The sequence below is a fragment of the Haemorhous mexicanus genome, chromosome 1 (genome assembly GCF_027477595.1).
Source record: "Haemorhous mexicanus isolate bHaeMex1 chromosome 1, bHaeMex1.pri, whole genome shotgun sequence".
Classification (NCBI taxonomy): Eukaryota; Metazoa; Chordata; class Aves; order Passeriformes; family Fringillidae; genus Haemorhous; species Haemorhous mexicanus.
The window spans coordinates 42,439,385-42,581,538 of record NC_082341.1 but is presented as its reverse complement, the minus strand read 5'-3'; the positions used below and the strand labels follow the sequence as shown (position 1 = coordinate 42,581,538).

The following is a 142,154-nucleotide window of genomic DNA, read 5'->3' as shown; positions in this document are numbered from 1 at the left end:
TCTGGCCAAGTCCTAGCTCTACTTGAATGGAGTGATTGACAATCAGCCCAGATGTTTTCTGCATCAAAAAGTATTCAAGTCCTTTTGGCTTGGCAATTTGACCGTCTATGATAGCTGAGCCTGTTTTCAGAAGGAGTTTGGAGAAACATGAATCCGGACATGGATTCTCCAGTTCTCTGTTGTTGTAAGGTTCATCAGCTGTCGCAGACTCTGGGATGACAGTTCAGTGTTGTAGTGTTTGACAATTGTATGATTTCAGATGTGTTATTGGTTATGTGTATTATCTAATTGATTTCTAATTGCTGTCATTTTACATTTCCCTATGCAATTGCATAGAGACTGAAACAGAGTTGATCAATGTTTTATTTTCATATCAGGATCCATTCTTCACCTCCGAGATTTTGAGAGAATCCTCCAGTCTCTTCGGGGGCGTGGATTTGTTTGTGTTTTAGCAGGTACAAAAGTCCAGGTGAATCTCAGTGAAGAATGTGAAACTCCATCCAGTGCAAGACAATGCTGACAAGAAGCGTGGGCAAGAAAATGCTGACCATTCCATAAGCAGAAAAGAAGATGTAGAGATGTGGACTGCACAGAGATTCCAACCCTTGTGTTTTGCCCACAGAAGACTGTGGACTTTGGGTCTCTTCATGGGTGTGGGAATCAGTGGTGTTGTAGAACTGTTGTTAGATGATTGCTTGTTATATTTTAGTAGGGTTTTTAGTTCTCTTGTTCATTGCGCCATGCATTCTTTTGTGTATATGGCGGGTTGTCAACCAAGCTGCCAAAGAGGTCTTCTTGGTGCAAACAGAAGGGGGAGATGTCGGAACTCAGGACATTCCTTTGGGAGTCCGGAGTTTCCTGGGACCCTTGCCAGGGGGCTCGGAGACCCTGGCACACAGCCCAGAACACCAGTGGGTTCGATTATGAACCACGGAATAACTTGTCACCTTTATAGAAAGAGATAAAAGCCACAATAGTGTAAATAGTGTAAGAATAAAATAATTACAGAGTCTAAATGTAGGTTTTAGGATTTTTGGTATAGGGGTTTCTGGTGACAAGATGGAGGGATTTGGGCGTGTCTAGCCTTTCTTCTTCTTCTCTACCTCCATCTTGTCTGGTGATGTTGGCACTTTTAGATTGGTCTAAAGTAGAAACTCACTGTCTAATATAGATGATAGGTATTGGAAAATAACTGTAAATATTGTACACGTAGTTTGTAGTATATAAAGATAACACCGCCCTGGAGGAGGGGGGAGTGCCTCTGGCTGTCCTGCCAAACGGATCTCGGCTGGACAGGGAGAAAGAATTTTATAGATAAGATGCAATAAACAACCTTGAGACCGAAAAAATGAAGAGCCCTGACTTCTTCTTCAAGTACCGGGCTGGGAAAAGAAACTTTAGAACTTTAGTCGGGGTCACTCTGACCAGCTAGAAAGACAGCCCCCGGCATGTACTGAATACCAAGCCTATTCTCTTACCAAGAAACATGAACCAATATTTCCAGGAGTGTGGTTTTGGTATGCATGGTGTCTAGACGCAACATGATGCTAACTCAGGTGCTATTTGAACTACCTAGGTAAACCTTTGATCTATGGTGATTATTTTTCTGAAATTGATTCAATCAGTTTGCACTTCTGAAATCCATTTCTACCCAGCTGGCCAGGCTGATGGCAAGGCAGCATGGGAAGGAAGTAAATTTGCTCTGGAGTGAAAGCTTTGCTTTCACTGAAGTCTTTCTGCTGATGTGTGTCCAAATTGTGACCAAATGGCTGTATGTGCCTAGGGAAATACTTGGGCAGTATGTGCAGACCTTGCTTGGAAACCAAGTTTACGAGAGCAAAAACAGGGAGGAGGACCTTTCCTGTAGGAATTTGAGTACAAACCTGTCAGGCTTTGGAGGTGCTACAAGATTTCACACTTCTGCTGCTTCATGACCTTTTCAGGTGAAAATTAACTCTCCGAGAGAGGAGTGTGTTAAATTAAATCCTGGGGGCTTTTTTCTGAGTTAAGTCAGTTCTAGGTGCTCTCCAGAGCAGCTGACATGAGACCTGTGTTAACCTGTTTGAAGCCCCAAACAATTTGGAAGCATTGTTTCCCCTTGCATGTTGCTACAAAACCCGCGCAGAGTAAGCAGTCAGGAGTACGCCTCTCGTTCGGGACCTTCCCAAACATGGGCGAAAGCTCTGGATAGCCACAGCTATTTGTGCATTGTCTGTGGAGGAGATCAACAGGGTTATTTATGCAAAGAAAGCAGGAATTTGTTTCCATCAGGTTTTTTGCCGAGATGCAATATATTCCTGAGCATATCCTATGTTACAGGGGGGAGAAAAAGGAAATTAGGAAAAAATAAGGAATTAGGGGAAAAAAATGGGATGCAGTGGGGTAAGTTAAGCCTCCTGAAATGTCTGCCAGTCACTCAATGTGCCTCCCCATCACTCCCTTTACACCCCATGGTTGTCACAGCATGAGCTATAATTGATATTGAAGAAAGAAAAGAAACCTGGAGGAATAATAAGGACAACTGATGCAAATGAGCTGTGTGTGCAGTCCTCCCCACAGCTTTTCACTCCTCTCTGAGGAGCCCTAGTAGGATGTGCTCTGCAATTAGTATTTCATCAAAATGATAGCTTTTTGCTGCAAGATGGTTACAGCTGGTGGTAGCTTCTTAATACAGTGTGCAAGGTCTGGGGGTCTACAGAGATTTCATGTTCATGCAAATGCATGCAAATGATTTTACAAGGTGTCATGATGTTGCTGTGCTTGTTCCTATCCTACAATATGGGGACCATGCTGTCCTGCAGAAACTCAGCCTCTTTCCCTTCCCTGCTTTACAAAATAGCCACTAACCCAAGGCACTTGTGGCTTGGCCCCACTGACAACCAGGAGGAATATCCATCATTCATTTTACAATTCTGTTCTCACATGTTTCCACAAATAGTGCAATCATTTAGGAGAGGAACCATTAAAATGGCTGGGTCTGTGCATGCATCCACCTGCCTTTTTTTTTCTGTTCTGCTCGACGCCAGTGTGAGTTTTGGGCCCATCCTGGGACAGCCCTGAGCTCTCCCTGGCTGCTGCACACTCAGTGTGGTTCTGAGATGTCATCATGTGGTCAGTGCCATCTGAGGTGTACAGGTACATGCATGTGTGACTTCAGCAACTGGTTAATAAATCTTTCCAAATACATCTTGTTTCAAAGGAAAAATGCTGTGTTGTACTGCAGACTGTATCTGGCATGCAGTGTTTTTATCTGGTGTATGAATGTACAGTGGGAACAACTTAAAAGTGGGAACAACAAGAAAAAACCCTGTGTGTCAGGAAAAGAGGTTGACCCTGATCATCTTTGTGGAAGTACATTCCAAATCTGTCTTTTTTTCCTAGGACCTAGTGTTTAACTTCCCTCATTGTAAAGCTCTACTGAATGATAGCAGTTCTCTACTGATATGACACAAATGGTTACGGGAGATTTTCTCAATCTCTTAATAATGAAATCTCTTAGTTTGCTGTGTCAAGAGGATTTGTCAGTGTGATGTTTCTGTGTCCTGCTGTCTCAGGGTGCATTATCTTCTTCCACCACAGAAGTGATTGCTCCTTCCAGAGGAGCAGTTCACATTGCCATCTGCTTCTGGCAGGGACTTGTTTCTCACCAAATACCAAACAGGTTTTCTCTCAAGTCTGTCAAGTACTTGAGCCTTTTTCCCCATAAAAGTTATGACTATAAAATTCAGACCAGCAGATGAAAAGGCTGTATCCTGCTGTCTTTTGGCAGCTTTGCTATTTAGTGTTATTTTTACAATGTGCTTATGGTTTTGGTTTTTTAAAATTATCTTTAATACTTAGCATTATTTATAGGTTAATGTTAATTTGCTTTATCCCCATCCTTTTACCTTCTGTAGGTTGAGGGCACTCTTGTTTATTTCTCCTTTTATTCTCTTCCAACACAGAAAAATTATCAAATAAAGCCAGTTCCAGAAGGCGTTTTCCAGTCCTGTATTAACCCTATGTCTTTACAGTTGAACCCTGCAGTGTATTTCACACAAAGCTGATACTTCTGCTTTTGTACTGCCATGTCTGTAACCATTTCTGGGCTGCAAACCTTCAGCCTGCAGAAGACATCACATGGCTCCAGCCACAATGCAGGAATGTTGTCTCATAGCCACACCCCTTCCCAGAAGCAACATCACTGGGCTTCTTGAACTCTGAGGGCAACTATAAGACATTGGGATGGAGAAAGGCAGTAGTATTTCCCTTTTTGTAAGAGTAGTGCTAGAATAGTTGCAGGAGCATGTGACATGGATGTCAAAACAGGCCCTGGTTGTACTGTTCCTTCTGGTTCTGCACAGACCTCACAAAACACAGCACAGATCCCCACCAAGTGATTCTGGGCAGAAATGTAACAATTACTCGCAAATCCAATTCAGTCCTTCCGCTGGGCTGGTGGCCTTTGTGGATGCTTTTGTTGTGGAATAAAGGCAGCACTGTTTTTTCATTTGTTTTAGACTCATTTTAGCATGACATAAGCTAAACCAGAAAAATCCCTGTGTGTCAGAAAAAGAGGTTGACCCTGAGCATTGCATTGGTGGGACAACAGCAGTTTGAGCTCACACTGTGGCTTGCCATTGCTGTGCTCCTCTGTGTAAGCAGATCTTTGAACCAGTGACAAGACCTGGTCCAGTTCAATTCACAGAACTTGACTGGGGCAAGGGGTTGGCAGTATTTTCCTCCCTTCCTCACTTCTTGGAGAAAGTCCAGAGAAGGACCACTAAGATCAATAGAGGTATGGAGCACCTCTTGTATGAGAAATTGCTAAAAGAATTGGGGTTGTTCAGCCTGGAGATGAGAATAGTCTGGAGTGATCTTATTGTGGTCTTCCAGCACCTGAAGAAAGCTGACAAGAAAGGTGGAGAGAAACTTTATATCAAGGGCATGTAGTCACAGGACGAGGGGGATTTGGGTTAGTTAGGTTGGTTTGAGTTAGGTTTAGATTAGAAATTTGTAAGAAATTCTTTACCAGGGTGGTGAGGCACTAGAACAGGTTGCTTAGAGAAGTTGTGGATGCCCCATCCCTGGCAGTGTTCAAGGCCAGGTTGGATGGGGTTTAGAGCAACCTGGTGTAGAGGAAGGTGTCCCTGCTCATGGCAGGGGACTGGGACTAGAGGATCTTTTAGGTCTTGTCCAACCCAAACCATTCTATGATTCAATGATGATCATGATATAGGGCAAAACCAAGAGGGGAAGAGAGCAGCAAGTTCTGTATCTCTGGAGATGTTGGGGCAAGAATATCAATGCTCCTCTGCCATCTGCGGGCACATCTCAAGGAGAAACAAGAAAGAGTAAATCCTTTATCTCTCAAAGCTGTTTTTCTTTTCATCTTGCACTTCTACATTGTTGCCTTTTAATGACTGTGGTCTTAGCACTTGTTCCCACTGATGGAGCACTTTGCCTACCGCCTCTCTCCTCTAATTTTGCTCTTTCTTCCACAACTTCTGCCCTTGTGTCAGGGATGCAACCCCTGGAGTAGAACAGGAGAAAAAACTTGCTGATGGGAAGGGTGCTGGCACTTTGTTGTTTTCTTCACCAGAAGAACCTTCTGGGATATATCCGAGATACATCATGTACCATTTCTGTTACCTCGAGTGTCTTCCATATTAAAAAAGCCATCCTCAGGCTGTACCTGCAGGTCCCACTTTTCATTAAAATGAATAGCAGTGTTCACATAAAGTCAACTTTTCTCTGGTTGCTGCCTGTGCCGGAGCAGTGCCAGACAGGTGGATATCCCTCTTTGAGTGCAGTTATGGTGCTTGGGAAAGTGACACTGGCACCGAGGAAAGCCAGCCCTGGCAGCTTCCATGCTGTGGCAGTTGCTGTATAATTGCCTCATCTTTGCTGTTATAATTTCTTTGCAGAACAACAGCTATGGAGAGATGGATTTTGTTTCATGCAGTCCCAAGCCTTGTAGTTTGTTTCCCTAAGGAAGTGCAGCTCATGCTGTCACACTGTGTGCCCACACCAGTGTGTGCATCCTGCACTGCCCATCCTGGTGACTGCTGAACAGATTGGGCAGCTCCTACCAAGCCTGCAAACCAGGACCAATCTCTGAGACCATGTGTTCCCGTGAATTCTAGGAAAGGTGCTGCTGGGGAAAAAATAAGTCTCAAGCAGGGAGAGGAAGCAGTGTGAGTAAGCTGCTCTTAGACAGCAAAGAAACTGCCCAGGAAAGAGAGAGGGGCGCAGCTACATAAAAAACATCCAATAGGAGTTTATTTGTCAGAAGTAAAGAGACAGACAGTCCACCAGAATCTGATTTCTAATGAAGCACTCACCCTTCAGTCATACAAAAATCACTCAGCCGCAAGATCTGAACTCAATGTAAACAGGTTGTCTTAGGTTCAGTCTTTGTATGGGCTTGTTTTTCTGTTCATATCTCAGAAAGAGCTCTTCTGCACCAAAAATTCAGCTTGCCAGACAAGTTAACGATGTCAGGAGCAGCCTTGGCAGAAGTTCTGCCTCAGAGCACATCTATTATTCACAGGGTTTGCAGAGTGCAGGGATATACAGAAGTCATGTCCTGCCGAGGCACAGAATGTCTCAATGACAGACAGAAGGAGAATAACAATATTTTCTTCCAAGGCACATATGGCCCTGAGCATCTCTAGGGATGTACATTTGATAGCTGATTGGAAACAGACTTATTTTATTTCTGCCTGCATAGAAAGCCCTGATTTTTTTTTTTTTTAAGCCAGAAAAAAAAAAAAAAAAAAGAGAAAAACATGTTTTAAGCAAGCTAGGACAGGTCCTCATTCCTTCCCTTCCACTCACAGGAGTATTATGAGTGGGCCGGGAGGCTTGTGCAGTGGGTGTGTTGCAAAAACAGTTGTGAATTGGCACTGCTTGAATGGCAAGGGGTGTTGGAAAATAATGAGTTACAGGACTAATTGCAGCGGTTGTCACTGATCTAGTTAATCACGACTGCTTTATACCAAGTGCTCCTCTGTCATTTTCACTCTACCAAGCACTCAAAAAAAAAAGTAATTAAAAAAGCCATCCAGCTAGTGCGAGGGCGATGTGGCCACCAGGTGCCACTCTCGCTCCACGGGGAATACGAGGAGACTGTAAGGCTGGGCACCGTTGGCAGGAAAAGCCAAATCGGGCAGCCATCACTCATTGTGTCCATCTCTGGATTTTCCAACCGGCTGGAAATAGCAGGGACAGCATCTTCTCCCCATCCTCCAGTAAGGAGGAAGCTGGAAAACCGTGAGTACCAGTAAACCAGGTCTACATTTGTTTGCCAGCAGCACTTTGGCACAGAGAGGCAGGGATGTAGATGGAAAGCTGAAAAGCTGCTGCTTGATACGGCTGCAGCCTCTTTGACCATCTCCTCATTTTGCGTTACATGGGAGAAGTTGGTGCTTCCTCCAGCTCACATCCTGATGAACACCCTCTCATTTAGCACTGAATAATGATTTTGTAGTTGCTTGGAGTGCAAGAGCTGCCCCTTCAGTTTTGGCCATGGATTTCAAGCCTGAGGTTTCCACCATGTAGACTTCCCGGTTTTGCTCATCTTGTGGGCACAATTTTCTGTGTCCCAGGGAACAGGCTCGTGGCATTTCCTGGTCCTCATGTTCACTCCTGAATGAAACCTATCCCTCCTGGAGCCACAGCCACTGCCAGTCTCTTGGGCCTCAAGTACACTGGTTTTCATGGAGAAAAGCAGATTTTCCTACCTGCCTGCCACTATGAGAGTTGTCCCAAAGGCTAACTGGTGTTACCAGTGCCTTCAGGGAACAGCCTGTGATGGTGTGCCATAAGCAACAAAATTTTTGAAGATGAAGGGAGTGGGAAAGCACAGTTTGCACTTTCTCTCTTGATCTTTCTGTTTTGGTGATCAGGGTTGATGTATGAGTGCAGCAGTGTTTGAGAAGCAAAGGGCTTCTAGAGCTCTGAGGGTCAGATGGGCACCAAGTGTACTTCAGATGTAACCCCAGTTCACTTCAATAAGTTCTGTTTTGCCTTCTGCTTGTCTTGCTTCTATCTTTCTGCAGGTCTCCATTCTGTCCTGCCCTTAAATGACTCAGTAGACTTGTTTTCTGAGGTAGCCTGTAATATCCCAACTCACTTCCCTAATCAGATCTCTTTCCATTTGAGTTCCCCGTTGGCTAAACAAGCCTGACATTGCCCTACTTGTCTACTGGTTTATCCGTTATGTGTTTACCTTTTCTCTTCCTAGTTCATGAATAAAGATGTTAAATACAAGGTCATTGGGGGCTGCTGATTTCCAAACCCAGGAGCTAGTGATATTTCAAGATCAATTCCATTATGAGATTATGTTTCCCTTACTGAGTTTTCTCAGGGAAATAATTTGTCACAGAACAGCAGGCTCCAGCTTCCTGTAACCCTCTTAAATCAATCCCATCATATCACAGAAACCTCATTTTAATATATTCCATTGTAATTGTTTAATTGTTTACTTGAAGGAGCCTTCCTGGTGTATTTAGTAGCAATCAGGTTTTTAAAATAGATTACTATTTTTAAACAAAAGAGCTAAAAATGCCACCCCCCATCAGCAAAGAAACATCCAAACAAATCCAGGTTTTCTGGGAAAATGATGAACTGAAAAATCTGTTGAAAACTGTCAGTCTCATGTTGATGCCAGTCAGCTTTTTACGGTCCTTCAGGTAGTGAGTGAGGTACCTCATTTAGGGTTAATAGGAGTTTACAATATTTTGCAGGGTGAAAAGTGGGGAATGCAATGCCCTTATTTGAATCTAGGGTGGTTATCCCCATAGAGACTTTTGCAAGCATATTTTCATGTTCTTGTTCTGATGTGCTCCCTGGAGAAAACTGGATCAACTGATCTGCAGAAACATTTAAAATTCTTTTAATCTGCTGTCTTATGTTTTACACATGTGTCCTGTAGAACCTATGCTTCTGTTAGGACAGGGTGATGTGTTTGTTGAGCTCAAAGTGGTATTTCCTAGGGAAAAAAAGAATCATAGTTTCAAGAAATCCAAGTCATTGGCTTGAGATCCTGCATCATATCTGACGTGAAGGATTTATGTCAGGGTGGGGAAAAAGCAAGTATGCTGTGGCCTTTTCAACAAAGTCCAACTGCAGCTGTATGTGCCAGGAGGAGAAGTTGCTGCTATTTCTAAAATAGTAGTTTTTTGTTGAGCTTAGAGGCTACTCTTATCTGCACCCCTGTGCCAGTGATAAGGACTCTATCCTGGCTGTGGCAGTTTTTGTTTAGCTGGAACACTTCACTCTAGAGTGAACACTTTCTTTTTAGTATCTAGCATCAAAACCCTTCTACAGGCCAGCCTACTGGTGTGTTTCAGTGTAGACAACACTCATCTATAGATTTGTCTGCACCTGCAGACAGACCTACCTGTTCTGCAGGACAAGTTCTTCCTGCAGTGATAAACATGCCGGGGAGTTTAAAATGCAAAGCTATTGCTCAAATAATCACAATGGCTGATCAAAATTTGCACTTTGTTTTTTTCTCTCACCTCTGTTCCCAAGAGAAGTGGGCTTGTGCAAGCAAGAAAGCAAATACCTCTGACTCTTTTCTGCAAGCCTAGTCCAGCTTGTCTCTTTGGAAAGGCTCTGTGTCCATTCTGAATCAGGAATCATCTATGGAATTAGCCCTGGATCTCCTGCTCCATCAGAGGCTTCTGATCTCATCTTTCACCCCTGCTCTAACAAGCTGGGTGAGCCCAGTATGTGCCATTAGAGTGTTGGTTTTTCACACAAGGTGCCTCAGTGTGGTGAAAGAAAAGCATTAATGGAAAGAACTGGTCATGCCTCAGGGTTGGGGAAATGCAATGAGGCAGCCCGGGTGCTCTTTCTAGTTCCTGTGTCATATGAAGGCAATATAGGGTTGTCAAAACTATCTTTTTTGTCCAGGCAAAAACCTAGCTGTGATCACATCATGGGGAAAATCTCCAGTGAGTGTAACTCCTGAAAGGACAAACAAGCACTGCCTGTAAAAAAACCAAAACCAAAACAAAACAGAAAACAACAAAACAAAAACAAACAACCCTCCCCAACCTGGTGCATTTAAATGACCAGCTGTGCATCCAGTGATGCCTTGGTCTATTTGGTTGAATGCCTCTCCTAAAGCAGAGCTTTCCCTCATCTATTCTGAATTAACTGCAGCCATTGTTCTTTTCTCTCGTGAGGGCTATACCTATTCCTAGAACTAATTCAAATTAGCTGTCCCAGTTAATTAAAGCATCTTAATTAATGGAAAAATACAGAGTCTTTATCAGGCACTCCTTGGCTGGAACACAGCCTAAGATACCACAACTGAGCAGAAGAGAGACATTTTCATTTATGCTTTAAATAGCTTGCCAATATGAAAATGTGGTTATAACCAAACTCTTGTGAGGATGAAGTTGTTTTCCCACAACTATAACCCAAATGTGGAATGTTACTCCATTTCCACTCAAACTCCCACTGAAGGCAGGGTGGTCTTGCCCAAGGAAGAGCTGTTTTTGTGTGGGATGACTCGCAGAGGAAATGCAAGCAAAGATATAAGCAGGGGAGAGTGTGAAAACACTCTTACTCATTTCCCTGTGAGAGGAGACAGGGGGTTACCACTGGAAGTGGCTGTTTTTCTTCCCTTCTGCCCTCCCAGCACTGTGGCCATCAGCTGGGCCAAAGATGGCAAGGAGGAGGACAGGGACAAGCCATGATCCTCCTTGCTCAGACACCCTGCTCCAGGCACAGGATGTGACAGCCAGTGGAGCCATCCAAACAGCCCCACATGAGCCCTGCAGCTGCATGGGCCAGGCAGCCAAAGGCACAAGCTGACCTTCCACCAGGACACACTCAGTTGCCTCCTCATGGAGACAATACTCTGCTCTTGCTTTTCCAGATTCACCAGCTGACAGGAGAATTTTATTTGGTCACTAACTTCCTTCTCTTCAGGTTTTCTGGGAGTTTCTCCATTCCTGAGTGGTGTTTGCAACTTCTCTGCTGCCCAGGGTCATCTGGCTCCCAGGAAAAATGGGTCTGAGCAGCAAAGGATGCTAGTGTTGGAACCCCAGGAGTTCCCTCCGAACAGCAGCAGCAAAAAAGAGAAGCATTTTATAAGCACTCACTAGTATGACAAATGCAAGGGTACCATTTTTAGAGGACACATTAAAACAAGCAAGGTAATTACTATGCAGTTTAATTAGCTCAGAATTTAATCACCCTTACAATTGAGAAAAAAGACCAGAGTCTGTTTCTAAATTAGGCAGTACAAAATTTCTTAGTGCCTGTCCTGGAACATCAAGTAGGTAAATCTATGCACCTTTTATCTTTCAAGCATGTGGCGCAATCATCCCTTTTATTCCCCATTTCATCAGTGATACCAGTGATCCCCTGGATCCTTTAAAACAATCTGCAATAAACAAGAGTGATTGTGAAGCCCCCTAAGTTGCAGTTTGTGCAATACTTTTTCCAGCATTTAATTTTTTCTGCCACCACAGATAAAAATGTACTTGGCTGATCAGAACAGGAGAATCCCATTTTTATTCCCACAACGTTTGCAGGAGAATGCCCCATCCATTCCAGTTTAGAGAGGGAGAGGGATGAGAAGCATTCCCCTTGTGAACACTTTGCTGTTCAAAGGCCATGCAGGATGAATAGCTTTTGGTCTGTTACATCAACAAAGCAGATAATTTCTTCCATTCTTCTTCAAGCTGTTGTGAGCTTCTTTATGCTTGGCTCAGACCAGATCCCTCTCTTCCAGTTTGCCTTCATTTTTCTTTCCTGTATTGGCTTTTGCTGAGACTGGGAAACTGTCTGACAGTCAGCTAGTGCCCCACTCAGGTGCATTAGGAAAAGAGAGGGAGAATTTTTCCAAATAGCTACAGACATTGTGTTTTGCTGTATTGAATACAAGGAAGGCAGAAACACAACTGCAGTAGTATGTTGTAGATCCGGCTACCCTTATGGATAGCTGGGCAAGAGGAGTGCATTGAATGGACCCCAGGGACATGAGAATAGAAGTAAGTTGGAATGCAGATCTGCAGAGTGTAACAGAGGTAGCTGGAGCTGCTCTGAATTAAACAATCCAGCTGATGAGGGTCCCTAATGGAAGGATTGGAAAATTTTAAGTAGAAGCAAAGTGGACTTTAGCAAAATGTTAAGAAGAATGAGTATAATGAAGCATGAAATCAATTCAAAGATGATTCAATCCAAGAGAGCTGTGTGCAATACTCAGCTTGTCAGTGTCTGCTTCCCGGTATGTCCAGCCACTACAATGAAGATTTATGTGCCATGCATGGAATCAAGCACACCACTGTTCTAGGAGCCCTACTCCAAAAACACAGGTGAGGATACCGAATGCACATATATATATATATATATATATGTCTGTGAAGAATAGACATATATATATATATATTTAAATGTATGTGTGTGTATGTGTGCATATATGTATGAGATATATATGAACTATTCTCTTATATTTCCAAGAGGTGTTGAGAGTTGCCTTGTCTCAAGACCAAGTCAAACAGGCACAGCCACCCAGAACTAGTTAGTCTGTGTGAAGGAAGGAAGAACCAGCAATCTCCTTTTCCCAGGCTCTTCCCAGGAAGAGGTAACCTTATTTTCTCTCAATGAATTGTTAGAAGCTTCTTTTACCATGCTGGATTATTTAAAACTTGCTCAATTTTGCAGTGGGTTCCCTGGGATTAATATTTTGAGTGCTCCCATAGTGAGCATTAACAAAATTTGGGAGAGGTGATTGCTGCCCAGTTGGATATTGATTTCTGTCGATAAGGAAGCATTTTAACTGTGTTACAAAGTGTTCTTCTCTAAGATGCTTAAAATAGGACTGAGGAACCATTATGATATAAACTAATCTGCTGGACATCAAATTCAGAGATGATCCTGAAATTGTTTAGACATCGATTCTTTGTTATCTTTTCCTGTGGAACACATTGCTCAATTCTGTTACCATTGAACTGCTGTCAGAAGGAAATTTCTGTGAGCAGCAGCAATACAGAAAAGTTAAAATTTAGCTGCTTTTCTTTTTTTTTTTTTTTTTTTTTTTTTTTTTTTTTTTTTTTTCCTACAGAAGACTTTGGTCTTTTCGCTATTTTCACAGTAGGGGTGTGTAATCAGAAAACTGCAGCTTTTATATATTTTTACTGCACCTCAGTGGAACAGGGTTATTATGGTTACTAAGCCAGTTGGGCATGAGAGAATGGATGTTTCAAATGTATCACAGTGCTACTCTCAAAACTGTAAAAAAAGACCTCAAATTAAAGGATATCAGGAAGTTACTTAGTCCCATAGAATTGGTCCATGCAAAAATAGGGAAAACCTGGGGCCTTTCTTCCTCTTCTGTGTTCATTCCTATTTGTTTACTACTTCTGAGAGCCTAGGATGAGAAGAGCAATCCACAGCATGTGCAGTGGAAAATATCTTTCTTGGGAGGTGGACTAAGCTTGATATTAATCACAAGCTGCCAAACATTAAGTAGTTGTGTCTGTGCTAATGCAATGTTGTATTGCATAACAGGCCCTGCTCTGATCTAAATCTTCTTTTTCTTCCTAGAAGGGGTAGGTTTTATATTTTAAAGTGCCACTGGCATTAAATTAACAGAAGCTTCCAAGAGCTGTGGGAAAATGTTCTGGGATCCTTTTTGTATGTGAATATGGTCTCATGAGTTTCTCAGTATTTGTGCACCTGAGAGCAGGTTTCACCAGGTGAATTGGAGCCCACCGGTGGTTCAATGCAAGATGTGGCAGATCTTTCACCTCTTGGGAATAAATAAAGAAATTTGTTTTTTTCAAACTGACCCAAACATCTCAGTCTAAATAACATTCTAAAACCAGGAAGGAAACTACCTGGAGAAAAGCAAAATCTTTGTGTTTCTTAGCTTGGCTCACCATCCTACTTGTGTATGTTCTTCCCCCCTTGAATACATTAACCTTTTTTCTCCCCCTCATTTCCATCCCCAGCCTGGCAGGTCACCATGCAGGCAGTGTTGTGGATAGCTTGGCTGTATTCTAAGCAAGCTGGAGCTACCATTTTAAAACTCTTCTGATTCATGAAGACTATAAAATAACTGGTCCTCCAGGTGTTCACAAAGGCACAGCTCTGTCCTGGCTGCATGTACTCTTGTACTGAAGGTCTAGATATAAAGCGAATGCATTCATAAAGAGACCCTGGGAAGAAATGCTTGTATTTTTTAGGAGACAAAATCTTGTTCACTTTTTTTAAAATAGGTGTTTTTTCCTCTTTGCTCAGACCACATTATATTGCCTTTCAGGGTGGGATTAGCTGACAAAACCAGTCTAACCCAAGAGCCTTGACCACAAACGGAAGGAAATGAGGTTTTGCCATGGCTATTTCCTTGCTACCTGTATCCAGAGACAAGATACTGTGGTGGAACCTTTGCTGTCCTTACTCAGTCAGTGGTTAAGAGTAGAAGTCCAGACCTAGCAGAGAAAATAGGTATCTCCCACATATTTATCTCCTGATGAAGAGCACAGCCATCAGCTAGTCCCTGTGGCTCTCTGGATTGTGCATGGAGAAAGAGGAGTGCCTCCAAACAAGCAACTCCATGATATCCTCCTCAGAAATTGCAGCCACAGAAAACAGAGAGGAAAATAGAGAGGAGTAAGTCTTAGTTCCTGTTTGTCTCCAGGAGGGAAGAGCCAAACTTTGTGTCACAGAGAACCACCTTGTTCCATTCATGATGGGCAGCTTGTCCTCCTTTCCCTCAAGGGGGTATCAAGGTATTTTTTGGGAACTGGCAAAGGAAAATCACCCTTTGAAACTAAGCAGCTGGCAGGTGTTTTATCCTTTTTTTGCCAAAAGTAATGTCTTCTAAAAGCTCTCTCCCATGCCATGAGAGACCCAGACACAGTCATTGTCTCTTTCAGTGAGGATTGACATGGACACTTCCCATTTCCCGCAACAGTGTTGGGACCAACAGGCAATTAATTATTGTGAGGGGAGGGTTGGAGAAGCACTTTCAGTCTTTCCTGTTGAACTCAGCCCATTCTTGCATTTTCACCATTGTGACTGTAGGCTGATTTAATGTCATTTTTGCTATAAAGGATATTTTTGATTTGGAATGAAAATTTTGATGAAAAACCACCAATCCTATTGAGAAATTTTCACCTCCTAGCAGCAGACTGATTTTTAAAAATACTTTTAGGTAAAGAGGATTTTAAAAATCTCTGCAGAAAGCAGTAGGCAGTAATGAAATTTTCATTTTATGAAGAGACCTCAATGTCATTTTATTACAAGTGAAAAGAAAAATACATGAGGCTCTTCTTTTGTGCTTCATTTCCAGCCTTAGGGAAAGAATGTATCCAGAAGCAACTTTAACTATCAGTAAAGAAAAAGAGTTATATGAATTTGTTGTATTAGCTAATTAGTTCACACTGTTACTTCTGTGTATGAAAAAAATCTGCAGAGAATGGGACAATTTTGTCTGGGAAGTTTAGCTTTGTAAAATTTATGACTACAGAATTCAATAAAATCAGTAGAGTTGAATCAATAGAGAATTTGACTTCAAAAGAATGAATATCCCATGGTCTCAACAGACCAGTTTGTCAGTGGGCTGTCAGTTCCTAGAAATCAACTGCATTTGCTCTGGAAAACAGGGGTAACTGTAAACAACTCTAACAGAAGTTTTAGAAAATATTGCAATCTTTCATGTCTGGGTTTTCTGTTTCATATAGCCATATCTAAATGAGGCAAAATTGCTAGGGACTTGGAAAGTGTGTTGGGATGTCTCTAGGTAAAAGGGATGAGACAGGTATTGGGAAGTGGAGTGAAAACAGCTGAAAGAACTGAGAGCAACAAATTTGCTGTGCATTTTCTGTCATTTTTGTCTTATAGAAGTATGAGGTGCATAATGAGAGCTGCTTCTCATAATACCATGTTTCCATGCCCTTGGCAGCAGTACAGAGGTCAGATCTTCACAGAACAATTATTTGGTGATCTGTCTGATGTGCTGAGCACAAACATGCTTTTCTTTGCCCTGGGCATGCTGTATTGCTTCTACTCCCACTTGCTTCTTCAATAAACATGCGTATTGTGTCAGAAGTGGAGAGCTCCCACTGGCCTCATTTCTGCAAGCTGCCATTGAGTCTAACTCAATGTATTTCACTGGGAGTCTGGCAATTCAGGAGAGCACTTCTCATTTGAGCAGTTCCTTAGTTTCCAGTCTGTCACCTTCGGTGAATAGTGGCATAACTGTGGATGATCACTGCGGGCACACATGACAGCAGTAGGTGTCATGTTTCTTAATATTTCACCCTTCCCAGGTGACAGCAGCAAGCCTCTTTTCTGAAGGAGACCAGAATAGAAACATTGTGGGTTTGCTTGAATGTTTGAACTTTCTTTCACTTTATTTTTTGGTTTGTTACTAGGATGAGGTGGCACTAACAGCCTAGTTCTCTTGCTAGATTTTTCTTATAACTGTGTTCAGGAACAGATGCAATTTCCTCATAAGATCAGGTTGTTCTAAAAGTCTGGGCAGAATCATGCAAATGTATATAATTTAATGCAAATGTGAGTCTTTTGTTTCTCAGAGTGTATAGGCTGAGACTTTAGCTCGTGTTGGTTGTTAAATTCTGACCCTGAGAGCCCCTAATTCACATGGTTTTCTCATGTGTTTTATTGTCCAAAAGTCTAGTAAAGTTATACCTTGTGTAAATTAAAGTCTGCTAGAAATGTGAAGGAGTGGTCAGAGGGACCTGCAGGAGGTGGCATGTGGGTCACAGACCAGGCCCAGGGCGAGTGCTGACAGTCAGACTCCGAAAAAGATGTGAAGTTTGAAATTCGCATTTGGGTCAGAAAGCTCTGCCCAGGTATGGCTGTAAAAGTGATCCGTGTAATCAAGCTGATTATGAGACAGTTTAGTACTGATGAAATCCAGCTTGTTCAGGGAGCCAGCAAAATCCCTCTGTAGCCCATCGTACTCCAATTAAGCTCTTTTTGCTGCTGTATAGACCCCATGAAAAGACATTTCATACACAGCAAAGGCCACATACACACACTGAGATTTGTTGTGATGTTGTTGGAGTCTGTTGTTCTCTGACCAGGCTCCTTCAGATAATCCATGAGGGGGGTTTAAAATTCAATATCAAATTATTAGTGTACAGGCTTTTCTAGTCTTACTTGGGCTTTCACAAACAGACTTCAGAATTTAAAGCAGTGACATTGCAGCAATTCAAGTTTTCATTTTTCATCTCTACACTAAAACTAATAACCCTATCATAAGCAATGGGCAAACATAAATATACCCCCCAAAAAGCCCCAACAATTATAAAACAGGATAAGCATCTGCATTTATGAACGAATTAAGCAAGTCTCAGATAATTAAAAAAAAAAAATTTTGGACATGTTTCTCTGTGCAAGTCTAGAGCTTGCTGAGAGAGCCAGGTTGTTTAAACCAGATCCTTTCTGGCATTCAAGCTCCATTTGAACCTTTAAGAAACAGCCAGGCACCTTGTGGATTCGCCTGCTGCACAAGCATTCTCTCAAAAAGCCATCAAATACATTCAGAGGCAGAGAGGTCTGTGAGGTGCTATTAGACCAGATATAACATCTGGCTCTAGGAGTCTCTAAGGCCTGAGATGGCAGCAATTGAGAGGGTATTTCAGAGGAATTATCCACTTGTGGTAGCCCTGTCTCAACAGCCTTCTCATCAACATCTACTCCTACTGATGCTTAAAAAGAAGGCACATCCACCTTCTGTCTGATCTCGAACATCTGTTGGTTCTTTTCTTTTAGTCTTGGAAGGTGGGGTTAAATTACTGTGTGAAGAAAGAGAAGCAAACTGAAAAATACAGTATTAAAGTATGCAGAGGCACACTCCCAAAATACTGCTAACCTTGCTCAGCAGATAGAAGTCAAAATGAAAATGCCTGTCCGCCATCCTCTCCCATGTAAAATCTTGCATGTACAGGTTTATGTAAAAAGCTGTATGCATGGTGTGCAAAATGAAGAGAATCTGTTCTTGGCAAATGAAATAGATTGGAAACCATAGAGAAGTGATTTGTTTTCCTGTGGGTGATAATTGTTTGCACTGATGTGAAGCGACCCCAGGGAGGTCAGCTTTTGTGCTCGTGGATCATAATCTGTCAGCTGGACTAAGAGCATGTGTGGTTTCATGGAGCCCCGTTTCAGGTTTATGGTGATTAAGGCATTCTGTCACAGTTCTATCCTGTACGCTGGCCAGATGAGGGCTCCACCATTCTTGGCAGCGTGTCTCTGCCACTTCAGAGATAATCCCTCCCTCAGAGACCTCTCTGGACTGACCATGACTGGGGGAAGATCAGAGAAGGGCACCCTGGCTGTTGGCACAGATTATTCAGTGTATGCATATGCTTTTTAAGGAGAGGATTTTTTTTGTTGCTGAATTTATTTAAAGGAATCTGCTACCGCTGGTAGGTAGGAACACGTTGGAGAGAGGTCTTACTTGTGTGAGTCATTCGAGGAAGAAAACCAGAACAGCAAAACCAGTGGGAAGAGCTGAAGAAGCCTGAGTGAGGAGCAAAGCAAGACAGGGAAGATGGTGCAGGATGACTGCCATGCTGAGAGGCCAAACGGTGCGTTTGGCTTTGGAGGAAGAATCATGGGACAGGATACCATCAGGAAACTTGACTGGGAGAGGCAAAGAAAAAAAACACTTGGGCAAACTGACACCAACTTTCAAAGCACCCATATGAAATTATCACCCTTCTTATTTTGTGCTTATAGGACTGATATGGCCGAGCAAGTAGTTTCAGTGTTTGACAGAGACAGGAGTCTCAGGAAGGGCTGGCCAATGCAGCAGCTGCCTTTAGCATGTCTGGCTTTACTGTGCATGCACAACAAATCCTGGCAGGCAGGGCTGACTGCTCAGGACCACCATAACAGACTGGAGTTGCAGGCAAGACCTCTGTCATAGATGTTAGATTGTTTCTGGCACTCACTTTCACCCAGGGCTGAGTCAAGGCACAAACCCACCTGAGGCACTCCCTGGAAGGTTCACAAAGCCATCAGTCAATGCTAAAATGGTGTGTGGGATGTGCCCTTCTGCAGGTCATAAACAGAATGGAGAGAAAAAGAATGAAAAAAAAAAAAGGAAAATTCACAGACATACCAAAAACTGGATGCATTTTTCATGTCAGGTGCATTATTTACTATTACTACCATGAACTCGAGAGATGATATTGTACTTTTGGCTGCAAAAGTGAAGGAAGATAATGAAAGACACTCGAGGCTGTAGGAACATCCCAATCAATGTGCACTTCCTGCCCTCCACCAAACCCAGCCTTGCACTCTATTTAGCAAGAAGTTCTCTTCCCCCATACTGGATAAGAAAAAGCTTTTCAATCTGTTGGAATCACACCAGGCATTTAATTAAGTGTCTCTGTATTTGTTCAGTTAGTGAGAAAACCAGCTGCTTACTGCAGGCTATTTTCAAGCAGGAACTACACAAGGGTGAGTCTGCAAATTAGGAATGGTTGTTAGAATCACTATTATGGGGATCATTCTACTCTTCTGTGTGCTGCTTGTTTTCTCTCACAGGCTACTTGTTCTGTAAAACTGAATGTAATGGCTACAGTTGCATTTCTGAGCCCGTGAAGGGTCCCAGACAACTGCAGTTTAATGTTGGTGAATGGAAAGTGAAAAAAGAACTTGTTATATTAGCTCAGAATTAGGGAAACAAAGCAACAAGTGAATATTAGTACTGGCAGGTGAACTTGGAAAGAGGTGTAATAGAACTTTTTTCATCCACAGATCTACTCTAAGAGATAACCTGACCTGTATGGAACTGCAATGGCAAGGATTTAATGTAGGAATTTTAGAATTATTCAGCTGATTTGATCCATTCCTGGAAGAGCACAAAAAGGTGACTGAAATGTTGCTACAAGGACTACTTCATCCTGTTTGAAAACATAGGGAGTGAATCTCTTCTCCTGAACCAGCAATTTGTCAGCAATTACTTCTGAGCATGGAAGGTGAAACATTCATTTAGAGTTGTCAACTGCACAGAAATCTTCCGTGTTGAGCAGTTTTTCACACAGCAGTTTTTAAAGGATTAAATCCTAAGGAGTAGTTTCTGTAAATTTATCCCCATTCACTGGAGGTGGTGCATGTCACCGACTCCAATAGTGAATTTCTTGCAAGAGAATGGTGTTTCTTTGTCAGATCCTATGTCTGATTTTATGACAATAGGATATATAAGTCGAGACATAACATATAAATTCTCAGACATGGCTAAAAAGAAACGGGAGGAGTTTGCTGAAAAGCTCCATGAGCTTGGTTTGCAGCTGAGGGGCAGGGAGAAAAGGGATGGGAGCAGCCGCTGTTAGTCCTGGAAAGCAGCAATCCTTTCAGCAGCACAGTGGGGCTGGCACACACCCTCTCCTGCCGCGGCAGCTCGTTTGGCTTGCTAAAACTCAGGCATAGCAAAATAGACAAAGGGGCTGTCTTTTTCTGCTGCCCCAGCAATCTGCTGCCCTAATTATGTGCCTACAGCTTGTGCTGGCTCATAACCATGTGATGAAGGCTGCTCCTGAGGTTTTTGATTGATTGAAGCAGCTCTTGATTCTTAGGGCAAGAGAGGCAAAGGTATAAAGCTATAAGCTTTATACCTTGGAAGAGAAATAAATAAGTTAGAAAATATTTTGCTTCAGTCTCAGGACGAAATATTTATTTGTTTCAAGGCCTCCCAAGATGATGTGGACCAGAAAAGTGTTCCTACAGTACAGAGTCTTGTATGGGGCAGAAGATTCAGAAACTAAATCTGAGATGCATCATTAGCTTTAGTACTCCAGTAAAGGAATAAAAGCATAAACCAACAAATAGCTGTCTCAGGTATTTCATAGAAGCCATCAGTGAAATGCTGAAAGAGACAAGGCAATGTCTGTATCCAGCCATTACTCAAAACAATGAGAATATCTCATGAGCAATGTATGAGAATGTGTGAGCACTACACAAACTGAATTTCTCATGCCATAGCTACGAATTTACTTCATGGGGGTGTGGTGGTGGAGTTTGTCAGTAACGATAGAAAACTGTAGGGCAGCAGATGCTTTAAGACTATTAAAAATCAGTTTTGCAATGGTGTAAAACAAAAAAACTGCGTTCATGATCTCTGAAAAGAATCACATCTAACATTCTTCTAAATGCAGAGTCCACATGTGGTTTGTGACTTCCTTGCTTGAAAGCCTGGAGAGCTATCTTCCTAAATTTGACAATTCACATGGTATGCTGCTTAATCATAGAATCACTCAGGTTGGAAACACCTTTAATATCATTGAGACCTACTGTTAACCCAGCACTGCCGCATCCACCACTAAAGCATGTCCCTAAGCACCACATCTACAGGTTTTTTAAATACCTCCAGGGATGGTGACTCAGCCCTGTGCAGCCTGTTCCAATGCTTGACAGCCATTTCAATGAAGGAATTTTTCCTGTTATCCTATCTAAACCTGCCCTGGCACAACTTGAGATCATTTCCTCTTGTCCTATCACTTGTTCCTTGGGAGAAGCAGGGCTACTCCCTCCTTTCAGGTAGTTCTAGAGAGTGATAAGGTCCCACCCTCTTTTTCTCCAGGTTAAACAACCCCAGCTCCCTCAGCTGCTCCTCACAGGACTTGTGCTCCAGACCTTTCACCAACTTTGTTGCAATGTTTTGGATGCACAATATGTAGAATGTTTGTCTGAACCAAGTAGAAGAAGTGCTTTTTGTCTTGGAATAACAAGTTAGTCACAAAAAAGGCCTAATTTCAATGTCCTGACTCATGCTGGCCCAGAGGGCTCCAAATCCTTTAGAGCTCTGCCTGCATTGCCATTTTTCACAGTTGATCCTGAGGTGAAGAGGTGAACCTGAAGGTAGGAAGTCTTTGGGAGCAGAAATTGTGAATGAAGGCTCTTTGTCAACACTGAGGAAAAGTCCCAGGAGGAAAGTATCCAGGAAGATTGACGGAAGTGATGAGCTGAGTGGAAGGGCATCACACCAACCTGCTGACAAAGCAAATGGTGGAAAAGGCTGTGCAAAAAGCAACGCAAATGGTGCAAAAAGCATAGGATGAAGAGGAGAAGCCTTATGTTTACTGGACCTTGCAAAGATTGCACAGAAATGAGGGATGGTTCTTATTCCTATGAACTGGCAAAGTACCATGCAAGAAAGCAAACTTCTCTTCTTGCAGCCACCTGTGTTTTCTTGCCTCCATTTTTTACATAAAGATTTCTCCCCATTTCACCCTTTGCTGTCTTGTCAGAGGATATTTGGAGGCCTCTTGATATTCCAGCATCACACAAGGAACAGATGCAGTTCCATGGTGTCTTGGGATGTGTAATCATCCATCCCCTCTCCTGATGTTGCTGCTGTCACTCCACAGGGAAATGGGGCAGTATCTGCCGTGGGTCCTGTGTAAGCATGATACCATAAATGCATTGCAGAAATGTGTCTGTAACAAACACTTTTTCATATCCATAATGTTTTCATTTCTAGAGACTTGCTATTGATCATAGACACTGGTATTCGTATAAGAATCTGCCAATATCAGTCATTGTATTTTCACTCCACATATTCATGCTGCTCCACATAGCAGCAAATGTAATAAATTTATCCTTGAGACTGTTGGCAATCCAGCTCATTTGTCATTTTTAAATGGACACCTGGGGTAGATTCTGTCCAAGCAAAACAAATCAATACATTTAGTTACACTAAGTGCATTTGAACAAGGATATTTGAAGGGGGAGAAGGAAAAGGTGCTGCAGCAAGGAAAATGATGGAGAGGAGAGGTGTGTGTGTTGTAGGCTGGGGAAATTACACCCAGCTTAGTCTATGCCTTGGGAATGAGGAAGGGATGGAGGGTCAGGAGAAAAGAACTATAAAAGAGTGGACCAAGCTGAGGAAGAAACTGAAGAAAAGCCGAAGGAGAAGGCTTAGGGAAACAAGAAGTTAAACAAGTGGATCTAAGGTGGGTCCCCTGAGTTGAAGCAGAAGAACCAATGAAACACAGCCACTGGGCAGGCCTGGAGGAGAATCTGGTTTCTAGTCCATCTGATTTTGGAGCAGTGTCCTGGACTTTGAACGGGCTGGGGGATTTTTTAGCCCATATCATTTATGCTGCCATCATGATTTTAGCCTGGCCATAATAGTCACAAGAAGACCAGCTCGTGCAGCAGCCCAGCTCTTGGAAATCATGCAGAAAGAAAACAATCTTGTATTTCTGTTTTTATAGAAGTAGATGATATAGAAGGGAGGTTTGCTGTCTTTGCAAACTTAAATTTTAGTCACTCGTGTAGGACTGGTTGACATTTTACTTTCTATTTCAAAATTTTCACGTTTGATTGTATAAAAATAATATGTTTTTCTGTGGGGTAAGTAATCCAGCTCATTTGTCATTTTAAATGGACACCTGAGGAGATTCAGGTGACTTACCAATGCAGTCAGTTGGACCAAGTGCCTTAAATACATTTGGATGGGAGAAGAAAAATATGCCACATGAATGGAAATCGTACAAAAGAAATAAATTACATGCAACAGTCAGGCAATCAGGAGGGATTAAAGGCTTTGTCTTCATGTGCTAGAAATAACTGAACTGATCTACCAAGATCATCATTAAATCAGCTTTAATAATGTGTTGTCATCAAAAAGAGAAAATTGCCTCCACTCCCGAAATGAGCAGATTGTGAAAAGATGCTTACAGATGGTTCACAAAGCTGCAGCTGGTTTCTTGTTCTCCTTTATCCAAAAATCAAAGATGCTGTAATTCTTCAATATCTTTGTGAGAAAAAGAATCAAAGAGGTGCATTTGGTTTTTTAGATTATGTGACTCTGAATCCTAGAACAATGAGCAAATGGTGGCAAAGCAGCTGGAGTGTCCTGCTGTGATTCCAGAGCTCGTGTCCCTGGCAAACCCATCCTGCAGGCTGAAGGATGATCCTTGGCTGTAGTTGGTCACACAGGTTGGACAGGGCAGGATCTGTGACGCTGCTTCTGAGAATGTGCTAAGCCCACTGAGCAGCCTAGGTTTGGCAAGAACTCCGGTAAAATGACAAGATAAGTGGTGCCTGTACGCTGAAACCTGGATGGAAAGGTAGCCCTAAGAGTGGAGGGACAGCTGATTTCTGGGCTCTGAGAAATGCTTTCCTGAGAAAGCACCTGTTCCTTTTAGAAGACGCAGGGATTCTTTCACCCACCTCCAGACAAACCCCTTTCTGCCCTCGCTCTGGGAGGGAACTGAGTAATGTGATTTAGGGGCGGCCAGCAACACCCTGCCGCACCAGCTGCCGTCAAATCCCGAGCGGCGTTTCCGGGAAGCGGGGAGCCGCCGGAGGAGGGGAAGGGAGGGAGGGAGGCACGGCTGTGCCACGGGGGGTTCTCCGGCGGCATCTCGGCGCCCTCCCAGCCCCGCTGCATCCCCCTCCGGGCACAGCCCCCCCCCCCGCATCTCCCGCTGCGGGGACGCCCCGGCTGCCTCCGCTCGCCGCAGAGCTCCTCCCTCCGCTTCAGTCAGTCCATCCGGATTTTATTTTTTTTTTTTTCTTTTTTGTTTTTTTTCGTTTGTTTGTTTTCTATCTATTTGGAAATACAGAAGCACAGGGCGAGCACCAGCGCGGTGCCTGTCCACAAATCCCCCCGGGAGAGAGGCGCTCCGAGGGTGCCGCCGCCTCCCGGCGCTCCCCATCCCGGGACCGGGTGGGCAAGCCCGGCTTGCGGAGGTGCCTTGGGGTGTGGTGGGGCCGGGATCCCTGGACTGAGGTGAGGGCGAGGGCGGCTGCCGCCCCGGCAACACGGCGAGGGTGTCGCTCTGCCTCTCCGAGGTTATTTTGGGGGGATACTTAGGTGTTTTCTCGCAAACGACGCTCACCGTGTGAAGCTTTCTCATCCGGGACGGCAGTGAGACGAGGGAAAGCTTCAGCCGCAATTTTGTGTCCATGTGCTTGTTTTTTCTTAATTTCTCCTCCGAAGGGAGGCGTGTGAAACCTCCTCGCGGGTTTTCACCATGGGGTTTAAAGTGCTGTGGATGTTGGGGTTTTAGTGCTATGGGATTTGTTTTGTGGGTCTTTTTGTTTGTTTCGGGTTTTATTTTGGGGTTTTGTTGCTGCGGTTGTTGTTTTTTGGTTTTTTGTTGTCGTTGTTGTTTTTTGCCCCCCCAGAGCACTTGAAACATTCACCTGTCGACCTCGTCTGAAATAAATGGTGTTTGCATCTCTCAGGTTACAGCGTTAAGAAAGGCCCACGCTTACCCACCCACCCTATGAACAAACAGGTCAGTGCCTAAAAGAAGTGGGTTTGGTGTTTCAAATTACTTGGGAAAAGTAAGTTACTTGGGAAAAGGAATTTCAGAACAGTAATTTTTACTGGTGTGCATCTAACTTAGTTAAAATGTTGGTGGTATTAAGAAGTCAAGTGTATTTTCCTTTGGAGGCAGGAATTCTTTTTGCTTGCAGGTAACGTGAAGAAAGTGATCCTTCCAGTGTGCTCACGTGTGGCCCAGTGTAATTAACTGGGTGTGGAAAATATGTATTTATTCTGTTTCTTGCTTCAGGATGATGTTGTTTTAATAATGGAAGGCAATGGGTTTTGATACTCAGTTAACACTTTTGTCTTTTTGCCAACAAGTGCACAATGACAGCAAGAGGTGCTTACCTTACAGCTCTGTTTAAACTGTGGAGTGAGTGAACTCCTCTGTGAAATCTCTACAGATTTCACTGAATGGGCAAATGTGACTGTATTGCCTGGTGTGTGTGACTTAGCTCTGAGTGTAGCCACAGGTAAACACAGACCTGTGCTTCTGATCCAGTTATGTGGCAAGGCAGCAAAGGTCCCAGCTGTGTGATGACTTCAAGGGGTCACAGAGTGTAAGGTGCCTTATTGATGCAGAGGCTATTGTGTAAATCAGGATTTGCAGATTACCTCTGAAGAAATTGTCCTGATTGCTGATGGGACACTATTGTATGAGGAATGTCTCCAGTGATCTGCCCTTACCTTACATGCTCACTCTCAAAAAAGACTTTTGAAAAGAGGAAAATCACCTCTGATGAAGACAAATCCCAGTAGCAGGGAAGCACATGGGAAATTCAACAAACCAAGATTTCCCATTTTCTCCCAGAAATGGGTGCAGAAAATATTTAATAATTCCAGACTTCAGCATCAAGGGTCTAATAGTCATTATTGCTTTGTTTTTTAGAAATGCTTTGGTTTTTCAAAGAGTCATTTGTCCTGCATGTTTTTTTTTTTTATGATGACTTGTTTTTTTTTTTCAGCTCTGAACATCAGCGCTTTGATCCAGGAGTGACTGTTATATATTAGGTTGTGAGCAGATAGTTCTCTTTCAGTCACTTTATAATATTATATAGACATATCCATGTACAATTGAAAGCTAATGACTTTTTGTCCCTCTAAAGTATTTTACCCAGATGGCTATTTATAAATGTGTAGTTAAGAATCCACTCTCTCCTTTCAAAAAGGAATTGATCTGTATAAATATTTCTAATTAGTATGTCCTGACATTAAAATACTTCTTATTAGTATATCCTGCAGGTTACAGTATAGGTGTTAACATATTTTGTAATGGTAAAATAAAGATTTCATTTTATCATTTCTGCACTGTGTACATGATGTTTCAATGCCTCAGGATGGTGAAGCAATGAAGAGAAGTAAATAGATCACCAATGTGGCTGGTAATTTTCTCTTTAAACTGACTGATGATTAAGATGATAAAGCTATTACCAAGCTAAGAAAGAAAGTATTGGAAGAGATAGATAGGCAGTAAACAAGGAGCCCATATGGATTTAGAGAAGGGAGTTAATGAATGTAAAAAATTATGTTTTGGAAATAAGATGTGTCAAAAGAGTTTCCAGAAGCCAATCTGAGAGGCAAAGCTCAGTGTGAAACTAATCCCAGAACAAAACAAATTTCTTTCTTCTCCTTTGGATGTGAACATAGATGTTGGTACCCAGGCTGCAGAGCCCATGGGGTTTAGGAAAGGGAAGCTGTGGGAGAAGCATTAATTCTGCCTTCTCCCTCAGTGCTAGGGCTCTGGTTGGAGCTAAGGACAAGACCATGTGTTGCAGGTACAATGGGGCTGACCCAGTGTGCTCTGGCCATGGACTGGAGAGCACCTTTAAGCTCCTGTCCTCAGCACAGGTGATTCCTGAAATAGTATGATTACTGAAACAGTATGATTGTTGAATCATACCAGTGCCCGCTCAGGACTGTTGAAGAATAAGGAGATGTGACTCAGGATAGATCACACCAGGCTACGTTGATTTTTCTGTGCCAAAACCAATGGTTTCTGGAATAACAAAGGCAGGGAAGTTCTTGTTGTGTTCCTCTGACACTTCAAAGCTTGCCCTATCCCTACAGTTGCCTCTTTCCTCCTCAACCCCTGGGGAGCATAAGGATTTTGATATGTGGATTGTCAGTATTCAGAGGTACTGAATGATCTCTTGGGGCTAAGAGATGTCTGGTCAGGGACATGGAAAAGGATGAGCGGAAGTTCCAGGAAACCTAAACCACTTTTGAATTCTAGGAAACTTTTCTAGAGGATATGAACATATAAATAGCCTTATTGTTAGTATGCATGTTCCATGCCACCTTGGGCTTTGTCCAACATAACTGTGTTAGACTTACTTAGATTTAGTAATGTTTCATTGCAAAATCTCTGAATTAAAGTGTGTATTTTATATTTTATGTGCAGTGCAGAGTGATAATAATAGGAATATGCACACACACACACATTTCATCTGCTGTTAGTAGAAGGATGCCTACTTTATTGTTCTTAAAACCTCCTTTTTAATTAATTTTTTATTTCTTTCTTGCTGAAGAAGCCTGCATCTCTTGTAGACACCGACCTTGCATCGCTGGCAGAAGCATCCAGCTGCACCCAGTGGAGCAGCATGGCTCAAGGCTGTGTCTGGCCGTGGCTGTGTCTGTGTTGCAGGAGCCCAGGGGTGTGTTGGGCAAGCACTAGCGCTGACCTGTGTGCCCACAGCCTGTGTGCCCACAGCCTGCCTTTCCTGGGGCGTGGGAGGTGGGGAGCAGGCACCTACACGTAGGCACCGCCGTGCAAAACGGGCAGGCTGAGGGTGAAATCTGGCATGGTTAGCATGACAATACAGACACGGCCCTTCCAGACAATATAAAGTTAATGGTTGCAAAACACCAGGCAGTTCTTGAGGAGGAGATGGAATTTCCACTGGGTGATCCAGTTGATGAAATTAGATTTTATGAGTTTCAATTGATTCAGGGCTTCAGGCTTTAAGACAGAATCCCCAAATCTTTTCAAACTCCCTAAATGTTTCCCACTTTGTCATTTCAGGATGCTCACCAGAACCCCGAGTGTTGTTGCCCAAGTGTTCCTTCTTCTAAGCATAGTCCTTGTTATTGCTATTGCAGTGATTCAGATAAATCAGCAACAGATCCTCTCCCCAGGGCTTAAGGTAAGTCTTAGTCAACCTCAGGAAGGAGAACAATGTTTTGAACTGATATTTAATAATGTGCCTTTCTCAGCTCATTTTTATGGGGTGAATCAAATGAGCTTACAGCCATAAATTAATGTTTAATCCTATCATGATGGGAAAACTGAAGCTGAGAGAAAAAGAGAATTGGTCAAGGGTCAGTAGCAAAGCAGGAAAAGTATTTCTTGATTCCCTCTCTGTGGTGGCTATCACACAATGTCTTCTTCAGGACTGAAAGGCCAAATGGGGAAATGGGGAGAATATCTCTCTCTCTCTCTCTCTTTTTTTTTTTTTTTTTTTTTTTTTTTTTTTTTTTTTTAGTTTTGCCAGAGATTGAAAGTAATTTTAAAATAATTTTGAAGTGGGAAATATCCAGAGTTTAAATTCTGGCCCCAAGCACAGCTGGGAAGTTTATGCTGACATCTTTGCAAATTGCTCCTGTGTATCAAAAGCATTTGGGCTCCAAGTATGCACTTGATCCTTTACCACATGCTGGGACTTGCTGGATAATAGTGGAAGCAAATTAACTTCCTTAAGGGGGGCAGAGCGAACTGCAAAAGACAAACTGAAATACTCTGAAGATCAGGCTTTGCCTTCTGCTGTGGAACATGTGTGTAGGTTCCTCAATGAGAGATGTAAACAACTGAGGAAAAGCTGTAGAAAATACCCTTCTAAGGATATGTAGGGTGCTGGTTTTTTCCCACGATCCTCTTGTCAGATTTTTCTTTGAAGTCCCTTCTGCCTTTCCATCTGCATGGCTATTTAACTGGATAGTTCACACACTGATAACGATAGACTAATGCCTCGTTGCACTTCATGGGATTATAAACACCTTTGGCTTTGTCTGAATCATTTGGTGGTGTGTGAGTCAGACAATGGGATAATTCTGATACCCCTTTGATGTGCTCTGTGGTGTGGCAGGGGGAGTGTGCTGGCCTTAAGCATGGGGCCACAGTGCCTCAAGTATGTGCTCTGTTGAGCCCCAAATGGCTGCTTGCAGCAGCCTCACATCCCATCAATTTTCATGCAAGGCAGGACTGGACTGACATGTATCCCAGCTGAAGCCACTGTCTAAAAGACAGCCTACACATCTTTTGTGCTTATCATTAATTCAGTTTCACATCCAGAATGATAAATCTGTTTACCTTCCTCTTTGAGGAAGCATTGGAACCACCTGGACTATCTGGAGCTGGTTTAAGTGAGGAGCTTTGCTTACTGAATCACAGCAGCTTCACAGCAGCTTCTGTAGGAAGGCTGCTGTTTCCTCTACTGGGTGTGCCTTGGTTTTGGATTTGAGTTTGGGCTGTAAGCCTGATAATGCAGGTGATATGGAGGACCCTGAGTTTGATTCCTGAGACACTGAGTTGTCCTCAGTGAGTAATTTACATTCACAAGAAATTCACAGGTAGAAGGAAGACCTTGGTAAGCCAGTGAAGCCCTCCAGTAGAGCCTGGAAATGACAATGTCCTGAACTTAATGGTTGATTAAAATTAATTATGGTGACAACATCATGAAAGCAGATTTATTTTTTTGTAAATGGCCTTGTTCTTCTGTTACTAGTGTTTGTGCTACCTGTGGCATAAAAGCTCTTTCCCAAGATGTATGTTGGGAGCATCCCTTGTGGCACAAGAGATAAATTATATGCTATGCCACTGGTGTTTTAAACTGTTGTTGCAAAATTGAATATTTTGGATCCTTGATGGCTGGATTATCTGAAGACTGAGCCAGTGATTAGTGAAGGAAGGGCCTGCCCATTGCATGAGGCTGGGGCACTGAAAGGACTCATGACTCACTGATACACACCATGAAGTGAGAAGGGTGATGAAGAAAACACAGATGTCCTCAGTGGAGATGTCTGCAATTGTAAATGATGATAGTGCTGAAAGAAATAAGCCTTTATACCAGTCAAAAAAGAAAAGAAATCAAATCTGTTTGTCTATTGCTGTTTTGTGAGCCCTAGAGAAAAAAAAAACAAAAAAAACCACTTCATTATTGTATTTCTTTAATTTGCCCCTCAAGGTGCTATAGTTTTCAATACCTAAATTTTTCATATCTCTTTTGGCTCTTAGGAAGTGTTTTGCATTGTTTGTGGCTGTTGTACTTGATAAAAAATTGTTCAAACCTATGCAGCTGAATTGAAGCATGCATCTAGCATAGATTCACTTTTGTGACCTCTGTTTTCCCTGCAACTGGTTTAGCTTGTCAGCTTCTCTTGGCAATTTCCAAAGTGATTAGAAGGCAGGTGATGCATCATAACAGTGCCTGCTTTAAGGGTTTGTGCATCTCTACATCCTCCTATTGGAATGATACTCAGGCTGAAAAGGTGATTGATCCTGGGGCTTGTGCTTGCTTATCTGTTGGGACTACTACTCCTCAGGATGTACCTGCAAAGCCATATTCCCATAATAAACATTTTCCTTCATGTCACTTTGTTTCCTCCCTTTCTTCTTTCTTTTTTCCTCTGGACTAGAAAATAGAACTCTGAAACTTTTTTGGGTTAATGTTGTCTCCCTGTCTTGTCTGAATAATCTAGTCCATTGAGTAGATGGTGCAGTTCTTGGATATTATGGAATCCCCAGGCCTTTGAGATGATGGAAATACTCAGCAAGACAGTTGAAGGAGAAAGGAAGGAAGGGAGAAAAAGTAGTTCTGTTCTTTAATAGCTGCTAGCTTGGGATAAGGGTTTGCCAATGCTCTCACAGTGCATTTCAAAGCAGGAGGCATTGCTTGCCCTTAGAGGGCAGTCAAAGGTGATCCAATGTGCAACTTGGACAGAAATCTAACGTCCCCAGAAATTTTTAATCCATCCAGTTTGTCATTGGCAACCTGCTAAGACAAGGCTTGTAGAATTCTCTCACCTTCCTAGGATGCAGCATCTTGTGTCATTTCTGTTTTTTAATTAAAGATTAATCTTGGTCCTAACGTGTGGCACAGTGGTCACTGATCACCACTTTTTGGGCTGCCAGTTTGCACACAGGGAACTCACACAAGTCCTGAGGAGCTTCACCAGTCACCTTGAAATGGGCCCAAGAGACCTTTGCAAAAATCAACATCTCTTTTAAGGATGTGTCGGAAACAGAGGAGGAGGAAGGGGAGAAAGAAAATTTTAAAAAATTTAGTCAGTCACACATTGATTCAGATAAGTGTACCACTACTCTTTGGGATGGAAATCTCATATTTCCAGGAGGAGCCTGGGAAATGCAGGGGAAGGAGGAAGTAGCTCAAAAAGCCCACAGTTAACTGAGGTAAAAATGCTTCCATTATCTTCCAGCTCTCCTTGGTCATAGTTAGCTCTAAAAGTAGCCAAGTTAAAAGTTTATGTTTGGCACTTTAAGCTGACTGAGACTAGATTTAATTAGTAGTCCTTAAGCAGATTGACCATTACTGTGTTATGTACCTCCAGGGTGCTCATGTCTTCCAAGGAGGGGAAATACACTCAAATTATTTTTGCTAAAGTAGTTACTGAAACAGAACCTGATGATGTAGTTTGATAGTATCTGTGGAGCCTTTAATCTTTTAGTGGATCAGTGTAAATATTGTCTGCATAACTATAAATGAAATTTTCATTATCTAACAGTCCTCTGTGAAACAGACTAGACTGGTATTGCTGGTATTCTTTGGGGGCCAGGAGTTTTCAGGATTACAGTAGAAGATGGGAGTAATCAGGTGTGGAAGCTGAATGGTTTGCCACCTGAAGCAGTGATCCTTCCCAGTTGGATCCTTCCCTCCCAGGGAGGCAGTGGGATGAAATTTATCAGCCTGCTACAGGAGCTCTTACTGCTTTGCAGACAGATGGAGGCTCTCATTTTTCAGTACTGTCAGGCTCATGGGCATCTGTCTGTTTCAAAAGAAAAAAGCTGACAGAAAAATGAACCCTATACTGTGTGACTCCTACCAATCAGGTGACTTTGGAAGAGCTAAATATACTTGCAGGGATCATAAAGACAATACCAAAATTGCATTTTGCTTCCCTTTATGAGATTGCCTTCCCAGTTACTACAGTTTTCTCCTGCCATAAAATATGGGAAAGGGGGAAAGACTGGTCTGGTGAGCAGTGGGGTGGGATGGAGAAACCTGTGCTTTAATCCCAGAGTCCAAGGGACCTGGGGCAAGTAATTTAAATATCTCTCATTTATTTTATAAACAATCATGGGGTAATATTGATTCTCTTTCCCTCTGTGTTGTCTCATAGTCTGGCACAGCCTGTTCTCAGAGGTGAACTCTTAGGTGGAGTAAACCACTCCAAGGAAGAGGTTTATGGGGCAATTAGGAAAGAACCAGACTTGTTACATCATTCTTACTGTCAGCTGTTAGGTACTTTACCTCTTTGCTCATAGCTTTATGGATCCCTTGTGCATTCTTGAATCCAAAGCCTGTGCTTAGATATCAAACCCTTCTGTGTTCAGGGAATGGACTGGGATAAAGGGAAATGAACCTGCTCCAAAATCAGGCCTTAACACAGTGTTATCTATTTGTCAGTGTGGGTTTTGAACCTGATGCTGAAAGGAGATGAGCATTCTCCATCCCCACTGAATTAATTATTGAAGATATGTAGTATGTTCCTTGGTTTGCAGCCAGGTTCATTCTGAGTTTGGCTGTTGGATTCATGCCTAAGCGCCTAACACTCAAATTAATCTCTCTTGTAAATAATACACTGTGCATGCATTTTCTAAATGTCTGCTGGTGCAGTGCATCTGCACATGGGCGTTTAAGCTGTCATTGTTTGTTTCTTCACCTAATGTATTCTTTCTTAATCCCCAGTATGGAATAGTCCTTGATGCTGGATCCTCTCGGACTACAGTCTATGTCTATGAGTGGCCGGCAGAAAAAGAAAACAACACAGGAGTAGTGAGCCAAACCTTCAAGTGCAATGTGAAAGGTGAGCTCAAAGGAAAGTTCCTTAGTTGTTTTTAGCCTTTCTTGTACTGTTTCCTTCCCTTCCCTTCCCTTCCCTTCCCAAACCTTCCCTTCCCTTCCCAAACCTTCCCTTCCCAAACCTTCCCTTCCCAAAACCTTCCCAAAACCTTCCCTTCCATTCAAGACTATGTCTGTATCTGTCAGCATTAGTTCTTTTCCACTAATACAGTAAGCTGCTCTGATCATTGCACCAGAGAAAGGAAATTGTGGCAAAATTTGATTTACTCCATGGCAGTGCATGATTGGTGCAGACAGAATTCAATCTAAAGACAGTCAGGACCTGTAAATGTCCAGTTCTTGCGTTTCTTTCAGAATAAAAGTCTTATATATATTTAAAAATAGCTTGGAATAAAAGGAGTTTTAGAAGAATGGGGATCTAGCTCTTGTTAGGTGTTAGTTGTTAATAAAGCTTCTCCACATTACAGAACTAGTAGTAAATTGAGTAGTATTGAGTAAAATAGCTAAATTGGCAGAACTATTTCTGACAGGATGTCACTGTTTTATCAAATATGTAGCTGTGGCCTCTGTCTGTGCACAGCTAGATGTCCCACAGGTACCACTGGCTACCTGCCCTGTCTGAGGTTTTGAATTGATTCCTCACAGACAGACAGATGAGGCTGACTTCTTATAATACTCCAGTATGGTTAGGGGGTTGTGGATTACTTCATAGAAACTCTTAGTCAACTTCAGTGACATCTGACTCAGCTTTCAGAGTTATGGAAATGCCACGCATTTTGTGAAGACACATGGCCAGATGGGGGGGGGAAATCAAGTTTTTTGTTCTCTGATAATAACTGCAGTGTTCAAAGAGAATATTTTCCTTCTCTTTCAGTCATGATCTTGCAAAGTCTTACATCTTTGTGTCTGGAAATAGATGCTGGAGGTGTAGCCACAGAGGCCCATGAGTAACAGGGAGTAGAAGGCAATGGTTTCTTAACAGCACCAGCATTTCTACCTTCAGTGTTAGACATGTGTGTGGACATTCTCAGCAATTCTAGAACAAGGAAAGGAAAGCAAGTGTAACATGAACAGAAGTAATGCACTGTCATGTCTGTAATGGTGAAACGTCCTTACAAACTGTTGGAATGGTGGCCAGCCTGCTGAGAGGAGGGGTACACTCTGCTAACTCACATCTTGACTCATTAGGAATGTTTGCCTTTAAGAATTCTGGTTTGGGAAATGCACAGAGAAACTGCATTATTCTTCTTCTCAAAAAAAAAAAAAAAAACAAAAAACAAAACCAACAAAAAAAACCCCACCAAAACAAAACAGCAGAGAATTGTGAATTTTCTTGAATTGATTTAGATTTTGTTTTACCTCTGGGGAATACAACTAAATTACAAAACAGAGGAGTCCAAGTTGCTCTCTAGGTGCATGGCCTTAGCCATGATCAGACAAGTGCTCCCACATCCCTGAGTGTACAAAATCATCAGGGCTCAGTCTTCTAGTCTTGGATAACTGCACTGGAGGAGACAGAGGGCTGCTTCATGGGAGACATCCCCAGCTGAGCTGTGGGTGACAGTGGTGAACACATCTGTCAGTGTTTCTTTGGTGACCCTCTAACCATAGTCTTAAGCACTTAAACTGGGGGATAGCTCTGGGCATAATAAAAGGCAGATTTTCACATACCTACTGAACTTGAAGGTCAAATGATCAACTGCTCTGTGAGTTTTGTGGTGGTTTTATGGCTTCATTTCTGCCTTCATTAAGTATCTCTGCCCTAGTGTATAGGAACCAGCCCCAAATCAAAATCCATACTTTATGGTGCAGTTAATCTGTGCTGGTAAGGCTCAGAGCATTGGCAAAGCAGGCAGCTGTCCAGAAGAAAACTGTCCCTGCCTTGTGACCCGCTCTGTCTGAACACTGGAAGATGGGAAGTTGCAGCCACCAAAGGAGCATGAGGCAATGGCAGCTGCTGAGGATGTTGCTGCTCTGTTTTCCTCTGGGAGCAGCTTTCCTTCCAGTTTCAGGCCTGCTTGTGCTAGACTTAAGACTTTCAGAAAGTCTTATTTCAAAACCAAGGCTGTGGACATCTAATGATGACATGGTGATGTTTATGTTGAAATTCACACAGTCAAAACAGGAGCTTTGGAGTGTGGCATCTGTAAAGGCTTACATATTTTTTTCTTCTGTTTCTGGCAATGCAATGTGACTGAACATAAATGGTTTCTCATTTCAACTAAGAAATTAAATTAATAATTAAGAAAGGTGGCTAAGAGCCACCTTTTGCTTTGCTTGTGCAAGACATGGCTGTTACAGAGGCAGACGGAGTTCTGGCAGTTGTTCTCCATGCAACTTCCTCAGCTAGGGAATTTCAGTAAGGAATGTTTTATTTACACCCAAGTTGAGCCCGAACAAGTCAAGATCCTGATGGTCCTTGAAGTGTTGAGCAAGGCAGGACTTTGATGTTAATAGTTCAAATAGCTATGCCTTTTGCAGCATGGAGTAACTCTCATTCCTGCTCTTTGAAGGTGTTGGAAATTTGGAAAACTGTTCACTAGTTCATGCACCAGAGCAGACATGTACCTCTATGAATTCAAGAGCCATTTCTGTGCTTCTCGAAATGCACAGGCACCACATTGTTCATTCCATAAGCACTCTTAGTTTTCAGCCATCCTACCCTTGTTTGCAGTTACGGTGGGAGGGGCAAGGGGGAAATGTCTTTCTCTTGACACCTGTTTACTAATTGGGCTAATTTGTAGTTGGGAAAGCAGGATGAAATCTATCTCCGTGTTCTCTTTTAGGCCCTGGTATATCCAGCTATGGGAGTAGCCCTGGAGCTCTTGCCAAGCCTCTGGATGACTGTCTGAATAAAGTGAAGGAGAGAATACCAGCTCATCTGCATAGAAACACTTCTGTTTATCTGGGGGCTACAGCTGGCATGAGACTGCTGAGGTATGGCAGAAACTTGAACTACTCTGTATGCATACTAGCAGGGCAGTCTGTGAAAACAAAACGTGAAAAATGTACTGGATGCATTTTTACCCACTGGAAATTGGCCATCTCAAAAGGAAATGGAGCCCAGCCAATTTAATTTAATAAACTTTTCTGAGAGGGAATGCGTGTCTGCATAAAACCACTCGTTATGTCTGTATTGAAAAGAAACTTGCTTTATTTTGGAGAAGGCAAGAGTTTAATTTTCTCTTTCACATCTGTCATAAAATGCAGTGTTATGTAAACAGATAATGTTTGTGCACATTCATGGGCAGCAAAGGCAGATGGAAGCTAGGCACTGCATTTTGAGTGTGGATGTGATCTGATATGATGTGGCATTTGGGGTCTGTCTGTGGCTTTAGCCCTGGCACAAACTGGCTTTATTATATTTGTTCTGTGGCTAAAGAGAGCTGGAAGAGAGATTCCAGGACTGTTTTAACCCAAAGCTGTCATATAAACACTCAGTTAACAAAGAATAAAGGTGTATATATGAGGAGAAAAAAACCCAAAACCCCACCCATGAACTTGCATGATAAAGAGTGGAGTTGGTACGTACTGAGGGAGTTGCTTGCTGAAACAATGCTGGATACTGGCTGTTCCCTCTGTAAGCCTCCCCTTTAGGGAAATAATGTCTATTTCATTTATTAGGTGATTGCAGGAGTTTTCTTGAATTGCTAGTCAGTGAACAATAAACATGAAATTGCCTTTCCAGATGCTCAGTGTCTCATGTTTTGTGAATTGCTTAGGTTGCAAAATGAGTCGGCAGCCAATGAAGTCCTTGCAAGCGTTCAAAGCTACTTCAGAGCACAACCTTTTGAATTTAGGGGTGCGCAGATCATAACTGGGCCAGAGGAAGGGGTGTATGGATGGATAACGGCCAACTATTTAATGGGCAATTTCTTAGAGGTGTGTGGAAACAACTGCATGATTTTCTTTTCACTGTTTCTCTCTTATAAATGAGAAGTTTGAGAGGACGTGCCTGTTAAAGTGTTAAAGTGTCAGAGTTGCAACTCCTGCTTCCCCCTGAAGTCTCTAACAGGGTCTTTTTGTGGCAGTCATAGGGCAAACATATATCAAAGAATATGTTGTTATGGGAATGGGATATGGCAAAGGTAAAATTGTTGATCCACTAAAGAGCTCTCTTCTAAATGACATTGTCTTACCTAAAAACAGAAGATTAGATCACCCTTAAATGCATAGGTATGTTTAGTCTGACAGGTGTTGATTGTCTTGACAGTGGTGCCAACTAAAGATCTTTACTTCTGCTTATTTGCTGTCCCTGCTGGTGAAGGACCTGCCTGTCTTAGGGGTCTCCAAATTGTTTGGCAGGGTTGGCTTACTTGTCATAAGCAGACAAGACTGTTTGAAGCACTGAAGGTGGTCAAATATGCTCAGCTGAGCCAGAAATCATTCATACACAGCTCCTTCCAAGACTGCTGACAAGCTGCAGGCTACGAGCTGTAGGCTGCGACACCAACTATCCTGTGCAGACCAAGTGATACCAAAATAAACACACTCATGCTGTTCTTGAACTTGGGGTAGGACGAGGCAGGAGCCTCAGAGCAGAGAGGGAGCCAGATGTGTTGGAAGATCCCTTTTTAGGTGCAGGTATTTAGTGTGATTTCATTCAGAGTAAAAGCTGTACCAGGACGATCCACAATCACCCATCCGCATTCATGGCAGGAGTGTGCTGCCCTCAGCATCGACAGCACTTCTGCCAGATTGTCTTACCAGAAATGACATGAATTTCAGCCAGTACTGCTGAGTACTGCTGCCTGTCCTGACTGAATGGCTCCCATCAGATCATGGCCATTAAATAAGAAGGAATTACTTGTTGGTGCTGTGATAGCTCATGGTGAATGTGTTGGTGACTTGTAATGTTAAGAAAACAAGTATTGGAATCACCCATTCTGTAGTTTTTCTTGTTGGGTGCATTTTATGCTACAAAAATGACATCATGAAGTTCAAGGTGGTGTCAGTCTTCTACCACATGAATTTTAATCATCCAAACTTCAAATTACATATGGCAAATTCATAAAAATGGACTGCAAAATGCTGTTAGAAACCAGTTTAGTCTAGAGAGTTCTGTGAAGAAATATGTGTGGAATATCACTAGTAGAAGAGAGAAATTCTGACCTTTCTTGTGACAACAGGCTGAGAGTCAAATTCAGTGAGGGGTTCTTTATGGGAGTTTTTCACTGTAGATTTTTATTGTGTGTGTATTTGCTAGCCCATAAACCACATAGTTTCTCTTCTTGTGTATGCATTAATTTCATCATGCTCATTGGGTAAATATTGACATAGATAATCATGGAAAATCTATATTTGGCACTGTGACTATGTAGATCAAATACAGAATTTGGGGAATATTTTGGGTAGTAGGGAAAAATGCCATCTGAATGGATCAGACTGCAGTTTCAGTGGAGGAAATGTGCAGATTAAGGGTCCTTGTTCTTCTGATTTTGACGAAGCTTTCATCTGACTATTTTGCATTTTTCACTCTCTTTTCACTCTCTGTCTCTGTGATCTCCTAGTATTCTATTCCTTTAATATTTCTTTTTGCCTTGAAATAAGCAAATCTTGATACCATTTCCATCCAGATTTGTTCAAGTTCTCCTGGGTATCGAAACTTCAGTTCCCTACATTCTAGGATAGACACTGCTCTGGCTAGTCCTATGCTTAGATCATTGTGCTGTCCTATTGAGTGAAACACTATGCTGCATTCGTTCTCCCATCTTTCAAGATCATTTGACTTTTTGAAAGTACATCCTTCTTACGTAAAAACATCTGCACCTTTTCCTCATAGTTATTTTTTTTGGAAAGAGTGCAGGACAAAGAAGGGGGGGAAGTTTCAAGAAGTAAAGAGTAGAAAAGCTTGAGGGGAGAACAAGCAGATGATATTTCTAATTTTCCTTGTTTTTAATTTTACATGTAGAGAAACCTTTGGAGGACATGGGTCCATCCTTACAGAAAAGAGACTATGGGTGCACTGGACCTTGGAGGAGCTTCCACTCAAATTTCATTTATTCCAGAGGACCCCGAGGAGCACCTCAACAGCACCTTGCAAGTGAAGTTGTATGGTTACAACTACAATGTCTACACTCACAGCTACCAGTGCTATGGGAGAGATGAAGCTGAGAAAAGGCTTTTAGCATTGCTGCTCCAGGTCTGTTTAAGGCCCTTTGCTTTGTTGCTCTTGCAAGTGTTCACTAATTGTCTGAGCAGGGTCTTAGACAAGACCCTGCTCAGACAATTACTGTGTTCTCTTCCCTTTGCTGGATTCTGGAGACCCCAGTAAGAGCTCAGCTGTACTTTGTTGTGGCCAAATACACTTAGGTTTCATACAAAGAATTTCATATGTGTTAAAAATTAGCAAGAGTTCTGTGCCATTTGACAAAAAGGCCTTGTAAATATTTTGCTGATCTTGCCAACCACTTCTGGAGAAAGGATTTTCTATGAATTATAGTGATCAGCAGTGTTGTACTGACCAGTCATATCAGTGAACAAAAATACAAGTATCTTCAGTTTAAAAATATTCCTGTAGATCATGACAAATTAGGTCTTTCTTGCTTTTAACTAGTATTTATTGTTTGGGTTTTCTTGCTTGTTTTGTTTGATTCTTTTTCCCCCAGAAATCAAGCGCCAGTGCCAATGTGGATAATCCCTGCTACCCTAAAAACTACAGCACAGCATTAACCCTGAAGGACTTCTTTGGCAGCCTTTGTACACAGTCTCTGAGACCAGCAAATTACTACCCAAACCAGCTTGTGAAATTCCATGGAACAGGAGACCCAGGTCTGTGCCAGGAGATGGTTTCTTTATTGTTTAACCTCACTGCTTGCAGAGACAGAGAGGACTGTCCATTTAATGGAATACATCAGCCAAAAGTTAAAGGGAATTTTGTGGTAGGTTTGCAAACAGTGCCCTTCTTTCTGAGCTTGCTTGCTCTTGATTTCTGTAGTTCTGAAAATAACCTGTCATCCACTCCTTTTCTATAGGCTTTCTCTGGATTCTACTATACAATAAATGCTTTGAATTTATCTGGGCAGTTTTCCCTAGATGACTTCAATTCAAGTATGTGGTTTTTCTGTTCACAGAGCTGGGCACAGGTAAGTGGGTTGGTTGGTTGGTTTTTGGTGTTGTTGGGATTTTTCTTTTCCATTTTAAACCTCTAAAAGAGGGATATAAAAATAATATGGACCAGCTATGTGTTCAGAACCTTTCAGAAGGTGTGGATCAACCCAGCATTTGTTTTTCCACTGTGCTTCAAACCACCTAGTATTTCTGTCAAGCTTAACACCTGGAATGGGTTTCAAAATTTAATTTCAAGTTCTAACCACACTGTAGAGATGACATGGAAATTTTAGAAACCACAACATCCTCAATCTTCAATGTGCAGTTTTATGTTTATTTTCATTCTTTACTACATAAGCTATGTCACTTTTAGAGTCTTTCTGAATCTAGTTGTCTACATCTTTACTTTGTCTTTCTGAAAAATGTTACTAACTTCTAATTAGAACCCAAGTATTTTCTAGTTACAAAACCCAAAGCATTTGCTTTTTTCCATAATTAACATATCTTTAAAAAAAAAAATCATTTTGCTTCCAGCTCCAGTTAATGTTGCCTAAATTTGAAGAAATATATGCTAGATCCTACTGTTTCTCAGCCAATTTCATTTATTACTTGCTTGTACATGGTTACAACTTCAATGCAGAAACTTGGCCACAGATACATTTTCAAAAGGAGGTGAGTAATAATAATTTTCTATTACTGTCATTTTAATCCAATGAGCTTGAGGAGGAGACAGAGGATGCAGCAGCCTGCAAAAACAGAATGGTTGTAAACAGCCTTGGTAAATGACTGTAAAATGTTTGGCATAAGACAAAGCCACTTTTCAAACCTAAGGAGCAATCTCAGCCTGGTTTCAGGAGTTATTTGGAGATGCTACATAGATTCTTTTAAAGAGCTTTAAGCAAAGATCACACACTTGTGTTTTAAACATTTCCACAGTATTTTGCTCCAGGCAGTGATCTGCCTAAAACACCTCACCAGTCAAGGTCAATTCTAGCTAACCCTGCTGAGCTGGAGAGCAGAACTCTGCTTTGCTGTCTCCTGGCAGAGCCTTGGAGGAACTGGCAAAGAGGTTTGGAGTCAGTGAGTGGTGATGAAGCAACGAGGACAGTTTTTATCATCACCCAGCTCATCCATCTGTGCCATAATCTGGCTCTCTGGAATAAGAATGTATTTTGATGGGGTATTGCCTTTCAGTTGACTGAGGGAGAAGGCTTATAATATCTGTGTCATTGATGCATTTACTTTCCTCTCTGCTGCTGCACAAAGCCTTACTCTAAAATCCTATCCCAGACTGTCTCCTAATGTCCATATAGTTTGGAAATGCTTCAGCACTTGCATGCAAAGCCAACAAAAGAATAGGTTGTAGATCTTCATGGTGTATGCTTAAATCCCCTTAGATGCAGGGGATGCTGGCAGGCTGTGAATGAGAAATCAAAAGCAATGTTTTCTGGACAGTCATATCTATTACTCATGCACTAAGGAATCAAGTAGCATTTTCTTGCCTTATTTTGACCTCTGGTGGACAATCATTAGCAGCTCTGGAGGAGTGTCCAAAATTGAGCTGTTCCACCAGGAAAACAGCATAGAAAGCTCTATGCTGTTTTCCTGGTGGAACAGGAGATCTTAATCTCCACTGGGCAGGGGGTGGGGTGTGGATTTGTCTTGATATTTAAATATATATTGTATTGTCCCCAGCAGATAGGAGCAGCCAGAAAAAACCAAGGTTTTCTTGTATTTAGCCAAGACTATAAAAATACTGAGGAAAACAAAACCCCAAAAGGCTTATTTAAAATTAATACCTTTGTTGCCTAGATTTTACTCTAGGGTAATCACGAAACTCCAAAAGGCAAAACTACATCCTCTTTATTAGATCTGCCCCTAATAAAACAGTAAGATCTAATGTTGGCTGATCAGCTAAGCTACCCTGGAGATAACAGCACAATCTTACTATGACTGGAGGGTGGGTTTTTTGTCTATGCTAGGAGTATATATTTCCTTTTAATTAGTGAACACAACCAATGAAAACAACCTTGGCCTAATGCTAAGATCTGGGTGAGATCCAGAGCTATATGATTTGCAAAAATTATAAGTTTTAAACCTCATGATGAGAGGAAGACAGAGGACACTTTACCTTTTGATCCTTTGCTTATCAAGTGGCAGGACGATGAATTAATGAAAAGGACAGTGGAAAACTGGTAAACTCTGTTGCTCAAACTAGAAGTGAGGAAAGACAGCAAAGCAGGAGGACCACGGAGCAAATACAAACATACTCTCTTGGCTGTTATTTCATCCATTTTGAAGTAGTTTTTAATTTATGTTTATTTTTTAAACGGAAGAGCCTAGTTTTGGTTCATTTGCAGGCACGAAACCAAACATGGAACAAAAGAGGATAAACAGAGTTCCTGCTCTGGGGACTTAATCCTTGCTTCCTCTCTGTCCATGTGAGACTCCTTGTGGGTCTTTTTTGTTTGCTTGAACTCAAATGACATTCTGGGATTTGGCTAAGGTGAGGGGCTAATTTTAGGAATTGGCATAGTAGTCATGGGGTTTTCTATTTGTTTGTTTAAAATTGCATAACTGGCTGCCTGCATATACACCACACATCTCTGTACCCCTCCAACACCTGTGTCTCACTTCTTTAGCCCAGTGAACAATTTTATTACCATCCTCTGGAACTACAGAAAAAGGGTAATTTAAAATGGTTCTGTGTCTTCTTTGCATATTCCACTAAAGGTTTCTCCTTGCTAATTTAAATGGCAGCTGCCATTAACAGGAGTTGAGCTTTTGGAGTCTATTCTCTTTGAGTGAAAGTTCCATGGGAATTTTCTTCTGTCTTCATTTCAGGTTGGCAACAGCAGCATAGCGTGGTCACTCGGTTACATGTTAAGCCTCACAAACATGATTCCAGCAGAAGGGAAGCTGATTCAGCTACCTCTGAAACCTTCTCTGTTTGCTGGGCTCCTCATCTTCCTCACAGCTACGGCACTGCTGTGCCTCCTCTTCCTCGTCTACCTGTGCGTTGTGTCGCATCAGCGGAAGAACGTCCCTCGCGTGGAACACGTATTTATTCCAGAATGAATGAACCTGCCTGGAGACAAACCAAAAACGTTATAGTGCTACTAAACAGAACTTTATTTTGCTCCCCATTTTTCAAAAATAAAGACAGCAAAAATGACTTCTGGAGCAGAAGCATAAATAGAGAAGGGGCACAAAGGAATCTGTGATATGGTGAATTGCAGTGCTTTTGAAATATTTTGGTAATTGTTTCTGTAAACTTAATTTGTCCAGTGTGCAGCAGAGAAAACACGGTCAGATATGTCACTTTGCTTTATAAGGGATTACTTGCATTTTCCTCTCAGGTATGTATTTTTTTTTTTAATCATTAACTCTGTGCATACTGGTGAGCTCAAGTAGTGATGGATTTGATCATAGTGGCAGTTGTTTAAGATAAAATTAAACAAGCCAATAGCAACTCTGGGAGGTGGAACATGGTAGCTGCCCTTGTGTGCAGTGCTGACACTAAAAGCCCTGAAGTAATCTGATTTCTGAAACTGGAACAAGCACTGGATAGTGACAGGAACTGAAAAGAAGAGTTGTGATAGAATTGGTTTTATTGCTGTTCGAAATGGATTGATTCCCATCACAAGAAGGTGTAATAAACTGTCAACACCCCTCAGGACTTTTGAGCCTGTCTCTAAACAGAGTTATATCTTTTGGTACCATAGAGACCCCAAAACGCCTCTGGTCTGGTGCATAAGATTGGCTTTGGAGGTGGAACAAAATGCTTTATCACTTTAGTAACTGAACTTAGATTTAAATATCTCATAGTTGCCCCCGGAAGACACTGGAGTTTTCAGTATTCTTTTCTAACTTTCACAGAAATGCTTTTTGTAGTTTTTCATACTGAAACCCTGACCTGCATACCCCACGTATTGTTGGTCTCAGACAGTGGCCGTCCGTACTGATTTGACACGTATGTATTATTTCAGCTGTCTGGACAGAGTCCAGATCTGAACATTCCATTAACATGTTAAGCCCTTCTTTCACGGCCAAGAGGAACAGGAGTCAGTCTCCAGGCCAGCAAAACACCTTTTCTGTGTGGGTTCAGGAACGTATTGCTGGAGCTGCAGTCATGGCTCTAGTGCCTTGGTCAGCCTCTGCAGTGTCCTTCAGCAGCGCTGGGATCCCCCTGGCAGGTGCTTCTGTCCAACTTTCTGACTCCTGAGCTTTCCTGCAAGTGCTGCTGCCTTCATGCAAGGCCTTCCTTGAAAGCCCAGCCATTCTTCACCAAACCTCACACTACCTTAAATCACAGGACTCTCTCAGCTCCATCTATTCCCAGTATTGATCAGGGGACAGATAGGAGAACAGTGGCCAGTATTTTTACCCATAAAAAATGTTTTGAATTTCAGTCTTTTGTTTCTATATTACCTTCTTACTTATGTTTGGTTGTGGTGTTGGGGTTTTGTTTTCTTTTGTGCTTTTTTCATAAGCTGACAGATGATTTGAAGGGAGCTAAATATCTCTGTAAATGAAAAAAAGAAAAAAGTGATTTTTCAGGCAGATCAATAGGGCTTTGTCCCTTCTCTATTGATATACTGCTAAGTCTTGTCAGTCTTACTGGGGTAGCAATAAGGTAAAAGGTATTGTAAGATGATGAAGAGCTCTGTGGCATCAAAGTTATAGCTGATAAAGTGTAAAATTGACTTCAGAGTGCATGGACATTACAGAGGCAGGCATGAGATATTTTGTGTGATCGATCTGTAACTGCAGTTATGGGTGAAAAAAAAACCCAGACAGCTGGATGAGAGAATTGAAATGTTTTCTTTAGTTGCCAATTTTCAGTGGAAAATTGTATTTTGGAATATTTACTTGCCCAACAAAACATTTTTTTTTGAGTGGCAGGGCCATTCAGATGTGGTTTTACACAAATGGAACACACTTGGAAGTTGGTCTCTGTTAGAGCTGGCAGCTAAAGAACAAGTAAATTTGTTCAAAAACCATTTGGACTTCCAGATGTACTTGGATAGGCCCAGTATCTGTTCTAAGAATCAAATTTCCCCTGTGAATCACTGCTTTTTTAATAGTTCCCTCTTGTCCTTATGTATACAGTCTCCCTCAGTGTCACCAGGATACCCACCTGCTCCCTTGCACCTCTCCTGGCAGTTTCAGAAGGGAAAGCTGAGGGTGTTGAACTGCCAGCCAAGCAGCTTCAGTGACCACAGCCAACTCCTCCCCCAGGTGTGAGCTGGAACCAGATCAACAGGCCGGATCCCTGTCCTTCCCCCCTCTCCCAGAGAAAGGATCTCTGGGAGAGACAGGGAAGTTGACAACACTTGGGAATGTGTACAAACCAGAGGTTATTTATCTTTTTACACTCTTCAGTGCCTGCTTATGAAGATTAATAAAATTGTGAAAAGTTAAGCCAAGTGTACTTTTTATTTTTAGCGTGTCTTAGAGGGTTGCACCCCCTCTACCAGTATTTCCCTGCTGGTAGAAAAGCTATGGTTAATAGAGAGGGAAGAAATGCTGTTCTAGGGGGTGGAAATTTGCAAGCTGCAAAACTGATCCAGATACTGAAGTGGACAGGACTCATTATCTCCTGAATGCCATGTTCTCAGCAAAATCCTGATGGTTAAAAGCAAGACACTATTCTTTTAGAGATAGATAGATAGATAGATAGATAGATAGATAGATAGATAGATAGATAGATAGATAGATAGAAGCTGCCTGTTTCACTGATAAGATCTTCTTTCCTGCTGCTTAGGCTTGAAAGTTGTGGTCGTTTCCCCCCAGCCAGCAACCAAGCCCCAGGCAGCCGCTCGCTCACTCCCCCACCAGCAGGATCAGGGTGAGAATGGAAGGGTTAAGAGCTGGAAAACTCAAGAGCTGAGACAAAGACAGTTTAATAGGGAAAGTAAAAACCATATACACAAATAAATAAAAACAAATAATTAATTCATTGTTCCTCATGGGCAGGCTGCTGTTCAGCCACCTCCAGGAGAGCAGGGCTCCATCGTACATGGTGGTGACTTGGGGACACAAATGCCATCACTCCAAATGTCTCCCGCCTCCTCCTTCTCTTCCTACATTATAAACTGAGCATGATGCCCTAAGGTCTGGAATGACCCTTTGGTCAGTCTGGGTCACCTGTCCCAGCTGTGTCTCCTCTCGACCTCCCAAACTGCACTCCCAAATTCCCAGCCAGTGTGGCAGCATGGAAAGCAGAAAAGGCCTTGGCTCTATGCAAGCCCTGCTCAGCAACAACAAACACATCTCCATATTATCAACCCTCTGTTCCACACGTTAGGAAAATTAATCTACAAACACTAGAGGTTTATGTCCAAAAAAGAGATGGAGGAGTCTTTCCTGGCTTTATTTGAATAAAGGGAGAGGCCATGGAGCATTCCCCTGGGATTTCTCTAATTTTTGGAGGACACAGCCTTCTTTTTATCTTAATTTCCTGGCCGCATCTCCCTTCTCTCTTTCCCCATTGGCTGAGGGCACTTGAGAGGCACAGACTCCCCAATATGCCTGATACCAAAGATTTCCCTCTAATGTATAACCTTCCCTTTTAATTTTTAATTCTTACTGAATTTCGGGTTTTTTCTTCCTCACTGTTTCTTTCATCGTTCAATGTCTAATTTCGTTTATCAGCAAACTTTATTTGTAAAAGCAAATATCTTTTTCCATTCATCAATCAACGGAATCCTTCCCATTGTTTCTTTTCTCTCCCAGTGCTAGTTTTACCTACTAGCAGACCCACAGCTTGTTTGTAAAGACAAATCTACTATTTCTCTCAAGCACGACTCCAAAACACAGCTCCATACAGGCCACTGTGAAGAAAGGCAACTCCACCAGCCGAAAGCGGCACGAAGTGTACAAGCCCTCACACAAAAGAGCATTCTGACTTTAGACACTCTCGGGGTAACCCACACTTCGCAGCACGGGGGGGGCTCCTGCTGGGCGGCGGAGCACCCCAGAGAGGCAGAGTTTAACGCAGTCCCTCTGGAGGAGGGCGGGACCGGCAGGCGGTGAGAGAAGAACTCATTCTTCAGGACAGGACCTTCTGCCGCCGTGCAGGCCGACAGACGGACACACGGACCGCCGACCTGGGACAGGAACGGGAAGCGACGGGCGCCGGGACGCCACAGCGCATGCGCGCGCCCCAGCCACGGCCACGCGGAACGCGCGTCCCCGCGGCCTCCCCGCCCCGCGCAGGCGCAGCAGCGACGCCTCGGCGGCTTCCGGGCGCCGGCGGGGCCGACCCGCCCTCTGTGCTGCCGTCGCCATCATGGTACGTGCGGCCATGCTCCGCTCCGCCGGACCCGCCGCTTCCCGCTGTTCTCCGCCGCGCTCCCGCCGCTTCCCGCCTGCTGCCCCAGCGCTCCCGCCCGTGCTTCCCTGCGCCGGCACCCGCGGCGGCGGCGGGGAGCCCGCGGCCGCCTCAGCCGCGCTAGGCCGGGGCCGCGCTCCGCGTGTTGTGCGGGCTCGGGCAGGGCCGGGCTCGGAGCGCGGCGGGAGCGCGGCCGCTGTGCTCAGGCGTAGGGGTTTCGTGCAGTTCGAAAGCTTTCCAGGAGCTGAAGGGAACTTAATGGAAGGATGGGGTAGGACTGCGTACAGGAGCATGTGGTGATGGGGCAGCGGGGAATGGCTTCAAGTCAGAAGAGAGTAGGTTTAGATCAGGTAGTAGGAAAAGATTCTTTACTGTGGGGGAGCTCTGAGCAATCTGGTGAAATGGAAGATGTCCCTGCCCACGGCAGGGGGTTGGGACTAGGTGATCTTTAAGGTCTCTGTCCAACTCAAACCATTCTGTGAGTTTTTTGGGAGCTCTTTTAAAGGTTCTCAGAGCCTTGAATCTGAAAATGGCCTTGGGTGTGTTCTCACCTAACTGTGCATTCCTACCCTCCCAGGTGTTCAAGCGCTTTGTGGAGATCGGCAGAGTTGCCTTCATCTCCTTCGGGCCACACGCTGGCAAGCTGGTGGCCATCGTGGATGTCATTGACCAAAACAGGGTAAGTTGTGAGTGCTGCCCATGTATTTCCTCCTTTCTGCCTTAACAGAAGCTTGTATGCTAAGGCTGTGTTTATTGACTTCAGTATAAATTCTGCTTTCAAATAAGCAATTGATAGAAAAGTAGGATTTAATAGCTGTTGTATTTGATACCTATAGGAGCACGCTTTTGCCCGCCAATAAGTGATACAGCCCCCTCTCTGCTGTGTTTCCTTGGTGTAGAAGTGGACAAGGGATGTCAGTTGGAATCTAAACTTATCAATTAAATGGCATTAATGTATGTGGAAAGTGAATATCTATGCTAGCGGACTGTTCTTGTGCACATCTTAGTTTTGTCAGTGTTCTTTTTTTTTAATTCAGTTTTTTTTTTTTTTTTTTTTTTTTTGGTCAAAGGCAGGCCTTTAAAATTCTTTCTGTAAAGGTTGGGTTGTGCAGGCAAGATATAACTATCTCCACTTTTGTCTGCATAATATGTGTTTCAGTTTGGGATGAGTGTTGTCAAGATACTGTTCATACATTATTAGGAAGCAGCTGTTTAAACCAAATGCAGTGAGAAAACTGCTGCAGATCCCCCACATTTGTTTTCCTTTTTCAGGCACTGGTGGATGGCCCCTGCAGTGGTGTCAGGAGGCAGGCCATGCCCTTCAAGTGCATGCAGCTGACTGACTTTGTCCTGAAGTTCCCACACAGGTGAGCTGGCGTCTTTCTTGACTTGTCTAAAAAAACCCCATGCTGTCACTTGATGGCTGATCCTTGCTAAGTCTAGAAGGTTCAAACTAGTGGATTAACAGTAAAAGTTTGGGATGCTTTGGTGTCATAGTTGAATATATTTAGGTTTTCATTGCCAGTGCTGGCTGATAGCTGCTGTTCAGGAGCAAAGGAAATCTCACAGCTAGTTCTGTGGTGGATGGTGTGGGGGAAAGCAGTGTAAATGCTGCTGCAGCTTTGCTTATGCTACAGTTTAAGTCACCTTCAGGCATTAAATAGGCTCCCTGCCTACAGAACTAGACTGGAATTGCAGGAGGCTGAACTCATTCTGTTCTTTTGGCTCAGTTAATGTAAGAATTTCTGTAATTTAGAATCAGGAAAGGGCAGTGCTTCTGATCCTCAAGCAGTGCTAGGAGCAGCTGCTCATTTGAACAGTGAGGTGGCTTGGGAGTGGATCCCAGAGGTCCATAGTCAGTGGCACGGGGTCTGGTTGGTGGCCTGTCACCTGTGGTGTCCCCCAAGTTTCAATACTAGGCCCAGTATTGTTTAGCTTACTCATCAGTGACTTGGATGAAGGAACAGATGCCTCCTCAGCAAGTTCATTGATGACACAAAGCTGGGAGGAGTGGCTGATATCCCAGAGTGCTGTGCTACCATTCAAAAGGATCTCAACAGATTAGAGAGATGAACAGAGAGAAAACTTTGAAAGTTCAGCAAGGACAAGGTGAAGGGTCCTGCAGCCAGGGAACAATAGTCCCAAGCACTTGTACAGGTTTGAGGCCAACTTGCTGGAAAGAGCTCTGCAGAGAAGGACCTGAGGGTTGTGGTGGACAAGCTGTCCCTGAGCCAGCAGTGTCCTTGTGGCCAAGAGGGCCAATGGTGTCCTGGGGCCATTAGGAGGAGTGCAGCCAGCAGGGCGAGGGAGGTGATCCTGCTCTGCTGAGGCCACACCTGGAGTGCTGTGTCCAGTTCTGGGCTCCTCAGCACAAGAGAGATGTGATCTCCTGGAGCTCAGGTGACTGGAACAGGTTGCCCAGAGAGGTTGTGGAGTCTCCCTCACTGGAGATACTCAAGAGCCACCTAGACACAATCCTGTGCCATGTGCTCTGGGGTGGCCCTGCTTGAGCAGGGCAGTTGGAGTTCTTGACCCTGCTGTGGTTCCTTCCAGCCTGACCCTTTCTGTGATTCTGTCAGTTTTAGCACAGCACTTATTCAACAGAATGTTAATTAGGCCACTGAGATGCATGGGACATTGACTTGAAATAAAGTGTCTGAAGTAATGTAGTGGAGTCATCTTCCCTTGAATGTAATTTGGGAGGCCAGCATCAGGGAGAACTTTCTTTTTAATAAAGACTGCGAATATGATTTTGTGAATGTTCCATGCAGTGCTCGTCAGAAGTGTGTGCGACTCGCCTGGGAGAAGGAAAACATAAATGAGAAATGGTCAGCAACAAGATGGGCAAAGAAGATTGAGGCCCGAGAAAAGGTAACAGCGTTTCACTGAATTAGGAGTACATGTACTGCTTCTGCTTTGTAAAATTAGGTGCAGTCTAGAGGCTGCATGTTTTCAGTAAGCTTGGATTAAAGGTAGACAAGACACAGGTTTTTAATTTACCAGTTTAAACTTCCTGTATTTTAACAGTGCATGTGGTTTTGTTCAGTTATTTCTATAACAGCCTCTTTTTCCTGCATCCTGGGATGGTGCAAAGGCCTTAAATTGTGAGCTAGTTCCAGAATTGCAGCTAAACCTCATTCGGAGATGACCAGTTACTTTAGGAATGCTTTGGAATGCTGAGTTGTACTACTTGCATATATCAGAGTTTCATGACTGATTGTTTTCACACAGAAAGCCAAAATGACTGACTTTGATCGCTACAAGGTGATGAAAGCGAAGAAAATGGTAAGTGTTTGAGTGCTGCTTCTTCATGACGTTAATGCTTGTAGCTTTCACTTCAGCGTCACATCCAGTGTTAGTAGCTTACTTTCACAGCTAGCCTGGGTTATGGGATGACACTGTGGGTGTGAATGCCTTGAATTTTCCGTGCGATTTAGTATGTCACCACTTTCTCTTCTGTAGTTGGTCAGACTTGAACTTGTATAATCCATGTGTAAGTCCTCCTAAGTTACAGCTGAGGATGGAATTGTCAGCTGATAAAATCAAATATTCTGGATGGGTAGCTGTTAGTATTTCACCCTCTAATGAAAATCATTACACATGAAATATTGAGATGCCTGAGCTACCAGCCAGAATGATAATGTCCACTTGGTAGATTAGAAGAGTTTTAGGTGGAATTTGACATTTCGCATACAGTGCATGATAAAGGGTGATAATGAAAAGAGGCAGAATCTGAAAGCTTAGAATTTGAATTAAGGCACAGTATTTGAACTCTTGCTCTTTTCATGCTGATGAATGTAAACATTTTCTTTTTTTTTTAACAGAGAAACAGAATCATCAAGCATGAAATGAAGAAGCTCCAGAGGATCGCTGCTAAAAAAGGCAAGAAGCCTGGGAAGCCAGGGAAGCCAGAGAAGGCATCAAAGGGCAAAAAGCCAGAGAAGGCACCCAAGGCTAAGAAGCCAGAGAAGGCACCAGCACCGAAGGCACAGAAGGCACAGAAATAAAATTAACTTCTCATTATGTATAATTCTGTGTCCTTGTTCTAATTTTAAAATTACAAACATTTGATTTAAATTTTAATCATACATTTGTTTTTATTTCTGACCAAGAGTGGTTGTCTGTCTCATTTTTTAATGTCCAAGTGTTAGATTCTAGTATTCCCCAGGAACATGCAGAAATGCTTTTGCCATGCTGTGCCCAGTACTCTGTACACAATGCCAGTGGAAATAATTGCGTTTCCAGTTATTTGAAGTAGGTCAGATCCTGACATTTAAAAGCAGTCTGCTATTGGAAGTGGTTGGGAATGCAAGTACAATGTTACTTGCAAAGTCTTGAGTGCAGAATACATGAAAATAATCACACTAATGGTTCTGTATAAATTCAGGCATATGCTGGAAAGATGTGTTCTGGTTAGAACACAGAATGTCAGTATTTGAAAGACTTGACAAACGGCTGTTCAAACACTGAATTATTTTCTAAAAAACTTCCACAATTTTTTAAGTTGTGACCTGGAATACTTGGATGCTTCAGATGTCAAACACTGTAGTTGCCCTGTAAGCAGTTACAGCAATTTGTGATGTACTAACAGGATGGAAATTGTTGGCATGTATTTTAGTATGCTTGCTTTTTGAAATGTTTAAGGGTGAGATTTTGTGTCAAGACCTGAGATTAACTAACTCCAGTTCCTTAAACTATGCAGCATATAATTTCCACTCTTTAATCAAAACCATCACGTAAAAGGGAGCATGACCTAAAAATTAGTTAATCTGAAACTGAACTGCTCAGTTTAGTCTTTGCATTGGAAAATCATTACAAATCTCAGTGTCAGCATCCATGTAATTTCCTGTGTTTCCTCCTGTAGATTCTTGGCAGGAGTTAGATTTTCTTCGCATGGGTTGGAGAAATCTTGTTAAGTCTGAGGTATCTGGTAATTTAAAAGCAAGTTACTTTTTCAGTCAAATATAATTTGAAGGAGGAAGTATCTATTTTAAGCAATGAAGGTTGTGAGACCTTTATATTGTCATATACATACTCAAATATATGTTGTGAAATACACTGATAGGCATATATTGCTAAAAACATGCTTTAACTATTTACATGGTTAGTGCTGTATTATTTCAGCCAGCATTAGGCATACCCAAACACTTAAAAGGTATACAGTGTTGTCTTGAGCTATTTATATACCCTTGGAAATAGAGTTCTAGCACATGGTTGATAGGGATATAACTGCTAAGGAAAAAAAAAAAAGAAATTATGCAAATTGTGACTAAAAGCCACATTCAAGTGTCTGGAGACCTTGATTTTAAATTGGATTTTGAAGTGATTAAATCCACCTACTCTGAAACTCTTAACTTGAAAGTAACTTCAAAGTTCTATCAACCTGGAGGTCCTTTAAGGTGAAAGATTTGTCCCTTAGGGTTCTTGATGTTTTTTATGTACTACTGTTAAGCTTGGTTATATAAGACTGAGGGGAAAAAATGGTAAAAGTGCCTGTACAGAAAATAGATGTGCCTTCAATCATAAGGAGCTCAGAAATGCTGCTTCTACAGCATTTACTAGTTTTTAAAGGTACTGTCTTCCCGAGAACATCTTTGCCTGTGATTGCAATTTATCCAGTGCTTTCATTCCTATGACTCGGCAGCTGCTGAGGCAGCTGAAATGTTTCCAGGATATACAAGGTGTACAGTAATCCTTGGGAGCTGGGATTGTCCTGGAGAGCGACCTGGTAGTGGTATGAAACATGTAGAGGGTTGTGTCTGCCCTAGCACTGCCACAAGAGTGGGGCATTAAAGATTTAGGCACTACTGGGGGGAGAGAGTGTTCTGTGCCTTAAAGCTGGGCTCTGTAACACCACACCTGACCAGCAGTACTTCTGTCAAACAACTGTTTTTAACAATTTGGCCAAAAGGGGAAAAGAGCAATAACATAATAGATCGGGTTTCAGTACCTGCACTGTGCACTTCTGACTGGGTGTTCCATGTGAGCAGCATTTGGTGCTCCTTTCAGCAACTCATGAAACCTCTCTGAAATCTGTATTGTGGGCAAGCCACCCTCCTTTCAGTCCACCGGCATTGTCCAGCCCTCAAGGCTGGTTCTTTTTTTTTTGTAAAGCTACAGGGGAGACGGAGAACTACCGGAGTGCAGTTTGTTTCTGAAGCTTACCACACGATGGCAACGTTAGCTCTTCATAAGGTTGTTCTAAGGCCAGGCAATTGTGCTGCCTTCCCGTGCGAGCAATGGTGCCAAACAAAAAGGATGGCACAAACACTTGAGAGCACGGGACGTGCTTAGCCAGTTCTCTTTGCCTTTATAGTTGACCAAGGTGTACTTTGCTGGACTATGGATATGCTTCTTATTTTGCTTTGTGGAGCTGAGCATAGAGAAATGGGGTCTGCTGTTCAGAAAGAGCTTGAAGTCCCTGTCTTTGTTTTCTCGTATCACTTCATGTAGAATGTGTAGTGGGCTTGCTGGGGGCAGAGCAGGGCATCTACCCCATCCCTGAGATCAGCAAGTAATTGCTGTATTTCCTAAACCAATACCAGTACTTGGCAAACCCAGTCCTAATCTCTGTGCTGCAAAGTCTGGGAGACACGAGCAATTCCTGGAGTAGGATTGTGTAAAATCTGTTATTACCGTGAACCAGCCACAGTTCTGTGCCAGCTGATTTGCTGGTGATGCATATTTCTTCTTCTTGAAAAATACTGTATTTGCATGCTTTTGTTTCTTGACTAGCATGTCTGTTACTGTGTTTGGCATCTGAATGTGTTTCAGTTTTTTTTCATTGAGATGCAATAGACCTGAAAGAGAAATCTCTGCATTTACTGATTGACCTGTGACAAATCTGGTCTAATTTACAGCTCTATTTATTTTGTCTTGCTTCAATTATAGTGGCTCTTAAATGTTCCCAGCCCCATAAGGTTTCTTTGTTTTTCTCCTGTGCACTCTGCTAAAGTGTCTCTGAAAGCTCCACGTGCCTGCCTTTTATCAACATGAAGGGGTGCTAATTTCTATTCACAGCATTATTGGTATATGAGTAAATACAGCTTGCAAGGAAGTGGTAAGTGGAGCAAATTACAGGGATGACAGTGTGATCTACTCATTTCAGGTCTTCAGCTTTTTGTTATTCTATAATTCTGGGGGGATGGAGAGCGGCTGGGTTGGTTTGTTTGGGGGTTTAATTTGGGAGTTTTTAATGTTGTTTTGAGTTTGAAGTTGCACATACTATTGTCACACTCAGGTACTTTTGAGTTTGTACTGGGATTTCCCTCACTAAAGCAGAAAGATCAGCTTTTACCAGTTTAAACATGACACCCCTGGTTGTCCTGCAGTCCTTGTCCCTACCTTGACACAGTCCCTGTGGGTACTGGTGGTGTACCCACTCCCTTTTCCCTGCACAAGCTTCATTCCTGGGGGCAGTGCAACTTTCAGTTCATGGTGCCCTTAAGTGGGAATGTGACCCAACCTTCACTTTGTGCAGCTGTCACTGTATTATATTCTCGATAAACAAAGAGTTGGTAATCTTTTCCTCATCTCCCTTTCAGCGATGATAAAACTGAGGGGGGTCCAGGCAAGTAAACTGGTAAACTCTCCACCTCCCCCATAAGCTTTTAGACCACTGTATGCATCCAAATTAGAGAAGTCTTCCACCTGCAGTCAGCTATTTGTGCTGGTCACCAACATAAAAATTATGTCATTGTCACCAGCACAGAGCCACTTCCTCCTTCCTAAAGTGCATTGACCCGGTTCTTGTTACAGAGGAAGTACTTTATAACATTTTCCTGGTGATCCCTGGTTGGAGGGTATTTTTCAGGGTTATTAATTCTGTAACTGTTCCTCACACGTAGTGAGGAGAGGCCCTGACCTGCTTATCATGGCCCTCAGCAGAGCTGAGCTCTTCCCTTTGCATCCTCTTTGGGCTGCTGGTGGAGTGCAGGTGGTGTTTCAGAGCCCTGATAAAGGTTCATGTGGCAGGATCTTATGAGGAAACTCTGCTCTAATGAAAATGAGAGATACTTCAAAAAAGGAGTGGTGTGCATATTTAAATAGCATGGAAGAATATTATCTTTGAGATCTGCTGGAGCTTTACCTACAGACACACAGTGGGAGAGCACAACACAATATTCACAAATATTGTGAATATTTTTCACAATAACTCATCAGTCAAGACTTATTGCCACTGTTTGAGCCTTCTGTTTACAAATGAAGGGGCCATTGCTAGCTGTGTTATTGTCACAGTCAGGTGCTATGTAAAAATGTCCTAAAGAAGAGATGGAAAATAGGCTTGAGGGCTTTTCCCTTCTTCCTTCTCTTCTTCCCTGGAATCCCTGAATAACTTTATAGGGAGGGGTTTCTTCCTTGTTTATCCTTTATTTCTACTGCTTGTCTCATTCACATTGCACATGTGAGTCTTAGCTCATCCTAGAAGTCTCTGTGGATAATGCAAAAAAATCAGAGTTCACGGCCTAATGAAATAAATGAAGTCTGACTAGCTGAAAGTGGCATCATTTTTGCTCTGGTTGCTTGAAGCATTTTTCAAGGTCCAGGGAGAGGCTGACAAGCTGCTGCTGTTGGTGTTGCATGCAGATCCTCATCCCAGATATGAGCAGGTTTCCTCAACTCCTAGACACCTGATTGTGACCTTGGATGTTCATACTGGATATGCCAGGTCTCTGCTGGCAGCGCAGCAGGTCTAGAGTGGGAGGGAGAGTTGCATTTAAATGTCAGTGCAGGCAATTGTGCCACAAAGCAATTATTCCAACAGGAGACTTAAAAGCATCCACACAATCCATGGTGCAAAATGATTTCTAGCATCCTATAGAAAATTTGGGATTGTGGGCTGAAGGATGTCCCAGTGCCATGGCACAGGATGAGAGGGCTCAGGGTCACAGGCTCTGCCAACAACCCTGGGTGGTCACTGCTCAGACAGGAAATTCGGTGTCTTCATGGTCGTTGGAAGGAGAACATGCCCAGCAAGCTAGACCCTGACAATCTGACATTTCTTTCTGGCCACTCTACTCAAAACTTTCAAGAAATTAAAAATTTGGCTCCAGGGCTATTGCTTTGTACCATTAGCAGATGATACAAAGCCATCCCTGGGGACATGGACAGGATAAATTCTCCATGCTAATTTAGTTCTCTCCTTTCTTCTCCTATGCTGCTCTACTGGGAGTGACAAAGGTTCACAGCCCACTCCTGTCTGAAGGTTCCCAAAACCTAATCCTCTGCTTATTAGAAACCTTCTAATTGTCAACCTACATTTATTCATGACCAATTTATAACCAGGAGGCTCCGCTTCTTGCTTCCATAACTGCAGGGCTGTCAGGAAAGATTCATGAGCCCATATGTTGGCCAGACCCTGTTTTCAGCAGCCACAATTCAAAGCTCTCAGATTAAATTCTGCCTGATTGCTCCATGTGTTAATGCATACACTTTCCCCATCCTGGCATCACAGTGACAGAGGACTTTCCCTGGTGCAAAGGTATATACACAGCCAGCAGGATGTCTTTGTGGTCCCAACTCAGACATATGCCAATAACTCCTTCCAGGAAATAAAACAGATTGCCTCTGTTTTACTTTCGCTCTCTCTTTTTTTTTTTTTTTTGGGGGGGGGGGGGGTGGGGGTGGGGTGGAAATATTCCATGCATCAGTCTGCATTCATTTTCCCCTTGTTTCTGTGTGATCCTGCAGGTTAGAGCTGGAGGCTTGCTGAGATGCTCTGAGGAAAAGGAAGTCAGCTGCTAAGCTTGATGTGCCCTGGGCTCCTGCTGCTGGCACACAGCAAACCCAGGAGGGCAGGCTCGGGCCCCAGGCTCTGGTCTGTTCACATGCAGACGTAGGAATGGACCTGTGGCAAGGTCTTGGAGAGACACAGTCACACTCAGTGGGGAGGCAGGGCATGCAGCACCAGAGCCACTAACGTGGCAGCAATGCTCTCTGCTCCCCCCTGGCATTGTCTGTGCTCCCTTCCAGACTTCCTGGAAGCTGCCTGCAGTTTTAAGCCATGCAGAGAGTTCTGGATTGTGCAGGAGAGCTTGTGCTCACCCTGGCCCTGTCTGTGAGGTGTAAGAGCAGGCAGGGACAAGCTGAGCTCCCTGCAGAGCCCCACCACACCCCCTTTTCTCTCCCCAAGCGTCTCCACAGCGAGATGAGCTTGAACAACTCCTGCTCAGGAGGCCAAGGGATTCAGCCATGAAGTTCTCTGAAGCCCCAATACTAACTCTTAGCCCTTCTAAACCCAAGTAATTTGTGCAGTAACTTTGCAACTCTTCAGGATTTTTTTCTGTAATGATACAGATTTTCCAGTGACTTTTCCTGGCCACCTTCCATAAGGCCACTGATGCCTTAAGTTTTAGCTTTCGTATTATCCAGATTCTGTACTGCATTAGTATTTAACTCTGAACTTCATAGAAAGGGTTAGCAAGTTCTCCTCACAGTTTAGTTAGACAAAACAATCCTTTTCCAGCCCAAGAACCAAGGAAACCATTGCAGCTCCAGGCCCAAAAAGTATAAACAAGGGTGAATTGAGGAGAGCAAACAGGGAGGATTTGACTTAATAACCTGAAGCCGTAATTGGACAATTAACCCAAATATGTAAATGGATGAAAGCTCATAGAAGTGTAATAAACTCGTGGCCTGTTGTCCATCTTGAGTGGCTCTTGTACTGCCCAAGGTGTATCCTTTGAAAGCCTTTTTAATAAATGCCTACTTTATTCCATTAACACTGTCTAGTCTCTGTTCTAGGCAGCCTCTCAAGGCATCAGCACAAGTGGATGGCTAGGCAAAGCCTTTGTTAAGAAGAAGTGAGGAGTTATGAGTGTAACAATTGCCAGCTAATGTCAGTCAAATGGCATCTGTGCTGGCAGAGCACATTTGGGCATCTCCAAAGCAATGGACGCAGCACCAAATGCCCTTTTTTATTTTGCTAACAGTATCATTTACAGGGACTGCTTTACATATTCGATGAGAAACTGTCTCAGCTACAGATCTCAAAATAAGAGATCAGTGCTAAAGCTTTTATATGCCATGGGGTGGAATTGTTCTTCATCCAACATCCTGTATTTTCAAACAGTGATCAAGTTAAGGATACACAGACACACACGCATCTATTTGCTAGTGAAGATTGCAGATGGTGCAGGATTAGTGGGATGCTAAATAATTGAGATCTGAATCTCCTGATTTACATGGCGACAGTCCAAAAAAAAAAAAAAAAGGTGTTTCAGATTCACTGGAGTGGTGGGGTTTGTATCTAGAAAGGAGAAAGTGAGAGGAAGAAAAGGTAAGGCTTTAGAAAGGGAGGGATCCCTGCCTTGGGAAGGACTGATTGAAGAGGACAGAGGTGTCTGGGGTGAAATACAGGTAGAAAGTCAGTGGTGAAGTTCAAGTTGTTACACCAGCTGCTGTGAGCAATGGAACTCAGTGGGATGGAACCCTGTTGGGGCACCCATGTTGTGCCACCTGGAAGGTTCACCCTCTCCCATGGACTGGGGGTGCCACAACATGGCTGGACCGTCAGTGACTGTTTTCACATGGGGCTGAAGTTCAATTGTTTCCAGAAGCTGGTGGGGGATGGAGGCTGAGCCCCTTGGTGATGCAGAGGGGTCGGCTTTTCTTGGAGGAGCAGGTGGAAACAGTTCCTTCTCTAATAACACAGCAAATGTCTTGGACACAGAACACGGGTGGTAAGACTTTTTTTCTGGCTGAATATGGGAGAGCTTTAAAAATAGCCCTTAGAAATTAAAAAATGGAGAGAGAACCCTAACTCATTTGACTCAGCTCATGTTCTACAAAAACAATACTTTGTTCTGACAAGCAATTCAGAGTTTGTAGTGTTTATCTAAAACGCTAAATTGGAGGAATGAGTAATTACCTCTGAAGGACTTAATAACTCTTTGTCCCTTCCTCCATATGCTTGTGTTTGAGTCATGACAACAAGAAGGATACAATAGGTATTTGTGGGAAGTATAAAGCCTGTGCACTCAGGGAACGTGTGGTTCCTCTGCAGATGTTATTGTTTCCTCTGGCATCTTAAACACTGCTTATAAAGGATTACTCTCCCTTCAGGATGTGACCTCTTCTGCCTTTTGTCTTGAGTCAGACAAACGGTGACAAAGGCATCACAGCAGCATTAATTTACTCTAATTGCTGCATTGGGGGTGTGCAGCTTCTTCAGCATATTTCTGAAAATTCAGTGCATTCCATAAATGACTGGGGTGGGCTTATTTTCATGTGAACAATGAGGAAAACCTGGGATGCACGAGTCGCTCCCACACACAGTGAACTGAAAGAAATCACCCACATCCAGGTTTTTCTCTGAGGCAGGGATTCCTGCTTGTCCCCTGTTGGGATACTGATTTGGCAAGTGGGTCATGGGTGCATGTCACACTTTGAAACCAGATGCAAAACCCAGTTTTGCACCTTACCTGCTTCTGAGCATCTTTTGTGTCCCAGTGCCAGACCCAGTCTGAGCCCAAATCTCTCTTCATTCTGCTTGATCCCTATTGCCTTAATTTCCCATCTCTTTCACACCTCCTGCAAAGAAAAGTTGAAGTACCAGGATTTCCTCTACAGTTCCTTAGTAAAGCATTGAGACCCATTACCAACTGTTACAGGAGATAGTGGGGTGGGAAGGGAAGATAAATTTGAAGGCTTTCTGAATAGCATGTTTTTAATCAGTGCTTGATAGGTATGATTTATCTGGGCAGGGTTTGGGTCTCAGAAATTCATTCAAGCTTATAATTATCTTGGCAGATGTGAAAAGTCATATTCATAGCCCCTCAAACCCATTAGAGCCTCATACTTTTCTAAAAGGAAGAAAAAACCCTTCAGCTTTACATTCTGAGAGGCAGAATAGCTTTCTGTTCCTTGACAGCTCTTGAAATGTGTCCCCTTTCCACTGCCTGTCTTTAGTTCCCAAGGGAGAAATGAATGCAGGTCCACTGGGACAGAAAAAAGTATTTCTGGGAAAGAAGAAAAATAATCAGCCTATTTTCATCCTTCTGCAGCAGGCATATCTTTATGAGGACAAGCAAGTGGAAAGGCAAGTCAGGGTCTATGAAATGGAGTCAGGGTTATACCAGGAGATTTTCTAGTGCCTACAGTGGAGTTATTTGGGGGACCTGCTGTGGGTGCAATAGCACCCAAGGCCTTCTTTGTTCTCCATTGGTTTCCTTGGATTTTGGCCTCCTCAGAGAACCCTAGGGAAAGGTCTCAGCTCTCCTGTCCTGTTACTTGCTCCTGGCCAAGCTGGATCTGTCAGGAGAGACCAGCAAACAGAGCCCCATACGCTGTCCTGGGCCTTGCAACAGGGACAGAGCAGCTTCTCCTTCTGCCTAAGAACAAGGTGAGAGGGATCAGGCTCAGGAGATCTTTGGTATTGGAAATTGTAGGTCTGAGCACCTGGAGAGAGTTGTGGTTGTTTTGGGGACTCGCATTTTGCCTGCAAGCTGGGTGCAGTCCCACCTCCCTGCTCTCCTCCTTCTCCCTTTGCTGCCTACATCTCTTGGGAGTTTCTTGAAGCAGAGATTGTCTCTCATCCTGCAGAGGTGGTGTCTGTCTGATGGAAGGATTGGCCTCAGCTAAAGTCAGGGAAACGTCAGGGAAATCTCCGTGTGGGTGAGTAGGAATGTCTGTGAGAATGTGAATCCCCTGAGAGGTGGTCAGGGGATAGCAAAGAAAAAGGAGACAAGGAAAGCAACTTCCACTGTTCATGTAGTCACTAATTTTCCAGTATGCAGTAGCAGGGATGCTACTTATGGGATCTGGGGCTGTGCTGGTGGGCTTAGCACTACCCAGCTCAGGTACAAGGCAGTCACAGTCCTATGGATTTGGGGAGTCCTCCTCAGGAAACTGGTTTACAATGCACTTGCTTCTTAGGTCTGCTTTTTAAATCTGATTTTTGCACGGTGAATGTCATTAAGAAGCAGGGGAAGGAGGGAGGAAACAAATTTTTGGAAATATCATAATGTTTGTTTCAAGGCCCACTAGATTTATCTTACTGCTCTGGCCACTGATCACCTAAGTCTGTCTGCCACAGCAGCCATCCCAGCCTGTTTCTGATGTCAAATTCCTCAGCTGTCAGGCGTGCGTTTTGAAGTGTTATTTGTGGGGAGAGGCAATCCAGAGGGACCAGCCGGAGCGCTCGGCCTGTCAGTCAAGGTTTGCGGTGCCGCCGCACCAACAGGAATCATTTTGACAGAAAATTGCATCTAAATGGAATCATTTCAAAATTAAGGAAGGGAGATGAAAGCAAACGCTTCCGAAATGAGGTGGCACAGACGAGTGGTGATACACAGGGCTCAGCCTCCAGAGCCCTGCAAACCCCTTCCCTGGCACTCACTCTCTCTTCGGAAGGACCATCCTTGTGCCAAGGCCAACAGTAGGTCATTGCTAATTACTTCATATTGCTAATTGTATAGAAGTGTTAGGTTATTATCTGCCCCCACGGAACTGGCCTCAGGGAGGTGTTTTGGGATGTTCAATGCTGCAGTGTCCAGTTCAGGCGGGGGTCAGTGAGGTTGGTGGTGGCAGCAAGGAGGGGATGCGGGGCTTGGTTTCTGCACCCCTTCCCTATGCCCAAGGATGGCATGGAGTGGGGTGTGCTGAAGCCAAAAGCAGGCACGCTGCTTTGGTGTGTAACCTTCAAAGCACTTCTTTTCTTAGCTATAGTTTTGCGTAGCAGTGGAAGGGGTAGGGAGATGTACCATATTAAAATAAGATGCACTCAGTGAACTGAGAGGATATGAAGGCCCTGGGGCACTGGGACTGGCACAAGAACACACTGGGCAGGAGCACTGAGTTGCCATCATTGTTTACACCCATCGTGTTGCAGCACCTTGTGAAATGTCACTGTGGACTGTGGACGGCCAGTGAGCTAGAATGGGGCTTGGGGACACAGGATCCTCCTCCTGGGTCTGCCACTACCCTCCCGTGCTGCCTTGGTCAAGTGACTTGGCCCAGTTCCTCTCAGCCTCATCCTCTTCCCTTTTTAGACCCCCATATCTTCCTTATGGCTGACAACAGCCTGTACTGCGCCTTTATCAGATTTTTTAAAAATACAAATACCAGTAAAGAACAATGCTGATCAATCTGGTTTGTTTTATGGTTTCCTGGAGGAGGTAGCTGCACATGTCAGGGAGCTGGAAAGCCCCCACACCTGAGACAGAGTGTTTCCTCCTGTCCCCAAGCTGGGCTGGTTGAGGCTGAAGCTGGGGAGGGGCTGCAGGAGTTGGCAGTGTCACCTGCCATGGTGAGGAACTGATGGGTTTTGCTTGGCCACAGGCCAGAGCTTGAAGGGGAAAGTTTTATGAAAAAGAAATGCTTTTCAGCCTGGCAGCTGCCTGTGTATCCTGCCTGGCCATGGAGGGCTCTTGGAACACACTGCCTTCCAAAGCAATGCCTCCAGAGCCTCTTCTCCCAGGGCCCTGAGGAAATGGCTCCTAGGATTCATCCTACACCAGGTGCTGGGTGGGGGAGCTGCACTGGGCACCGCAGGGCTCAGCAAGCTGCAGTCTGCACTGCTGGCGGTGCTGAGGGTCCTCTTCCCCTGTGCCCCTCTCCTGGCTGCCTGCAAAGCACTGTGTGCCCCAGAAAAACAGGGGCCTGAGCACCCTAAACATGGGTTTAATGCATTAATGCCTTTTAAGCAGATAAGAAATCTTCTCCCAGGTCTGTGTCCACTCCAGGCACTGATATGGCACAGCTTTTTGCTGGACCATTCCTGAGAGGCAAAGAAATGCTAAAAAAGACCTGCAAAGAGCATTTTCTTGGGCACTCGTGCAGACCTCTGTTTTGCTTTCCTGGCTCTGGGGTCTCTGTGGTCCCTGGGGCTCTACTGGTCCCTCTATTTGGCTGGCACTGGCGTCACTGGGAACAAACGGGCTTGGGAGGAGCACATGTATCTTCATCTCCTTCTGACTCAAATTTGCCCTTGCTAATGAAAAAAAAAAGCCAGCAGAAAAGCAGCAAGAAGGGCTTTTATTGTGAAAAAGAGACTTTTCAAATGCCTGTTCCCCCCTTCCCAGCCTCTCCACTCCCCTCCTCACAGGGAGGTGGGTCTGGGATGAGGCAGAGTTTGAAAACTCACAGCTGAAGTTTGAAGGGTGTCCTCCCGCCCAGGGGGGAGCGGCGGCACCCGCTGGGGAGTGGTGACAGGAGCCCTGCAGCCCCTGCAATGCGGGGCTGGGCAGCAGGGACTGTGGGCAGCCCGGAGGGGCACCCCTGGGTGACAGCCCCCGCCTGGGATTGATGGCCTGGGGAGAGAAAGCAGACACAGTAGTTGCTGGATAATTTTTTATAAAAGTTTTTGGGTTTTTTTGTTTTGTTTTTTTTTTGTTTGTTTTTTTTTTTTTTTTTTTTTTTTTTTAGTTTTTTTTTTTTTTTATGTTCTGTGTGGGTTCCTGGTGTGGTATGGAAGTGCCACAGGCGGCCGGCACCCGGCTCAGGAGGTGACCGTGTGCCGTGTCGCCCAGAGAAGCACATGAGGAAGAGCGCGTCGGCTGCTGCTGCGAGACATGGTAGGACTTAGGGCTCTCCTTGTTGAGCTGATGGTGGGAAGCAACGCTGGGTTTGCCCCATGGGATGTGAGGTCCAGCGGCGTATCCTGGATGTCTCTTGTGCCGGAGCGCTCGGAGGGTCAGAGCGCGGTGAGCCAAGCAAGGCGGGGAGCGGCCGTAGCACTGCTCTGTCCTTAAAAGCATTGGGATGGACCGAGCAGATTGCAGGAATGCTCTAGGGATGGGCAGAGCAGATTGTCAGGATGCCCCTGAGGGCAGTGCCTGGGGCTGCTGTAGCTAAAGCCCTGCTGTCAGCCAGGGAGGTGATTTCACTCCCTCAGCCAAAACCCTCCTCTTTTGAGCGGCCAGGTGGCACCGCTTCAGGCAGCCAACAGCGTGGGGAGCAGCAGCCGAGGGCAGACAGGGATCACGGCGAGCCACTCTGTGCTTTCTGCTTGGTCCTGACAAAGCACAGCACTTCCATCAAAAAGCCACGAAATCGGCCAATTTGGCATGGGAAAACTTCACCTCCCCCCCATGAAATGCTGTGCTTCCCCAGCATCAGAAGGTTTATCCACATCTGTAGCGTGCTCCAAACCTTAGGTGGTGTTCCATGTCATCTACTTTTAGTGCTCCAGTTTAGAACCTCCCTTGGCAGACCCATCTGAGCAAGCACACGTCAGCTGAGCTGGGATGGTCCCTCATGCCCCATTACCCCTGCCCCACCAGGAAGTTTGCACTGGGGAAGGGCGCTCTGTCCCTGCTTCACCACCTCAGCCCTTGCCAAGCTTGTGTTGGGCAGGGATTGCAAACCTGTGATGGATGAGCTGAGAAGATGCTTGGTGCTGCTGCCAGAAACTGGTCATTTGTGTCACTGAGGCATTTTTATGTCCTTGAGAGTGTGCCGATGAATCAGAGCATCCCCAGGGACAGTGCTGCTGTGCCAGCCTTCACTGGAGTGTGTTTGTATACAGGGATCACTAGTGCCATGCTTTACACTTTCCATCCTGCAGTTTGCATAGGCTGCTTTGGGTTTCTTAATTAATGAACTTCAGCAGCAGGAAAAAATTGCAAGGCTGGGGCTCATGTCACCCATTTTGGGTTTGGAGATAACTCCTCTCTGTGAAAGGGAAAAGCAAGGCAACTCTCCCATACCAGCCTTTTGTCTGCACTAACATTTTTCTGTACAAGCCTTTACTGTGAAGCCTTTCAAAGCCTGTACAGCCTTTCAAAGCCAGGTACGTGGTGTGGTCTCCCATGTGAGAGTGGGGTATTCACTTTTTGCCAAGATTTCCATTTTGCCTTGGCAAAGGAAGGTCTGCCTCTGCAGTCCTTTCCCCTTTGTGAGCTCCTGCATTGACTGTTTTGATTTTACCTGTAATCTGGACTTGCTCTGGGCACCTGCAGGCAGGGCAGTGGTGGTCATGAGGAATAAATCCAGGCTATGCCCCCAGCTGATCACCTCGTTGCTTCATTTGCCGCAAAACCCCAAACAAAATGCTCGAGATGGTTTTTGACTCCTTTCAAAACCGCCAGGAGGGTGCCCCCTTGCAGAAAGCCAGAGGGATGGCAGCTGCGAGCTCTGTGTTGGCATGGAGAGCACGCTTGCTCTTGTCGGATCCGGCCGCCGCTCACGCCCGACCTGCCGCAGCAGAGAGGGCTGGGGGATGACTGCACTACAGAAACATCTTCTTTCTTCTGGCTTCAAAATCTGCCAGAGAGTAGTTTCCAGTTGCTGCTGTTTGCCTAGTATGAGGCACTCTAAATACGAGGGGCTGATTACACTGTGTTAATCCCTGGCATAGATTCCAAGTGCCTCAATTACCCCTTCTTTTCTAATGGTCAGTAACTCCAGCCCACCTGTGGCTACTTGCCCTGCCCTGAAGGAAAAGCCCCTTTTCTGTGAGCCTGGCTGCACCACCACTTACACTACATTTGCTCTGGTTGCTCACCCCATGGGTTTTGCTAGGAGAAGAAGCAGGCTGGGAGTGGCTGCCAGCAGCCTTTGCCCAGGATGGGGTCTGCAGGACACAGGCAGCATTCAGAGCCAAGTGGCAAGCAGTTTTCTTCCCCTTTTTTTCTCTTTTAACTGTAATGGCTTAACAGGAGAAAAATAGGGTTGCCTTTCTGCAGCTGAGGCCGGGGCTGGTATGAACAATTCTGTTTTGAAGAAAGCCCACAGGGCTGAAAGGCCCCGCTGTCCTCCTCCTGCTCCCTCCCCTTTGGAATCCCACGAATGCACTTTCCTGCTCTCCAGGAAGGGGAAAAACCTGACAGTCAGCTCAGGGAAACCCAACTGTCTGACTTGGGCAACCTCCACTGAAACTCCAGTGAGGGAATCCAGTGCTACTCCTTGCCAACACCCCAAAGAGGGTTTTGTGAGCCCCCACTGGGCACCAAGCAAGCATTCCTGTTCCCTGGTGCTGGTCCACCAGTTAGAAAAGAAAACTGAAAATAAGTGGATCAAAATCCCTCCTCCCCAAAATATAGGAAAAACATGACCCCTGATAAAAAAAATAAAACTGAACCAAATGCCAAAATGTGGGAGAGTTTTAGCAGCATTCCAGACAGTCACAAGCAGGATTGGCAAACTCATCAAGAGGAGGAGGAGGAAATAAATGTGATTTTATTGTAATGTATTCCTCCCCATATTAAATACAGCCCAGAACACGTTGCAAGAGGGACATGGCTTTGCAGCACCTCTGCTCTTTCCCTCTGATATGTGCAGAGGAGTTGCAGCAGCACAGCCTCTCTGGGGATGCCAAACCAGAGCTGGTGAGCAGCCCAGAGGTGCAGCAAGAGAAGGGTGAGGGGAATCATGAGGAAGGGAGTCCATGGCTCCCAGATTCCAGTTCTTACATCGGTGGGTTTGGACATGCCAAAGGAGTCAGCTCCTAAGTATGGTCTGTGGCTGGAACCTGCTGAGGAGCAGGACAATCAGCTCCAGAATGCCGCAGGAACAAAGCACATTCTTCTTCCCCAGAAGAAACTCAAGGCTGGAGGCAGTTTGTGTGTGGGACTTGAAGGGAAGGAGTCCAGCCCACGGGCCAGGGGCTGCTGCCCTCCTCCAGAGCATCCCCCATCCGAGCCCTCAGAAACAAAGGCAAGACTGTTCAAAATGAGTGGGGCATGAGGCACAGATGTTGAACAAAGGCAAACCACATCTGTTTCACTGGGGAAGGGGCCCCCTGCTTGCTGCTTCAGCAGGCAGATGGGAAAACTGCTCTGAAAACTCACAGAGCTGAGTGCAGCAGGCTGGCTGGGAAACTGGGACGAGGGGAGGGGGAAAAGGGAAACCTGGCAGGAGCCTGCATGGCAGTGGTGGAGGGAGGGAGCAACAGCCTCCCAAAACTGCTACTTTCCCTCCTTGACGTCCCTGCCAGGAATTTCTAGGTTGTGCTGCTCTCGTGTAAGTGTGAGGGTTAGAGGAATGAGCAGAGAGAGAGGAGGGAAGATGAGGAGGACCTCCCTTGTCCCCTGAGGATAGTAGGACAGTCGTGCATTCAGGGCTGCCCAGGTCCTCACTGTCCCCTGTGAACATGGGATGCTGTTTCAGGTCCTCAGTGATCTGCATGATTTGTGTGCAGGTTGATATCACTTTCAGTGGTGAAAAGTAAGGGAGATATTTGCACATGCAAATGACAGCAGACCTGTGCATCTCAGTGATGTGTTCTGAAAGACTTCCGTCAATCTCTAGGGAGATGTGTCTCCAAGAAGTAGAAGATCCAGATAAGTGCAAGAGTCTGCAGTAAAAGTCCTGACTCTGAACTTAAATAGTTGAGAAAGATAAGGCATCTGAAAGCTTTTAGTTTGCTTACTTTGAGCAGAAGTGTGGCATCCTGGAGACTGCTTATTTTTGTGGTGCTTTGTGATGACTTCTGGGATCAAACCAGAGTGGTCCTGAGCTGTACATAGCACCAAGATGAAACAAGATAGCACCTGTCCATCCCACACAGAACTGTGTATTAACTGTCTGCAAGCTGAGATTTACACAGTGGGAGTGAGGAGAATTGTGAATCTTTCCTTTTGCTCAGTGAAAATCACATTGTTTGGGGGTAAGGACAATGTCATCGCAAGACAAGCAGGTCCCTGCTGCTACCCTGCAGAGCTTTAGTCCACACCAGGTGCAGGACAAGGTGTGTATCCCCTCTGAGTCCCCCCAAGCAGCAGCCCTGACCTTGAGTGCATCAGCTGCAGCCCATGGCGTGGTGTCCTCCAGCCAGGTGCTGGCCATGTTTCCTTCAAGGTGTGTCCTCTGTCTCCTGCTTCAGCTCTTTCTTCTTCAGAGATACTGAGCAGGACATTTGGGATGCTGGGAGTCTTGCCACTCTTGTAAGCTGCTCCTGGAGAGGGCGAGGAGTTTACAAGCCTGTGTTTCTGCTGTACTTCTTTGGTGCATAACTCAACTGGGAGCAGACAGTGCAATGGGAATAGCACTGTTGAGCAGAGCAGTTTGCAGCTCTGGCTGAAGAGTTTGTTCAAAATGGTCCTTTTGATGGTGGATGTGTGAGAAGGGGCTGTGCTTAGCCTATGGCTGAGCAGAGAAGAACCTCCAGGGAAAGGAGCCTCCCAAAAACTGGAAATAGTCACTCTGGGTGGAAGGTTTAGAGCAAGAAACAGGACATTTCATCCTGGGAAGCAAAAAGCTTGAGGAGCTGATGCAGGGCCTGGAGCCAAGGACACAGCAGGTTATTAGTAGAGAGAGGCTGTGGAGCTTGAAGGTTTCCAGGTTTTTGTAATTTGCTGCCCCAAGGCTGTAGTGATAACTGGGAAGAGCTGTGAAGGCAGCTCTTTTTGAGAAGTTAAAGGTGGTGTGTTGGCACCATCCCTTTGAAGTCTGTGCTCAGACTGAACAGGGCCAACACTGATCCATTTATGCTGCTGCCAGAGTGCTGCCCTCTGCTAGTGCAAAGCACGCTTGTCTTGCACTTAGGCTGTAAATGATCCCAAAAACTTTGCAGACTATCCAAAATTTAGCAAAGTACAGCATGTTTTAAGGTTTCATCCCAGGCAATTTAACTCAGTCATTTTCTGGTTTGGTTTTGGACATGTTGGTGGGGAGGTTTGTGTGTCAGCTCTGAGGACTTTGCTGACTCTGCAGGGAAGGACCCAGCACCATGTGGTGATGTGTCACCCATCTCCCATCTCCCCACCTTCAGCTGACCCAGCGTTTGCTGTGACTCTGTTTCTTAGGCTTTATGGGAGCAATCCCACTTCCCACCTTCTCAGTGCCTGGCTTGAGCTTCCCAAGCCACTTGTGTGGAAGTGGGGCTGGAGGAGCACCTTGAGCAGATGGGCATGGCCTACCTGCCACATCCCTGTCCTGGAGCCAAGCAGGATGGTCTTCAGGGTGTCTGCAGAAATGCAGTGGGGTCATGGTTCTTCCCCCTGGAAGGGCATTTTTGAGGGAAAAAACCTTCATCTCTGGGGGAAAAAGCCCAGATACAAAGCTGATGTGGGTCTGCTAGGAATTGCAGCCCTTTTGATGGATCGTGGGGACAAATGAAGGGCTGTCATTCTTCGTGCCCCATGGCCATGTGGGTACAGGCGAGTGTTGGTGGAGCTGTCCCCATGTGCTAGGGGACCACAGCAGACTTGCCCTCCTGGGGAGCCACTCTGAGCCAGAGCTACCTTTGGGACTGGCAATCATCATTTAATAGCAGTCTTTAAATTCCCACTCTGCCAGCCATCTATCTTCCCTGAGCAGGATAATATAGGAAGGCATTTATGCACTTGAATGATGGGCCACGGACGTTGCCAAGCACTTCCTTCTGCTCAGACTTGCCTGGAGTCACTCCGGGGATGAAGAGGTTTTGTCTCCTTCCATATCCTCTGCATGCTTATAGGTCTCCAGCCCACATGCCATGCCCTTAACAAACAAAGAAAACCTCCAGCACAATAAGAAGAGGAAGAGGCCGATCCAATCCCAGGTCTGATGGATGTGCCTGCTCTCCCATTGCACCGGGGGCTGCTGCGAGCACCATCTGTGGGTGCAAGGCTCTGGAGACATTCCCAGAGATGGGGGGCAGGCAGAGGAGGTTTCCCACTTGTTTTTCAAGCAGTCTTTGTTAAAGCTGGTCACGGCAGGCTGCACCTCCTGCTGCCCAGGCGGTTTTGCGGTTCATTGGGCGGGCAGCGAGCGCGGGGCTGGGAGGGTGAGCAGAGCCCTGTGTGCTGCACCCCCTGTGCAGAGTGCACCCCGTTCAGTGTGCGCCCAGAGAAATGCACGGGCCTGCCTCTAACCTGCTTTTGCCTTTGGCAAAGTCCTCTGAGCCTGGGAGTCTAGGGCAGGGGGGTGGCCAAGAGTGACACGGCCATGGCGGAGCCACCCGGGCTCCTTTGGGCACCTCTTTGGGACAGTGGGATTTACTGCTGAAGGTGTCTTGCAGTGCCAGTGCAGGGGCAGGAGGGCTCTTTTGCATGCCAGAGGAAAGAAGGAATCAATCCAGTTTTCAACAGCCACGTATTTCCGTGTCGTCTTTCAAGTCTCAGGGCTGTTTCTTACATTCTTGGATAATGAAGTTTGGGGTTTGTTTTTCTTTTCTTTCAAGCTCGACAAAGCCAATTTGACGCACTTCGAAAAGAAATTGAAAACAGGCTTCTCTGCTTCAAATTCTGCCAAGGTTCAAGTGTCCTGGGAATACAATGTCAAGGATAATCCTCCCCCACCTCACCCCCCACTAGACTTAGAAAGTTTTATCTCCTAGCATCAAAGCTGCACAGCTCTCTGCTGTGCCTTCAGAGCCTGGGCTGTGCTGTATGTCCCTCTGATGAGTGAGAATATATATTATTTACTTATTGGCATCCTGGAACAAGTAGTACCTCTCTTAAGCCTTTTTATGGATTTAGCCTGCTGGGAAAAGGACCTAATTTCTGGCAAAGACATGCTGTACTGTCAGTATGTCAGCCTGGCAAAGCAGAGCTGTACGTATGGTTTGCATTTCAAGCTGAATCGAAGCCACAGCTTAAACTGCAGCATTTTTTTACAGCATGGGCTCAGAGAAACACTCTTTGGAATAGTATTTACCCAGGGCTTGTAAATACAGTATTATTTCTGCAATGTTTTATCACCCAGGTTATTATTAAATTTGCAATATCAACTACCAGAAATAACAAAGAGACTGTACTTGCACCTTTTTTGTTTCTTTTTGTTGTTGATGTGGCAGGGAAACAGCACTGGAGAAGGGAGCCTGCGCTGGCCCTTGCCCATCTTCACAGCCCAGGGTCTGGAGTTCAGGGTGGGAAAGCAATGGCGCTCCAACTTGTGATGCCCAAACCCGAGCTCACTGACAAGGAAGACAAAGTGGGTTTGGATAATAGTGATTCCTTAACCACTTGGACTGTAAACTGACTTGACATTAAAAACCCAGCAATCATTGCCATCCATTTGGCATACTCTGTTCTCTGGCTGTGGGTTAAAAAGCATTTTTCCTGCAGTGCTTTGAAGGTTCTCCATGTGGCTCCCACATGCATTCCTCCCCCAGGATACTGGAAGGTTTGGCAGACAGGCTTTTTAGATACCCAGAGAAGGTATAAGCAACCAGAGGGTTATTATCAGCTGGATAACAAAATCAATCCCCCTGAAAATCCTCTGTGCTGAAGAAAAGGGTTACGAGGGTTTTGGTGAGACTGGGATGGGCTGTGTCTCTCCAGAAGGGTGGGACAGGGGAGGTACCAGGAAAACATGCCCAAGAAAGCACAGACTGGGAAAGGACTTGGCTCGATGCAGATAGGAATACTGAGATTTACAGTTAGCCCTATCCTTTGGGAATGATGCCATAGATATCACTGCTGTTAATTCAGCATTCTTTGAGGCCAGAGGAACAGACTGTGAGGCACTTACAGTGATGATTAGAAAGGAGAGTGGGTATCAGGATACCAGCATCAGCCCTTTATATGCCACAGAGTTACTTTTGTTAAACTAGGATTTTGACATTGCACCTCCCCTAAACTCTTGCTCGGGAGGCCAGACATGGATTGCAGGTGTTTGGGAAAGAATGTGCATCTGCACTCTGCAGAATTTGCTTGAAATCCGGGTCAGGAAGGTTTTGAATAGCTGAGATTGGGTGCTGCCTGTGTCACTTGGCGTTGGCTGTGGATCCACAGCAAATCATTATCCCATTCAAGTGGGAGAGAGCTGGGATCACAACCAGCCTCTTGACTGAAGTCCTGCTGCCCCTCAGGGTGCTTAGGGGTGCTCATGCCCCCCCCACCTCAGAGAGGCACCTAAGACAATGATTTAGCCATGTAGTTTGATGCCTAGGACAGTTAATGCCAAGACTTGAATAACCCTGCTGGTGATCTAGGACAGGACATCCCTCTCTGGACAGTCTCACCCTGGACTAGGTTCTTTCCACTCTGGGAAGAGATAAAGCAGAGGTCCCCTGGCAGGTCCCAAAGACCTGTACCAGGCAGCCCCAGGTTCCTGGCAGAGGCTGGTGTAAACTCTGTCTGAAAAAGAGCATTCAGCCCAGCAGATATATTTTGCTGCACTACATTGTATTTCTGGGAGAGAAGCAATTAAGTGGGAGCTATAAAGCTGAATCACTCCAAGTGCACCATCAATAGCTCTTATAAACTGCATTAAATCTGCTCAGTCCTTGAAAGGGAGGCATGGAAGGAACACCCCTATGGTTGGGGCAGGTGAGCCAGTGGCTCCTCTTACCCACCTCAGCTGATGCAGTGTCTTTGCAAGGGATGTGGCTCCTCACCAGGGGACTGCCTGAAGCAGTCTCCCCAAGCTGAGGACATAAAACCTGATGGATTTTTGGTCAGTGCTGTGTCAGCTCATATGCTCATGCACTGGGGTTGCCTGGGGCAGCTGCTCATGGGGCAGAGTTGTGCTGGTGGTGAGTCCATGTGGTCACTGGGAGCCTGTGGTCCTAAAAGCCCCACAGCTGGAAATGCTTTTGCTTGCCCAGCTGCTTTCTGGAAGTAATTCTGGCTGCTGGCTCTCACCTCCTCAGCTTTTTAGCTCTTTTTTTCAAGCTTTTCCTCTTATAAACAGTCTCTTATCCCTTCTTTGGCAATATATTGTCCTGCTGTGTCTGTCATGGATATGCTTGTGCTTCCAAAATAAATAATTGGAAAAAAATGTATCCACTTGACCATCTCCTTGACTTCCAATGTGGGTTTGAGCTGCTTGGAAATGCCTGTTGAAAGCAGAGAAACGGTGCCAAGGTGCTTTTTGTGGCTCCTACCTCCTGAAGTGTGTGAGGCTGCCCAAACCCGAGTGAATGAGGCATGGGTGCAGCATGGTCCAGGGACTGGACTGGCTTGGAGAATGTTTGCCATCTGCCAGGAATGGGGCCTCCACAGCTTATCTGAGCAACCTGTTCCAATGCCTCAACACTTTCACAGGGGAAAATTTTTTCCTAATATCTAATCCGAACTTCTCTTTCAAAGTCCTTTTCCCTTGTTCTGTCATTCCACATCCATCCTTGTAAAAAATTCCTCTCCAGCTCTCTTGTGGGCTCCTTCCTTTAGGAAGGTGCTGTAAGTTCTTCCCAGAGCCTTCTCTTCTACAGTCTGAATAACCCTAGTTCTCCCAGCCTGTCTTCCTGGAGAGATGTTCCAGGCCACCAGGAGTTTGCACCCTTTTGTTTAAAACATAGTCAGTCACAGGTCCTGACTGACACTTGGAGCCGCCGTGCTTTTGCTGGATACAGCGATGGGCAGAGCTCCAGAGGCCTTGTCTCAGCACACATTGAGATATTCACCTTATGGGTTCAGTGTGCAACCAGAATAGGAACCAGTGGCAGTGCCCAGGGTAAGGTCTGAAAAATAAAACCTCTTAGGAACTGGAAAGTGTTCACATCTAGAGAGGAATTTGCTCTAGTTTGGTGTTTTTTTTTTTTTTTCCCCTCTTCATTTCTTGGGTCTTTAAAGCGAAATATTTGACCGTGACAAATTCATTGCCCATAAAGCCATCCTGTACCTCAGTGTTGCAGATATGGCAGCCTCTGGGTGGGGAGTGAGCCCGTGCTCTGATTTGCTTCTGAAGGGACTGCAGCTAATTTCTGGCACAAATCAAGGCACCAGCCATAACCCTGCTGCCACAATGGAACACCTCTTGCAGGGATCACACAAGCAGAGGGGCTGCTTCTCCAGAGCAAGCCTTACCGAGGGCTCTGCCTGCAGCTACACTCCAGCGCCATTCTGTCCCCTTTCTGTCCCCGCAGGCCCCGCGACCCTGGCGAAGGACGGGGATGAAGCCCCCAGCCCCAGCGGCTGTCGGGGCGCTGCTGGCCCTGGCCCTGCTGGCTCTCATCCACCTGCCCCCACCCCCGGAGCACTCCCTGCTCCCGCTGCCGGCCTCGGCCCCTCCAGGGCCCCCGAGGGAGGTGGCTGCCCCCCTGTCTGGAGGACAAGCCCACAGAAGAAGGGCCCCCGGGCCCCGCGCTCGCCTGCCGCAGGAGCAGGGCCCTGGCCGGGGCAGGAGGCGGCGGGGGCTGGAGAGGGACCCTGCCCCTTGGCTCTCTGCTGACGACCTCCAGAAGATGTGGCTGCTGTCCAGCGGGCAGGTGGTCTCCAAAACCCGCGTCCCCGCCCACGGGCAAATCATGCGAGTCAGGCTGCGTGCCGTGGGGGATGCCAGGGGAGATGCCAAGGGGGATGTCTTGCCAGCCAGCCCGGAAGGAGACTGCCAGGATGGGCGCTGTGGGCTCATCAAGCGCCCCGGGGACCTGTACGAGGTGCTGGCCTTCCACCTGGACAGGGTGCTGGGGCTGAACCGCAGCCTGCCCGCCGTGGCCCGGCGCTTCAGCAGCCGCCTCCTGCCCTACAGCTACACTGATGGCACCCTGCGGCCCATCATCTGGTGGGCTCCTGACCTGCAGCACCTGGAGGATGCCAACAATGACCAGAACTCCTGTGCCCTGGGATGGCTGCAGTACCAGGAGATGCTGCAGCTCCACAGACCGATGCCTGTGTCCAAGGACGCTCCCTGCTCCAGCATCCCACACAGCGAGTGGAGCCGCCTGGCCCTCTTTGACTTTCTTCTCCAGGTAGGGCTGTGGTGGTTGAGGCCGCCTGTCCCACCAGCTGTGGCACCTGGGTCCCCTTCCACGTGCACCTCTATTGTCTGACCACGGTCTCCTGTTCTGCGGGGTCACGTCAGGTGTGGTTTCTTGGGGTGTATTTTCACTCTGCAGCTGATGGGGAGCAGCAGAACTTGGTGCAGAAGCACTTTGGCCTGAGTATGGCCCATGTTTGGCACTTGCCAGGCAGGTTGTGGTGAGTCTGTCCTCACGTGGGAGAGCTTTCTGCTTTTTATTTTGTGCTTGCAGAGGCTTGGGACATCCCAAGGGACATCCCTACGGCATCCCTAGGGATAAGCAGCATGTTTGTCACCAGCCCCATCGCATCCAAACTCAGGGATGTGCTGCTGGCATTGGAAATAAGGAGCCATGCCTTGGACAGCACTGCCTTCCTCCTCCTCAGCATTAATAGCACTTAATCTTCTGTCTGGAAAATCATACCCTGCTGCTACAAGGGATTACAACAGTATCCCAGAGAGTTATCAGGTCTTGGAGGGCAGCTGTGAGGAGGCAAAAGTGATTTCTGTGGAGAAAAAGAAAGCCTGTTTAGGAACCTGGGGGCTGGTTATCAGACAAAACTGCCTGAAAGGACAAGTATTAATACAAATAAAAAAGGGAAGAAATAAAAAAACCCAAAACTACTAAAATATGTTTTCCTTATTCTTTCTCTTTTTTTACAATTATGGCTGGCAGAGGTGGAGGTGTCCTGGCTGGGCTTGAAAATATTTTAGCTGAAACAACAAGAGAAATGAGAAGATTAACCAATCCCCTTCCCTTGCAAAAGACTGCTGAGTGCAGTGGAAAGGCTGAGACTGCAGGAGAAAGTATCTAGTTCTAAGGAGAGTTCCTCCCCAAGGGCTGAAGCAGTGCAATGATATTTTCAAGGGCAATCCACAGGGTCTCCTCAATAATTCTAAGGAAATCCTCCCATGCAGAACAAGTCACATAAAGGTAAAGAGGGTATTATAGAAGTGGAGTAGCATCTTTCAGAAATGGCTTTAGCATCTCCCACCCTTGCTGGGGACAGAGAAGTTGGTGAGATTTGAGCCCTGTTGTACATTGGCACTGAAATCTTGGTAGTTTTCTTCTATTTCTCTTATCATTTGGCTTCTTCTATGTTAATTTCTCTTGGTATTTGCCATAAGGAAACCCCCCAATAATGTGCAAAGTTTTATTGGGGCAAAATGCCAAGCCTGGTGGAAAAGGGGCAGCTGCTGATCGCTTTGTCCTGCACTTAAAGACGGCCAAATCTAAATCAACTCAGCAGGCACGTTTCTGCCCTGGGACACCCTCTTCCCAGCCAGAGGGAGGGGAAGGAAAATTTCCCTTGGGGAAGCCATCCCAGGCTGAATCATAACTGGAAAAACCTATCAGATGCAAGGGGATGCCCCAGGATGGGCATAAGAGGGGCTGAAGGTGAGCTTCTGGTAGTGTTTGAGCTTGGACGGGAAAAGGTGTGGCTCACGTATTTATGTCCTAGCAATAATACCAAAATTCCCATGAATTTGAGCTGTTTAGGCTCTGTAAAGAAAAAATTAATACCAAAAAATCAGGGGAGGGCCATGGGAGGGAGGGCTTGTCAGCACGTCAGGGCACTCTCAGCATTTCCACAGCCATCTGGTCCGTCTCCTGGGGCTCCACTTGGACACCAGATCTTGCTCCACCTCACACCCCAGCACCAATCACCAGTTCAGCACCAACCCACCTTGGTTTCGCAGGTGCTCATGGGTGGGTGAGGGGAGTGCTGAGCCTATTTAATGTCTCTGTAAGTTCTCTCAGGTTGTCTTCACCTTCTGTTCAGCCTGCAAAACAACAGAGCAGGTGAGAGAAACTGGCGTGCTGAGCTCTCCAGCAGGCAGATGGAAGAGATGCACGGAGGCAATGTGATATTTCTTCTGTTTCCATGCGTTCTGTGACAAGAGGCTCGAGCACTTTTTCACTGAAGTGTCTCCCAATGGAGAAATACTGACCTGATTTCTTCATTAAACCTCAGAACACAGAGAGATTTGAGAGGCTCCAGTGTGGGACTAATCCTTCTTTTCAAAGGGTTATGAATGGAATGGCCATGGAGATCACAATTTGTGTTTCCCTGCAGATCTTTTCCAGTGCTTGGTCAGTGTTTGGGTTCAGACTGAGCTCTGTGTCAAAGCACAGCCTGTAATTGATAACTTGTGCTAATTACCAGGACAAAGAGAATAGGCAGTCTCTGTGGGTCCCTTGGCTTCTGTCTCGTTGTCACCTGTAGATCCCTTCTGGATCACCTGAGACCTGCTCCAGCCCTCCCAGTGGCTCCAGGAGCCTCTCTGCACCCCGAGCCCTGCCTCCTGGGCTGGCACCAGCAATGCTGAGCAAATCAGTGAGTCGGGCATTTTCATGCTGCAACCAGAAAATACATTTATTTTGTACTTTATACATATTTTTATATATTTCATATATATTTAAAGGAACATATATATACATGGGGTTTTTTTGTAAACAGGCCTTGAGATTGGGAGGAGGTGAGGCAGCTCCCCTACAGGGTCATGTCAACACACAGCCATGGGGAGGTCTGTTGACAGCCAAGGTCCTGTCTGCCCCACAAATCAGCCCAGAGGGTGTACCAGCTGCTTCTGACAAAGCTGAGGAAGCTCCATAAATACTGCGGCCAGGTCTGGCAGAGATCTATGTCTTTTAAAAGCCCTTCATTCGTCCAAAGGTGTGGTTGAAACACTGGAAGTTGTCAAGCAGCTCCAAGGTTTCTGCAGAGAAACGGGATGGGAAGTAAGAGGTTTGACAGCCTGGATGACATGGAGCCTTAGCAGCACCTGCAAATGATTAAACACAAATGTAGTTGAAACAAGTCACCGTGGCCCAGCTTAAATGTCAGGCATGCTCTGCTCTGTATGCACAGACCACTTTTTCCCTTGCTGATACTTTTCCATTCATCTTTCCATTGAGAGCTGCTCAGGTTACCTTAGGAATGGATGAAAGGTTGCATATGTGACAGGAACCAGATGAAACCATCATACAGAGCACCAGGACTTGGAAAAATAAATTATTTTTGAGGTTACAGACTCTAGGTTTCCTTGGGTGCTTTGTTGTTTTTTTTAATTCATTCATCATCGTGTACGTCTTCATTTCAGCTGGAAGCACAACCCCTTCAGTCTGTGCAGATACAGAATGTGGAGGTACCAGGTGTCTGAACTCCAGCAGAAAACCTGTCACCATCACCTTTGTCATCACCTTCTTCATGCCAAAGAGGTTTTTCATGTGTGCTTCCATTCCTCTCACTCACCACTGTGTGCAGCTTTTCCATTGCACGTCTCCTGAGGATCCCTAGAAATGTTTCATTTTCCTCTGTACAAGAACAACTCACAACAGGACCTCCCCATCCCAGGCACATGTCCCTGTTAAGGTCCCCAAATGTCTCCTGCAGGTTCATGACCGCCTGGACCGCTACTGCTGTGGGTTTCAGCCTGATCCCTCTGAGCCCTGCGTGGAGGAGATGCTCCACGAGAAGTGTCGGAATCCAGCAGAGCTGGTCCTGGTTCACATCCTGGTATGTGTCCCTGCTGTCCAAGGGCTGCTCTGGGGCTAACATAGAGGTGCCTGGGAGGCACTTGCAGGGCTGAGGTGGTAGCAAAGGGAATGTAAGTCCCATGGTGATGCTGGGTCCCTGCTGGGAGGTATGCCCAGGCTTGGAGGCACATAGACATTGGCATCTGCTTTTCCCCAAATACTCTCAGGCTTTCTCACTGCATTAAAAAGCAGCCTAAACCCCCACACTGGTGACTCTGCAGTGGGTGAACGTCTCCTTGTCATCCTGCTGGCAGGTCCGGAGGAGCGCGCCGTCCCGCCTGGTGTTCATCGACAACGCGGGCAGGCCACAGCACCCTGAGGAGAAGCTCAACTTCAGGCTCCTGCAAGGCATAGACAGGTAGCAATGTGCACGTGCTGAGCAAGGGCTGAGCTGGCACACAGGGGATGTCCAGCAGCCCTGTGTGTGCTCACCTTCTTGCTGCTTCTGGCCTCCCTGATGGGGCATCCCTCCAAATGGGGATGGATGTTCTGGATGTCCCCAGAGCAGGGTGGGTGGCTACGCTCTCAAAAACATCCCACGTGCCCCTGCCCTGAAACTAACTCTTTGTTCTGCTCTGGGTGGCTGATGGCAGGCTCCAAACCCTATTTCCCCTCTTTAATTGGCAGCTGCACAAAAATAATGAATAATCCAATATTTCAGCATTTCTTGCGCCATTGCCCATGAGGCATTTTGGCATACTAGGGGCCTCTTGATTTGGAATTTGTTTGGGTCTGATGGAGCTATCCTGCATGCTCACCATGGGTAGAGTTAGGCAGAAGGCTCCTTGTCCTGCATGAACATTTCCTCTGGAAGCATCGTTGCTCCAGTGCTCTGCTGCTCAGCCTTCCCTGGATAACCCCTTCTCTCCCTGTCTCTGCTCCTCCCTGCAGCTTCCCAGCGGCGGCGGTGGCCACGCTGCGGTCGGGCAGATTGCAGAGCCTGCTGCTGCAGTCCCTGCGCCTGGACCGGGAGCTCTGGGAGAGCCAGGGGGGCGCCGAGGGGCTGAGACCCCTGCTCCAGACCATTGACAGGCGGGCACAGATCCTGCTGCGCCACATCCAGGAGCACAACCTGACGGTGTTCGAGGACTCGCCGCGCTGAGCCGCCCTCGGGCTGGCTCATGGTGCCCGCCCTGCACATCCCAGCAGCCGTGGATGTGCCTCATGCCTTCAGCATGGACGTCATGAGGCTCCACACTGGTGCCTGGCTCTCCACAAGGTGTTTCCCCTCACCTTGTAGGATGACCTGGAGAAGCAGATGGAACCACAGGGAGCAGGAAGGATAGGGAGGAGATGGCTCCTAAGACAACCCACGACTGCTTGAGAAAGGCAACAGTCATCAAGTTATGGTCTCAGCATGGATTTTCAAAGGGAGGGCACATCCGTGAGGTTTTTTGGTTGCCTTTACTCACACACACAGAAATGCACAAACAGCAGCTATGAAAACTGGAGTCTTGGACAGTTGAATGGCTGACAGGGACCCTGGAAAGAGTTAAAGAAGCTGTGGAAGAAGTCACTGGCAGCCTTTCCATGGCTTGTACTGGGCTTTTTGATGGTGCCTTTGCTATTTCCAAAACATCCTGGACAGAGAGGCAGGGGGAAAGCAGAAGGGAGCTCTAAGTGGATTAAACAAAGACAAGACACTAGAGCTGAGCTCTGCCTTTCCCCTGCAGAAGAGGTGATGTGTGCCTGGAAATGAGTGTGAGCCACTGCCTGGAGCTGAGACCAGGCAGGACTTTGAAGCTCAGCAGCACTGGGCAGCAGCTGCCCTCACATAGCCCGTGTTACCATCCCGAGGGAGGGCCACGTGCTGTGTGCCATGTGCCATGGTCCATGCACGTGCCCTGGTGGGCCTGGGCTGCTGCCAATGCTCTCAGTGTCGGATTTGAAGATTTAAATCTCTCGTTCACTCTTTGTCTTCACTGTCAGGGGATTAAAGGCAAAACTACCCCACTTCTGAAAAACACTCCTGGCTGCTCTCCTGGGCATGACTGCATGTAACTCTTCCCCAGGCTTGCAGAAATATGTTTTAACAAAAATGCCAAGCTATTTTAGCAGAAGGCAGTCGAGTGCAAAATGCTTTCTGAGCATGCAGGCACCTCCGGCAGAGTCCATCCTGTTCCTGTCACCCCTCAGGTTCTTTCCCAGCAGCCCATTCTGATGAAGCACAGCAGCATCCCAGCTAGGCAGGTCCTCAAGTGTCAGGGCTGAGAGAAAATTCAAAATCAAAATGAACAGGAGGAAAAGAGATGCAGGGATGGGCTCCATCATTCCCTGCAGTGTGTTTCCCAGCTGAGGCATGCAGTCGGTGTTTGCCTGGAGCAGTCAGTTCCTGGCCTGTGGGTTTATGGTTTGCCACCAGAAGGCTTTTTAAAGGCCTCCATTTCTCCAGTGCTATGGGCAGACCATCCATTGCTTCAGGCACTCCAATTCACTTGTGCCTTTGGAAAGTCTCAGTGAGACTGGCATAGGCACCCAGCTGCACCATGGTACAGCTACCCCATTGTAATAGGTTTGGAGAACACGTCCCCCCATGCAGCGGGAGAGGAAAAGCTGGGTGTGGATACCTTCCCTGCTCCATCCTTCCCAGCTCTATGTCAGTTTGAGGAGATGCTTTAACACAAATGCTGATAAGGACAGGCAATTGCCTTTTTTCCCCTTTTCCCTCTTGCTGAAGAGAGGGTGAAGCGAGACGTAGGTGACATGAATCAACAAGCAAGCACAAGTGCTCTCAGGAAGCATCAGCACTCAGCATCACAGGCACAGCAGCATGCAAAGTGTCATCAGCTTGTTCCTGGAGTCCTGCCCTCCAATTAGCCAGGGAGGGCCTTTCCCCCAGCACTCTCTCCACCCTGTGAATTATCACCCTATTTGCTGTGCCATGAGATGGATGACAGTCATGGAAACCCTGCTAAAGCCTGAATCATGAGGATTTATTACTGGGAGGTGAGCTTAGCTTGTGAGCTTGAAAGAGAGAAAAATAACTCATCCTGGGTCCTATGAAAAGCCATACCCAGGCATGGCTGTGTAGGAGTAAAGGATACTAAATGTAACAAAATTAAATTCAAAAAATATGCTGGGAAAAAACGTGAGGTAACAAGAGCATTAGTTACGATGTACAGCATCACTCAGAGTCTTGCTTTATCTCATTGAAGTGAGAAATTTCATCAAAGGAGAGGTTTTCATCCATGTAAGCCAAGTTCTCAGCAAGAATCAAGAGACAGGTGGGGCTCTGTGCAGTGGCCAAAGCTGTGGACATTGCTGAGCTGGACCAGCAGCTTTTGCCTTGCCTCTGGTTGTATCTGCTCTACCTTAACATTGCACAAGGTAGTGAGGTTTTTTTGCATTTCTTTAGTTGTAATGTGAGTTTGCTGGCTAAACTCATGTGGGAACATCTGTAAGCAGTTATACATGTGAATAAAAATCCCTCATGATTTAACAAAGAGCCATGTATGGATAAATGAGAGAAGCAAAAGCCAAGATCTTGCTGAGACTGATCATTACTCTTCTTTAATTAGTCCATTTTTCCATGGGCTTGCCTATGTAACCAGCACAGGCTCTGAACTGCAGTCATGGCTGCTCAGAGGGATCCTGTGCCCTGCTTGTGTCAGCCTTTACCCTGTCGTGTTGGGTTCAGTTTGCTCCAGCTATCAGCATGTCGTATTTCCTGTGACAAACTTACTGTTATGGTTGTAACTACTTTATAGTTGGAAATATTCCTGTGGGACCATGCTTGGCAAACTAGATTTCATCTGAGCAGGGATGCTGTTTGACCAAATTTTACTGCACATCATCACAGATCGTGTTGGGGTGCGGTCACAAAAAAAGGTGGCCCAAGTTGGCTGTCGGATGGCTTTGTCTTTAGGAAGGCAGCAGCTAAGCAAGGGAAAAAACAGTGGAGTGACAAGAGCTCCCTGACAGGGGGGATCCCTGCAGCACCCTCCTGCTCACCCTTGGCACCTTGGAATGTGCTTGGAATAGCGTTTGGGAGCACAGGCACGGAGTTCCACTGGGAGAGAACTGCTTCATCCCGCAGTGATTCAAGCGACACGAGCCATGTTTCACAGCTCTCTGGCTGTGCACAGCCTTTCAGCTGGCAGGAAAAAGGGCTGGGGGTGGGAAGGCAGGGCCAGATTGGCCCCAGCCTGCCGAGCACACGCACTCACATGTGCAGACACACACCGTGTCACTGCTCCTGTTCAGCCTGATCTTAGCCCCCAAAGCTGGTGATCCCTGGCACCTCCAGCAGCCTGCTCCAGTGCTTTGCTGGCCTCACCCTCTGTAAACTAAATGCCAATTTGCTGCACTTAAGGGCCATTCCTTGAACTGGACACAGGACACTACGTAGTCTTTTCTGTAGCCCTGTGTGGACCTCACAGGGCAGCCCCAGCACTCACTGAACCCATCCCGTGGCTAGGGTGACACCAGTGGGGTGGTACTTGGGGGTGAGATGATGACCCACCCTTGTGCTTCCTTCCCCTTAAGGGCTTGTCACAGGTGACACTCAGAGTCCCCACAGGGTGCTCTGCAAAACCCACCCAAGCATCCTCGTGCTGCACAGGGGAAGCGTGGGCTGACTTCTGCCTGACAGGCACGAGCTAGCAAGTAAATCCAAATTCATTGTTAAATCTCTGTATATAAAAATAATCTAGCTTTTAGAAAGCAATTTATTTATTCTTTCAGTACTTACTTAAATATTTATGCGAAAAAGGGGGAAAAAAGTCTGCTCTGACATAGGATTATTGTTGTAGCAATGGTCTTTGAGATTAATGGAAGTAAATTAGCCTGATGTTTTATTTACATCCAGAAAAGCAATAGATAAACTCTCCTTGTGATGGATTTTCTTCATTAGCTGGGCGAACGCCTAAGGTACAGCTCTTGACATTGTTTCTTCCGTGCAGTTAGACTAACAGTTTATCAAAAGAGTATAAAATTGTCAGGAAAAGGAGCAGATTAATGGCCAGTAAAGTGAAGATCATTGAATTTATGATATAAGTAGCAGTATCACTGGAGCTCAAGAAATGGCTTGTTAGATAAGCACCATGTACACACACAGGGAAGTGCTGAGCCCCCCCGGATCTGCCGCATTGTCGGCAGCTGCTTCCCAAATCCCAGTGGGGTGGTGTCCACACCGAAGCTTCACCTCCCTCCTCCTTCCCTCCCTTTAGGTTTGGGTTTATTCTGTAACTCACTCATACAATTTCCTCTCAATTAAAACCTCTTAAGATTTCAGAAATGAAAACTTTTTCTTCATGTCTGTGCTGATGCAACCATTTCTGCAACTTATTTTTGGCAATTTTGGCTGCTTTTTACACCAGGGATAATCATGCCAATATCAGCAACAATGATGTACAGGTCTTATGATTATTTGTAAAAAGTCCCCCAGCATTAGCAGCTTATGGATCCCATGTGGCTCCTGCAGCAATTACCGCTGCAAGGATAATTACCTGCCAGATAAGGCAAATGGAAGAAAGGAGACAGGGAACCTGGGAGAAACTAAACATTCCTGGGGATGGCAGAGGGGCTGTGCTTTGGGTTCCCGAGGTCTCTGCCCTGCCAGACATGGGCTCAGGTTTTCAAGCTTCAGAAGAGAGATTTTGAGTACATTGATGACTAAAAACTGTGAATTTAACTGGTGCCATGAATCTTAGTGTCCGAGTGCTGTCTCCAGCAGGTGGCATTGGCTCTACAGGCTGTCTTTTCCCAGGGCTTGCCAAGAGTGTCTTACAAGTTTCATCTCTGGACTGGTAGTTTTCAGGCTGCTAAAGCATCATTAAGTCCCTAATTCCTTTGCAGCCTAATCTGCCCAGCTGGACATTACATCTCTTCACCAGCACCACCTTTACTCCTCCCATTTCTCTCTTTCCTACAAAAATCTAGATTTAGGTAAGCAGAGTTAAGTTGCAAGCCAGAGAGAGCAAGTGGCTGCTTGAAGAACAAAATGCCCCAGCACCCAGGGCTCTTCCCACCCTAGTGTGCACCCAAATGTGGACCCAGGTGCACAGCAGCCACAGGATTTTTGGGTTGAAGATCTCAAATGGTGGTCAAGTCCAGGAGATTTCCCCCAGAGTTATTTTGGATAGCTGCTGCTTTGGTAGGATTGTCTCTGTTCCAGAGAACTCGTAAAGTTCAGGACATTTTGAATGGGCTCTGCAGCTGTCCCTGGGGTGGATTTTAAAAGGATACATCTCCTAGAGCTGTGTGCATCCAACTGGCAGATAACACAAATCCAGCCATGCTCTGGGGCTTTGAAATGCACTGGTTTGGAACCAAGACAAGTCAAAGATGGGAACAACCTCTCCCAAACAGGGGTAATTTTCTACCCCCACACTATCACCATGGGGTCCTTGGGAATTTCCCTGGGTTTTTGCTTCACTCCTGACTGAAGGACCTGCCTCATGTTTCCTCCTCTTCTGAGCTGAGCCAGTTTTCATTCCTTGGGCCACACCCAGCATCACTAGAGATGCTGACTCCATGGTGCTGCTGGCCAGGCTCTCAGCTTGAGCAGGTGTGGTACCACCTCTTCCAGTCCTGCTTTTTGAGTGAATTTGGCTCCCTTGGATTTAATGTTTGGCCGTATCTAAGCAGGGATGCAGTTTTTATTGAGGATGAGGTGAGTGGATAGAGTGGTGCAGGCTACACTGTAAATGTTGCTGTATTTTTGCATGTATTTGTTTTTAATTTTCCATTCTGGCACCTGGGAAAGCTTGGAGTAAGCAAAGTGTGTTACATCCCAGGGCTCTTTATGTACATAAACAACTGGAGGTTTATTGCCTTGACCTTCCCTGAAACAAGGTCTTGGCTCCTCTGAGTTAAATCTTGGGGAAAAAAGGGGATCTAATAAGCTGAGCTGCAGATTTGGGCTTCTAGAAAGCACATCTAGGTGCCAACAAGATACCAGGAGGCTGAGATTTGCCACAAATGGGACAAATCTTTTTTAATGGCTTTTGTTCAGTTCACCAGGGTCTGCCAGCTCTGCTCCTTGCCAACAGTAAATAGTCTGGAAGCAGGGAATTGGTGATTATATTACATTTAAGGCAATTCAGCATGGTTTTACTTGATTTGGAGTGTGGGGGAGAGGCAGCACAACATCTATGCACAGAATGGACAGGTTAGGTCAGACACTTTATTGCCTGAGCATGAAACATTGCATCACATGGAAAGAGCCATAATTAGGTGTTCAGGAAGAGTTCATCCTGCCCATTTGAGTCAAAGTTGTAAACTAAAAGGGCAGAGAGATCAAAGGCTTCCACCAAAGGCCAAAGCAATTTGCTGAGGAGCTTAACTGGAGGGTTAAGTGCCCGTGAGGGGGATCAAATCACCTGCAGCTCTTCCTTGCCTTTAATTTTACTCCTCTTCCAGAAACAGGAAACAACCAATGTGTGGGAAGTATCTCTACTTCAGCTGGGCATGGCCTTTTCGAGCCTGATCACAGTTCAAGAGGTGGGGGAAAAAAGCTCCAAAAAGGCACAGCCATGCTTCTATGGTGCCAGCCCCTGGGTGGGCAATGTGGCTTCACATCCTGGGCATCCTGGGGGTTTGCTCCAGCCTGGCCCCAGGCTGTGCAGAGGGAAACCCTGCTCAGTCCTTCCGTGCCTCTCCTTCCTGGTGATGCTTTTGCACTCACCCTTCTAAAAGATCTCATCTTCCTGGGGCCTTTTGATTGCTTTAGGTAGACACTGCCTTCTTTGCCTGCAGCGTTATCCCTTCCCTGCCCCTGCCTGCTGGAGCTGCCTCTTGCACGCTCCACAAAGCAGCCAGGCACTGTCCTCTGCTTTTGCCCACCTCCTGGCTTGCCCTGACAGTAGCTTTAGGGAATGTGGAGCAGGGGAAGGACTTGGAAACAGGGAACATTTGGATGCTGAGAGGCAGGGGAGGGAGGGTAAGCAGGTACCTTGCTGGCTTGGTGGGAGCAGATGTGTCAGTGCAGGCACCTGCATGGATATGGACAATAATTTCTCTGTCTTTGCAGAGCTATGGCCTTGAAGTTTGCCTCTTTTATTCTGTAGGGACCACTGACTGCAGAAAACAGATGCCATCTGTCCACCGTGCCTTGTAAATCAGATTTTAATCATCTCAGGGAGAGCTCTGTCTCCAGCTGAGTGCTGCAAACCAGGTCTGCAGGAGTTACTCTGCAAAATTTACATTTCTGAGATAGGTTAGTGATTAGAGCTCCAGCTTCATACCAGGGAGGCTGAAATCCAATTTCTTCTCCTCTCACAGATTTCCTGGCTGTGGGTGGAAAATAGCTTAGGCCATGAATTGATCAGGTAAGTGCAGGTCTGTTTCTCACCTCCCTGCTGACCTCCCTCCCCAGCACGCTGACTCTGCAGCATATCTGCATCCAGAGTGGGCAGAGAGGCTCCCATAATGAAGCACACCCCTGAGTCAGGACCAAGAGAGGCACCTCCATGATCCAGTTTTGCTCCATGAAAACTGAAGCCACAGATTGCAGAGGTGCTGGTGTTGGAGTTGCTGTCTCCTCCAGCAGTGCCTGATTCCCAGCAGCCTCAGGCTTGCCTGGTGGATAACATGTTTGTTCCAAGGGCTGCTGCACTAGGTTGCAGTGGGCAGTGAGGGAGAGAGCCAGGGAGGGAAATGGCACAAGCTCTGACTATGTCGGGTCTTGTACAGCCCTTACACATGTCTGTAAGGCAAACTGTGTGTTCCTACAACAATAAAAGTGCACTGCTGAGGATGGTCACAAGCACAGGTGAAATGTCCTTGTCCCTTTTTTCAAATCATTATTGCAAAATCATTGCGGGTATTACAGGGAGGCAGCAAAGCAACCTCTTCATGAGTAAAGAATCAATAATTTGTTTTCTTCTTCCTTATATGAAAACAATACCATAAAATCATGTTGGTTTATTAAAAAGGCAATACTCTCCAAGCACAAATGGCAAGGCTGATCACAGCCTGTCCTTGGGGAGATACAGCTCTTTTGTGCACAGCCTCTGTGGACTTATTTTACAAAAAAGAACTTAGCAAAGCCTCTAAAAACATGGTTATTTATTAGTTGGCATTGCCAAGTTTTGACCCTGAGGAACTCGCAGGGACAGAGCAGATGGAGCCCAGCATTACCTGCTGGAAGCTTTGAAACAAATCTCTGCCCTTTCTCCTCCATCCTCAAAAAGGAGATTTGCCAGGCAGAATGGCTCTTCACAGCTGTCCCAGGTCACTCATCTCTGCCATTTTACACAGAAAAAGTGCAGCCTCCCAGGCTGTGTGTCACCACATGACAAGAGGGTGGTTCCAGCAGTCATATCCTGGGATGAAGTCAAGTCCTGTCAGCCCATCAAACCCCAAATCTAATGGTTATAATGAAGCTACCATTAATTTTTAGAATGTGATGCCATTAGAGTTTAAGCTCATGCAAGGCTGCAGGAGAAGAAAGGTGCCTCCTGTCAGCATCTTCTGACACGGTGCAGAAGAAAACCTGCATCCTTGCTTCACACGAGTTGGGGAAGCCATCATTCATTCTGCACAAAATCTTTTTTCCCCCACCTCTGCAGTGCAGTGGAGATTGCAGCTGGGCCACACATTGATGAACTGGATGGGGTGAGGGCACAAAGGCAGCATGGCTTGTGTGGAAACCATTCAATGGGAATCAGTAAAGGAAATGCCCCCTTGTCCCCCCCCCCTTCCTGCCCCTTACAAACCCCAGGGAGTCATTCTGTATGAAATCTCCATGGAGGTGCTTTGGCTGGAGCTCTCTAAAGGTTTGGGCAGGGCTCATGAGGCTGGTATGAAGTGTCTGATGAGCAAATTCTGGAACTGAGGGCATCAAAGCTTATTTGTAAAAATGGGCTAATAAGGGGTAGTGTGGTACCCAGCTAATGGGGAGAGCCCAGGCTCCACTGCATAAGCCCCCCCAGAGTGCTGGGATTCATTTTATTCAGCACTTAGATAGGAAGAGAAAATATTCTCCATCTTTTTTCATTAAAGATTAAATAATTCATTCAGCCAACACCCTAATGAGGCACCAACAGACATGTAATGAATAAATATTTTAAAAACAGTTAACTTAAACATTAAAAAACACCCCCATCTCAGTTGTGTAGGTAGTGTTTGGGGAACTAGGCTGGAGTGGGGAGGAGGTGGAACAGCCCCTTTCCAGAAGAGCAAAGGAGACTGCAGATTAAACCAATTCTTGAGCTGTTTTCTAATGAGCCTGCTGCAGCTTTTCCAGGTGAATCAAATAAATGAAAATCATTGGGCAAAACAAATATTTCCATTGAAGTCCTGTTGTCTTCCTATTCCCTAATCTTCGCTCCAAATCCTTATTCCTGACCCAGATGCTCAGCCCAGTCTCAGTCATGAGGATGCTGGGACTAAGGGGGTCATACCTGTTTCCAGGTGAAACTGTGTTGTCCAGAGGATGGTGGAACCATCACTTTACTGGTGGTTCATCACCTCCCTGGAGCCCAGGGAGCCCTCACCAAGGCTGGCTTTGTCCTACATCCCTCCAAGAGATCCTGCACTTGTGGTCCTTCTCACAAGCGCTATGATTTCTCCTTTCTTTCTTCCTTTGCAAAGGAAGAGAATTTAAATATTAAATCCCGCTGAGAAATTAAAAAATCATAGGTCCCTTGGGACACAAATACAGCTAAGCCCAATTGCACGAGCAGGGAAACAGATTTCCTACATGTTGGGGAGAGTTTAGCAGGTAGGAAAATATTTCTCAGCTGAGCACTCTCCCTCTGGTTTGAATTAATATCTTGGGTCCAACTTCACTACTCCCATAACAAATAAATCTTAAACCATAACTAGCCCAAGAGAAGAAGTAACTGCTGGATGTCTTTTCAGTGCTGTATTTTGTTCCTCTGTAAAGCATTCCTCTTTTGAAAGCTCTCTGGCTCTTCACAGCTTATTTTCCTTGGATTTTATAGAGATGTCGGCACCAAACACATGCACACAACTACACTTCCAGGTGGCAACATACACAAGATACATGTGGCAAAAAGTCCAAGGCAAGATGTTCCCAGCAAAACAGTGTTTGATTTACTGCTTGTGAATTATCCATGAGGAGATCCAGACTTTTTTTTTTTTTTTTTTTTTTCATATTCAGCTATTAGTCAAAATTATTTGACACTCTGCAAGATCCTTCCACCAGTGTCCACAGCCCTTCTGCAACATCTCTGTCACAGGCTTCTGCTGCCCAAGGGGATGGAGGTTTGCATGGTTTTTTCCCCATGGTTTTGGAATCTTCTCCAGCTGCAGAGAGCAGCCTACACTGAGATTAAGTCACCATTGTGTTGGAGCACTGGGGGAAGTTATGAAACAAGAACTCAATGTATCATTTGTACTTCTCTTAAACTAATAAACTAGAGATGTTCCCTTCATAGGTAAAGGAACAGTTAATAAAACACTCACAAGCTCTGTCTTTCAACCCCAATAAAATCCCAGCCAGATGCCAAAGAAATCCTTAAACCCGAGCATTGAACAGGGCGTTGAAATGTCAGCCCCCAAACGTGAGAGGAATATGTCCATTTCCTCAATGTGCCTCGGAAAAGACAGAGTTTGAAGGGCTTAATCTTTCACTTTTGCTATCGGGTAGAACAAAATATTTCACCTAAAACCTGGTAGTCATAAATCAGGTCTTTGAATGCCTGCAGAGAAGTCCTCCAGCAGTTCTCAGCTTCAGATGTGGAATGAGTTTGGACAGACTTTTATGTCCATTTTAACAAAACAGAGCAAAACAGGTTATACTCCAAAATTTTTTTTGCAGTCCCCTCAAATAAAACCCTTCATCAGGTGTCTTTTTTTATTCATTGCACTGTCTCTGAGGATGGGAGGAAAGAAAGTAAATTTGGAGAATAAAGGGGAACATAAGTGGCTGCACTGAGACAACCCTCTTGCATGGCAGAGGACCTCTCTCTGGATAGAGAGCTTGAAACAGCTCTGATAAATGATGGAGAGCAAGGCCAGCACACCCACAGGTTCTCCGTGGTCCTTTGACTTGGCCAGGAAACAGTGGAAGAGGACAGGAAAGCTGCCACCAATGCAGAGAGGCTTTAATCCCACTTTTGCAAAGAGTCCAAGAGCAAACTTCTGAGGTGGGAGGTGACACACCAGTCCCATCCAGACCTGGCAAAGCCCGGCCTTGCACCATTGGTGCAAGCCCACTTGGTCCTTTCTCTGGCTTGCTGCTACTCTGCTGGCACCAGGGGAGTGGCTGATGAGAGCTGGCAGGAGCCTGGGCACGTGTTTGAAAGCCAGAGAGAAACGGGAAAGATGTGGCATTAATTAGGATGGCTAGGGACCAGCTGGAACTGTCAGAGTGAGTTAACTGAGGAGAAAATGGCTCACAGCTCAGGGACAGGGCGACCTGGTGGGCTTGGCAGGGGACACCAGATGAAAATCACCACCATGTGCCAACCCCCTGCTCTTTCCCAGCCTCGGCCCTGAAGCATCACCCTGGTGTCACCACGGATGCAGCTTGGATAATGGGAAAACAGAGTGAGCCCACTGTCAGCAGCATTTTCTTTTGAAGCCCTGCCATCACATGTGGGATCCCACTCTGGCAGAGTTTGAGCTGCCTTCTTAGCTAAGCTGGGAAATTATTTACCCTGAGCCACACCTCCAAGTGAACAATGGCAACTTGGTCTTGGTGATTCCTGGTCTCAAGCAACTAAACCAAGTTCAGTGAAGCAGTCCAGAGCCTCATCACTTGGTGTGCTGTAGGACCATGGCTTCCAGTAGGCAGGATGTTGAAATTAACACTCTGCATTGAGGTCTGAAATATTTGGAGCTCTCTGCAGCTGGAGAGCTGGGCAGGGGTAGCAGCAGGTGCACAGCAGGTGGCTGTTGAGGTACCAGTGTGGTTATCTAAATGCTTTAAATTGAAACAGACAAAATGTTTTAAAATAAGTTGCACTGGGGTTTTGTTTCTTGTTGCCTCTGCTTCAAGCTGCGGGTTTGCAATCAGTTTGTATTTATGGATAGTTTACATTTTTAAAGCGTTTCAAAACACTCCAGCCTAAAACCACAGATTTCCAGTCCAATCTTCAGATTCCATGGAGAGAAACAGGCTCCTCTGTGAGTCAGGCAGCTTCAGAGTTAAACAGTAAATGGATCCCTTTTACAGTGACAGTCAGACTTCCCCTGCTGCTGTATATCCATGCAAAGGCAAGCAGGCTCCCCAGGCAGTGCAGGTGGCTGCAGCCCCCACTAGGGCAGAGCCCCAGCAAAGGTGGCTGCGCCTGCAGGGCTGCACATGGGCTGCATGGAGCTCCACGTTGGATCCTTTCCTGGGAAGCAATGACATTCAAGGGCCTGTTTTTTGTTTATTCTGCTGCAACCCATGTGGTTGTTTACATGAAGGCAAAGGGTATGAAAAAAGCTATCAGACCAGAAGAGGGATAAAAAAAGGGAAAAGCTCCATGCAGCTGCAGCTGGATGCACCGACTGCACCTGGCTGTGTTCAGGCATGTTTGCTTGCTCCTGAGGCTGTTGATCACTTAATGGTGTCGGGATCCAGGACATTCCTCTGGCTGCCCTGGGTGATTCGACACTCTGGCAAGGGGCTCTGAGACCTTGGCACGGAGTCAAAAACACCTGTGCCTTCGATTTTAACCCATGGAAACAATTACCAACTTTGTGTGAAGATTTACAAGCCACAAGAGTTTGAGTAGAATGATAGTTAATTTTTCACAGGGTGAAAAAGTAGAATTTTGGGATTTTTAGAATGGGGGTTCAAGAGGCAGGACGAAGGAATCTGGGCGTGTCCTGTCCTCCTTCTCATCCTCCATCTTCTGCTGGGATGCTGACACTTTTGGTTTGGTTTAGAGTAGAGACAGACTGTCTAACATAGGTGATAGGCATTGGAAAATTATTGTAAATAAAGTACACATAGTTTGTAGCATAAAAAGTTAACACCACCCCAAGGGCAGCCACTGTGCCACAACCCAACCTGCTGGATACATCTCAGCAGGTCAGAGAAAGAATGTAATAGATAAGAAAAAATAAACAACCTTGAAAAGCACAACCAATGAACTTGACTTCTTCTTTGGTTGCAGAGCTGGAAAAAAAAAGACTTTCTAATACCTCAGCAAGCATCTCAACCACACAAACGCAAGATAATGGCGATCTGATCTTCCTACAGATCATGTGGGATTGGCTGTAAGATACTCTTTAATTCCACCAAGAAGAGAGGGTTTCCAGGTAAATGGCTTGTCTGGTCTGGAGCAGCACAAACCAAGGTGCACTACTGCTCCACATGGGTCATTTTGTGGGTCTTGGCTTCCCCTGAAATGTTACTGCTTTGAAACAGAGCTGAGAAAGCAGAGCCAAAACCCTGGAACTGTGCAGCTTGTTTGTGTGTGCCGCTTCCCTAGGTGGCCCTCATCTGAGATCCTGGTGAGGATGCATCAAACTGGATAAGGATTAACTCAGCAGGAGCAGGGTAAGAGCAGTGGTGCTCACCTCGGGAAAGACCACATCAGCAGCTGTGTCCATCACAGCCTGGTGTTACACACCTGCCACCCTTCCCTACACCACTGCTGTAGGCAGTGTGCCCAGCTGGTCAGTTTTCCCAAACCTGGGCTGTATGAAATACGGGCTGTTTGTTTTTTTTCCTGAGGAGAACACTCAAATTAGGTCCTTGCTCAGAAAGGTGATGACACTTAGAAGGGAAATGTGCAATGTAGAGAATGAAGCTAATTTCTCTTTGGTAGTTTTCTTCCTGCCTACCAGCTTTGCAGCATAGTTTTGGGAGGAAAAGGCTGCCCTGAGATTTCCACTGCAAATTCTGTACTGCAGACAGGCACTATCAGGTCAGCCCCACCAATTTCCCAGCCCTTCCTCTAGCCTGGGAAAAGGAAAATGGCATAAACAAACCACTGTTTAATCAGACCCCCCCCTCTCTAGACCCTAATCAATTGTTGAAAATTGTTTCAAAACCCGTTTTGAGTGGAAAAATAGCTCTGTAATTTACATATTTCACCAAAAAGTCTCCCTAATAGAAGTTTGAGTCTTTTTTTTTTTTTTTTTTTTTTTTTTTTTTGCTTGGTTTAGTTTTGTTTGGTTGCTTTTGGGGGCTTTCTGGGTTTTTTTTTTTGTTTTTTGTTGTTGTTGTTGTTTGTTTGGGTTTTTTTTTATGGAGGAAGGAAAAGTTGTCAGAGAAACAAAATGTTTCTCACAAAAGCAGCTGGGACATGCAACTCTGATGTTTGGCCCCTTGGAGCTGCAGCAGCAATGTCTCTTTGTCCACCTTCTCTAAGCACAAGCATCTTCCAGGCATCAGCAATAACCAGAGGATGATGTCCTCGCCAAGCTGAGACCATGACACACCCCCAGCCCAAAATTTAGCAAGTGAGAAGTGGGAAAAGAGCAAGTATCCAAAGCATCTGAAGTTCTCACTCCCAGACAACCAAATCCCATTCTTCCCCCTAAGCAAACAGCGTTTCTAATTGCTCCTCTGAAGCACCATCACCATCCTGAGGAAGGAATTTGGAGGAAGAAGAAAGGAAAGAGATTTTTCACAGCTGTCTGGCTCTGAAACTGACAAGTATTAATGTGTGGAGGAAAGCACCTTTCTCTGTCAGAAGGAAAGAGATGAAAAACAATACTTATGAAATATGGAGGGCAGCATTCATCTTCCATTGTCCTGCAGAAGCACTGCTGCCAGCTGTGCCACAGCTGGAGACACACAGGTGCTTTCTCATGGAGCTCTCTCCCTGCTCCCCTCTGCATAAAGCCCAGCTCAAATTTTTCATTTTCTAATGGCAAAACAGAAGACGGAATCTAGAGAAGAGCAAATTAAAAGGACAAAGTAATGGAGAATTATATAAATCCTTGAGACAGAGGAGCAGGATTGGGATGAGGACTTGTACAAACAGCAAGTGGAGTCCCATGCTAAAACAAAAGGCTTTGATCTACAGTCCTCTGCTGGTGTCTCACCTAAAAAATAGAGGAGATCTCCCAGTAATTCACTCCAGCATACTCCCCCACATGCCACCTCCCTCTCCTCCATGTTTCTTGGAGTGAGAATCCCACAAAAAACCAGACACATTTCATGAAAACCTCGGCCAGATGGCCACAAGTGCCTCTACACCCTAGGCAGCTTGAGCAGCAGCCGGAGCCTGTGTCTACTCACCCAGGTCTGTCACACCTTGCCACCCCCACAAGCAGACCTGGCCCTGGGGCTGGCAGGTGGGGAAAGGCCAGTACCCAGCTCTGGTTGGGGTGAAATCACCCCAAAGCAGGAGATCCATGGGAGCCCAGAGAGCAGCTGCTGTCCCAGTACCTGTTTGTGGACAGCCACAGGGCCCTGGCAGGTCTTTGCTGGGCAGACTGGAGAAGCAGGAGGAATTGACTCATCACAGAAATATCACACTGCTAGGAACATCCACAGGATAACACTGCTGGAAACCTACAGCAGGAAAACAGCAGTGCTGCTGGGCTTGGAATGCCTGCAGACTGTCCCACCTCCATCCACCTCACCCACAGGCTGGCTGGCTATTGCTAGAGGCCAGGATAATGCTAAAGCAAGCAGAGACAAAGGAGCAGGGAGTCCCTAGGGCAGGGAACAGAGATGTTACCCTGAGTGGATCTGTCGTGGATGCTACATTATGCATCCAGGGACGCGGCTAACCCAGAAGGGAAATCAGGCAATTGGAGCGAGCTGTTTGAATGCACAGCCAACAAAGGCAAACTCAATGAAATTTTAAAGGCAGCACATTTGAAAATGGCAGGACAAAGCAGCATTTAAAGGTGGCGATCGTTGCCAAGTTATGTTGAGCAAACAGGAGGCTAGTCCATGCATCTGTCTGAACGTGCCAACAATTAATTTAGTAATCAGCATGTTCTGAGAGGGTGACAAGCAGGGCTAGGCCCCCAACCAGTGTAAATTCACCATGGCTCTCTATGTTGCAGCCAGCCTCACGCCAGCAGAGGGTTTGGCTGAAAGCCCCTCAGGAGGGACACGCTGGGGGAGGTGACTTCTCTTACATAAGGACGGTGATGTGCCTCACACACGTGCAGATGGTGATGCTTCTCATACCACCCACAGCACAGATGGACTGTCAGTCATCACATTGAAAGCCATTCCAAGAGTGTGCCTACCCCAAGTCCAGCAGGGGAAAATTAAGTGCTCTTTTATCCACTAAACCAATCCTACCTTACACCAGCATAGACACAAGAAGCAAAAATATTACAGAAATAAGTCTGCTATTTATACAGCTCAGCAGAAGAGATACAGCAATAAAGATGCTGAAGTCACTGTTTTGTTCAATGAAAATTGAATGATGGTGTGCTTTTAGAGCTCCTTTCCACCCAGGGGTCCCAGAGAGCAACAACCTCCTTGCTGTGGACTTGGACCAACCCTTGCCCTGAGGAGGCTAAAGGCTTGTGTCAGGGCCCTTGCCAGTCCACCTGCAGCAAATGTGCCTCTGCCTCAGAGCCATCGACACCAACAACCTACAGGGTGTTGAGATGGGTAATATCCTAAATGTCTTCACTTAATTTGGGTCCTGTGAGGTGTTGGTGTCTTGGGACAAGAGACATCCACAGGTCCCAGAGGGATGGACATGCAAAGCCCTAAGAGATGAAGGCTAAAAAGTGGCTTGAAATGGAAGAAAGAATAAAAATTTTAAAAATTAACAGACAGCTTTAACAAATAATCCTGTCACACGTTTACCTTGAATAATGTATTTAGCTCTTAGAGACTGAGGTGATAAAGCCAAAAAAGGTACTTTGCAAAGTCCCAAATTACTGCTATTAAGAGTTATCATTTCCTTAAGAAAAGGATCTGTCAAAAAAGATTCAGGAGAGGGGAAAGGAAGGAGACAGAAACATCTCAGTTTGAACTCTGCAGATCCAAGTATTTTGATTAACCATCTCCAGTCACCTTCTGGAGCTGTAAAACCCATCCTAGGTGACCAACCTGGGCTGCAACCAGCCCATCACTGCCCGCCCCTACCACCCATGGAGGCACTACCATCAACCTGCAGCTCCTGCTCCAACCTCACGGGTCCAAGCCCTCCATTCAGCTCCTCTTCATCCTCACACATGTCAGTAAGAGCCCTCCCACAGCCGCTGGCTGGTGCTTGCACTTGGGCTATTTAGAAGGAGATATGAAACTGCATCCAAAGGAAATCCTCCTGGATGATCCATCTCTGCAAGCATGGACAAGCCCAGGAGCAGTGAGTTCAAGACCAGCATCCTGCACTGCCCCTAAAGGGTTCTGGATTTAATCCCAGCTACAATTTAATTTTAATCTACTATTTAATCCTAGCTCTTCTTCCAGGAGAGCGTGGACAGACAGCATTGGAGAGCATAATGTATTTCCTTTGGGAAGGGAAACAAATGATGCAGCAGTAGAAGTTCCAAGTCTCTTGCACAAAGCAACTTGTCAAAAGGAGCCCCACAAGCTCACCCAATGAAAAAAATTGACTAATCCAGCTCCAGTCCCGCCTTCCTGCACACGAGAGAGATGCAGCCTCAGTCCCTGTTAACAGACAGTCTGCATTCACTATAGGACAGAACTTTAAATGATGCCAGGCAAACATTCCTTCTGATCCACCAAGAAGTGGCATTGACAGAGAGGAGCAAGAGAAACAAAGAGCCCATGGGACAGGGGAGGTCTGGGCCTAAGAAACGGAATGAACCTGCAAAGCACTGATGGGAAAGTTATTAAAAGAAAGAAAATTTACTGTGGAAAGATGCCAGCACTCCAGAGCAGTTCTTGAGGTAGCATAAATCAGCATAACATTAGCGTGCCCGATTTATGACAGCCACAGGCTGCACCAGGGGCTCTCACTGCTGTGTGCTCTGGCAGAGGAGAAATTCAGGTATAGCAGTGAGGTGCCAGCACAGACACTTTTACACTGGGCAGGGGTTGGAGGCAAATGGCAACATCACCAGCACAACTTCAGCTATTTGAGAATTTGAAAAGGAAAAAAAGGAAAAAGCCCTTTTTTTTTCTTTTTTTTTTTTTCCCCACCTCATAAAGTACTCATAGCACTGATGAGGAAGACAGAACCTGAATGCACATTTTTGGAAAGCACATTTGATTATCTTCTGGAAAAAATGAGTCTCTCTCTGAACACAAGAGATCGTTTCATGGCAGAGTAAAGAGCACAGAAACCCACATATATGATACTTCAATGCTCTGTAGCCAATTTTGTTGATTAGTCATTAGGATACGAGAAGAAAATAGTTAATGTGCTGTAACCAATCTGCAAATGTTATAAAATCTGCAATCACATGGAACTAATTTTAAGTGAAATGGGATGATCTACAAATTACAGGCATAGGATTATACAAAAGGCACAGAGAAAAGCAGGCAGGAAGGCAACAAGCAGATCAATATCCTGCTGAGGATGAACAATGGTTAGGAGAACACACACTCCAAGAAAATTATTTTTGAGAGCTTATACAAAATGAATGCAGACTAAATTTCAGATGTCTGCAGACTCATTTACTACCAAATAGGATACCAACAATACCACCTTTGCAAGCGCCAGCAGGATGGCCACTTGCCACAGCTAGAATGGATGTGGGGATGCAGGACTGCTGCAAAACCCTTTTGTGAGTGGGAGCTCATGGCCAGCGAGTTCCTGGGGAGCCACAGGTCCTGGAGGCTTCCCTGAACAGCTTGATTTCACTGTCATCTTTTAGGACATTTTTCTCACCTCAGCTCTGGCACACCTGGTGTGGAATGTGCAGCCACATGGAGACTTTGGAGCGCAGCTCAAATACTCACTTCAGCAAGCAGCCCATTTTGTCCCAAGAAAACAACGGGAATATTCCCGTGCCCCTTCAAAATATCAAGGCAAAAACCATTAGTTGACAAGGTTACAAATGCAAAGCAAATGCAGACTTGGGGACTCGTGCTCTGTTTCTTCCCCTCCTTTAAATCATAAACATGTTTGAAAACAAAGCAAGACATAATGAAAATGAATTTACAGAAGCAGCACTTGCCCAAAGGTCCAATGTTGTGCTGTGTTTTGCTCATTTTTCAATCCTTCTGTTTCTTGTCCAAATTAATACAGCCATTTGTACTCCCCCTCTCCTTAGAACCCATATTTATAATCCTGCCTTGAGATGCTCATCTATCAACCCAGAAAGCAAGACACTTATCCTATTCTTCAAATGTCCATCCAGACCTTGAGAGGAAGGTGTGGACTGGGAGGGGAAAGGAGAAGAAAGCACTTTTCCTTTTGCTTCAACACTGGTTATAAACTATAGAGGATGCTAATATCTATCAGGGAAACATCTCACACTCCTGCCCATTTCCTTTTCCCCTCCTCAAGAATTGCACTTGTGACTCAGAGCCATTTTTCAAAGACAGTGCCATTTAGGGTCTCCAGGTAAAGCAGATCTGAGCAGGATCAGCTCCAAAGTAGTCAGTGTGTTACCCTGGCAATGAAGCCAGATTCTGATCTCAGAGAAAATGAATTTAAGTCTAAACTAAACTACTCCCCCCCACTGGAGTAACAGAGGTGTGAGTGTCACCAGCCTGATCCCTGCCACGTGCTCTGGCCAGCCCAATTCCCTGGCACACCTATCTGTTTCCTGCCTGACTCTGCTTCCTTCACCAATATCCAGGAACAACTGTGCACAGAAAGCTTCCCTTTGCTACCACCTGCCTATTCCATAGCAAAGCATGTACTTATTAGTAGCTATTATCAATCGATTATTCTGATTAAACACACAAAAAAAAGGATTTTCTTGAGCAGATTGCTGTTTATGCAATCTCTTCCCCATCAGCTCTCCCAAATCACCCCACTCCTTTCTCACACACCTGTATGTAACTCACAAAATGAAAACTCCTAAAACACAGTAAATTATTTCATCTACTCTGTTCCTTCTACCTCTTACCTGTTCCTACAACCTTTTGCAATAGGGGTGCATTAAAATCTGATTTTAAACATGAAGCTGTAGTCTGTAGTCATTCTCTTCAGTCAAATATAAACACAGGAAGCTACAGATACACATTTTATCACAGCAATGGACAAATCTATCACAGTAATGCTTTTGACAAATAATAAAAGGCAAAAAAGTATTGAGGAGGTTTACAGCAGTTTAATGAAGGCTCTCGTACAAAATCTTGAACTCAAAGTTACAGTCAAGAGTTACAGAAAAATAAAACTCACAGTGAAAAAGCAGATGAGAATTGCCCACTTAGCCATGGAATTAACTGCACTTTAACGCTGTGCTTAAATAGTCACCACACAATAGAAACAAATTTTAATCACGACCAAGGTACACACAATTTGCTTCCATTCTGTTTTCAATTACATGTATTCAGCATGTAATTTAACCTCTGGAAGTTACTCTGAAGAACACAGAGGTTTCTCTTTATTTTTTTTTCCCAAACACTCACTGGAAATAAATACCATTGAAAGAATACATGTGGAGAGCAATAAAATGGACACTTAGGCACTGGTACAGTCTAGTCCTCTTCAGCCCTCTACAAACTACAAGACGAAAAGTTTTAAACCACAGATGGAGTGGAGAGCAGGTTAGAGCTGTACAGGTAGTGCAGCGGGTTATGTACTACACAAGAGCACATCCGCAAAAGGTCCCAGAAGATTTTTGTTGAAGATGCAGCGTATCCACACCAGGTATATCGTGAAGGGCTTAATGTTTTCTGAGAAGGTGTGATTCTGATGGGACAATATATAAGGCATGTAAGTATTTTCCCCTTGCTCTTGTATCCACACTTCGTATTTTACTTCTCTGACCTTGAGATACCTCAGATTCCAGGGGATCTGCCAGGACACAGCTAGTTTAGCTTCACTCGTGCCCTGGACAGAGGCCTGGCACTTGGCATCCCTCACTTTGCCAGGGTAGAGGCTACCAGACCACTTCTGCTTCTTGGGTCCGGGCTTGGACTTCACAGTCTGCCTAATGACGTGTATGAGAGACGGGATGTTCACCTTTGTGTCCTGGTAGGCACGGAACAGCCACTCGGGGTTGCGGCAGCAGAGGTGCCGCGGCACCTCCGTGCTCTTAATGATGCGCTCCTGCTCAGCTTTGTCCAGGTGAGCAATCCCGCCCTGATCCCAGGGTCTGTCCGGGTAGGTCACGGTGTCTTCCCTGGCGGTGTTCTGCCAGGCAATGTAGTGCAGGTCCATGCCAGGAAGGGTTGCCAGGGTTTTGTAGGGGGTGTAGTGTTCGGGGTTGATAGCATATGGGAAGAGCTCCACCACGGTAGCCCCTCTTGGCAGGAAGAGGGATGTGACTAGTTGGGCCCCGTGCATGCTGACCAGCATGGACGCATTGCTGATCAACCGGACGATGTCAGAAAATGAATGTTCCTCCAGAGAGACGGAAATGGTTTTCATCTGAAACTCCTGAGCAAGAGCCAGGATTAGTTCTGCCTCATTCAGGATAAGTCTGTTGATTGTCCGACTGAACACTACGATGTACTCCTCACTGGAGCTTTCCTCCAAGCTGATGTTCAGTTTCTGCATCATGAATTTGGTGAACTGCCTGATCTCGTTACCAGAAACCAAGATGTTAGCCTTTGGCCCTTGTGGCTGGACAAATCCGTACTGGTACCAGGTGGTGATTTTGGATAGCCCCACATAGGATTTGGTGAAGCAGAGGAGCCTGCCCAGGGTTTTAAGCTCCTCCCTGAGGAGCGGCTGCTTGTTACTCAGTAACTTGTAGAGGTCAAAGTGAACACCTTCACTCCACCCTTCCATGAAGAAGAGTCGTGCCTCCAGATCTAAGTCGGAGAACTGCTGCATGGTGTAATAGATGGGGAGGAGGTCGTCGTGAAAGACGTGCATCAGGTTGTCTGGGTTGAACCTGTTGGCGATCAGCGCCACATCAGGCACGAAGACCGGCTTTGGCATAAACTTCAGTGCAGCAGCTGGCAGCTCCACAAAGTTGAAATACTGGGTGTTGTGATCTTCCACAGAGGAGAGGTCGAGCAGAGCTGGCTGGAACCTCCGGGAGCCCAGGTTGGGCAGCATGACAGAGGAGTTGCTGTGAAAGTAGACAAACTCCTCAGCCTCAGTGGAGTAGCAGAGGGACTCGAAGCGGCAGATGCGGTCGGTGTGCATCCTGCCAGTACACACCATCCTGGTACCGTTCTCCACCAGGGCCTGCAGAGCTGCATGGTAGTCAATCTGAGCCTCAGAAAGCTCCTGAGACTGGCGCATGAGGACCAGCTCCTCCTCCACCATGGCGGCATGATCGCACAGTTTGATGTACTTCCACAGCACGGCAGCGAGGACGGACACGAGCAGGGCATTGAACACAGCTGCTATGTTCATTCTGTAGTTAGATCCTAGCAGGACGGCAGGTGGGGAATGCAATGGAGAGGGAACACATCATTAACACTCTCTGACATGGTGAGGGCAAAGACCTGTGGAAAATAAAACAAGAGAGGAACCTTTAAACATCAGGTTTACAGCTCCATCATAAATCATATTTTATGGACTATTCAAGAGAGTTTAGGCTTCTTTCAGTAATGTTTTCCCCTTGCAGGGAATGAGGGGAAAAAAGAAAAAAAGTGACAAAGCTCTCCCCAAAACTGTAAAAAAAAATAAAGCAAACAGAACTGGGAGCTGCTCTACAGGAAGGCTCCTCTCTCATTTTCTTTCTCTGCTTTTGAAGAAGAAAATATAAAAGACTTTTGAGGATAAGCTCTACGAAGATCTGTTAGAAAGAAAAGTACATTCTCTGTGACTCTGGATCACTGCTTTTTGCAGACCACTCCCACAGTGAGAGGAAATAGAGCAGTGCAATCACGGGGCCACCTGCAGAGGATTCAGCCCCAGCTCCTCCTCCCACTCGGTATGGCTGAGAGCACTCAGCGGTGCCCTCACCTTCACTGTGCGGTAGCAACAGCTCGAGGAGTATTGCCAGGACAGACTTCGCTACACTCCAGTGTGCAATGTGAACTAGTGAACATCTCATTCAATTTCATTTTATCCAGGGCTGGGGGAAGGACTTGTGGGTCTATGGACTGCCCTGAGGGAAAATCCCGAGTCACTGGGGTGTTGCTCTGGTGGCAATCCAGGATCAAAGGCTAGGAACTGCCATCATCTTCCAAAAGAAATACTGGCATGGAAGAGAGGAGAGCTCTGCTCTTTATGAGAGGAACTGATGTGTCATTAAAGCAATCAGACATTCATTTAGTGAGAGTCTGCCTCGCACAGCACAGCCAGCCCTTATACCAATGATGAGCTAATGCATTTGAAGGGTTTCACTGTTGGCATTTTCCCATTCCAACCTGAGAACATTTTCTGTGCTGCTCCAAAGCCTCCCTGATTCTTTTTCTGTTAGAGCCTGCCACTGTTTTCCTTCTATGCAGAAACACTACTGGGTTATATCAGAGTATTGATTATAACTTCAACTGTGAACTTCAATTGAAGTATTGATTCACCTACAGAATTTATGGGCTTCAATTTTCATTATGCATCAAGATTCACTGCTAGCCAGGCTGTAAATAATTGCATCCATGACTCACGGGGAACTTCAGGAAGGGAAATTTCTGATTAGTATTTACCTCACTAGATTGTTTCTAGCTGCCATTTTTAAAGGCAGCAATTTTAAATTTCTTTTGGTGCAAGTTTGCCATGGGGGAAAAAAGAAATGTCTCAAGCACATGTTCTGACATCCCAAGCATCCTTTAACATTTTAACCAAGAGACACTTCTTACATGGCAACGTAGAACAAGTTAGCCAGGTATACTTGGGACCAAAGCAAACACCTCCTCTACTGCCAAAGGAGTTCCTTTGAAAAGAGCTACTGCAACTTAAAAGCCTATCCTTCAACTTGGAATTGAATGGAGAATCATGGAACTCAATGAAGTCAGAAGGGATGCCTACACCTCGTGAGATACCAACAGCCTGGGGGATCTATCTTAGGAAGAACTGAAGGTACTGAAAGTCTGAATAATGCCAAAGAAACAAGTGCTAGCTGTAAGCCACACAAACTCAAGAGGTGATCTCTGGGGATCTGAGCAACAAATTCACTTCAATTTCTAGCGACTCAAATGAAAGAGAAATGAAGTCCACCTCCTTTGGCAAGGGGTCTGAAAAACCGCTTCATTTAGAAACTCCCTAAAAGCAAGCAGCAAATTAAAAATGTATTGTTTTGATTTCAACCATGGAAAAAAGGAAAGGGACCTAGAGTGATCTTCTGATTATCAGGGCAGAATCAATTCTCCATAAACCATGCCCCAAAGATGCTTCTCTATCTCATTCTTAGTACTCATTCATCTCTTCAGCCAACCTCTGTTGAGAGAGGGATGAAGGACTGTGATAAACTCTTTTCTAGCCCTTATTTCCACCACAGCAACTTTATCTGGGTCTCGTCCCAGGTGCCACAGATATCCTGCACAGAAAAATGATGGTTGTCACATCATCTCTCAATCTGTCTTCCTCTGTCAACAGGGGTGACTGCTGCTCCTCATGGCTGTGCAACTCTCAATCATGGCTATTCCATGGACAGCCTGGAATAAAACCCACTGGGGACAGCGGTACATCACTCAGGTTCTGCTAATGCAATCAAATCAGTTTTCAGGAAGAGAAAATTTTCATGCAGACAGATCCTGAACTATTTTATTGGTATCAGCTTTCAAAGCTTTATTTCTCCACTGTTTTTGAAAAATGTCTAATGATATCACCCAATTCTGTACATAACCTCTCCACTACAAACCCCTCATCTTGAGAGAGCACAGCTTTAAGTGACTTTAACAGCGAGGAAAGGATCAAGCCCCAGCAGCTATGTGCAAAGCTTGATAATCAGATCATGGAGGAGACCTTTAACAAGCAGGTACTCTCCTGCAAGCACAGCCTTAAAGGAAGGCCAGCCCGCAGGCATTATGAAACTTAACTTCCGTGGGTCAGAAGAACAAAGCACATACAAGTTCAATGGAGTCAATGCAAGTTGCAAAAACTTGGCAGAGGAGGGAAAACCACATGGCTTCTTTATTACTCCATTATGGCAAGGTGAGTGTGTATGTGCCGGTGTTTCAAAGCCACGAGAAGCCCACAGTCCATAAAACCACAGTCGATGCCACCTGCATTTCATGGGCATTTTGGTGGTGGAGAGCTCTGCTGACCATTACAAACCCCTTGAGCCGAACAGGTCTCCTTGAAAACAGCCTGTTCAAATGTTTCACCCCTGCCTGATTTGTTCTCTCTCCTCCAGCCCCAAGGGAAGGGCATAAGAGGCACTTCAGAGATGTGGCCAATGTTCAGAGGTTAGTAATTCTCATTTCAGACTCTGCCACAGCCATACCTACTAAATGGCTAGGAATGAACAACTCAGCTTTTAGCAAAAATCACCTGCAAGGTCCTCTTCTACCTCTTCCCTCATTGCAGCTCTTTCACTCCCCTGCACGTAGCTGAAGCGAGTGTATGTGCTTTAGCTAACCAGGTGTCAGGAATATATGTTAAATGTTAGCAATGCTAAAGTAATCCATCTTAATTTCTGTTCCTTGTTGCCAGTTCCTAAATCTTGGTTCATGCTGCTTGGGAGAAAGCTGCTTTTGATGGAAGTGAACAACGGGATGTGGACAGGAAGGGGTGTTGCAGGCAGAAATGAAAGGAGAATTTCACAGGTACTCAGAGAACTGTCTTAATTCTTTGCCTGTTTTCCCACATTTTATCATCCACTTTTTTTTCCAATCTGACACCTTTAGTGAAAACAGACCTTCAGGAACTATAATTTTTGGTCTCTCAGGGAATGGTAGAGCATAAATAGTAACAAACACTGTTTGCTTTTACATACCCAAGAGAGGCTGCACCGAGGGAGTAAAGGCAGGCAACCACTCTCCATGGCCCCTGGTTCCTCAGTACCCCAAGCTGAGATCAGTCATAAAGTGCTGTCAGCAGCAGTAGACCTGGGATAAGAAACTTTCCCAGGAGGCAGAAGGTAACACTGAAAAAGGTGAAAGCATTTAGTTTTCCAACTGAAGAGAGTTGCTTCACAATAAAAAAAACTTTCATTACTAAATCTCCCTCGCTAAATGGGTCTAGAGCTGCCACTCCCACGGTGTCATCAAATATCCTAAGAACTGAAAGGCATTTGCAGAAGTGGCAGGCCAGACACACTGCTACTTTTCTTAACAGCAGAGTGCTCTGTGCTGCTTCTTTCTACATAGAGGGCAGCCCCTAGGCCAGTGACCACCAAGTTGCCCACAGACTCCCTCCTCCCCATCCCTATCACATTCATCCACCCTCTTGCTTCCCAGTGACACTGGGATACCCAGGGCTCTGTTCCACGTGAGTAATATGCCCCAGTTACCAAAGAAATCGATTGGACTGACATTTTTTCACTCTCTGCTTTGAAATGCTAAAGCACCATCCTTCAGCACCAGGAGACAAGGCAACTGATAGAGCAGAGCCAAGGCAGAAGAGACGTGCATGTAAAAGCTGCACAGAGCTTCTCACTGCCAAGCTGCCACAGGGCAATGATGTCCCTCAGGAGGGCATGGGATGTGCCCTTGAGGACTTCCAAGAGGAGTGGGCTGCAGGGGGGCAGCAGGAGTGAGAGAGGGAGGTAGAAGAGGCAGATTTCCCTGGCAGTGATGCTGACAGGGCAGGAGGCAGCAGTCTTAAAGTCAGACAACGGGAGTTCAACAAAAACACTGGTGTGGGGGCAGCTCAAGACTGTGCAGTGGAATTAACAGCATATCCTGAAGCTTGCAGCTCAGCCACAATGGATGCTGCTCCAGCAGCTAAGAGCCTGTGGGAGGCACTCTATTTTTGGTCAGCTCATCTTTACTCTTTTTCCAAGAGTTCACAGGCATGAAGAGCTTACCCCATTTTCTTCCTCCACCCCCATTCACTTAGCAAAAGCATCACAGTTTCATTCTCACAGCTCGGCTACTTCTCCTCTAACTAGCACTGGCTGCTGGTGAGCAGGTGAAGCTTCAGGAATATTCATCTGGTTTGCTCAGCAGGCACTTCTGGCAGAGCCTGCCAGTGTCTTGCAGATCCATAACACTCATGCAAGTTTGGACACATCAGCACCTTCTGCCTGTTAGCTACAGGTTATCTGACGTAATAAACATCCTCAGGAAGTGGTAAGGACACAGGAAGCATAGATGGAGACACTGTTCTCCATCTCCTGTTAACATGCCTAGGAGATCAGAGTGGGCGGGATGAGAGAGGAATTTCCACTAATAGGCAGTTGGCATGAAGAACTGTTTGGAGTCATTTAGGAGATGAGTTCTGTTGTTCTTTTTTTAATTGTGAAGCTACAGTACGATGAATCACTAAAGCTATTAATATGATGGACAGTGTTCCAAATCTCCTCTCCATTTTAAAATCTGCAATCTAGGTGAGAAATAGGGAGAAAAGCTACAAAATCCACATTAAAAATCCCAACTACAAAAAATGACAAACATACACTACTAAGACCCCCAAGGGGAAAAAACCAAGAGCTTGATTAGGGAGAACAAGGGTGAACAGGGTAACCAGTATGCCTAAGGAGGGGTCACTGAATCCTGCAGGTATTAACAAAATGAGAAATGCTAGGTTTGTCTGTTTAGGCCTTGATGAACTTTTGTTACCAACTGCCCAACATTTTCCAGGCCAACATTCAGCTTCCAACAGCTACAGCAGGCTAAAAGGCCTCATCAAATGGAAAACTAAAAAGCATGAAGGAGACACATTTCCAGAAAGCATCACCTCTCTGTGCACAGAGGAAACACCTCCTCATGGAGGCCAACTTGGCATTGGCCCAGCTCCTGTGCACAGCCTGCCAGTTGTGGCAGGGTGTCCAAACAGAACCATGTGCACAGCTCCCAGAAATGCAACACAACTGGAAGTGGGCTGGGGCTGCTCTTGCCACAGGACAGCGAAGGAGTTAGGGCAGAGTTGCAGGAAATGGGCTTCTGGTTAGGGTAACACTGTGAGAAGGGCAGGAGCAGATATTCCCTCCTCAAGACATGTTCCCCATTAGCACTCCCTACCCCTGGATCCATCTCTTGCTGGACTGGCTCTCCAGGACCAGTACAGGAAAAAAGCATGCAAACATGGCATTTTGTATTCCCCCTGCAAAATGTCTTCTGTCCTTTCTCCCATCCCTGATGCAAGAGGCTTAGCTAAGGATTCAGTGTATGCAACACATGCAGTTTTAAATACCCACTTCATTCATCCTCAAAGCAGAAGTTGCTAGAAGGCAACTTTCCCAATTGGAAAGAGGGGGAGTTGGGATTCGGCAGCCAAGAATTTGCTTTTATTCTCATCTCTGTCACAGATTCCCACAGAACCACAAGCAAGTCAATCCCCATAGCCCAAAAAGCTGTTATCATCTTATTCACTCTATTTATTTAATGAGATACATATATCTTTCACAGTACATAGCACATTAAAGAAAGGATGGAACACTGAATGATTGATATACTGGAACATTTTCTTTGTAAAAAGCAGCCAACTGTAGAAGTGCTGACTTTTTAAACAGGAAAAGAGCAGATTCTTGTAGAGGGAGTAAGCCCAGCAGTTAAAGATAAAAATATCATTATTGAAGCAAGATACAAAGAGGGGACATGAAAAACAAGAATATCTTGACTATGTAGTCTCAAGAAGAATTTTAAAAATAACGCTTTATTCGAAAAAAAAACCCAAAAGATAACAATATATTTGAAAAACCCCTGTCTTATAAAAACCTTATCTATAGATAGCTGTGATCAAAATTAGGTCCATCTTCAGTTTTTATGGTTCAGCATAAGTGAAGAACAGAAAGCAAAACTTTTTATACAAGACTGCAACAAAGGAGACTCAGGCTCTGTGCAATGGTCCCTACTGGAAAAGTAACTTCCATATGAACAGGAGAAGACTGGTGGCTACAGGACACCTCCCAGCTGCACTTATAGATAGAAACCCTAAGTTTTCTTCAATTTAAATTCCAAGTCTGTGATAGGACAGGAACAGATCCAACCTGACTTTCACAATGACTAGCAGCCATTGATTTAATATTTGTTGATACTTCCTGTTTTGATCTACAAAATACCAGGTTAAAAAAAAATTCAACACTAAGCAGTCAATGCATAGAAGCAAGCCACAAAGCTGAGCTGGAAGTATAAATCGAAAAAGAATACTTCTTGGGCTTTTAAGATCTGCACTTCCAAGTTCTCCATCCATAATGGACTATGAAATTCTTTCCCCATAAAAAATCCCAGATCTCAAAAAAATTCCCCTAAAAAAGATGCATTTTTGATAAACAAGCTTGAGGCGAGAGATGTAAGGAAAATGAGCTAAAAAGATAAAGAAAAAGAAAAAAACAAAAGGTATTTCCTTCAGTCCTTCAAGTCTTCTTCACCTTCTGAGAGTCCCAAGCCTAAAGATGAAAACCCAAGTTACTCAAAATAACCATGGCTAGACAGAGGCAAAAGCTTAACAGGCGGAGTTCATTCCAGTTGATCTTTGTTGACCCGAGTATCCCACTGAAACCTATCTGGTTACAGTGTCATTAACAGCCCTGTCACAGGAGTAAAAAAATCTCTCCCTTGTCCTGGTCTCTTGCTTTCAGTCTGTAAACCAGATACCTTTGTCAGAACAAAAAGTGTGAAGAGAGCAGCAGGTTTATCTTACTTCAGTGGTCTGCCTAAAGCAAAGATGGAGCGGGGGTGGCTGAAGGGAAAATTTACTAATGCTGCAAAATTGAATAAAAAAGAATATGGCATGAAATCCCAAAGTACTGAACAAGACGATCTTCAGCCACTCCAACTGCACCTCTGGGCTTTAGCTGCCATTTGTTACTCTCTGTATTTTATCTATCCTTTCCTTCTGTGTTCTCCAGCAGGCAGAGTACCTGTGTTATTCGGGTACTGGGACTGGTGCTTAGCAGCACTCACAGCCTGAGCCCTCCCTGCTCTCCATCAGCTCGGTGCCCAGGACTGCTCCTGAGTGCTGCAAATCCTAAGCAGGAGCCAAAATTGTTCGGAGCACAACGCAGCCAATAAGAACGGCGATGATCCCTCCTTGGTTACCACAAGCTCCACATTAGCATGTTTTTAGGGGAAGGTAAAAAAAAAAAAAGAAAGTAATGTCATAGCAGCATGTGTCAGGCAAGAAATACATTTCTGCAAACCTACAGAATTTAGTCCATATCAGAGATGTTTTTCAAATGAGACTTTTGTTTAAAAATGATAAAGCAAACTCCTGATCAAACAAAGAGGGACTACAAAGACGTGGGATTACAAATTAACTACTGACTCCCTTCCCACATGTGCACACAGAGAGGAGGGATTCAGTGTGAACTTGCATGGAAGGGGGGAGCGAGGAGATACCATCGAAAACATGCCAACCTCCCCCCTCTCCTCAGTACACTGCAACCAGGACTGCCAACAAAACTGAATTCAGAGCCTATGTGATCAGCACAGCAAACACAGCACAGTTACAATGACACCAAGCAAAGAAATACAGTAATTCAGAGCATCTGCAACCTTTTTAGTCTTGGAAGTACTGTCACTGGTAGATCAGTGTTTCAGAACATGCAAGCATACCTGGTGTTGCTAAATAACAGGAAATGCTATCCGGTGCCTCTCTTTCACAGGAGAAAGAAAAAAGAAGACACCTTAAAGCTATGCTGTGCAGGGAAACGAGCACTCTCTAGTCCTCTTCTTTCCTCACCACCACAAAGAAAAAGCAAAAATCCCACCTAAGAGCTGTCGGCACCGTAACCCGTGCACCATCAGCAGCCTGAGCTACCTTTCTCCCCCAGGTCTGAGCATGCTCTGTGTGCTGGCAGTGTCCTATCGCTCCAGCTGGCTCACCTCAATTTGTTAGCCTCCCAGAGGTCAGCCTTGCATGCAGGATGATTTGCTGCAGTATTCCTGCAAATCCCCGACGGGTGGCCACACTGAAACAAACACCACCGTGCTGTTTCACGGAGCTGAGCGTGTCTTGGGAGATGGGCGGCGAACTGCTCTGGGGAGGGGGGACACATGCATTTTAGGAATCCTGTTTTTGAGGATTATTAACACCACTGCTACTCCAAACACTTCACACAAAAGAAGAAAACAATAGGAGAGAAAGGAAAAAAAAATGCCCCTTGCTTGAAGACGTGAAAGCCTTTTGTTGTGCTTTCTAGTAATTCCCTTGGCACCAGGAAAGCAATTTCCCAGCTGTGACGGTCAGCAAATGGCTTAGAATTGAACAGGACTGTGATTGCCCTCCTTCAGAGATCCAGAGAACAGTATTTTCATGCAAAAGTTATTTTTATAATGGTGGAAACAAGTAATTCCTAAGCACAAAGGCACAGAAATTATCCAGGAGCTTATAAGAGAATCTCCTACTGCACACAAGCTCACGGAAGTGACTGCCTTACACACAAACCTTCACAGCAGAGCTTGAACCTGTCGGGGCTGAGCAGCTTCATGAAGATGGCAAACCAGATAGAACTGACTGGGAAAACTTCCAGTTCTTATCCCACAGTGGGATTCACATGCAGATCATAGCCCTCCAAAAGGCGCATGGCACCAAGTCATACCATTGAACACAGGAGTGAGACCCCAGCCCTGCAGGGCACTCCTGCAGGCAGACAATGAAACACAGGAGGCTCTGCAAACCTGTTGATTGTATACTTGCAGAACACATCTTGTTCAATATCTGTCTGTGAGGATTTTCCCTTTGAGACCTAACAGGTAAAATAAGAGGGATGAAAAAGAAGAAGAGTTCTCTAACAACTCCTCCCACATGCTCAAGGTGCACTTCAAACTACAGCAAGAGCCTATGCCTGTCCTGAGAGGATCTCAGAGACACTGCTCAGTCATATCTGCCTGGGGGAAATAAATAATTGAAAAGGGCAAAGAGAAGTGAGCCCATCCAGTGCCCTCAGCCTGTCCTATTGGGACTAAGGAAATCCAAAGTCACCCTTCTCTTTCTAAGACCATCTCATCGTCCCATTGTGCCTCTGAATACAAAGATCTTGCCTTGTGCAGAACAAGTCCGACATTTTTCCTCTGAATTTTGTAACTCTAGGAGTGGAGTTAGATTTGGAGCTGACTTCACTTGAGAAAACACATCTTGACTTTGTGCTTTCTACACTTCAGAAAGCTCCACAGCGTGACCTACCTCCCACTGATGCTAACAGGAGCCTTTCCACTGACCCCACAGATCTTGGCTAGCGATTTTATCACTGGGACGGACCCCTGATAACCCAGACACAGCATGTTGGTCGCTTTCTCTTAGACAAGCTTTTATTTTATTGGAGAAGAAAGGACAACATATACAGACTGGTCTTCTATTTATAAGTAAGCTTCTTTTCCACCCCTGGAATGAGGTATGTTATTGGATTTCTTAGGTACAATTTATCACAAATTGAGTTAGAGAGTTTAGCCCCAGTCCTGAAGAGGGTCCTTGTTTGTCAACCTGCCACACCACAAAGTACAAAACTCCATCATTAAGGGGTGGGGGAGGAACCATCATCTAATAAATCCGGCAACTGTGAAATAATAACTGTCCATTACAATTGCACCATAAGGCACTAAGTGTGGCAGTCCCAAGCTCTCCACAGTCAGCACCTCCTACAAGCCGATAAGGTTTGAATAGGAGATCTTGGTTCAGAACTAAGGATTTGATGAATATTTAATACCCCTCATAAAGTTGCCTTCAAAAACAGTACCACATTTTAGAACTCCTAAAAAGCAGTACAGCACAGACAAAACTCATCAAGCTAGCAAGAAAGTCTGAATAGATCCCTCTTGGTTTAGGGCTGACAAAGAGCAGGTAAATCATTATTTACTGAATCTTTTCAGTGCACATATATGTTGCAGGGGTGCCTGCATCGCTCTGAGTCACAGCATTTATTATTTATAGTCCCAGAAGGACTCTCTATATGAAATTATTCCTCTTGCAGTGCTTTTGAACCAAAAGTGCATTTCAGTTTGAGGGCACAAAAAAAAAATAAAATATGCCTGGACTAACAAAAAAAGTCTTTGTACTGACAAATACAAAAAAGACACAAAGAAAGCATTTGGTTTCTGGACACCAAGATTGGGACTTCATACAGAGAGGATGACATTTTGATTCTTTAGAAACTAAAATTAAAACTCATGCCAAAAGGACTAGGACTTCAGCCAAATATTGAAAATTCCTAAGCAAGAATATACTTTGATATGGTAAAAGATATTTTTCTGAAGAATATCTCAGAGGCCAAACCACCCTTTGCTCAAGTGCTTCAAGAATGACATGCTCCCAGGCTTAAGCGATGTAGGATGCAAGTTTTACATAAATATTGGGTTTAAAAAGGTTGAAGTATGATCAAACATATTTTACACACACACACACACACACACACACACACACACACACACACACACAGAGATTACATGTGTTGACATCAACCGGACAAATTCATAGATATTTATTCTCCTCTGCAGATATGAGCATGTTTATACATATAAAACATATACTTGCCTGCTATCTGAACTTGTCATATGCTAAACTACTCACTCTAATAAACCCCTCCATCCCTATTAAGAACCACCCTAGCAGCATTGCAGGGACACACTGGCCTGCTCCTGCAGCTGTATGCAGTGTGTGGTGGTAAGAAAGGTGTGGGAGTCACCTGCCAGTTCCCAAAGCAGGAGATGGCTTTGGTAGTAGTTCTGATTCAAGTTAGGTGCCACTTACGCTCTTTCAAGTTCCCATTTGGCCATCAGTAATGACAGGTCAGCAGGGTGACAGAGATAAATCAATTCCCTCTCCCACAGCTTTGCCAACTGCGCACCTGCAAATGTAATTAGTGCCAATGTGTCTGCAAGGGAATCTGAGATAATTCATGCTCATAAGAGCAGTTTGGTAAGTCAATGATGTTCAGCAAGACTGACGTGAGAAACCAAGGGTAAAACATTGCCTGCGAGATCCCTGGGTACAGCCTCACCCTGGTGCTTCCCATAGTTGCTCTTTGTTAACTGGTTTTGCCCAGGCAGCAGAAAGATCATCTGCCCTCTCTCAGATGACACTTCAATATTCAGACACAACCTCATCTGAAGAAACACATCTCCCATTTTACAGACAAAAAGACTGAGCCTGTCAATGGGATCTGGGTGGGATGCACCACACCAGCATCCATTAATATGGGAGCAGCTTCCTGTCAAAAATCTACCAACAATCAAAACCTCTTGTGTATTCCAAGGTTATATTCATGGGCTTCAGGGCTCATGACAGAAGCTGTGGCCTCTAAGACCACAGGTGACAGAGTAAACATGGTAATGGACAAAGAGGAATAAGCTACTAGCTCTGTCACTGTTGTTCTCAAAGAGCTGCTGGAGGAGTAGCCACAAGCCTGACACACCCTGCTCCACACACACCTTCCTCCCATCTTCGTTTCCCACTGCACTTGCTGTACAGAAGGTCCAGGGGCCTCCTGCATACCTGGAAAACCTCTCCTGGACCCACAACTTAGTTTCAAGTTGGAGGCCATGTCAGAATTACTTGTCCTGGGAATTTTGGAGGAAAAGGAAGAGAGCCTCTTCTCCTGTCTATTGAAACAAACAGGGTAGTCATAACCAGCAAGTCTCCCAGATGTCTTAGGAAATTAAGATGTTAATATCACAGCAATTGCAAGAAAAAACACCCCTGAATGTGAACATAATAGGGGTGCCAAGTTATGGAAGACACGTAATAGAAATACAAAACACCAACAGGCACTTAAACAGATCTATAGGGGTGAACAGATAACAACTGTGTGGAAGTATTCAAAGGACAGGGCTTTAAGATGTCCAAGAATTTAACTGCCTTCACTGGATTAAGAACCTGGTTTGCAAGTGGGCTGCAGCTATTCCAGAACTGATGAGGACATCTTGGTTCACAAGGAGGATTACAGGAGGACTTGGATGGTCATCATGGGTGCCCTCCAACTCACAATATTCTATGACAGGACTGTTGCCTGAAGCTCCTTTGTTCTAACCTTCCCCTTTTGCTATGTTCAGAGCCTTTGTGCTTTCTTAAAAACCTTGATAATCCAAACCTACAAACCAAAGTCCTAGTACTTCATGGAAAGAATTCCACAAGGAAGCAGTAACAGCATCTACGGTCTGGATCAAAACAGCAGTTTCGATCCAAGCTGGAGCATGTGCTTCAATTAGCCAGTCTCTGACAAATGCCTGGAAGTAGCCAGAACAGCAGCATGACAGGAAAATAGTTCAGAGCCAAGCTAAAGGAGAATCTAAATCAAATCAGGGGAAATAAAAAGCTTTACTGCCATTTTGAGTCCCGTAATTGCAAACTGATTGTTTTACCTCCAACGCCCCCTTCAGCCACACCTGTACAACACATCCTCCTCACATTTTAAAGGATGCAGCCAGCATACAACCCAACCCTATTCCTAGGTCAGCAGTGTAATATTAACAACAGGTAGGAGCACAGTGTCATAGGATACCCTCCCTATAGTGTAACCTGCTGGACTCATGCTAAGGGAGTACAAAACATCCATGTTCTGAGTGGAGGGCACATCCCAGGGGTTCTGACAGTCACATGAAATTTCAGAACTAAGCATTAGGTCTTACAAATCATAAAATAACTTATACAGGAGGTAAAAAAAAAAAAAAATCAAACCTGTGTTTCCTGACACCATAAGCCATACAAATGAAAAATATCTGCTGGCTAATTAAAAAATATCCTAACAACTGGGTTTTGATTAATACTTAAAAATCTCAGTCTGATTTCCCCCAGGGAAAAGAATTCTTACCTCATCCCTCATCTGATTACAGTATCATCAGAAGGCCCAGAAGAGAAGTAGTAACACATGGCTGCAGGCCAGGCATTTTCTGTTGCTCTGAGGGCTACTGCTGCTACTGACAGGAGGGAGAAGAAAGCAAATGAATCATCTTTCTCAGCTTCAACATGAACCGCTGCACACAACAGGGAAAGTGTGATGAATACACTGAATTAATTGTAAAAGCCTATTTCAACTCCTCCAGGTGTCATATGCAACCATTTACAGTTCAATACCTAAAAAGAGCTTCTTCATGCCCTCAGCAGCTTGAAATTTCAGGGAAAGACTATTGAATTTAGGCATATTTATCAAGGGCACAGCAGCAAGAGGAAGAAGTCCAAGCCTGACCTAATAGAAATTTTTTTTATTAGACTTGCTGCTGCATTTATCTGAATAGTAATAAAAACCAAGGTGATTAATTTTTACCCCATTTCTTTCCATCAATAAATCAAAGTTACAATGAAAAGTGGGTCTCCTTGTGACCCACTTGTGTGCAGTTTTAAACACTCCCATAAATAAACAATATGACACTCGATATACACAAGAAGGTGAAAGTTTCAGAGAAAAAGCAGGAAGTATCTGTTGAAAGAGGAACACGTGCTAAACTACTGACACAGTTGCTATTCACCTGTGGCCCTTCCATGATGGGAGATTCCTTACCCAACTCTGCCACACCAGCTCATTTCTGTTCCCCTCCTTCCTTCCAGCAATATCTGCTGCCTCTGTTTCATCAATTGCTGAGTCAAGTCTTTGGCAATGAGAATCTCTTCAAGTAACTGAAGTGTAACCTGACTCTTACTGAGAGAGGAGCAATATCAGCCCAATAAAGCAACTGCTGTTCAAGGCAGCTCCAGTTAAAAACATCTGCCCTCATTCATTTTGTACAGCTCTGGATCCAAGCGCTGGTATTTGCAAAGCTAAGAATAGAGTGGTCTTTCAGCTACTTTACAGAGTATTTCAAGATATCAAGGGCTCTTCAAACAGCTTCCTACATCAGGATGTGCTTTTCCATCTCTATGCTTCTGGTGGCATTGATGCAGCCATCCCCAGAGAAGCCACCAAGCCCAGGGAGGGCTGGAACAGGGCTGAGCCCTCTCAGTAGTGAAGCATTCCCAAGATGAGCCGCAGTAACGACTTAAGGGCTGCCACACCCTGCAGCCTCAAAGAGGAAGGTCTGGCGACCTTGACAAGACTAAAATATACATATGTATTGGCCATAGGCAGTGAATCCTACCCCAGGTGTGGAGAGGTCAGAGATAGAGGACATTTACAACCTTCCTGCCTTGGCTCATCCTGCTTCATTCACCCCTTCTGTGGCAGAATGATGTGCTTATAATCTAAACTGGAGGCTGACAGGAACAATTTACTGAGATAGCCAACCCTTCCTTCTAGGCAAAGGGATTAAAGCTACAGCACAAAAAGCTTCTCTTGCAACTATGAAGACCCAAACCTGCACCTGTGTTACTGCAGCAAGTATGTAAAATGAGAAAGCACAGAAGTCAGGGACTGAGGACTGACTAGGAAACAACCATCGTGCTGAGTGACTTATAATTACACAAAATAACCACCATTTCTTTACCATCGAGGTGGTGAACCAAACTAAACCCCAAAATACACTGAAATAAAACCCCTCTTGTCTCATTTAATATACTTAAGCTTAAAAATAAGCATGTGTGCAAGAGTCCTGTGTTCCAGTGGGACAATACATGCACATAAATTAAGCAAGGACTAGAGAACTTTGTGTATAATAGCTTGCCTTGTGACCTCTGTGCTAAGTATATATATATTTGTATATAATACATATGTATGACTATTCCAAAATTAATATAAAAGATTACAATTAAGACAGAGACTACGTATTTCTTCTATGTTTATACCCCCATTAAAAGATGATTAATCAATGATTTTATAAATCCAAAGAAGTTAATTTCAATGAGCTGCTGGCTTCCTAGCTTTAGCTTATACTTTGACACAACCATAACAGAGTCAGAAGCCAAGATGCTGCAAAGCCTTATATAAATGTCTGTGGAACTGTCCCAGGCAACCTTATAGAAGAAGGGAAGGTGAGAGCAACTCCAATCTTCATTTTCTATTAACTCTCAGGTCTCTACATGAACATGAATAACAACCTAAGTAGTAAAGAACAAACAGCCAGAAGCAAGGAGCAGAGGTAAGAACAAATCATTAAAAAGTGATAAGCACCAAGGGTCCTAACTTAGCTAAAGGCAGTAAAAATGCAGACACACAGAGAAAACCCCATCATACCTCCTCAAAATGAATCTGGTTGTATAGTTTTAGTGCTGAGTAAGTAAACTGCCTGAGTGCAACACCACAGTGTCTGCTAGAAAGGACAGTATTTCATTTGTGTGCTTAGAGGTCTGATAGCCTATTTTCCCAGGTGTGTCTCTCCCTCCTTTTAAAGGAGAAAATTACATAGCGAATTAATCTTTGTGAACCTTTTTATTTTTCACTGCTCCTCCTCTTCCCTCCCGCCACTCCTCCTAGCCATTGTGAAAGGTAAGCAGGAATATACTGAAATTAAAACTGAAATAAATGACAACAGCAGGAACAGCCTGAGTCTGGTTTGGCTCACAAAAGTGAGTTTATGATACGGTTGAGTCAGGGCAAAAAAAGAGGTCATGAAAGTGCTGTCACACACCTTTCTGGAGAGAGCTTTTTGTCCACATAACAACAGAAGAATGCTTTATCCGCTCAGGGAAACTAATTTTCCAGTGCAAAGGGATTTCAATTCACAATCCGCCACCATCCCACTCAATTTACATTACATGTGGTCAGCTGGGCGAGGGGAAAACAACAGCAAAGTAAGACACGAAGCAATTCACAAATCACTCCTTTCCAATGCACCAAAGGCGTACCAGTCAGTGTTCTGTGTGACGGACTGTGGTCACTCTGTAACTACATCTGACTGCCTGCTTGCCAGAAGCACATGCAAAGCCCCATCACATCCAGGGAACCACTGACTGCACAGGGGGAGTGCAGTCCCTACACACAAACTCAGAAGGGTTTTTTTCCCTGGGACAGAAGAAGGCACAGAGGCAGTTGATTTCAAATTCTTTCAAGGCATTACCAAGGTATATTACATAGACTATGCTGAAGTGTTTCATTGGTCACCTGTGATTCAAAAGTCACATACAGCTTAAAACTGCAGATGAGTCTCTGAGCTTAAAGAAACCAAGGTCTGAACTCTCAGCTGAGTACCACTCCTAGAACAAAACATTCACATTAGCACACCAGTGAAGAGAACTGAACTGCCAAGAGTGTTATTCAGCGAAGAGTACCCAAAATTGATCCCTAAAATAGAATGGGTGAATTTTTAGTACCAAAAGACATTAAAAAACTCACAGCATAGCTTTGAGAAGAATGTAGCAGAAACATCCCAGTCTGGTTTAGAAGCTCTGAGAAGGGAGAGCAAAGATTACTTTTCAGTATTAGCTTTAAGACTTCACAAGAGGGATCTTTAAAAACCTATATGGTTTACTATCAGAGAACATAACTAGATGCATAAGAAAGATCTGTGTGCAAGCCCTCTTCATACAAGGGGTACATAGAGCATAACCAGGAAACCCATCACAATTTCTTGATGTCATTAAAGCGTGGCCCTAATGCACAACTCTGAGCTGAAGAAAGAGTTAGTTCTCTGAAACAGAAGTAGCCTATGCCAAATTTACACAACAAGGACTTCCATTCAAGGACTCAAATCCCATAATTCAGTTGCTCTTTGCTTCTTGAGCAGCAAAGAAGCCAGCAGATCAGACTTTAGAGACATCTTTCCCTGTTAATTACATGAGAACGGTTTAAAACAGAGATTGTTTCACACCCACTGTCTCTCAAGAGCAAAAATATATGCATAATGAAATTGTTAAGGTAAAACAGTAAAAATGTGGAAAGGCAATTAACACCATATACAAAGAAATCTTTGCAGCTGAAAACACATGATCTGTTTTCACTGAGAATAACATTTTCTCAGCAGAACTTTGCCAAGTAAGCTGCGTGGTACAAAAGCCATTGTTTGATAAATACGAGAAACCCCTTCTGTTATCAAACAAACTCTTATTCCTCTCATCTTTAATCCCAAGATCCATATACGCCACCTCCACACAAGAACCAGAAAATCCTTATTCAATATCAAAATGAGCCCTTGTCCCCTTTTTATATACATGTGGCCTTCAGAACACCTAGTAGCTGAAGAAGGGGCTCCTGGATGCAACTGAGCAGCGAAGTCCAGCTGCCAGTGAGTACCTAGATCTCTGCTGCACTTTTATAAGGCAGAGTCAAAGGCCAGAGGAGAGGAGAACACTTGCATGTGTTTTGAAAGGAAAAGGTGAAACACTTTACAATGGAAAAGGGAAACATCAGTTGGTTTGGATGTGAGAATTGTGCAGCACAGCCTCTCACAGGTATGACAAAGCAAGCTTTGGAGCACAAGATGGTCAAAAGGCAATGAAAGCTGGAGGCAGGATGGCAAAAGTTTGTGAAACTTGTCAGTTGACACTGGAAAAAGCTCAAAGAGATGAAGGGGCGAATTGCTGAGCTCTTTGCTTACATGGTAGTTGTAAGGAAAACATCCAAGTTAACTCCAAATAGCCAAGTGTACTTAATCTCAGGTGTGTCTCTTCTCAAACCTAAACAAAACAACCCAAAATAATAAAGAAGACCTAGGACTAAAATAAAGGAAGAGAAGAAACAAGTAGGAGGGGAATAGACAACAAAAATAAAGACACACTTGGACAAAGGATGTACCACAGAGGAAGGTGCAACCTTCAAAGACTGCTCTAGGGGAAAAAAAAAAAAAAAAAGACCAGACAGGAAGATTAACTTTTTTATCTGTATTTATCAATAAAACACCAAGAAATTTCCAGTCATGAGCTCAAGACCTCACTGCACTGTATGAAGCAAACAAAATCACTTAAAACACAGGAGAAGAATGTGGAAATGTCAGTGCCAGCCACAATGCTATTTGATCAGCTGGTGGTAATTCTGTGAAAGTGATGCTGTAAAATCAGTGCATCAGGAAAACTCAGCCTCCATCTTTCTTTTAGAGTCTCAAGGATGCAAGAGGGATGACATCTAATTCAGTACCAAAAAAAAAAACCCAACAAACCAAAACATTTCCATCTGTACACAAAAATTATATATCACCTCCCTGTTAGAAAACTAGCTCAAATCCATGAGGAAAAACAAAGATGACTTCACATTACCAGGAATATGTGGACAGCAACCAGAGCAGAGAATACATTGCATCCTCAGAAAGCACACATGACATCAAATACAAAGAAGCAAGAAACATGGCAGAAAAATGAACTACAGGGGAGGAAAGAAAACAGAGCCAAAAAGAGTACTTCCACTAAAGGACAACCAGAAGAAGAACTAGATAGAGAAAAGATCAGAGAATCATAGAATACACTAAGTTGGAAGGGACGCATTAGGATCAAGTCCAACTCCTGGTCCCATGTAGAACACCTCAAGAATCACCATATGTCCCAGAGCATTGTCCAAAGCTTCTTGAACTCTGTCAGACTTGGTGCTGTGACCACTTCCCTGGAGAGCCTCTTCCAGTGTTCAGCCACTGTTTGGGTGAAAAGTTTTTTCCTGATATCCAAATGAAACATTCTCTGACTCAGCTACACGCCATTTCCTCGGGTCCTGTCACTGGTCATGAGAGTGAAGAGATCAGTATCTGCCCCTCCTTTTCCCTTGTGAGGATTTTGAAGACCACAGTGAGGTCTCCCCTCAGACTCCTCCAGGCTCCAGAGGCTCATCCACTCCTCACCAGGCTTCCCTTCCAGACCCTTCACCATCCTTGTTGCCATCCTCTGGACACTCTCTAATAGTTAAATGTCTTCTTTACATTGTGGCTTCCAAAACTGCCCCCAGCACTGGAGGCCAACCCAGTGCAGAGCAGAGCAGAGCAGAGCAGGACAGTCCCCTGCCTTGCCCAGCTGGTGATGCTGTCCCTGATGCATCCCCAGGAAGTCACTGGCCTTCCTGGTTGAGTTGTGAATTATTGAAAATTTCTACATATTTCCCTGTTTGCCAGGGAGGAAAAGTCCTGCACTCTTACGTAACATCCTCAGTCACTTCCAGTGCTTCCACCTTCCAAACTGAGGTGCTGTGGTGCTGTATTGCCTGCTACAAACATGGCTCTCTGCTCATGGTTAGCAGACGCAGGCAGAGGGTGAAAAGTGAGACGTGGAGGGATGCACTGTAAGGTACCAAACAATCAGCATTTCCATTACATCAGTTCACACTGTTGTGTGACAGTAACACAGAACAGCTAAACCTGCACTACCGTCAGACTGCTCTTCAAGGGGACAGGAAAAGACTCATTTTCTTATCCCACTCCAAGCCACTAAAACAAGTCAGATCTCCTTTCACAGAATGAGCTTTGCTTACCCCACACAGCATGGTGCCAGATATATACACCCAATGGAAGCAATGCTTCTGCTTAGATTTAAGGATGTGCTTAACTCCTGGCTGCATCTGCACTTTCACAGACATCTCCTTGTGGGCCAAGGATTTGCATTCTTACACATCTTTAAGCTTTCCAGGACATGGCATTTATCATTCTGACTGTGATAAAGGATGGCAACACCCTGCTCGTTTATCTTGCTCTCAATACACTGCAGAAAACAAAAATATAGATTTTTTTACTACAAGGTGGAGGACACCGATATCACTCTCCCGCTCTGATAATTTAACTATAGCATAACATCATCAAGTTTAAATCAGAAGAAGGAAGAAAAGCTTGAAGAAGCAAAAAAAGAAAAAAGTAGGGGAAGCAAGATTTACTACAAAAGAAACAAACAAATCTGTTTACAGATCACATCTGAAAAGAACATCCCTATTAAATATGATTTCAGAAAAACTGACAAGGATAAATCCACGTGCAGCTCCAGGTATTTCAGCCTAAACATGGAAAATATACATTATTCTGAGTTTATGAAGGCCTTAGTTTTATCAGTACTTTTTGTACATACTTTCTTGGTTCATTTTAGACATATTGCAAGACTTTAAACCAACACACTTGGGTGCTCACTGATTTTTAAAGACAACAGCTCCCTATTTTTTAACAGCTCCCTATGTTTCTGAATTATATATGGGCTGTGTACCCCTTCAGGCAAAGGAACTCTGAAAAATTATGTTTTGCTTCTATCCAGGTGCTCCAAGTGATCTCTACCCCCCCACCTCTTCATCACATGAAGTAAAGATGAAGACTGCACAACATCAGTCATGCTGCAGACCTGTTCAGATGCTGCCTCTACCTGAAACTACACAATCCACGTGTTGAGATACTCATCTCAATTATCAGAAGCCGAAATTTTTGCTAGAGTGGGCTAGGCAGGTCCCGAGAGGGTGCTGACTGGAACACATACTCCACAAGCCAGCATTATGCCAGACTGCATCCAGCTCCTCTCACAAGTTTCTCCTGATGGGATTGCTCTCCCGCCTGCCTTTCTCTTTGATGCCTGGCTAAGTGATTTTGGCTGCACCTGTGGTCTGCAATACATTTAACAAACAGCACAGTGTGCTCCATGACCTGGCTGCTCCAGAGCCACGTGCCTGTGGGAGTGCTGCCTAGAGCATTAAGCCCACTGCGTGTGCTTGAGCGCACACGGCCCATTTTGGACCCGCTTCATTACCCTTTTCTCAGCAAGCTTGCCTGGAGTTAATTTAATGCATTTAAGGACTGAAGACCAGCTTTGCCACCCTGCAGTGCTATCAAACATGTTACAGGCAGAGGATTTGGCCATATTCCATCTATGGGGTTTCCTTCAAAGTCTACTTCTTCTGAAAATAGCTGAGCTGGTGCTTGAGCAGTATGAGAATAGTGCTCCATCCGGCACAGATCACCACCACCATGGAGAGCTGCTGCATCTTTACACTGACCCTTGCATATTCAATCCCTCCCCTGTCACAGGAGTGGGATCACTTCCAAGACTCCTTATCTGATACTTTAAAAGTATGGAAGAAGACTGGAGTACACAACAGTGGTCCCTATATTCAGGTTCTACAGGCCTGGTCAGCTTAATATGATCTCCCTCTCTCAACTGCCACAGAAGGGCACTCACAGTCCCCCGTCCAGGAAGCAGCATCAAGGACTCACAGGAGTAAACAGAGGCAAGTAAATGCTTTCCAGCTTCTTCCTCAGCAAGAGTCCCCTGAGCTTGGGGACAATCACCTTAAGATCCAGATTCCCATGGAAGAAAGCTTTTTCCTTTTCAAGGGTGACTTCCAACTTTGAGGCTCAGTATAACCAGACCAGCTTTGAGAGAGAAGGACCAGAGCCACACCTGGATGTGCCTTTGCAGGGCAATCCCACCTCTGCCCACAAACAAGCTTCCTCTCAACCCATTCAGAAATACCTGTACTATGCTTTCTACCAGTACTATATAAAGTAAAAACCTTTTAAGTTCAAACACAAATCACTTATTTTCTGATCTAGCCAATTGAAAAATGATGAATGACAACAGGTTGTGAAATTTATCCTGTCACCAGCCTATAATTGCTACTTGGAGCTTCAAATTATGGCAGAAAAAAAAATGAAGAACAAAACTGAAGTGCTTATGGCTTATTTGGATTCTGGTTTATAAAGCAGAGCATTATCTTCGTCAGTGTGTGAGGAAATGCAATTGCACTGTGGATCTCTACATCAAAAACCATCAATTTTAATTAATTATTTGAGTATTATACCAGCAAGAAAAGAATTACTGTAGTTATTTCAGAGCTGCTTATTGCTTTTATACATGTGATCTATCTGCAAAGGTTAATATGAATTTGTCAAAAATCTAAGTTTATTTGACTACAGAATTATGATGGCATTAGGATTTAGGATTAGCATACTATGACTATTAGGATTCCTAATGGTATCCTAACAAATACAAAAATATTTTGAGGTCTTTCTAAAAAGGGACTGGATAAGGACTGAGGAGTAAAAGAGGAAGAAAAGGCTGCAATTGAAGTAGGTGTGAGATTGTCTCTGTAAGATGGAGAGTTAAGGACAGAGAACAACTAAGGAGCCCCGTGTCAAAGAAAAAAAATAAAACCAACAACAAAACTACAGGCAGACTTCCAAGACATTCCAAGTAAAATTACAGTAGTTTAGGTGCACTTGGTTTAAAGTTCACTCTTTCACATTTCTTCACTAAAAAAGTCACCCATAAATACCAGAAATAAAAGCTCACCAATCAAAAGCAATCAAAGCTACATTTTAAAAGCTAGCTCTACCCCTCTGTTCTTCCCCCCAGGCTTCCAACTTCCCATCTCAGGACTGTCAGGAGCTGTCAGCAGATCATATGAGAAATTCATCTGAACATACAACATAACTTGACAGGCAATACATCAGAAAACCTAGATGTGACAACAGCAAATTCCACCAGATGGTCCTGGATCATATCTATCTATTAAAAAAATTCTGACAGAAAAAAATTTCTAACCACACATAAGCAGAGCTTCTGAGGAATAGAAAAAAAAAAAATCTGGTATATGCACTGTTTCACCCTTTGTCCTAACCATGCCAGAAAAGGAGATACACAACAGCTCCAGCTTGTCCTCAACAGTTTGTCCTCTCATTAATATCTATATATATATTTCATCCTCCTCTCCAAAGAAAAGACTTCTAAATAAAGATGCCTCTCCCTTAAAGGCAGTATGTACTACTAACAATACTGTTTTTCAATTGAGAACATTCTGTCAATGACTCTGGAGCCTGGTCTTGCTCCAGTACCAGCCTGGTCTCCAGGAACACCAAAACCATGCAGCTAGCCCTGGGAGTAGCTGCAAACTTGAAGCACATTCAAGATTCCCTGTTTGCCACCTTTCCCATCTCCCTGTTGCTCTGGCAGGCAGCAGACTGTTTGGGTTCAGGCTGCCTACAAACCTCATCAGCATCTGCAGCAACTCTTTCAGGAGAGACCTTGGTTTGCCTTGTCCACTGTCAGTCACACAGGTCAAACACTGAGTGTCCAAATCTACCCTCAATTCAGATAAAACTGCCTTTGATACATGTGGAGTACAAATCACATTCCAGCAGGCACAACCTGCTCCAGCCTCAGGCCCACATGAAACAGTGCTGTGGCAGGCACAGGGTCAGGGTCGGGACACCGTGCCACCCTCTGAGAGATGAGCACAGTCCCATGGCAGAAAACTCCAGGTTCAGAAGCAGCTCTCTAGCTATTTCACTGATGCTGTCACTGTTCCTCAGGTGAGCACCACCAGCCCGGCCACAGCAGTAGCTCAGCTGTGACAAAAGCAACAGGCCTATGAAACGTAAATCAAACTGGAGCAGGCTGTCACTGCTCGAGTGAGACCCTCAGGGACACCATTCCTTGCTCCTGTTCTGCCCCTGTCTTCTACAGATGTGTGCAGATACATGTTTTGCTCTGTGAGATGTAGTTGTGTGTAACTGCAAAAAACTACCACGTGTCCTTGTCCTCCCAATTACCCACACTTGAAAGTAAAAGGTATTTAGTCAAATATATTTTTAATTGGTAAAGCAAACAGACATGAATCTGAATGCACAGAGGGAAGGAAGACAGTGAAGGATGTGGTGTTACTTCATCATTGTTTAATAGGACAGGATAGTGCTCCAAGTCCTTTGGAAATCTGACAGTTGCTTTGAATACAAAGCTGTGACTGTGGTAGAAAACAGACCTACTCCCTGTCAGTGCACAAGGTGCACTCCACAGCTCAGGGCTGAGGTAAACTCTCTTCAGGCCAGTGTGGCAAAATCAGTTTCCACCAAGAAACCAGACTGATCCTATAACCAAGGAGTAGTTCTGTATATCACACAAACCTCATTTCCTTCCCCTAAGGACAGCTCCTTCCATTATAGACTCTCCTTTGCTGTTAATCAAAGTGAACCCTTTTCCTAAAAGAAACACCTGAGTGTAGGATTACTCCAGAGCGCTGTTTATTGTCTCCATCCAATCCATTTTGCAATTATCACCTTCAGCACAGAGAGAAAGCTACTTTTACATCATAGCCCTGAGAACAAAAAGCTTATGAAAAAGCCAATTCTCCCCTCCTCCTTGAATTTCAACAAGGAATATATGATTTTTCACTGTGCCTTTGTCATTTTGACATAAAAGAAAAAGTCAGTGACACTTTCAAGTTTTGTTGTTGTGCAACGGTAGGGTTTCAAATACTGCAGAAGAACATAATTACATTTATAGACACTTTTGACTGGAACTTAAATGTTGCAACAGCTATAATAGTCTCTTAGAGATAAGAAAAATAGGCATTTAGCTCAAAATGTATGTTCTGATTAAACTGAGAATGGACACCATCTTTTTACGGCACTGCCTTTTGGCATCTAAAAGTTTTTTCTATAAATACTAGACTATGATTTTTCAAACCATCAACTTCCTACCGAGAGAAAAATACACATCTTACAATTTAACCATTCTCAGTTGAAATATTGTAAAAGAGAAGGCATAACATATATTTAATAAAATGAATAGAAAGTCACTTCCTCCTATTCTGATATTTAATTATATCTCATTAGAATTGCAAAAAATAGTGCAAATCAAAGTCCATGAATCAGCTGTTTATTTATTTATAGGCATTATATAGTGCTCATCACCATAGCAACCAGGAACCTTTTCTTCTTCCTGTTCAAAGGAAAAGTTGTAATTTCAAAATGTGATCCTTTGATGTCACAGTGCAAATAGGTACTTAGGTCCTTCGCTGCAAACACTTTAGGCAGGTGCCTGAAGTACACCAACCAAGTCAAAGGTGCAATGAAAGAGACAGAAACAGAGAAAGGAGAAATAAAAGGAAAGGAACCATGAAACAAGTGAGAAAAAGGGAAAGAGTAAAGGGCTTTCTTAGGAAGATCCACAATGCACCATGTCCCACAATAAACCATGATCACCCCAGTACTTTTTACCTGTAATAACAAGTGTCTGGTTGATGGAGAACAGTCCAATTAATGAAGACCAATCAGCAAGTTCCAAATTTATGCTGGGGGCACTGGTGAATATTCTTAAGGAAGGATTTCTAAAAGGATAGTAGCTTAAAAATGAGGCTGCAGAGGGCTTTCTCCCTTTCGAGAGCAGAGAAGTCAGGAGCTTCACTTTGACTCCTACTCTATTCCGATCCCCCAGCAATTAGGCATTACCAAATTCCCACAGAATTAATAGACCTTTTTAAAAATGCCATCTGCTCACAAAACATCAAAGAAATGTGTAAATTAGAACACTGCTCCTGCATACACCATTATAGAATGAATTACTAGGTATGTCCTGCAATTGCAGTTTCCTCATGATACTGCTGGGAACTTCTTTTCAGACCCCCAAAAGAGACTGAAATTGGTTTTACGCTATTTCATCTGGCTCCTTCCCACCATTGCATAGATGATACACACAGATGAACAACATAGTGTTTCAGATTATTTTTAAAGCTAAGGAATTTCTAAATGGGACAGAAAGGAAAAAAAAAAAAGATATCTTTGGCCTGTTGTCATTTTGTTATGTAAGAGATATTATCATGAAAATTTCCTCAAGACACTGGTATGTGAAGTTATCATCTTCAATTTTGCATTTAGCTTGATACTAACTTCCTCATAAACCAATACTGTCCAAAGCAGTGAAATAAGGAGTGTTCAGTTGTTACTAAACTAAACACAGAAATCTTTACTCAAGACTGGTGGTTATTTTGTAGTCTTTTTTTATACTGTATTCTAAATAGGGCAGAAGCTGCATGTATGACAGCAGGAAAAGTGACAAGTTCCTTATCTGGAAAAGCACCAGCAGGCAGTGTTATCAGAGCAGACCAGCTCTTTTAAAGTGGATTGATGAAGCTATTTTTAAAAACACCTAATAACATCACAGAGGAGACTCTGATCTCTGCAGAGGTGAGCCGCACAGCTCGATACTCCTGGGAGGCAGCTAATGAAACTGAAGCTTGTCATACACAGACTGCGTCCAGTAATTGGCTTTGAACACTCCCAGCTGAGCCTCCCCCGTGCTGAGTTCAATGCCTGCTCACGGCTCGTGCCAAACGCAGGCAGAGCCGGCCGCTGTCTGGCACAACCAGGTGTGCGTGGCCCTCTCTCCCCTGCCCTGCCAGCACGCAGAATCTGCATACTTGGAAGGCAAAGAAAGAAACCTGCTTTCTTCCAGGCCCTCACACCTACCAGCTGGCTTCCAGGACAGGGAGACATAGTTGTGTGGGAAAGGTGGCAGAGTGGTGTCGAAGCAGGTGGTGTGCTGACGGAGAAAGGAACACATTCTACCACAGAAGGTGAAGGGGGGGAAGACCTAAAAGGAGAAGGAAGAGGGTCCCATGTCATGCCTTCATCCAGCACAGCAGAACCACCAACAAATGCTAACCCTCAGTCAGTGCTCTGTGACAATGCTGCAAAGTCCCTTAGGGACAGCTGCTGGCTTCCCCAGGAGGGCAGGTAGCAAAACGGGAGCATCACTCATCTTCCCCAAAACTCCACTCACCCTTCCTAGCCTACTCTTCCCTGACCTTTGTGGACCCACAGACCTACTCTACCTCTCAGTGTAAACTTCAACACTGAATTCTGCAACCACCCTAGAACACAACCTAAGAAAATACTCTCCCAGACTGTGAGAAGACTCTTTGTCCTCTTGGAAGAAATTTTATCTGCATAGCTGAGGATCTCTGATCTGGTTCTGGCTCTGTGGTTTACTGCTCTCCTTTGCGCCACCTTCTTTTTCATGATTCTTCCTGCCTCCCACTACATCCTAGAAAAATCCACTCCCTCATAGCCTAGATATACCCTGACTGGAAAAGCCATTTTAAATAGAAAGCAGTTTCTTCTGCTGAGAAAAGTCATCTATGGCTCTGATGACTTGATAGTTTTACTCGTGGAAGATGTCTAGGTCTCTATGTTTTAAAACACCTCCTAAAGACCTTGCTGAGTTAAAGCACAGGCCAGACACATTAAAAACTCTGAGAAGCAGCAACTGAATGTGGGTTAATGTCATAGGAAGACATTTAAACCCACAGCACTTATGGAACACTTTAAACCAACAACTTGTAAGAGAAAGGGGGTGAGAAAAAGGGGAATGAGAATATTCAATTCGCAGATGATTGAAGCAAACCTCAGTAAGTTCACAATGAGATGCAACTGAGGAGATGGGAAATTTAGCTGTAAAGAGATTTCCATATAGTCAATCCATTTTGCATATTGCTTAACAGAGAGTGGGCTCTAAGTAACTAGTTCCAAAACATTACCCAGGCATCTAGAGTGCATGTTCATGGCACACTTCGCAAGTGTTGGAAGCTGAACTCCAGCTTTGATGACAGCTAATTAAAACACAAAAGTGAGACTCCAAGTAAAACTGCCACCTTGCAATCATAAACCGTTCAAAATGCACTCTGGCAGAAAAGCAGACTGCAAGGCAGCTTTCCTGTATCTAGTTCACACATTTGGTATCTACCACGGTTTTGAAAATGACATTGCAAAATAAACACCCTGTCTTAGAGCTGATGTGTTTAGCATAAGTCAGATTTGTTTCAGGGAGAACGTCCTTGCAGAGAATAAGAGCTCTTCTGGTTCCCAGCTAAGTCAAGGCTTGAGCTAACAAGCCAATCAATCAGTTCAAGCGTTTTGAGACTGCTCTTAAAAGGAGCCGTTTCTGTTTTATTACCAAAGTCAGCAGTCACCGTTTAACAGTCAGCATTTGTCAATAGTTAACCAACTATGGCACTGGTGTGAAAACACTGATGCGTTCCCTTGGCTTGAGCAGTTGTTCAGATACAGTCCTTATTCTCATCACCAGAGGAGAGTGTGCCTCTCCAGTTTATTTATTTTTCCAAACATGAAGCCTTTATCTTCATAGCCCATTTAAACACCGGGTTAATTGAGGGGGGCTGGAAGGGAGCAAGGGGACCCAGCAGACACTGGTGAGCCCACCCTCGGAACATGCGTGTGCAATGCATCCAGAGCTGACACAGCCAAGAGAAACTTTTTCACCATGCTTAGTCAGCACGCAATAATTAAAAAGGTGCAGGGTGTGATAAACCCCACATCCCTATCCATTGGGGCCAAACTCGCAAATTCATTGCTAAGCTTTCAAAGCCGAAGACAGCTGTCGGGGGGCTAGGGGGATGGTGTCCCAAGGCACTCAGCCATCAAGGAAAACTGTCAGGAGAGCATAATTACATCTTTACCTGCCCCAGCAGGCTTTAAACCTGCAGCGCCTTTGACCTCTGGCGAGGTTATCAGAGTTGGAACTGAACAGCTGCCTGCTCCGCTCACCCTCACCCTCACCGCGGGCTGCCGGCCCGGAGCGCTCTCGCTGCCCGTCCGCGCAGAGGTGCCCACGGCCGCGGCGCCAGCCCCGCTCCGGGAGGGCTCCCCGGCTCGTCCGCCTCCCCGCCGGGGGGTCGCCGCCGACCACCAGGGACATGGCCCCGCTCCCCCATCACCCGCTCTCCCTTCGGGAAGAAGGCGACAGCCGTCACCGCCACCCCCCACGAACCGCCCCCTGCGGGAGCCCGGGCCGGCCCCCGCCCCGCGCCGCCTCACCTGCCGCCCGCGGCAGCGACCGCCCCTCGGCCCGGCCCGGCCCCGCCGCCCCGGCCGCCTCCTCGCTCACGGTGTCCCCGCCCGGCGGCGGGCGGGAACGGGGCGGGCGGGCCTGGCAGGCGGCGGCTGCGCATGCCCGGTGCAGGCCAAGGGCATTGTGGAGGCTGCAGTTCGCGGGGCCCTGAGGGCGGGCGTCCTGCTGGGGCGCTCAGCGCGCACCCTGTCCCCGCTCCTGTCCCCGCTCCTGTCCCCGCGGTCAGCGCACACCCCGTCCTGTCCCCGCTCCTATCCCCGCGGTCAGCGCACACCCCGTCCTGTCCCCGCTCCTGTCCCCATTCCTGTCCCCGCGGTCAGCGCACACCCTGCCCCCGGCCCTGCTCGGGGCTGTTCCGCGCACACCCTGCACCCGGTGCCAGCTCCCACCCCCCTCCCGCCGCAGCCCGGCAGGTTCTCTTCCCGGCTCTCTTCCCGGCCCGCCCAGCCCTTGCCTCCTCGGCTGATCGGTTTCCTGGAGCCCTCTGCTTTTCCCAGCCCTCTGCGTTGCCCACGTTCAGCTCCTCGTCTTTCTCCCAAATCCCCTTCAGCCTCCACAGAATCATGGAATCATCAAGGCTGGGAGAGACCTTTCAGATCATTCAGTCCAAGTGTCCACCCAGCACTACCACTGTAACCCCTAAACCACTTCACCCAGCCCCAGCTCCAAGTGTCTCTTGAACTCCTCCAGAGATGGTTGCTTCAACACTCCCCGGGCAACCTGTTCCAATGCCTGACCATTCTAACAGGGAAAAATTTGTTTCTAATAGCTTATATGACTCTCCCTGGTCCCAGCTCAAGAGCATTTCCTTTAGTCCTCTCATGCTAGGCATGACAGAAGAGACCTGCCCCCACCTCGCTGCAACCTCCCTTCAGGTGGTTGTAGAGGGCAATGAAGTCTCCTCTGAGCCTCTTCGTAGGCTGTACCTCCCATGACCTCCCTACACTGTCCTACCTCTGTCCCTCTGGGTCTCTTTCTGACCCTCTGTTCCCCCTGCCCGACAGGCTCCTTCCTTGCTGCCCACACTCCTTGCCCTCTTCACTCAGAAAGAGGTGGTAAAGCAGAAGGCAACCATCCTTAAGATGAGTACACACCTCCAAATCCACCAGGAAAACCTGACAGATCTCAGGCGCCTGCATCCTTGGTGGAGGAAGGCTCCTTCCCACCAGGGAAATTGTGACAGTGGTGGCAGATCTCATTTACATAGTGGTGTTTGCTGTGGTAAGGCTTCACCAGAGCAACCCAGAGACTATTACAGCTTGAAAAAAACACCGAGAGCATGCTGAGCCTGCAACAGGAGGCTGGATCACCTGAGCAGGTGGACACGTGTGTGTAACAGCACCTCTGCTCCCAGCCTCTCCCAAAGTCATTGGGGCTTTTGTCATCCACTTCACTGAGGCTCATGGGAGCTCCCATTTCCAAACCCATACAGAGCTCTCACTCAATGGGAAGGACAGCTAGAGGTTTGGTAGCATCTTTCACATTTGCTGGTGTTTGTATGCATAGCTAAATGCTCCCAGAGTGACAGGACTGCTAAACATGCATGCAGGAATTTAATATAAAAGTTAAACCATTGAAAAGTTTGCTCCTGAAAAGCTGATAATCATTTGGGGGAAATCAAATTTAAAAGCTTAGTGTTCCTTCCTCCAGCCTCTTTTTTCTGCCTTACAGATTTTGCAGCTAATAATCTGAAGAAATAACTTGTGTTACAAGAGATACACACAAGAACTGAGGGTTTTCAGGAATGCTTGTTGCTACTTAAAATTTAATTTTGTTACAGTCTCTGTGAATTCTAGTGTTGAGCTCCCATGGACTGACAAAGCAAATGTCAGGCTTCTGAGATTTGTTTTTCAGTTTGTTCAAGAACTACTACACTAATGAGCTCCATTGCAAGAGATACCATCTACTCTGCTTCTCATTAAGTTCCTTAGTTATAGTCCAGTCTTGGATAGACTTCAGACTGCTGGGCCCACATCCCTTTAACTAGAGCAACAGTACCAAATAATCATTATCATCGTAATTTTCATTATTTCATTGGAATTTTCACTGGAATAAAAAGTCACTATTTCAACAATGTTTAGAGATATCTATTAATCTTTCCAAAGCGTTTGTGAGTAGAAATCCTGACTAAGATTTCACAAACACCTGCTTGCATATTCACGTAAATGTTATCTGCAGTGCTACTTTTCCTCCTTGCTATGAAATATTTAATGAAGCAGTCAAAAGCCAGACACTACAGTAATTTGAATCAAGTGGCCAGTCACGTATCGCAGACGATGAATGGCTAAAGACACAGACATAATCATTCGAGAAAAAAAGAACACCCATAAGCTGAGATGTGTTTCTATGAAATATTCATAGGGTTGTGGTGATTTATTGTCATGTCTGCTTCAGAATAACCTGCAATGGGAAAAAGAGCATAATCTGATAAACTTTTCATGCAGAACAGTTCATTCATTATTTCTGGAGTAAGAACTTTATGGACCCACATCTGTTTAAGCACATCGTCTGTGCGGGGTAGGGATGTGTTTTCCTTAATGCAAGGTTTTACAAGGGATACCTATTGGAAGCAGTGTGAACATGCTAATGGCAGAGACAGCCCCTTCAGGTGCCCGGGCACAGGTGCCTGGTGCAATTTTGGACAGTTTAGGTTGCCCAAGACATCTGCACAAGGCTGGTAGATGCAATGGGATCTATAAGAAGACACAGCCTGGCCTGAACTTGAGCTTCAACATAATGTCACACAGGTACATTGCCCAAATCACTTCTGATGTGACCATTCAGGGAATAAATCAGCTTTTGCAGACACAGGCAGAGGATAGGCTCCCAACTGGGAGCTAGAACTTAGCTTTTACAATTAAATAGGCAGAACTGTATCTCCAGCCTGAAGCAATTGGAATGTTTTCAACCCATACTTCCTCTCCTCACATCACCTTCTATACCTGTGCTATAGCTCTCATGGACACTCTCTTTGAATGTTAAAATACCAGAGGGTTGGGTCCTGGAAGTTGGCTCCACCCAGCAGAGTCACTGATGTGCCTGCTCATGAGCATCAACACATGGGACTGCAGCAGTCCAAGCGTTGCTCAGCTGAAGTCAACTAGATCCACTGGCTTCTTTGTGGTGTGTCTCTGTGTGAGGCTGCCTCAGCTTTTTTGGCCATTTACCTAATGCCTCTGCTCTCCCTTGCTTTTCACTGCCTCTGTGTGCTGCACAAATTGTGGGCACTTGTGCTCTTATCCTTTCCTCAACAGGCCGGAGAGAAGGATCTACTGGGATCTTGCTGGGATTTAGCCACTCAGATATTTTAAAATGTCAGCTTTGTGAAATGCATTTGGTGGGGTTAGTGGGACACACAACCCCAAGGGGTGTAGCAGTCTGCCTGTGGTGTAACCAGAGCCCAGCAGAGCCTGTGGGCCAACCAGCTGATACATAAAACTGGATGAGCACCAGTGATTCCAGTCTTCTAAGAGGTAATAAGCAGTATCTGTGGAGTATGCTGCTGCCTAATCATCCTGCCAAGGAAAACTGTTTCAGCCAAAATCATAAGTGAAGCCATTTGGGACTGAAGGCACCATGGAACTCTCTGCATATCCGCTCAGCATATGCTAAGAGGGACTTTGAAAGTGCTGTATGCCTCAAACCTCTCTTACAAATTCATGTAATTCACTAAAGAAATTATACATATTCATGTCATTTTACCTCAGGACTGTGAATTTGTTTGGAGGGGATAAATGCATTCTTGCCTCCAAAGAGCAAGATTTCATTAAACTGTCTCTCTTTTGGAAAAAGCAAGCAGTGACCCCAATCTCTGCAGTACCTGGCAGCCAGTAATAGCTGTATCATGATCAGTATCTGCCCTCTAGTAGCAATTTTTCACACACTGATGTCGAACACATGCAGGAGTAAAAAAAGAAATAAATCTGCTGCTGAGCAATGCTGCCACTGAAATGACTTGTTCCTACGAGGTGGTGAGGACACTGGGTGTTCTGAAAGCACAGCTCTGATCCCAATGTTTCTCTCCTTAAGCCCAAGGGCTGGGTAATTGCTGGCGTTGCCAAAGATGGTTAAGGTTTTGTTTATCTTGTTGTAGGTAAAATGAGGTGAAATGAGCACATGTGCTGTTTAACAGCGGAGCAAACATGACTATTCTATACAAAGAGAGATCAAAAAAGGACTTCTAAGGATGACAGTTAAAACTATCCACTAGTTTCATGGTGATCCTAGGAGAATAAGAAGACTTCCCAGTCCCACTAGCAGGGCACCAACCTCTGCTTCTGCTGCTAGCAGTGGGATCCCACGGAGCACAGAAGTGAGCAGCACGTGGCAATCCACACTGGCATGACAGCAAAGCAATGGAGAGAGTAGCTCTTTCCTAGCTCCTTCTGGAGTGGTGACAGCTTCTGCTTGGTTTTTGGAGTAGTCTGCTTGGTTAGGAATGCAGGACAGTTAGATAAGCAAACACCTGATTTATTTAGCCATTCACTTATTTAACAACATGGTACAGGCATTAAGCATTATTAAGCAAAAAAGAATTTTTCCTTATAACAGTAAATCCATTAATCTACTTGAAGTAGATGTTTCTGTTAAACACAGAAAAAGACTTGCACTAAACTAAATTAAACTGAATGTAAATCTCCACAATGCAAAAATGGAATAAGTGGGTACTAGTGACAATGAATAAAAGGACAGGAAAATGGAGAAATCCAATGGCAGTCGGCATCAACAGATGTGCCAAAAGCTCCCTTGTATGACAAAATGACTGTCTCATGAAATATTAGCAACTATCCAAAACTGGGAAAGTGTGAAAATCTTGTTGCTGTATAAATTATCTAAGACACTCCTGCCAATTATAGACTTGCTGTGAGGAAGAGAGACATTGGTAATCATGACAGCAACTGTTCAAGTGTCGTGTGAATATTCTCGGGCGATTATTCAAATCAATCATTTCTTGTCCGTGTAGGAAAGATTCATCACTCTTAGTACTTCGTGTCACTCAGTGACTGAATTGATGGTGCTCTGCTATCTGTGGTGTTGTCTCTGTGTAGTCTGCCTGTTTAAGGTGACAGCACTGTCACGTATTTAACTGCTGAGGTGAATAGCTGTCCAGCAGAAAGTAGGAGAGCATGGGCCCTGAATCCATGAGAAACATTAGATAGGTTGTAAGAGACCAGTTCCCTTCTGCACTGAGCAATGTCCCACCCAGAGGCATTTTTGGAAGTGGCAGGAGCAATGCTGGCTGTTGCCACTGTGGCAGGGCATGAGAGGGCTCCAGATGCAGAGGGAATGCGATCCACTTAATCACTCTTCTTCCATACAGGATGTTTATGAGACCTGCTAGCCATGTCTTGTCATTACAAGTCCTCCAACTTCAGTGCCTGGTATCCCTGTTCATTAAGAATGACTCCTATATTTGATGATGTTCTTGCCTCTTGCTTTCCCAGCCCTGTATGCTCTGACCTACCCTCTCACATCTGCTGTTCTCCATAAAGAGGGCCTCCTATCATTACAACTTCTTTCCTCTTCCCACCCTTCCTGGCAGGAATTTCTCTAACAGAGACCTGTGTCCTGCTTCCATGAGAATTACTGTTGGTAAGAGACATGACTGAAAATGTGCAATGTGTCTGTTGGTTTACCAAACTGTGTACATAAATTTTGATCTTTGACTTGGCTTGATATGTCTGGTCTTACTTTCCTTTTTGTATACCGTGAGGTATAATTTATCAATTCACTTCGTTGTTTTTAATTAATATGCCCCATCTATTTCTTCTGTCTCTTCCTGTAAACTATGCCTGTATAAAGGCTGATTCCAGCCCGTTGTCACAAGGGGATGCATTAAAGCTGCAGATCTGCCTTTGCAAAGCCTTAAGCACCTGATTTTGTAAATTAAATAAAATACCATTTACATGTTACTGCTAAAACTACCTAGTATCAGCTGGGTTTCAGTACCACAGGGCTTCCCTGCTTCTGTTTGAGAAACAAAACTAACACCAGCAAATGGCAACATGAAAAAGAATTTGTTCTTTATTAAAATAACAAAACAAAGTCTTCAGAGAGGAGTACTTTCCTTTTTTCTACATGTAAGTGTTTGTACCAAAATAAAAGAGCGTTTAACTCTTCAGGCTGGTGATAACAAATAAAGATGTGGTTCACCTCGACTTTCACATGCTCTGTCTCTCTTTTCAAAGAGCTTCTTTCCTTTATTCATGAGCTCTTCAGGGACAGGATTTTTAACAGTTCTTTCTGCCAACTTGTGGTTAGCAGAATATTTGCTTTCCTTTTTTTTAAGCATGTGTTGTGGCTCCCAAGTATCCATCTGTAACTCTCTGAAAAATATCTGGTAGCTTGCGGCTAGAATATATTCTGGGATGCCTAGTTTATCACTGGTTAGCTGAAGTTTAAACTGACCCCTGAAATTCACCAAGATGAGCAGTCCTTTGGAGACCCTCTCTTCAGCCATCTCTTCCAGGTCACCCTGCTGAAATCCTGAGAGATTATTAACATTGGTACTGAGCCATCACACAGGAGAGAATTTTTTTTTTTTTTTTTTTTTTTTTTTTTTTTTTTTTTTTGCTTTAAGACTGCTTATGCCACAGATCATCCTCACTCCTTGGATCCCTTCTGTACCTCTAATGAGATATGAGGCCCTTCGTTCATGTAAGGTTTTGGCAGTGCATATCCAATTTTTAGAAAGTTATTTTACAGGAAAGGAATCAGTTTTATGTGTTGCACCTCCATAGGAGAAGTGTGAGGTCTGGACATAGAAGATAACTATCCCTGCTTTACTTGATGGTTGAACAGTCCAGCCTCTTGCTCTCTAGAGTATCTGCTTTTTGTAAGATGTGAGCTTTACCCCAGTGTAGCATAGCCTAACTTTTGTCACCTTCATTTAATGACACACAGATATGAAACAAGGAGGCATTATACCTCCTCCCAAGACTGCAGCTTGAGAGCCATGTCCATCCTGCAAAACAATGGGAAACATCAAGCCTAATGCTAAGAAATCCTTGCTTTGCAGCCCAGACTTCCTTTGGGACAGTTACTTTCATTTTCAGCAATTTGTTTGGTTTTGCATGCATGCATAACCCTTATGGTTCCGAATCTGAGTGGGGATGAGATACGATTCCTCTGCTCCATAAACCCCACTGCCCACTACCTGGGGAAGTGGTCATCATTCCACCCTTCTCCCACTTGTAGAGGAGTCTGGACTAGCTGATTCCTGGATAAAAAGGTTCAGCTCTTTCTTCTCAGTGAGAGCAAATGCTCTCTTTATATTTTCCTCTGAGTGACAGAGAGTGGAAACTGATTGTCCTGCTTTTCAGGATGATCCTGCTCCAGGCCAGCCAGAAGGCAATGCCAACCACCAATCCTTGTGTGGCATTGTTTTCAAGTGGGCATGTTTGGTCTCAGCGAACTTACCCACAACTTAGCTAGAACCTTACCGTCCTTGACAGCAGCCCTAGGTACCACAGAAGTGAACTGGGAGAGCCAGGCCAGGTAATAAAGCTGGCTCCCTTGGATTGGATTATGTCTGCCCCAGGAAGTATGTTCCTATGAGCTCAATTTTTACCTAGCATAGCAAGTTAAATGAAACCAAGGCAAAGAATAATGCTCCACTTCCGTGAAAACACAGGGCCTCAAGGATGTAACATGAATTCAGCAGCTGTTTGCTGGAGAATTCATACAGAGGATGCAAAAGAACTCTCCAGGATGAGAGCAACATGGGTATTCTTCCCTTCCCTTCCCTTCCCTTCCCTTCCCTTCCCTTCCCTTCCCTTCCCTTCCCTTCCCTTCCCTTCCCTTCCCTTCCCTTCCCTTCCCTTCCCTTCCCTTCCCTTCCCTTCCCTTCCCTTCCCTTCCCTTCCCTTCCCTTCCCTTCCCTTCCCTTCCCTTCCCTTCCCTTCCCTTCCCTTCCCTTCCCTTCCCTTCCCTTCCCTTCCCTTCCCTTCCCTTCCCTTCCCTTCCCTTCCCTTCCCTTCCCTTCCCTTCCCTTCCCTTCCCTTCCCTTCCTTCCCTTCCCTTCCCTTCCCTTCCCTTCCCTTCCCTTCCCTTCCCTTCCCTTCCCTTCCCTTCCCTTCCCTTCCCTTCCCTTCCCTTCCCTTCCCTTCCCTTCCCTTCCCTTCCCTTCCCTTCCCTCCCTTCCCTTCCCTTCCCTTCCCTTCCCTTCCCTTCCCTTCCCTTCCCTTCCCTTCCCTTCCCTTCCCTTCCCTTCCCTTCCCTTCCCTTCCCTTCCCCTTCCCTTCCCTTCCCAACCCTTCCATTCCCCAAACCTTCCCTTCCCAAACCTTCCCTTCCCAAACCTTCCCAACCAACCTTCCCTTCCCTTCCCAAACCTTCCCAAACCTTCCCAAACCTTCCCAAACCTTCCCCAAACCTTCCCAAACCTTCCCAAACCTTCCCTCCCAAACCTCCTTCCCAAACCTTCCCAACCCAAACCTTCCCAAACCTTCCCAAACCTTCCCAAACCTTCCCAAACCTTCCCAAACCTTCCCAAACCTTCCCTTCCCAAACCTTCCCTTCCCAAACCTTCCCAAACCTTCCCAAACCTTCCCAAACCTTCCCAAACCTTCCCTTCCCAAACCTTCCCAAACCTTCCCAAACCTTCCCAAACCTTCCCAAACCTTCCCAAACCTTCCCTTCCCAAACCTTCCCAAACCTTCCCAAACCTTCCCAAACCTTCCCTTCCCAAACCTTCCCTTCCCAAACCTTCCCTTCCCTTCCCAAACCTTCCCTTCCCAAACCTTCCCTTCCCTTCCCTTCCCAAACCTTCCCTTCCCTTCCCTTCCCTTCCTTCCCTTCCCTTCCCTTCCTTCCCTTCCCTTCCCTTCCCTTCCCTTCCCTTCCCTTCCCTTCCCTTCCCTTCCCTTCCCTTCCCTTCCTTCCCTTCCCTTCCCTTCCCTTCCCTTCCCTTCCCTTCCCTTCCCTTCCCTTCCCTTCCCTTCCCTTCCCTTCCCTTCCCTTCCCTTCCCTTCCCTTCCCTTCCCTTCCCTTCCCTTCCCTTCCCTTCCCTTCCCTTCCCTTCCCTTCCCTTCCCTTCCCTTCCCTTCCCTTCCCTTCCCTTCCCTTCCCTTCCCTTCCCTTCCCTTCCCTTCCCTTCCCTTCCCTTCCCAAACCTTCCCAAACCTTCCCAAACCTTCCCAAACCTTCCCAAACCTTCCCTTCCCAAACCTTCCCTTCCCAAACCTTCCCAAACCTTCCCTTCCCTTCCCAAACCTTCCCAAACCTTCCCTTCCCTTCCCAAACCTTCCCTTCCCAAACCTTCCCTTCCCAAACCTTCCCTTCCCAAACCTTCCCTTCCCAAACCTTCCCAAACCTTCCCAAACCTTCCCAAACCTTCCCTTCCCAAACCTTCCCAAACCTTCCCAAACCTTCCCTTCCCAAACCTTTTATTTTTTTTTTTATTTTCCTTATCTTTTTTTCTTTTCTCGTAGTGGAAAACATACAGCATTTGCCTGTGTATTTGAGCAGGGAGTTTGGCTCCTTCCATTCATGTCACAGCAAGACAGAGCATCTCTCAGGATCATTTCCCTGCTCTTTCAAAGCACCACTGTGTGTGAGCATGCCCCAGCTCTCCCCTCATGCACTTTGTGTTGACAGAAAAATCATCTCCATCTGAAGCTGCTCCATCTCCCTGCTCCAGCCCCCTGTGAGCTGCGGCTGCCTTCCCCCTGCTCCCTCCCTTACATATGACACATCCCATCTCATTTATATTATTAAAATTATTTCCACTGGGTCACCTTCTGCTTCACGCCTGAAATGACAGAGAAAATTAAGCTCTTCCTCTTGTGCCACTTGGATTTAAATTGTAGATTTTAAATCTGTCCTCACTACTCCATCCTTTAATTTTCCACAGGCAGCGCCACTGCAGCAGCAGCTCCTAGTGACTGCATTAGATGTTGGGAAAAAAAAAGAAATCACAGGCACATCGACTCATATGATGTTGTGATGAGTGAGGAGGATAATAACAAACATGCAGTACTCCAATCACCCACTGGGTCTCTTTCCATTTTCTTCACAGAAAACCTACACAGCCCGCTGTGTGGAGTATGAAAAAGGTCGTATCAAAAGAACATCTGCACATTAGCGTAGTGATTAGCTTGTTGAGTAGCACCCAGTGGTGAAAGGGCTTTTATCTTTTTTTCCACGCACAAAAGTGATGGGTCACGGGAAGGGATGCTTACACTGAAGTCAGACCTGATGTCTGTTGTGACTTCTCAAGCATTTCATCAAAAGTATTTCTATGCAGGTGAGTTTGGCAAAAGGGATTGGGCTGTTTAATGTAAAGTGCTGAACTTTTTTAGGAAGTGTAATTGCAAATACTGTTTCACAGACAAAAATGCTGCCAGGAATGAGTAATTCTTGGTATGGGTTGCAGACAATACAGTAAATATGCAAACCAATACTTTGGAAATTGTGTCTTACACTTAAGCTTGATTTAAATGCATGAAATCTTTGCAGCTTTCTGGTATTTCCTAGTCTTTACCATTGTCTTTCTTTATTACAGGTCTGAAAGAAGCTGCTGCCATATGGAGAGCTGGAGCAGCCAAGAGTTATATTCACCAGCAATGCACAATTCAAAGCAATTAGAAGCTGCCAGTCCTCATGGTCCTAGACCAAAGCTAACCTTTGTAGCAGCACTATTAGCTCTTCTTGCTTCTTTTTCCAAGTCAGATGGTGTTGGCACTCTCTTGTGACGAACACTGGATCAGATGGTCTGAGGGGTTACTCCTGATGGCAGTTCCTGTGCTAACTCAGTGCAGCTGCATCCCCAGTTACATTCAGTTCAGGCGACAGAATGATCCTCTGCATTTTTTCACTGTGTACAGCTCAGATCTGATGGGTCTCACCTGAGTACTGGACCAGGAATGGAAGAAAGGAGGAGCCTTTGCTCTTTCTTTGGGCAAATGACTGAGCTATTCCACAGAGAAGGCTACACTATAAAAATTAATCCAACTCTTTCATAGTGGCTACTGACTAAATACACAGCTGTTTAAAGAAGCACCAGGCTATCTGTTCAGCCTTCCTTGCAGCACATCCTTCTATCCAGAGCATACTCCAGAATGTGTCTGGGCAGCGAGATGGATAAGACACTCTGGAAAGATGAAAGCTATTGGATTAGAATTTTTGTCCTAGGGCTGTAATAGAAATCTTTAGTAAGCAAAGCCCAGGCATGAAA

The 142,154-nt window shown here is 45.0% G+C and overlaps 4 protein-coding genes across 16 annotated transcripts; 3 read left to right on the top strand and 1 right to left on the bottom strand.

Moving 5' to 3' along the window:
* Nucleotides 1-24,510: 24,510 nt before the first annotated feature.
* Nucleotides 24,511-45,785, top strand: ENTPD3 (ectonucleoside triphosphate diphosphohydrolase 3). 4 transcript variants are annotated; one of them, XM_059847184.1, is made up of 11 exons: nucleotides 24,511-24,727; nucleotides 25,186-25,238; nucleotides 28,293-28,413; nucleotides 33,193-33,310; nucleotides 36,093-36,243; nucleotides 37,029-37,188; nucleotides 39,218-39,448; nucleotides 39,915-40,187; nucleotides 40,281-40,391; nucleotides 40,891-41,028; nucleotides 43,201-45,785. In XM_059847184.1, the coding sequence occupies exons 3-11, from the start codon at nucleotides 28,294-28,296 to the stop codon at nucleotides 43,432-43,434; spliced, it is 1,536 nt and encodes a 511-aa protein (XP_059703167.1). In that variant the 5' UTR covers nucleotides 24,511-24,727; nucleotides 25,186-25,238; nucleotide 28,293; the 3' UTR covers nucleotides 43,435-45,785. The 4 variants fall into 4 exon arrangements, 3 of the variants coding, with proteins under 3 accessions (XP_059703167.1, XP_059703158.1, XP_059703180.1); XR_009486586.1 differs by lacking the exon at nucleotides 24,511-24,727 and having other exon boundaries at nucleotides 24,812-25,238; nucleotides 43,201-43,715; nucleotides 45,469-45,785; XM_059847175.1 differs by lacking the exon at nucleotides 24,511-24,727 and having other exon boundaries at nucleotides 24,812-25,238.
* A 1,774-nt stretch (nucleotides 45,786-47,559) lies between these two features.
* On the top strand, nucleotides 47,560-51,803 carry RPL14 (ribosomal protein L14). Its single transcript, XM_059847162.1, has 6 exons — nucleotides 47,560-47,653; nucleotides 48,270-48,371; nucleotides 48,965-49,059; nucleotides 50,464-50,563; nucleotides 50,924-50,977; nucleotides 51,517-51,803. Exons 1-6 carry the CDS (start codon nucleotides 47,651-47,653, stop codon nucleotides 51,697-51,699), a joined length of 537 nt encoding a protein of 178 aa, XP_059703145.1. The 5' UTR covers nucleotides 47,560-47,650; the 3' UTR covers nucleotides 51,700-51,803.
* A 12,232-nt stretch (nucleotides 51,804-64,035) lies between these two features.
* GASK1A (golgi associated kinase 1A) lies at nucleotides 64,036-84,024 on the top strand. Its single transcript, XM_059847148.1, has 5 exons — nucleotides 64,036-64,206; nucleotides 74,367-75,191; nucleotides 78,640-78,762; nucleotides 79,037-79,140; nucleotides 79,674-84,024. Exons 1-5 carry the CDS (start codon nucleotides 64,204-64,206, stop codon nucleotides 79,882-79,884), a joined length of 1,266 nt encoding a protein of 421 aa, XP_059703131.1. The 5' UTR covers nucleotides 64,036-64,203; the 3' UTR covers nucleotides 79,885-84,024.
* A 15,763-nt stretch (nucleotides 84,025-99,787) lies between these two features.
* Nucleotides 99,788-131,031, bottom strand: POMGNT2 (protein O-linked mannose N-acetylglucosaminyltransferase 2 (beta 1,4-)). Of its 10 annotated transcripts, XM_059847062.1 has the most exons (5): nucleotides 130,945-131,031; nucleotides 128,578-128,701; nucleotides 115,395-115,500; nucleotides 105,483-105,632; nucleotides 99,788-102,105 (listed from the first exon to the last, which is right to left on the bottom strand). In XM_059847062.1, exon 5 carries the CDS (start codon nucleotides 102,011-102,013, stop codon nucleotides 100,277-100,279), a length of 1,737 nt encoding a protein of 578 aa, XP_059703045.1. In that variant the 5' UTR covers nucleotides 102,014-102,105; nucleotides 105,483-105,632; nucleotides 115,395-115,500; nucleotides 128,578-128,701; nucleotides 130,945-131,031; the 3' UTR covers nucleotides 99,788-100,276. The 10 variants fall into 10 exon arrangements, with proteins under 10 accessions (XP_059703045.1, XP_059703092.1, XP_059703036.1 ...); XM_059847109.1 differs by lacking the exon at nucleotides 105,483-105,632; XM_059847053.1 differs by lacking the exon at nucleotides 115,395-115,500.
* Between the last annotated feature and the right edge of the window lie 11,123 nt (nucleotides 131,032-142,154).

What these genes read in the sequence shown, in the direction of transcription:
- ENTPD3 (XM_059847184.1), top strand. Translation starts at nt 28,294, where the DNA reads ATGCTCACCAGAACCCCGAGTGTTGTTGCCCAAGTGTTCCTTCTTCTA. An exon ending in AAGTTAAAGGGAATTTTGTG is followed by an intron (nt 40,188 to 40,280) that starts GTAGGTTTGCAA and finishes CCTTTTCTATAG; the next exon opens with GCTTTCTCTGGATTCTACTA. An exon ending in AGATACATTTTCAAAAGGAG is followed by an intron (nt 41,029 to 43,200) that starts GTGAGTAATAAT and finishes TCTTCATTTCAG; the next exon opens with GTTGGCAACAGCAGCATAGC.
- RPL14 (XM_059847162.1), top strand. An exon ending in GTCCTGAAGTTCCCACACAG is followed by an intron (nt 49,060 to 50,463) that starts GTGAGCTGGCGT and finishes TGTTCCATGCAG; the next exon opens with TGCTCGTCAGAAGTGTGTGC. An exon ending in AGATTGAGGCCCGAGAAAAG is followed by an intron (nt 50,564 to 50,923) that starts GTAACAGCGTTT and finishes GTTTTCACACAG; the next exon opens with AAAGCCAAAATGACTGACTT.
- GASK1A (XM_059847148.1), top strand. An exon ending in TCTTTGACTTTCTTCTCCAG is followed by an intron (nt 75,192 to 78,639) that starts GTAGGGCTGTGG and finishes TGTCTCCTGCAG; the next exon opens with GTTCATGACCGCCTGGACCG. An exon ending in TGGTCCTGGTTCACATCCTG is followed by an intron (nt 78,763 to 79,036) that starts GTATGTGTCCCT and finishes TCCTGCTGGCAG; the next exon opens with GTCCGGAGGAGCGCGCCGTC.
- POMGNT2 (XM_059847062.1), bottom strand. Translation starts at nt 102,013, where the DNA reads ATGAACATAGCAGCTGTGTTCAATGCCCTGCTCGTGTCCGTCCTCGCT.